At 36.7% G+C, this 144,179-nt stretch overlaps 1 protein-coding gene across 1 annotated transcript; it reads right to left on the bottom strand.

Moving 5' to 3' along the window:
• Positions 1-79,218: 79,218 nt before the first annotated feature.
• On the bottom strand, positions 79,219-143,028 carry MMRN1 (multimerin 1). The gene is made up of 8 exons (XM_045880750.3): positions 142,270-143,028; positions 119,583-119,702; positions 116,587-116,693; positions 103,147-103,260; positions 101,651-101,824; positions 94,557-96,545; positions 80,945-81,097; positions 79,219-79,723 (listed from the first exon to the last, which is right to left on the bottom strand). The coding sequence occupies exons 1-8, from the start codon at positions 142,842-142,844 to the stop codon at positions 79,302-79,304; spliced, it is 3,654 nt and encodes a 1,217-aa protein (XP_045736706.1). The 5' UTR covers positions 142,845-143,028; the 3' UTR covers positions 79,219-79,301.
• Positions 143,029-144,179: the final 1,151 nt, after the last annotated feature.

Below are 144,179 nucleotides of genomic sequence, written 5' to 3'. Positions count from 1 at the left end.
AGTCAAAAGAAAGCTGAAGCAGCTATATTAATTTCAGAGGGAGCAGACTTCAGATCAAAGAAAATTTTTAGGGAAAAAGAGGGGCATCACATAGGATAAAGGGGTCAATTCTCCAAGAAGATGTGACAGTCTTCAATGTGTATGCACCTAACAACAGAGCATTAAAATATGTGAGGCAAAAACATAAAATTGCAAGGGAAAATAGATGAATCCACTATTATAGTTGGAGAGTTCAACACCCCTCTGTCATAAATGGACAGATCTGGCAGGTAGAAATTCAATAAGGACATGATCAAACTCAACAAAATCATCATTCAACTGGATATAATTGATACCTATAGACTACTTCATTCAACAACAACAAAATACACATTCTTTTCAAGCTGACATGGAACATTCATCAAAATAGACAACATTTTGGGACATAAACACACCTTCACAAATTTAAAGGAATAGAAATCATGTAATATCTGTTCTCATACCACAGTAGAATTAAAATAGAAGTCAATTTGGGGCGCTGGGTGACTCAGTCATTAAGCGTCTGTCTTCGGCTCAGGTCATGGTCCCAGGGTCCTGGGATAGAACCCCACATCAGGCTCCCTGCTTGGCGGGAAGCCTGCTTCTCCCATTCCCACTCCCCCTGCTTGTGTTCCCTCTCTCACTATGTCTCCATCTGTCAAATAAATAAAATCTTAAAAAAAAAAAAATAGAAGTCAATTGCACAGATAGCTAGAAAATCCCCAAATACTTAGAGACTAATTTCATCGTTCTAAATGACACATGAATCAAAGAGGAACTCTTAAGAAAAGTTAAAAATTATTTTGAATTAAATAAAAACTAGAACATGAATTTTCAAAATTTGTGGGATGGAGCAAGAGCAGTTCTTAGAAGGAAATATATAGCATTGTATGCATATATTAGAGAAGAAAAAAGATCTAAGTCAATAATCTAAGTTTTCACCTAGGAAACTAGAAAAGAAGAGTAAATTAAATCTAAAGTAAGCAGAAGAAATAAATAATAAAAATTAGAGCAGAAATCAATGAAATTGAAAATAGGAAATCAGTAAAGAAAATCAACAAAACCAAAAGCTGGTTCTTTGAAAAGAAAGATCACCAAAAACAATAAGCATCTAGCCATGCAAAGAAAAAAAGAAAGAGGACACAAATTATCAATATGAGAAATGAAAGAGAGCATATCACTAAAGATCCCATGGACATAATAAGAAATACTATGAGCAAGCTATGCTCACAAATTTGAAAACCTAGACAAAAAGGACCAATTTCTTGAAAGAGACAATCTGTCAAAACTCAGACAAAAAGAAATAGACAATCTGAATAGGTCTATGTTTATTAAAGAGATTGAATCAATAACTAATAACCTAAGGCTGAAAGCACCAAAATCAGGCGGGTTCACTGGTAGAATTCACTGGTGAATTCACTGGTGAATTCTACCAAATATTTAAGGAAGAAATTAAACCAATTTTCTACAATATCTTTAGATAGAAACACAGAAGGAATATTTCCTAACTCAAAACCAGACAAAGACATTGAATGTAAAGAAAAATATCTTCCATGAACATAGATGCAAAAATCCTCAACAAAATATGAGCCAATCATATCCAAAATGTATAAAAAAATTATCAACCAAACCAAGTGGGATTTTCCCAGGTATGCAAGGCTACTTCAACATTCAAAAATCAATAAATGTAATCTGTCATATCAATAGCCTAAAGAAGAATAATCACATGATTATATCAATAGATGTAGAAAGTACTTGACAAAATCCAATACCCATTCATGATAAAAGCTCTCAGTAAAGTAGGAATAGAGGAGAACTTTCTCAACTTGATAAAAAATATCTACAAAAACTCTGCAGCTCACATCATACTTAACAGTAAGAAATTTGAAGCTTTCCTACTAAGATCAGGAAAAAGGCAAGGATATCTCCTTTCACCACTGCTTTTTAACATTGTACTGGAAATTCTAGCTTAGTGCAATAAGACAAGAAAATGAAATAAAAGATGTATAGATTGGGAAGGAAAAAAAATGCTTATCTGTGAAGAAAATTCAAAAGAATTGACCAAAACCTCCTGGAGATAATAAGCAATTATTGCAAGGTTGCAGTATACAAGGTTAAAAAGTCAATCATCCTATATACCAACAATGTACATATGAAATTTAAGATTAAAAATGCAGTGTTGTTTACATTAACGTCAAAAAGTAAAATACTTAGCTATAAATCTCACGAAATATGTATAAGATCTATATGAGGAAAACTACAAAACTCTGATAAATGAAACAAAGAAGAACTAAATTAATGAAGGGATATTCTATATTCATGGATAGGAAGATTGGTATTGTTAAGATGTTCGTTCTTCCCCACTTGATCTGTAGGTTCAATAAGATCCCAGTCAAAACCTTAGCAAGCTATTTTGTGGATATTGATAAGCTGATTCTAAAGTTTATATGAAGAGTCAAAAGACCCAGAACAGCCACACAATATTTAAGAAGAAGAATGAATATGGAGGACTGATATTACCAGACTTCAAGACCTATAATATAAAACTATAGCATTCATTCATGACTTACCATAAAATTAGTGTAGTATTGGGGAAAGAATAAACAAATAAATCAGTGGAACAGACTAGAGATCCAAGAAACAGACCCACAGAAATTGATATTTGATAAAGGAGCAAAGACAATGCAAAAGAGAAAGGATAGTCTTTAACAAATGGTGCTGGAACAACGGGACATACGCATACAAGAGATGAATCTAGACACTCTGGAACATACTCAACTCTCAGTGCACAGATATATAATAGTTTTTCTCTGTAGCCATGTCTTATATACACTGTATTCAAGAAGATTTTCACTGATAGAAAAATAAGCTAATACAACTAACATTTTATCTTAGTTTCAATATACTTAATGGATATACCATGGATCAGGCAATTATGAATTTGTAAATAAAGTTTTATTGAAACACAGGTGTGTCCATTCATTTATGTACTGTAGTGTTTTTATTTTTTTATTTTTATTTTATTTTATTATGCCATGTTAGTCACCATACAATACATCATTAGTTTTTAATGTAGTGATCCATGATTCATTCTGTTCGTATAACACCCAGTGCTCCATGCAGTACATGCCCTCCTTAATACCCATCATGGGGCTAACCCATCCACCCACTGCCTCCCCTCTAAAACCCTCAGTTTGTTTCTCAGTGTCCATAGTCTCTCATGGTTCATCTCTCTCTCCAATTTCCCCCCCCTTCATTTTTCCCTTCCTTCTAATATCCTCCATGCTATTCCTTGTGTTCCACAAATAAGTGAAACCATATGATAATTGGCTTTGTCTGCTTATATCACTTAGCATAATCTCCTCCAGTCCCATCCATGTTGATGTAAAAGTTGGGTATTCATCCTTTCTGATGGCTGAGTAATATTCCATTGTATATATGGACCACATCTTCTTTATCCATTCATCTGTTGAAGGGCATCTTGGCTCTTTCCACAGTTTGGCTATTGCGGACATTGCTGCTATGAACATTGGGGTGCATATGGCCCTTCTATTCACTACGTCTGTGTCTTTGGGGTAAAAACCCAGGAGTGTAATTGCTGGGGCATAGGGTAGCTCTATTTTTAATTTTCTGAGGCACCTCCACACTGTTTTCCAAAGTGACTGTACCAACTTGCATTTCCACCAACAGTGTAAGAGGGTTCCCCTTTCTCTACAACCTCTCCAACATTTGTTGTTTCTTGCCTTGTCAATTTTTCTGTTCTAACTGGTGTAAGGTGTGGTTTTGATTTGAATTTCCCTGATGGCTAATGATGATGAACATTTTTTCATGAATCTGTTAGCTATTTGTATGTCTTCTTTGGAGAAGTGTCTGTTCATGTCTTCTGCCCATTGTTTTACTTGATTATTTGTTTTTTGGGTGTTGAGTTAGAAAAGAGAGCCCAAATATGGACCCTCAACTCTATGGTGAAATAATCTTCGACAAAGCAGGAATAAATATGTATTGGGAAAAAGACAGTCTCTTAAATAAACGGTGCTGGGAAAATTGGACAGCTATATACAGAAGAATGAAACTCGACCATTCTCTAACACCATACACAAAGATAAACTCAAAATGGATGAAAGACCTCAATGTGAGACAGGAATCCATCAAAATTCTAGAAGAGAACATAGGCAGTAACCTCTTTGACATAAGCCACAGCAACTTCTTTCAAGATATATCTCCACAGACTAGTGAAACAAAAGCAAAAATGAACTTTTGGGACTTCATCAAGATAAAAATCTTCTTCACAGCAAAGGAAACAGTCAACAAAACAAAGAGGCAACCCACAGAATGGGAGAAGATATTTGCAAATGACACTACAGATAAAGGGCTGGTATCCAAGATCTGTACTGTAGTTTTGAAATAAAATGGCAGAGTTAACAGTGACCATATAGCTGGCAAAGCCATATTTACTATTTGGCCCTTTTAAGAAAGTTTATAATTCATTTTTATTTGAAAACCTTGTCATCTTCCACCTGAAAAGTGAGCAAGTCATGGATGGTTGTAGTAATGTAGTATTTTTTCCTCCTTAATTTTCGTGATAATTTATGACGTTAGAAAGTTTACCATTTATCTTGGGACTATATTTGTGATAAATTTGAAGAGTAATCTCAATAGGCAAAAATATAAGCTAAATTTTGCAAACTGGGTAACCTAGACTGAAGAGTGAGGAAGGGAGAGATATAGAAACCCATCCATGTTACATTTAATAAGTAAAATGTTATCCTACGGTTAAAGATAAACACACTGAGACTTGGGACGACATGTGACATAAAAATGCAAAATACCAGACAGCTGATCAATTAGAGAGCCAGGATTCAGACCCAGGCCTAATGCCAAAGCTTGCATCTGACCATCCTCTCACCCCTGATGTCACACAACCTCCTATATCTAACACATATATGCAGGTAGCCCAGTACTTGTTGGTGCCAAGTAACTGTGGGTTTAGGTCCATGCAAACTACCCTAATTCCAATGAAAAATTGACATTTCAAACCTTAGTATAGCAGGGAATGAGAGGGAAGGGCAAGCTCTTGTGTGTTTTTCCAGAATTGCTGTGAACTATTGAGATGGGAATTCTGCCCTTTTGGAATAATTAGAATGTAATTTCTACTCCTCCCCCCATCCTTCTTTATTTTGCAAGGAAAACAAGTGCCCTCCTAGCCCTTCCTAGTTTCTTGGTTTCAGATCAGCTCCTCTGCAGGAAGCACAAAAGCTTGCCCTGATTCTTTCCCCAGAGGTGCCCTCCTGGGAAAAGCAGTATTTGTTCACCTGCTCTGGGTATGACTGAGGATGTTGGTTTAGTTGGGAGTAGGAAAGACCAGTAGTAGGTCAAGGTACATTTACTACTTTGCCAGCAATAAATACATTTTTATCTCCAACTTTTTGTCCCTAATTTGGAGGAAATTGGGATATAATCACCTGCTCACTCATATTCTTGAATCAAGGACATTACCATGTACTCAACATCTTTTTGTCACAGGAGTGCTATTCTCAGTTCTCATCTCAGACAGATAACATTCCACTGTTAGAGGCACAGAATCTTACGACTGTAGTGGGGATCTTAGAAGTCATTTAGTTTAGTCTTCCCAGCAATGCATAACTCAACAAATACCATCTTACCTGTTTTACTTAGCTAATTTGTGTATCTTACCAACAAAACTGCCATATAAAAGAAAAGCCAAAACACATTTGCTGCTTATAAAGTCACAGTCCTTGCAGCTTGGCAAAATTCTGGCCATCTGAAATGTGCAACATTCTAGCTATGCTGTTAGAAACCAGTTTTCCCGGGCACCTGGGTGGCTCAGTCGTTAAGCGTCTGCCTTCGGCTCAGGTCATGATCCCAGGGTCCTGGGATCGAGCCCCGTATCGGGCTGGCTGCTCAGCTGGAAGCCTGCTTCTCCCTCTCCCACTCCCCCTGCTTATGTTCCCTCTCTCACTGTCTCTCTCTGTCAAAAAATAAATTAAAAAAAAAAAAAGAAACCAGTTTTCCATCCCATCGGGGCAGGAAGGGCTTAGCACAAGATACAAGATTTAGTGTTGATCATAGTTGTATTGCCCTTGGAAATCCCTTGTAAGTTTTTGAAGCAAACAAATGTAAACAAAAAGAAGAAAGAAAGAAAATGAAGGTTATTTGGAGTGGCAAAACCTTAAAAGTCTTTCTTCACAGTCTCTTGTATCTCCAAGGAATCTCTTTTGGCTCACAGGTCACTCTGCTATTGGAAGGAAATTCAAATGTAAATAATGCAGCACAAGGTGTTTAATGATCAATGCCGATTTCTTGCCAGGATTGGCTTCACTGAGCACGTTACCCTAAGCAGTCTCGTTTGCTTTAATACTCAGCTGTTTCTGTCTTAAAATTTCTAATAATTTTTGAATAAGGAACTCCATAGTTTGTCCTCATTTTGCACTGGGTACCACAAATTAATGTAGCCAGTCCTGGTTCTTGCTAGTGCAGAGTTTTGCTCTGTATTACATTACCCAAATAACATGAAAAGTGTACGGGATTTGTTGTTGTTGTTTGTTTTTAGAGCAAGTAAATGACTTTTTAAACTACTTACCAAAGACAGCATAACAAACAATTTAGATTAGCAGTGAATATGTTTCAAGTTTTCTGTTTGTTTTGGTTTGTTTTGGTTTGGTTTTGGTTTATTACAGTTCTATATCTTTTTTTTAATTGTTATTATGTTCAGTTAAGCACCATATAGTTCAGTTAGCCAGCGTATCTTTTTAAGAAAAAACAGGAAATAGGAATAGAAATAGGAAATATTTTCCACTGGATAGATAAGGGAGCGAAGTAGACTCATTTTTTTTTTTTAAGATCTTATTTATTTATTTAGAGAGAGAGCATGCACGTGTGCACATGTGACCTGGGGGAGGGGCAGAGGAGAGGCGGAGAGAGAGAATCTCAAGCAAACTCTGCGCTGAGCACGGAGCCTGACTCAGGTCTCCTTCTCACCACCCTGAGATCATGTCCTGAGACAAAATTCAAGAGTTGGATGCTTAACTGACTGAGACACCGGCCTCTGGAGTTATACTTCTGTTCAAATCTGGGGTAAATCATCTGTAAGCTCTGTGACTCTGGTAAATTAGTTAACTTCTCTGTCTCAATTTTCCCATCAACAAATAGAGATAATAGTAATATTTACCTTGTGGGATTATTTGAGGAAAAATGAGATATATGTAAAACACTTAGCACAATGTGATTAATACTGAGATATTAATATCCCCAAATGCCTAAATTCACTAGCACAGTGTCTTATGGGTGCTAAGATAAATATTAATTAAATTATTAAATTAAAAAAAAAACTTAAAAAGATATCAAGACTTATCCAAGAAAAATTTTACTGAAAAAAGTTATAATACATTTTCCTATATACTTCACTTGACACATTATTTTTTCAAAAGTGATTCAGCAAATAGGGACCTTAGAATATTGACATTTTTTATTGCCTATAAAGTACTTAGATTTACTTAAAAGAAAGTTTACATAAATTCTTAGACATCAGACAATATTATCCATCTTCTTTAAATAATTTCCACCAGTTTTTAAAATTTAAACAAATCAGGAGGATATAAAAAATGACCAACAATCTTGACCAGTGTGTCAATTTTTGGTTATCAAATTTATAGGGTTGACTCAAATGTATAATTAAACATTGAAATGTGTTTATGTGTGGCCTGCATCTACTCTGTGTAGAATAAAAACAATTTAAGACCATACATTGATAAGAAATATAAAAAAGTTTCCTTAGAATCCACTTGATAAAGGGTGCTAGAGAACTGGTGATCAGTGCACCTTTCTACATGAGTATGAGATTTGCTATAAAGACTTTGAAAGCACAAGGCCTCCAAGGCAAATGAGAATAATAATCATAATCCCAGTCATAAGCCTAATAACATGGGGGTGATTAAATATCACTCTCTGGGGAAGAAATAGATTGATTCTGTTTCATAAAGGGGAAAAAACCCACATCTTCCTCAAATATGGCATTAACTATATGGCTAAAGTTGGGTTTCAAGTGGAGGCTGGTAAATTGAGGAGAGATAATTAACTGCTTCTCTGAGGTATAAGCACTTACCACATGCAGAGGTGGTTATATTGACTAAGCATCTAATTTGGTATTAGCACATTTTAGCTGCTGAATAGATACGATCTTCCTTTTGTTTCCAACCTGCTAGCAGCCACCTAATTAGATTTTATCATCACACCTCCTATCCATCACTGCCAACAGCACCCTTCTGTCAAGATGTACTCTCTACCTTTTAAGTAGCAGATCTCCGCGAACCTGGCGGCCATCAGAAAGCTCATTTATACCTGGTGACCTCCAGTATGCCTGTCTCTGCCTTCAGCCGGTTCCATTTCTTTAACTATAAAAAACTACTGGGTTTTTTTTTTTAAATCAAAAATTCTTGTCAACAGATGTAGCACTTCCTCTTCCATGTGTTTGCAATGTACCCTGAAAGTCATTAAATGGATGACTCTAAGGGAAGGAATTCGGTATTTATTCATGTATTTATCACAATCCCATTCTTACCCACATTTTTCTTATTTGACCATTGTTTAGGAAGAAAAGTAATAAACTGATCTCATTTATTCATGTCATCTCTTGTAAAGATCTTTATCACATTGTAATTATAACATATATTGTACTGTTTCATCATGAGCACAAAATCATCCCATAGAGGCTATCAAACAAGCATTTCAGTACAATAGGCTTAGTTTGCACTAAAGCAAATTTGACATAGGACAAAATAAATATATCCCATTTTGTCCACTCCCTTCAAAGATGAACAACACTTCAAAATAATATGCTTAATAGAAAAGTTACCCAGGCAACTAAAGAAAGTATTCTTTTTTTTCAAGCTCTCTCAGGTAAAGGTATTAGTTGACTTGATTTATCCCTTTAAATTGATGGTTCACACAACCTGACAGGTCAAAAAGAAAATGTGAAAAATAATAATTAAAAAATAAATTTAATGGTTAAAATGATAAATGCATTCATTTAGTTGGTGCAGTAATCAGTGTTTATGTTCTGGTTCCTTTTATTTATTTCAGGATGAATCACATGGTGGAAAAACCCCGGTAAGTTCATACCTTAAGGAACCACAAGTTTCTTTCAACTTCCTTATTACTAAGGGAGAAGTCAATTGCTGCACATTTGAAAATATCTGTATGAGCCAGAGTAGTATAAATTAAAAAAGAAAAATGTTATACAACCAATTTAAATTAGGCCATATAAATAAGAGCAAGGTTTTATTTTTGGAACTGAAGTAAACTGAGACTAAAAGAAGGTTGATTGTTGGGACTTCTGGGTGGCTCAGTCAGTGGAGCAACCAGCTCTTGATTTTGGCTCAGGTCATGATCTCCGGGTCCTAAGATTGAGCCCTGTATCAGGCTCCCCACTCAGCGCAGAGTCTGCTTGAGATTCTCTCTCTCTCCCTCTGCCCTTTCCCCTACTCATGAGGACATGCCCTCTCTCTCTCTCTCTCAAATAAATAAATAAAATCTTAAAAAAAAAGCGATTGCTTTAACCAGTTCCATAATATAAATTTCTAAAAACTAGGAGCACTGAGTTCTAATCCTATTATCTCCTCCTTTAGACCTTGCTGCTCAATGCATGCCGTAGGCCTGTCGTATTAATATTCAATGATAGAGGTCAGGTTTTAGAGTAAAATGAAGTATAGCTATTAGATATAAATTCAGCAACCTGTGGTACTAAAATCCAGTTTAGCAAAGAAAGATGAAAGAAAGGAGAAAGAGAAAAGAAAAGGAGAAAGGAGAAAGAAAAAGAAGAAAGAGAGGTCAAAGAGAGAAAAAGCAAGCTTTGGTACCAGAGAAGCATTGTTTGAGCCTGATGTTCCTCAGCTTAGTAGGAAGCAATGCATGACATATGTACTCAGGGTGCACAATCTGTTTCTTTGTGAGGTACTCAACCTTCCTGACTATTCTGTGTTCTTACAATTTCTCTGTCTTTTCTACTTGCATTGCGGATCCTGGATGTGAGAGAGATTCAATGTTTTAAGACTGTTTAAAATCTCTATCTTACCAAAGAGAAAGACAAAAGCATTAAAATACTAAGGGCTTCAGGGCACTAGGTCTTTTTAATAACCAATAGTTGGGGCACCTGGGTGGCTCAGTTGGTTAAGCGACTGCCTTTGGCTCAGGTCATGATCTTGGAGTCCCAGGATCGAGTCCCGCATCGGGCTCCCTGCTCGGCGGGGAGTCTGCTTCTCCCTCTGCCCCTCCCCCCTCTCATGTGCTCTCTCTCTCTCTCATTTTCTCTCTCAAATAAATAAATAAAATCTTTAAAAAAAATAACCAATAGTTAATAATGATTACATATAATTATATCTGTAGATGTTAGCTAAAGCTCTACGTAAATATGTAAATTTAAAAACTGTCAAAAAATTTCATTGCTTAAGATTTTTAGACTCGGTAAAATATTCATTATCATCAATTGTAATCTCAGTGACTTTACCATTAGGGTTGCAATCAGGATTGGGCTTAATTGGAAAAGACTTGATGTGTGAAAAAACAAACAAACAAAAATTCCTTATGGAAGGAATATTGGAGTTTATTCCCATTTGGAAAAGACTATTTGGGAAAAAAAAAAAAAAACAAACCTCCTTATGAACTGAAATACTCTCATATTCTCAGAGTGCTTTTACTTTTTTAGTCTGGAACTTTGTCTCTCCGCTTACTATAATTAATTATATTATGCTAAAATACTTTTAATATAGCAGAATTTAGCCTTGAACTGAACCCTGTACTTACATTCTTAATATTTTTCCATATTCAAGGTTCAAATAACTTTTTAAAATAAGCCCCAAAGTGTACTGATTTATACATCTCAATAATAATATATCATGGTGACTCTTTTTTTTCTTCTCCAAATTTTTATTTAAATTCCAGTTAGTTAACATGTAGTATAATATTGGTTTCTAGTGTAGAATTTAGCGATTCATCACTTACAACACCCAGTGCTCATCACAAGTGTCCCCCTAAATACCCATCATGCATCTAACCCATCCTCCAGCACACCTCCCTTCCAGCAACCATCAGTTTGTTCTTTATAGTTAAGAGTCTGTTTCTTGGTTTGCCTCTTTTTTTTTCTCCCTATGTTCATTTGTTTTGTTTCTTAAATTCCACATATAAGTGATATCATACGGTATTTGTCTATCATGGTAACTCTTGTTCCACACACTAACACTTGGAAAAACCTGTAAGGATTATCAATCATCTTGACCTCAATCATTAGAATTTTTTAAAAGCTGGTATAACATCTGAGCTTCCATTTGTGAGTTCTTTGGACTGCTTTTGGTGTAAGCCAGGCTGTACAGCGGCTTACACAAAATACTTAAAATTATTCTGCTGCAGATAGATATTACCACATGGGTCTTTAACTTCTGCTTTTCAACAGCATTTTTCCACTTTAAAAGCATAACCTTTTGATGTGTGCAGGCACAACATATCTGTAATTATATAATTACATGATGCATATGCATAATATTGAAATTACAGATGCTCCTCTGTGCTCATTTAGCTGACAGTGTAAAAAATCCTACCATTCTATCAGTTCACTGGAAGCAGCCAGAAGATTAAAATGTTCACAAGTATTCTTAAGTCATTTATCAAAATGGTTAACAGACTAATTTTTATGACTCTGCTCCAACTTATTTTTCTTTAAAATTATTCTCACAGAAACACTTAATTAGCTGTCCAATTACATTCAAAATTCTGCAAATGTATTTATATTAACTTCAGGCTAAAACAGAGATTATTAGTTTTCAGAATTTTTGCTGATTCTACAAATAAATAAACATGTAAATAAATATTAGTCAACTACCTCTTTGCTTATTCTAGGACCAGAATTGAATACCAAGAGCAGAAAGGCCAGGCCAAAATACTATCAGAACAAAAGGAGTAGTGACAGTCCTAGTCAAATTTTATAGAGCAAGAATAGCTATATTAAACCCGTGTCCTGGTTCACTGACAGTAGTATCTGCGTGTCCTTTGGGTTTTCACTCAAGCATTAGACTTTTAAGACAAAAATCTTTCTGTGGTAGTGGTGATGTGTTATTTTTAAATTAGACTCTGTTAAAATAAGGTGGATATTAGAGAACCTTGCAAGTGGCTTCTTCTTTCTTTTTTTTTTAATTTCCTTTTTGGAGATTAGAAGAAACAAAGAAGGATATGTGTATGTGCCCTCTGCTGGCAAAGTTAAGATCATAGTCTCTTTCTAGAGACAACAGAAACAGAATCCTGGAAGCAGAACAGCACATTCTATTCAAAGACATTTTACAGAAGGAACAAAACAGATTTGAATTAATTAAGGAAATGTTTTGAAAGGACTGGAGGCAAGTGTGGTATTGCAGTCTATAGCAAGGCTAAATGAAGTTACTGGAAAATAACAATGTTTATTTGCAGAAAAATAATGAAACTTAAACATCTAGTCTGTTTAATTCTATTAAGGTTCTAGAAGACAAAATAAAACTACTTTATGAGATTAATTCAAGTTTTGTAAACCTCTGACAATAATTATAGTTCATTTGTCTCTGAATCTTAAATACTAGATAAATTTGGTGTTCTTAGAATTAATAGAATATTGATCTTTTTAACAACTGAACTAACCTAACATGTCCATCTTTTTAAAGTCTCAGAAAAGAATGTATAAAATGAATCTGTATAACCTCATTGATTTGAAGAAGCAAGCTTTTAACGAGTAAAAATACAAAAAATAAAATTAATCTACCTCAGAAATTTTGTAAAACATCAACAAATGTTCCCCAAACTGAAAACACTTGCAGAGAAAATAAATGAGCAATAGCGATGCGGTCAATGCATTAGTGTCAACTCAGGAGAATGTGACAAATGGTGTCCTGGAAAAGTTGATTTGGGGCCTGGTGTTGGTCTATCTTCTCATCAAGTGTCTGGATGATAAAATACAGAACATATTCTTTAAACCTGAAAGTGGCATTAAGGAGTCAAAGACTGATTGAGTCCCAACTTGGAAAGGAGTGTTTTGGAGGTAAAGAGTGCCTCAGGAGTTAGTCCACCTAAAGTCTCTTATTGTGCAAGTGAGGAAACTGAGGCCCAGAAAGATTACGTAAGGTAAAAAGATTAGAAGAAACTATAGTTGCATAACAAGATACAGATACAGAATCAGATACAGAAAGTAGTTCAATAGAGACGATTGTGCAGCTCTGCACTGGAGAGGAAAACAAAAATAATCCATACATCTGGCAGAAAATGGCTCAGAGTCATAGTTCACAACAAGTTGACCATGAATCATTAGTCCAAGAGTAGAGTAGGAACACTTGCTTTACAAAAACTAACCTAACAATATTAACGACTTAAAGATTATTCTAAAGAAGGGAAAATGTATAGCAAGAAATGTAATAAATGTATATAAAAGGTCAGGGACTCCATTCTCTATGCTGCCAACAATTAGTTAAAAACTTTGATCAGTTGGTTAATGAATCTGACTTTCACCTTCTAGATATATAAACAGGTTAGTTAGGTGATCATCCTCTATTATTAGTTTTTTTGAACAAGGCAGTATTACGTGTTACACATACTGGAAGTGGGTTTCCTCTACCAATGAGGGGCACACACAATGATGCATTACTTTTAATTTAAAATTATATAACTTTATAAATTGTAAGAGTAGTAATAAAGCTAAATTAATGGGTTGGAAAGAAATTGAGATATTTAGAGAATTAAGGTTAAGGAAGAAGAAATAGAAAAGGTGAATGTAGTGAAGTCATGTCATCACAGGGTGTTATGACTAGATGAAATACTCAAATTCTTTCATCTTATATATGCACAAGCCAGGAACAGGAAAGTTAAATGGTATGATTAAAAGTTAGGAAATGGTAGGGAAGTGGAAGCCAGGTATGAGTTATTTCCATTGTCCTTAATAAAGTAGCAAGCTTTTCTCCGTTACTGTGGCTAGAACAATACAATTGGAGAACAGGGGACTTAATTCCAAAGCATTGTCTCTACCCTTTTTAAAGAGAAAAACAAACCCCAAAACCCTCAACAACTTAATGTCCAGAATCTAACAGTCTGAAAATTCAAGGGAAATTAGTTGATGATCCATTTCTCACATTTTAATTAAAACCTTTTTTTTTTTCATTTTCACTTCACTTGCATATTTTCTTAATGGCTTTGGGTATTTGTACTTGTCAGTTATAGCTGTAGTTAAATTTTGAACTTTAGATGAAATTTTCTGAGAGGAAATAATGGATTCTATTTTACAGAACTATAATGGGTTTACTCTATAGCCATATTAATAGTCAATGAATCAGAATGTAGATGACAGTAGCAATAGCACTGATTTTCAACAGCGGGTTTGTTTCTTACTGGCCTAGCACTTTTTTTTTTTAAGAGGGAGAGGGTGGGTGGGGAGGGGCAGAGGGAGGGAGAGAGAGAATCCCAAGCAGGCTCCATATCCAGCATGGAGTCTGACATGGGGCTCAGTCTCAGGACCTTGAGATCATGACCTGAGCTGAAATCAAGAGTCAGATGCTTAATGGACTGAGAAACCCAGGTGCCCCTGGCCTAGTACATTTAACAGACAACCAACCTATTCAGGTTTCGTGTTTCTGTTGCCTAAAAAAAAAAAAAAAAGAAAAAAAGAAAAAAGAATTGTCTTCCCAAAAGTAATGTTAAAGAAATTTGCGATTATTTTAATATCTGTGGAAAATGCACACATAATAAACAAAATCTCCATAACAAAGGAGTATGTCATTACTGATAAGTATAATATCATAAAGGACCATTTGCCAGATGAAAGGGTAGAGCTACAAGATATAATAGTGTCTTGAGATGAGGAAGTACAGCAAGAGGTATGACACCCTGGATCAGAAAACAGACCAGGCAGATGGAGTCTGAGCTCTGATAAATATAACAAAATATGGTCAAGCTACGAACCAAATAAAAAGAATGGGAACTCAAGGGGTGACAGCTTAGTGGTATGTGATAAAAGTATTTAAAAAGACAGTTACAGATGTAACTCATGGTATTCAGTCTTTGTGAAGATGTTGGAAAGGCTGAAAGTCAAATTTGAAACAATGTGTGAAACCTATTAACAGCAGAGGTGCCTACTGAAACATGATCAGATCTTCACACACTACCCATGATATTTGCAATCAATCATAAAGTGTGGTAAAAATCTAAATAATACTAAGCTAAAGGGAATTAGTGGCAAATATTTGGAACTGAAAAACAAAAACATGCGTATAAGCCTTTCACTTAATAACATATACAGGGCTGAAGTTTCTAGAACATATTTAGGCTTCCTCTTGGGATGATCATTTCTTTTTTTTTTTTTTTTTTTAAGATTTTATTTATTTCTTCGAGAGAGAGTGAGAGAGAAAGCGCAAGAGGGGGTAGGGTTAGAGGGAGAAGCAGACTCCCCACCGAGCAGGGAGCTCGATGCGGGACTCCGGGATCATGACCTGAGCCGAAGGCAGTTGCTTAACCAACTGAGCCACCCAGGCGCCCTAGGGACGGTCATTTCTTTAGGAGGAATTTGGTTGGGGAGGCATGCTCTGTAGTACCATACTTTCAGAAGGAGAAAGCTGACAGGTCTTACTGCCAGTGAACATGTTGCTGGTGGTGAGCATTAGGGTGCCTTTTCCAGTTTGCTGTGTGAAGACATGTGACTGCTTTTTAATCTCACTTCAAATACCCAAGAAGTGCTCTGGGAACCACAGCTGGCCCTTGGAATATTGGAATATTATAGACAGTTTCATGCTTTATTAAGATTAAGGATTCTGGTTTTATTTCCATTTTCTTTTCATTAGCTAGGTTATTGTGGTTTCCTATGAAATTCAGTAGTCCAGAATAGATAGTTACCATAATACGCATTGTTAGTGGATTTTCATGTTTCTTAAAAAATAGATGATAATGTTTACGTAGTGGAAGCTTCTATAGTCAGAGGTGATTTTTAATTTTTAAAAATTAATTTTAGGGGCACCTAGGTAGCTCAGTCCTTTAGGCATCTGCTTCGGCTCAGGTCATGATTCCAGGGTCCTGGGATTGAGCCCCGGCTCCCTGCTCAGTGCGGAGCCTGCTTCTCCCTCTCCTTCTGCCTGCCACTTCCCCTTCTTGTGCTTGCGAGTTCTCTCTCTCTGTATCAAATCAATAAATAAAATCTTTAAAAAAAATTTAAAAAATTAATTTTACCAAGCTGCCACATATAATGGACAAAAAATCATAGTCTGTGTATTCAGGCAGATCTATTTTTACAATATACTTCTCCTTGGTAGATAAATACTCTAGTATTAGAGAACTTTAGAACCCAAGTTCTGTAGATTTTGATGACCAGCACCAATTCTTTCTAAAAGCCAACAATTTGTTCCTGCATTGTTCTCTACAATGTTTCTCTGACAGTTTTCAAACAGTGATTTGATCACACACTCTCCCAGTCTAGCTCAATCTTTATCCACGCACCTACCACCTTGTTCCCTAACAGCTGCTGGTGTCTCTATTCATCATGTGTGGACAGCTGTAGGTGAGAGGAGGATGGGCTCGGGAGGATGGAACTGGCTGCTGCTAGGGGTACAGTACTGGAGGCGCTCCCAAACTTTCTGCTCTTAATTTGAGGCTCTGTTTCCCCGTAATTCAAGAAAATCTTTACTTCCTTGAGAAGAAACAAAGTGAAGTTCAAACTGTACTACATTCTCATCCATAATACTCTAATCAGGTACATAATGAATTCTACAATTATATTTAACCCATCTATCCTAGTCTGTTTGGGCTACTAAAACAAAAATTTCATAGGCTGGGTGGCTTAACCAACAAACATTTCTCACAGTTCTGGAAGCTGGGAAGTCCAAGATCACAATGTCAGCAGATTTTATGCCTGGTGAGGGCTTGCTTCCTGGTACTCAGGCGGCCACCTTCTCACGACGTCCTCATATGTCTGCAGGTGCAAGGGTCTCTCTCTCTTTTTTATATTTTATTTATTTATGTATGTATGTATGTATGTATGTATGTATGTATGTATTTATTTGACAGAGAGAGAGAGCACAAACAGGGGGAGTGGCAGGCAGAGGGAGAGGGAGAAGTAGTCATCCTAATGAGCAGAGAGCCCTATGCGGGACTCGATCCCAGGACTCTGGGATCATGACCTGAGCCGAAGGCAGACGCTTAACCAACTGAGCCACCCAGGCGCTCCTCAAGGGTCTCTTAAGAGCACTAATCCCTTTTAACGTCTCTACCCTCATGATTTATCACCTCCCAAAGGTCCCACTTCCCATTATCACATGGAGATTAGGTTTCCATATATGAATCTTGGGGCAATGCATTCAGTCTATGGCATTCCACTACTATTTACTTATTTTCACAGCATCTAGATTACAAAATATGTTTTCCTGTCTGTTCTTGAGGTTTTCCTCTCAATATTTAATGGCTGGAGATATTCCACAAACAAGCAGACAGTCTGATTCACCTACTTGGGTTAAGTGCCTATGCTTTGGCTTGATTTAAAGTCTTAACGAAGATCATACACAATTCAGTTGTGTCAATGTCCTGAAATGAGACTTAGCTGCTCTTACCAGAAAAAGAGAGAAGAGATGTTGGGAAAACCTAAAACAAAACAAAACAAAACATAAATGCCTTCACTTTCAGTTTCTGACTGCTTAAGTGGAGTCAATCCAATCATTTTCTTCTTTACCTCTTGGATGGTTGAAAATGTTCTCTGTCTTCAGTGCATATACTTCATTCTTTTCTAGTTGGCAAACCATGAATTTTATCATTTCTTTTTTGTATGAAAGGGACCTGGCCACAATCAAAGCTTTCTTAAAATGGCAAAGAGTAAATGTATCCTAAGGATAAACCTGAATAAAATAGTCTTCCCTCAAGATCAATATGCAACCTGGGATATCATAATAGTTTTGAGTTAAATGAGTATGAATTGTTGCTCTAAAGAGATATTAATCTGTAACAAGTACAGCAGTAACACATTTTCACTGGCTAATGAAATTAATCTTCCATGTAAGTGTGTGTTTTTTAGTCATGTCACTATTAAACACAAAGATGATACAGATTAGACATCTTTTGACTTTTATTGATATCCTTAGAAATACAACTATGTGAATAAAATATATTTAAGTATATTTTAGAAATAGGAACTGCATTTTCAGTAAGATAAGAGATGAGTGGCAAAAACTAGTTTTCGTAGTACATAACCTTAAGGAGCCTGGATGTCAGTTTACAAACTGCTCAGGGACTATTCTAAAGGGTAGTAATGAAAACTATACCTTTATAAGACATATAACCAGATATAGGTTAATATGACTCCATGCAGTTGCCAGGCAGTTCAGCCCAAACACATTCCAAATCCTCTCAGAGAGCTGAGAAAAAGTGATTATTTCCTTTTAAATAAAGGTTATTATTAATGTGCCAACAATTAGAGATATTAGTAAAATCTATAATTTTAATCATAAATGGATTGACATAGTTTGTATTCAGATTCTTAGTCAGTAGTCAGATATGGAAATAAAACAAATGTTTTAAACTGTTTCTAAAACAAGTAATTTCTAATCATATTTAATGTCAATAAAAACTTAGTTTATTCATAATAATCTGTGTATGAAATGTAACTCAAAAAGAACTACATTTCATTTTAGGGTTGAAAATAATTCATACTACTCAATATTTTCATATGAGAATATAAAACAGGAATAGTGACTGTGAAATAATAATCTACAATGCATTTTGAACAAATTTGACTGTTAAGGTATATCCAACCAAAAGAGAAATTCAAAATACAAGATTTAAATTATTTCAAACAAACAGAATTGTTACAAACTTCATTGTGGAGAATTATTGCTGGATTCATAAAAAGAATTGAATCCCACCTTTCCATTACCTCATGCTGAAGATATTAAAAATATAAAATGATTATAGCTACATTTGAACTTTTTATTTGTCTTAAGTTTCTTGTACAAAATGTATTTATAAAGCATTAAGGACCTGTGAACTTACTCTTCCAAAGATTGTCCACTAGGGTCATGAGATTGGACAGTTCACCTGGCCAGTAGTAATGCATAGAGAAATCTGGCTGACTCAGAAGTCTTAGGAAAACCACTAATTTTGCTGGTTCATTTCCCCCCCTGGTAGAACATTGGTTCTCTAAAAGTTCTTTTTTAGTTGATACCTAAGATATGGGTTGGAACATGGGTATGGCAAATGAAGATCAGAGGTCACTGTAAATCACAAGTGAAGATGAATAAACTCTAACAAAACATTTTTTAAAAAGATTTTATTTATTTATTTATTAGAGAGAGAGAGAAACAGCATGAGAGGGGAGAGGGTCAGAGGGAGAAGCAGGCTCCCCGCTGAGCCAGGAGCCCGACGTGGGGCTGGATCCCAGGACTCCGGGATCATGACCTAAGCTGAAGGCAGTCGCTTAACCAACTGAGCCACCCAGGTGCCCTAACAAAACATTTTCTTAAGTAGGCTCCACACCCTGAGACTTGAACTCATGACCTTGAGATCAAGAGTCATACTCTTTGCTGAATGAGCCAGCCAGGCACCCCGTAACAAAACATTTTTTAAAGTGGGTATTAGTTTGCTAGCATTACAAATACTATTGACTGGATGGCTTAAACAACAGAAGTTTATTTTCTCATAGTTCTGGAGGCTAGAAGTCCCAGATGAAGATACCAGCAGGATTGGTTTTTTTCTGAGGCCTTTTTCCTTGGCTTGTAAATGGTAATCTTTTTGCTGTGCCTTCACATGGTCATCCTTTGATCTGTATTGTCTGTGTCTTAATCTCTTCTTTCTACAAGGACACTAGTCATACTGGATTAGGCTTCACTTTACCTTAATTAGCTCTTTCAGGCTGTCTCCAAATACCGTCACATTCTGAGGTACTGGTGGTTAGGACTTCAACATACAAATTTTGGAAGGGACATGATTCAGCCCGTAACAAAGTGTATTTGTAAGTAATATCTCTTTGTAAATGCATCAGAACAAGTAGCACTATATTCAATCTTTAATATATTAGAAGGCAATAAAATAAATCTTTCTCACAGATCACCAGGTTATATACCGACACATGATCTTGGAGAGAGCTCAGTCCATCTGCCCATTTAACATGGAAGAACTGAAGGCCTGGCCCATGGTAGTGATTCATTCAAATTCACTCTCCTATGTCACTCCAAAATAGGCGCTTAATACGTTAAGCGTTTAGTGATTATCTCAGTGCAATTTATTGTACGTATACTAGGTTTTTGACAATGTGTTCCGTACTATGGAGCTTGTGGCAAAGCGAAGACAGAAATAGCTCTAGTCTTCATAGAGCGTACAGCTTTGTAGAAAGTCAAAATATTACAAAATAAGCAGGCCAAAAATGTAAAACAGAACTGCAATACAAAATACAAGAGAAATACATAGTGCTATAAGAACCTACAGTAGAGTGACTTACTTGACTTAATCAAGATGATGTTCCAGGGGAAGTCAACTTGAACTGAGAGCTGGGTGGGTGTAGAAACTAACCACATAAGGAAGAGTCGGGTCTGCAGCCCCCATTATCCCTCTGACCTTTCTTGACCAATTTCCTCCCCACCCACACGGTGTCCATCACAGTCGGATTTCTGTCATTCTGTGCCCTTGCCGGGCTTGTACCCTTCAGCCGCCTTCCACCAGCTACCTCCTTACCAGCTCCTTCACATACATCAGCTCTCCATTCTCATGGAGGTCTGTTTCCATAACACTACATCCTGTTCTAATCCATCTTCCAGTACTGCTCTATCTGGCTCGATTATTCTTTTTTCTTTTCCCTGTAAGACTTACACTTTTTCACATTATTTATAATTTATTTAAGTATAATGCTTATTGTGTATTGATTGACTCCTCAGCTAGGACGTAAGTTCTGTTGATGGCAGCAATTTTTTTCTGTTTGGTTTGCTGATGTATACCAGATCCCATGGACAGATACATAGTAGTCAATCAAAAGATGCTTATCGGTTGAGTTGACTGATTTATTGATTGCTAAAGGAAGGCTTATGTCTGGAGCACAAAGGTTAGAGAGGTAGTACTTAGAGGCCAGACCCTGCAGAGTCTTGTGAAATTTTTGTAACTAAGATACAGCGAAAGAGAAAGGGGTGCAGAAGCCATTAAAGAGTTGGAAGAAAGGGAACATGAACAGATTTAAATTTTGAAAAAGTGCCTCTGGTATTCCTTGCCATAATAATCTAGGTAAAAGATACCAGCTTGGACTAAGGAGCAGGTGGGCAAGATGGACAGTAGAGGAATGAGTCTAGAGAAATTTAGCAGTTAAGATGTGGATTACATGAAGAAAGTCTGTGTAGTCAAAAATGCATCCAGTTGCTGGCTTTCTAGCCCAAACTCTTTCCACTACAGAGGGAGAGATAAGGAAAAGAAGACAGACTTTATATTCAGTAGGTCCTTGACTTACATCCAAATTTCATAACATAACTATGTGACTTTGGACAAGTAACTTAACTCCCTGACCCTCAAATTACTTTCAATGCAAAAGTAGTAATAATTGCTACATGGCAGACTTTCTGTAAATATGAAATTAGAAATGTATGTCAAGCATCTGGTAGCCAATAAATAGAAGCTATTCTTAGTAACATGTTTATCTGAAAAAAATCTTTCTTTTTAAAAAAGCTGTTTTATAAGGTTTTATTTGTATTTTGGTTTTTCTTCAAAATGTCACTCATGTATATTGTAATCTTAGATGTCTAGTTGCTACTACTGTGAGAGAGTCTACTATAGTTGTCACCTTTGATAATGCACACCATTTATTGTGGGCTATTGCAGCAATAGCCCCCAATTATCTCTCCCCACCCTGACTCTGGGCTTGGCCATCTGATTTGTGTTGGCCAATAACAGTAGCAAATATGACTTAAGCTGAGGCTTGAAAAGCACTTGCACTGTGGAATTTCCTCTCTTTGCTGCTCCTGGCATCACTGTGATGGGCCCCTGTAAAGAAGTCCAGGTTAGCCCTCTCGAGAATGTGACCACAGAGAGCTTTAAAAAGGAGTTTCCTCAGGTGTGGTTCCCAAGGCCAAGCACACTGCCAGTGACCAGACATGTTCGTGAGGTCATCCTAGACCAAACAGCCCCAGCAGATACACTACTTGACCACAGAGATCACCCAAGCTGGTTCATATCAGAACTGCCCAATGGATCCACAGATTCATGAGAAAGAATAAAGGTTTCTTGTTTTAGGCCATTAACTTTTGTGTAGTTTATTATGCAGCAAAATCTAATTGACATATCATTGTATCTTCAAGTCCCTAACAAGATGTCTGGAACATAGTAAATGATTAATAAATACTTGAAGAAGTTTGAAATCTTTATTTAATGATTGTATAACACCATGTAGTTGGATTAATTGCTGGAAATTAATGTTTTCTATAAGAAACAACTTTTCTTCCATAGTTATTAGAACATGAGTTATCTGCTACGATTTCTTTCTACCTTGGTAACAGTGTGAAAAATACTGTTTTCTTAAACATGTATAAAAATAAAATATTATTTTGGCACATGTTAATTTTGAAATCTTAGTTTGCATGAGCTAATTACTAATTATGAATGTCAGAAAAAATATTTTAATATACATATCTACATATTCACTTAAAATCTGTGTATATATATGTCTGTACATATATATATACACAAAAGTGTGTGTCTGTATATACATATATATGCAAGCAATTAAACTTTACACTGTGAAGATTAAATAAAATTATGTTATATGGTTTGGAGAGTAGTTACAGTAAAGACAAAAAGTTGGTTAAAATAAAAAACTAATGATGTATGGTGATTAACATAACATTAATAAAAAATAAAAAATAAATAAATAAATAAATAAATAAATAAATAAAATATAAAGCTACCAAAAAAACCCCCCAAAAACAAAACCAGACTGTGGAGAGTCTTGTTGAATATACCTTGAAGGCTGACATCTCACTAAGAAAAACATCACAGTACTTATTATGACTTACAAGACCCCATATATCTAATCAGGTGTCAGATTTTGTAACTACTCACCTCCTCATTCTTCACATTACAGCTCTGATGGTCCCTCTTTTGCTTCAGCACTGCCAAGCATGCTTACTTCAGGGCCTCTGCACTTGAGAATTTCAATGCCTATCCACTATTCCCAAATAGTCATATGACTTGCTCACTCACTTCCTTCAGGTTTCTGCTCAGGAACCACTTTCTCAGTGAAGGCTTCCCTGGTTAAGCTAGTCCACTTCACATCTGCCCTTCAGTATTTTATAACCCATCTCTCAGATTTCTATTTCCTCTTTAGCACCCATTACAGTCTTGCATAGATTTACTTATTTATCTTCTTTATCGTCCAGAACGAAATGAGGGTAGGAATTTTTATTTGTTTTGTTTACTACTTTATCCTCAGCACCTAGAGCAGTGACTGACACGTAGTGAAAGCCCGCTAATATTTGTGGAATGAATGAAAAACAGGGGTTCTTATTCATCTGTGAATTAGCTGAACGTTATATAGAACTTTGGTGTAGATGTAATATAATTGCAGTTTTCTTGGGAGACGGCCCATACCTTTTAGCAGATTCACAGGTTTATTGGTACAGGAACCCAAAATGCTAGAAATAATTGATCTAAAGGAATTTAAAATATTTTTGTTTAGGTGAAGAGCCAAGAGTTCTTGAAGCTTTTTGAGAAGGGTAGTGATGAGAGTAGAATGGTACTAACAGAAGATTAATCAGGAAGAATGATGGATTCAAGTCAGGAGAGATTAAAGGCAAAGAGACCAAAGAGGTTATTATAGTAAGTAAGTATAGTAAGTAAGACAAGAATTAATGAGGTCCTGAACTGGAAGCAAGATTTGGGAATGAAAAGAAGCATTCCATCTCATTATGTGCAAATATTGTCAGTACTGCTGCTTTGTTAGTGGGATTGCTGAAATGGAAATCAAGTATCATACTCAGAAAAGTATATTCTTATTTTAAACTAAACAAAACTTCAAATAATGGGATGTTGCGAGCTGAGATAACCTCACTGCATTAAAGAGAAAAAGCTTTCCCCAACAATTTCAATCTTAATCCAAAGGTCATCTTTTTCTCCTGCCTACCAACACCATCATGAGTACATTTGTTTATGAGAAAGATGAAGGGGCATGATTTGCTGAGTCCTGTTAGAGATACCGGACTAAGATAAAATAACACATTATTTACCAGTTTTACTCTTTTGATTTGATTAGCCATAAATATATTCAAATATTTTCATTTTCAGCTAGAAATCTAAAATAACATTTGAAAAATATCTTTATGGAAATTATTTGAAATGTTTCACTGAAGTGTTCCCTGCAGCAGAGAGGGTATATAGCCTTGAGAATTGGCTTCTCACATTTAATCAATTCCATGTCCTATGTTTTATGTGCATTTTGTGTTCTCATCAATAATTTATCTATGTAATTTTGATAGAAAATAATACTTAAAATTATTCATTGGCTAAAATCTGATGGAAAAATTGTTTAAGAATACTGATGTTCTCTTTATAAACTCCAAGCACAACGTTACATACTCAATTTGGGGGGAAAAATGGTCTTCGTAAGAATTATTTTCCTTTTTTTCAAACTGTTGTAAAAGAAGCCACAATAAGGTGAACCATGAGCTATTATAGTCAAAAATTAAATAATAAAAATGTTATCATCTGAGAAATCTGCTATTATATGAGAAATTCTTAGTACAGAAATACAATTGTGCAGTTGGGAAACAGATGCTCTTCACACTGGATTTCTTTTGCACACTGCTGTGAATTTGATACCCTTACTTCTCTGTTCCTGCAAGCTCAAGTCAGTTATCTCTTCCCTTCCCTGAGAAAGTCTAGATTACCATCTTACTCCTTAAACCTACCTGTCCAACTGCTATATTTCTTCAATTTCTGCAATTTGATAGGTAACCGATCCAATGCATGTGTCCCTTGTACTATGTCATGGATGTTCTTCAAAAGAAAATTCCCATCCTAAACTAACGTGTACTCCTCCTGTGATATTATGATTTATAACAAGAAATATATGTTTGATCTTCCTTGTTTCTAGCACAGAGCTCCTAAAACTTGGGATTTCTTAAGTGATAAGAGTGATAAAATTGTTTTGATATTCATAACAAACCCCTTCCAACCACACCTGAATTTGTGTTAATGAGGTGACTTTTGGACACCTAAGAACAGGGCTGGTTGCTGGGAGAACCGACCTTGTGATTAGAGAGTTGGAACTTTCAGCCCCACTTCCTTGATCTCTGGGGAAGGGTAAGGAGCTGACGACTGAACTGACCACCAATGGCCAATGATTTGATCAATCATGTCTGTGTAATGAAACCTCCATAAAACCCCAAAATGATAGGGTTCAGAGTGCTTCAGACTGGTCAACCAGAGTGCATCCTTAGATTGCTGTGCCCTATGGAGACAGAAGTTACTTAGTTTGGACCTTGTCTTATGTATCTCTACATCTCCCTGTTGGTTTATATTTTCTAATATCCTTTGTAATAAACCAGTAATTTACTGAGTGAACTGTAAGTTCTGTAAGATACTTTAATAAATTAAAGTAAGTTAATTCTAGAATTGAGTTCTGTAAGATACTTTAATAAATTCTGTAAGATACTTTACAGTTCTGAAAGATACTTTAATAAATTAATCAAACTCAGAAAGTGGGTTGTGGGAACCTCTGATTTACAGCCAGTTGGTCAGAAATACAGGTAACAACCTGGAATTGTGTTTGGCACCTGAAGTTCGGGCAGTCTTGTGGGACTGAGCCTTTAATTTGTAAACTCGGATGCTGTCACCAGCTAGACAGTGTCAGAATTGAGTTGAATTATAGGTCACCCACCTGGGTCAGAGAATTGCTTGGTGGTTTGTTAAAAACACATATATCAGAACTGGGGGCAGAATTATGCCTCCCTAAATACCTCTTATTCATGGCCCTTCTTCTCCACACTCATTGGCACTTGTCCATCTCAGCCAGCTCTTTGCATCAATGTCCTAACTGCTGTCTCAGCTCTTAGCATTCAAATCTATCTTCCGTGTTGCTGGAAATCTGATCACACTATTCATTTACTTAAAATCCATCAGCAGGTTCTCAAAACTACATGATATGCTTTAGATTATTTATGCTATCATACATACCCTTCCATGTTCTGGCTTTGCCTTCCACTCTTGTCTTGTCTCCATTATTTTCATAGGTTGTGTTTTTTCATTCTTTTTTGTGCAACACCATGAAGCTCTCCCCATGTGCTAAATGCACTAATTCCTCAAGTCTTAGTTTCACTGACTCTCTTCTCTTGCCTAGGCAAATCCATAATTTTTCATTTCTCAGTACTTTGTATATTCCTTTTTTTTTAAATACTTTGCTCTCAACTTTGGTATTTTTTAAATTTTAATTCCAGTATAATTAACATACAGTGTCATATTAGTTTCAGGTGTACAATACAGTGATTCAGCAATTCTATACATTACTCAGTGCTTAGCACAATAAGTATACTCTTAATCCCCTTCACTTATTTCGTCCATCCCCCTACCCACCTCCCCTCTGTTAACCAGCAGTTTGTTCTCTATATTTAAGAGTTTGTTTCTCTGTTTGACTCCTTTTTTTTTCTCATTTGTCTTATTTCTTAAATTTCACATTTGAGTGAAATCATATAGTATTTGTCTTTCTCTGACTGACTTATTTTACTTAGGATTATGCCCTCTAGATCCATCCATGTTGTTGCAAATGGCAAGATGTCATTCTTTTTATGGTTGAATAATATTCTACTGTATATATACACCACAGCTTCTTTATCCATTCGTCTCTCATGAACACTTGGGTTGCTTCCATATATTGGCTATTATAAATAATGCGGCAATAAACATAGGGTTACATGTATCTTTTTGAATTTGTGTTTTTGTATCCTTTGGGTAAATACTCAGTAGTGTGATTACTAGATCATAGGGTAGTTCTATTTTTTTTTTAAGAGTAGTTCTATTTTTAATTTTTTGAGGAACCTCCATGCTGTTTCCACAATGGTTGCACCAGTTTGCATTCCCACCAACAGTAGACAAGGGTTCCTTTTTCTCCACATCTTAGTCAATACTTATTGTTTCTTGTGTTGTTCGTTTTAGCCATTCTGACAGGTGTGAGGTGATATCTCATTGTGGTTTTGATTTGTATTACCCTGATGATGAGTGCTGTTGAGCATCTTTTCATGTGTTTGTTGGCCATCTGTATGTCTTCTTTGGAGAAATATCTGTCTTCTATCATTGTTAAATTGAATTATTTGTTTTTGGGGGGTCTTGACTTATATAAGTTCTTTATACATTTTAAATACTAATACTTTATCAGATATTTCATTTGAAAATATCTTTTTCCCCTTCCATAGGTTGCCTTTTAGTTTTGTTGATTCACTGTGCAAAAGCTTTTTATTCTGATGTATTCCTAATAGTTTATTTTTGCTTTTGTTTCCCTTGCCTCAGGAGACATATCTAGAAGGATGTTGCTTTGACCAATGCCACAGAAATTACTGCCAGTGCTCTATTCTAGGATTTTTGTGGTTTCAGGTCTCACATTTAGATGTTTAACTCATTTTGAGTTTATTTTTGTGTGTGACATAAAAAGTGGCCCAGTTTCATTCTTTTGCAAGTAGCTGTCCAGTTTTCTCAGCACCATTTGTTAAAGAGACTATCTTTTTTTTTTTTTTTTTCAGTACTTTGTGTATTTCTACTGAAGCATTATGGTCATCATATACTAATGGTTGGACAATTCCTTAGTCATTTTTACCTCCAATCCTAGAATAGTGATTAGTGCATAGTTTATTTTTGCAGAGTAATACCTTCAACTAAATAATGATTCTAATAATTGAAATTCCAGGTTACATTTGAGGTGGGCAGGAAAACAAATATTTTTCAACTGTTCACTTGTGTTTTTTTTTTTTTTAAAGATTTTATTTATTTATTTGAGAGAGAGAGAACGAGATAGAGAGAGAGCACATGAGAAGGGGGAGGGTCAGAGGGAGAAGCAGACTCCCTGCTGAGCAGGGAGCCCGATGCGGGACTCGATCCCGGGACTCCAGGATCATAACCTGAGCCGAAGGCAGTCGCTTAACCAACTGAGCCACCCAGGCACCCCACTTGTGTTTAAAGTAGTCTTAATCATTGCTATTCAACTGCCACATTTGGGAAACCTCAATCCACTTTTGGCTGATTCATTTTCTGGGTTCTGGCTCCCACAATGAGGCCATGTGGACATCTAAGAATGAAAGAGGATAGAAAGAAAAGTTTTCAGGGAAGAACTGAGGAAATTGCTACTTGGCTTCTATAACCTCATGCATAATGACTTCTGGAGCTACAGACAGCTGGGCAGGGAAAGCACTGGCTCTCGAAGGAGATAAACAAATGCCAACCATTTTAATCCTTGCTGTGACTATGCAGGTAAGAAATACAACAGCAATAACAACAAAAACCCCACCTCTCGACAAAGAAGTGACCTTGTTTCCTCTGTACCAAGGAAATTTCAGCAGCCATGACAGTTACCTTTTCCCAGCCATTGCTTTTCCTAAACACAGATATTAGACCATCCCAGGAATGCTTGGCAGCCTGACAAGAGAGGCATCTAATCTCACTGTCTACTCAAGCTAACCATCTGGAAATGGAATCTGCTTGCTAAGATGAGCCACCTTGTGTGTATGACATCCAGACAGACTGGCACAGTAGCCCTGGCCCAAACCCAGGGTCCCCATTCAGTAGGTCCAACTGCTAGAGCTACAGAAAGTGCTCTAGGTTTCTGGAATGGAGCCCTTATACCTGTGAACTGATTATCAGACTGGATTTCATTTGTTAAAGGGTCGAGTTTAATTTACAAAAATGAAACAATGATTGTTATTTTAAAAGGACATTCAATGACATTCAGGGGTGCCTGGGTGGCTCAGTCGTTGAGCGTCTGCCTTCGGCTCAGGTCATGATCCCAGGGTCCTGGGATCGAGCCCCGCATCGGGCTCCCTGCTCCGCGGGAGGTCTGCTTCTCCCTCTCCCACTCCCCCTGCTTGTGTTCCCTCTCTCGCTGTCTCTCTCTGTGTCAGATAAATAAATAAAATCTTTAAAAAGAAAAAAAGAAAAAAAAATAAGAGGACATTCAATGACATTCAGACCATTAATAAGTATATCAATTATACATGCTTTTTAACTTTTAAACATATTCCTTATATTTTTGCATAAAACCAAACTTAAAACATATTATCCACAATAAATCTGCTTTTTAAAAACATAATTCCACCTTACTAGTTTTCTTTTTTATTGCTTTTTTTAATATATAGCAGAGTGATACACCTGTAATATGATCAATATTTCCATATCTTATAGTAAAGAAGCAATGAAACTATTTCAATAACTGTTCTATTGAAATCACTCTTATATTAATCCTCCCCTCCCTTCATGAGGATTTGAGGGAACAAAGTGAAAAAAGACAAAGCACGTACTAGATTCGGTGATTCCCTCTTTCCTTTGCCTTCCAGTATTCCAACTGACAACATTTGTAAATCATGCTTCATACAAGATTTGAGAAAAATAAGAGGGGTTTAAATATAATTCACATGCATAAACATAATAGCATATTATTTGATTTTTAAATTTTGCCTAGCATGTATTTTATTATGCTGCCATCTGATTGTAAGTTTGAAAATGGGTCTTGTGCAGTTCTAAGAGACAAAATTTAGAATAGAATTAGCAGAGTATCACCCAACAAAAATAGCACCCATTAAAGAATGTGTTTATCTAAAAATGATCTAGCTCTACTCTACTGGGAAGGAAAAGATCCATTCTTGGCTCTTGTCCTCAATATTTTATTAGAACCCTGCTTCCTTCTGAAAGTCTTCTCTATTTTTAAAATCTTGGGATTGTATTACAATACATATGGTAACTATATTTCCATTCTATTTAAATAGCTTAACATCTGATTGACTTATTTCGCTTAGCATAATACCCTCTAGTTCCATCCATATCGTTGCACATGGCAAGATTTCATTTTTCGATGGCTGAGTAGTATTCCATTGTATATGTATCTCACTGATATGTGGAATTTGAGAAACAGGTAGAGGATCATAGGAGAAGAGAGGAAAAAAATGAAACAAGATGAAGCCAGAGAGGGAGACAAAGCGTAAGAGACTCTTAATCTCAGGAAACAAACTGAGGGTTGCTGGAGTGGAGGGGGGTGGGCAGGATGGGGTGGCTGGGTGATAGACATTGGGGAGGGTATGTGCTATGGTGAGCGCTTGTGAATTGTGTAAGACTGATGAATCACAGACCTGCACCCCTGAAACAAGTAATACATTCTATGTTAATTAAATAAATAAACAAACAAATAAATAGCTTAGCAGCTATACATATTAGTTGAGCAACACTTTTCTTAATAAAGAAGGAAGGAAGGAAGTATTTTGTTTGAGGCAAATTATACTCAGAGATGGAGACTGTCTCTGCCAATAATTTATTTAACACAGGTTCACTGTGGAAATTAAAATTTAAAACAACAATATTTTGCAAGCCAATAGAAGAGAGGATAATATCTCTTAATAAGCCAATAAAGAAATACTCCAAACCAATGATAGGTTAATTACACTATTGCTCCAGGCAAAGGGGAGATGAAAGATCCAAAACCCAAATTTGGTTGAGGCGTACCTTTCTACTAGTTGATTCTCAGTAGCGTTGGCCCTTCCAACTAAAAGCTGGGGATCTGCTGCTGGTATAGGTCCCTCACTATGGGGGTCCCTCACAGCTAGCAGATGATGGCAGTGAAGTGGCAGGCAAAGTGGGATGCTCTGAAGGTTATTACTCCAAGGACCATGACACAGTTCGCACCACTACCTTGCCGATACAGGAATGGTGTCCCCTCCCTTCCCGAGACTACTGCCTGGTTTAACACCAGCGCCGACCAGGAGTGCCCGCCCGCCGCAGAAGAGAGTGTTGCAAGATCTTTGGAGAGCTATTTAGTTCAACAAAGAGTAGACTGGCCCAGACTGAACACTCCCGGTTAGTCTTCACCAATTCTTGGTATTTAAAGCATACATGCCCATTACATCATAGAAGCTCTCCATGTGTTGTCGGCAAGTCTTTAGCGATCCTCACTAATCAACATTGAGCAGCTGAGTGCTTATCAACAATAGATGTCGATGACAATATCTTCACAAAGCTTCTTCAATGTAGGCGAATTCATCCTTAGATCAAAGCAATTTCGCTTAAGTCAGAAACAAGGGGATTGCAAATCATAACAAAGGGGGCACCTGGGTGGCTCAGTCGGTTAAGTGTCTGCCTTTGGCTCAGGTCGTGATCTCAGGGTCCTGGGATCGAGCCCCGCTTCGGGCTCCTTGCTCAGCAGGGAGCCTGCTTCTCCCTCTGCTTGTGCACTCCCTCGGACAAATAAATAAAGAAAATATTAAAAAAAAAGAAAAAAGAAATCATAACCAAGCAATAGACAACAGGGAGGGAGGAAAGAAGGAAAAGGAGAAGGAGGGAAGGAAAGAAATCTAAATCTCAAACCAGGAATGGATTTTTGCCTTTGTGCTCCAATACCAAAACCACAGCACCTTCAATGGGCAATGGCAAAAGTGCTGGTGTTGACAGGTCTGGTGCTGGCATTTGCGATTTTTGCTGGTGCCAGCCACTTCAGCAGTGGGAAGCAGTGATGACAGAGGTAGTAATAGAGGTGGCAGTTGGCAGCGGTGCTGGTAGAGCTGATGGGGAAGCTTCTGGTGGGTTACTCAGCAAAGGAGGTCTCAGAAGAGAGGACTTACACAAGAGCATACAGGAAAGACTTCTTGAGGACTCTGCCTAACATCCACAAAAATCTTTAAAGAAGCTAAAAATACTATATTATGTTTCCAATGGAGTAATTTTACTTACACTGAATATGGTACCATTTTTATACCTGGACCAGAGTAGCTAGAAGAAATGGAAGTTACATTTATGAAATTGTTTTCCTAAAGAAAAATTAAGTCGATAAAAATGAGACATAATTCCAGAAGTGACTCCTTAGAAAAATATTTACATTCAGGGAGGCCACAAAGTCCAAAGCCAGAAGAACCAATCTCTAATTTGAGATCTCATTCATTAGTAATCAATGTAAGATAGTTGTAAGAGATACAAAGACTCCTTGAGTACTCCTAAAATCACAGTCTAAGTTTTTCTCTGCCCTAAAGTCTTTTTTTTTTTTTAAAGATTTTATTTATTTATTTGGCAGAGAGAGACACAGCGAGAGAGGGAACACAAGTAGGGGGAGTGGGAGAGGGAGAAGCAGGCTTCCCGCTGAGCAGGGAGCCCGATGTGGGGCTCGATCCCAGGACCCTGGGACCATGACCCAAGCCGAAGGCAGACACTGAACGACTGAGCCACTCTGGGGCCCCTGCCCTAAAGTCTTTAATAAATATAAGAATCACATGAAGTCTACTAGAAAGGCATTGCCTTTCTGGTTGACCATTTATTATAGACATTTTTCTTACAGAACATATATTCATTCTTCTCCTTTTTAAAAAGTTTATAAGTAGTTATAAGTTTATTAAAAGAAAATAAAATCCTTCTTTCTTGGGAACCTGATGGCTGCTGATTAGGACTAAACTTCACCCTTAAAAAGGGGGAAAGGACTGGTGAGAGCAGATGGAAACATTTTACCTTTTGTGTACTCATTTCAACTCAGGTGAGTTTTATAGCAACTAAAAACAATTTCATTTGAACTTCTCAGTGACCTTTATGAGATTAGGTACTGGCAGCTTCAGGCTACCTCCTCGAGGACCTGGCTGTATTTCAAAAGCACCAACATAACTGGCACTACTTCCAAAACCTTTGAGGGTCACAAGGTTAAGTGGAAACAGGGACCAAACAAAACATTCACAATGGTCTCTCTTGGACAAGGTTAAAGTCTTTTTTGTTTGTTTGTGTTTAGTTTTGGTTTGCTTTGTGGTTGTTTTTCATTACAGAGTGGTTTATCCCTAATTCTGTCAAACCTAGAAAGTTTTATAAATATGGAGATAGAATAAAGTCAATTGAGCATTATATTTATGGCCTGTACTATTTACAAACACTGCAAGAGACACGCAGATAAACAGTAGTCAAGATCTGACCACAAAAAAGCCCATTTATTACGTCTCTTTGGAGTCCAAGTACTACAGAGTGGTATACTTAAGTGCCGAATGTGAGAAGAATCTGAAGAGCTTTCTTCTTTTCTCTTTTTCTGTGCTGGTAAGTTGTACACATGGTAGGAAAGTCATAGGGTTGACATTGTATCATTCTGTTCCTCCACAATTTGGTAATTAGTGGAATATACCACAATAAATTAATTGGAAGTTTTTTTTTTTTTTTTTTTTAATCTTAGGCATAGGGAAAGTTAAATTGCTCCTGCTTCTGACCCAGTGTGTTTTGCCATCTGGACTGCCACTAACTGCTGGAAGTGCCCCCTTCCTCCCAAAGAAAAAAATAAAAGATAAATGCTTTTGAACCCTGCTTTATGCCTGTTTGAACATCAATTTCTGACTACACACAGTAGCTGCCTGCCCCCACCCCCGCATCCTCTTCCTTTTCCTCCCTCCAACTATCCTGACAAGGAGGAAGAAAGAGGGAAATCTTACATGTAGAACATTTCCATTATGATCCCCAGTGTGGTGCCATTAAATAGTACCCTTTCTGAGTGGGTCTAATTGGCCAATATATGGTGCTTTCTATTGATGCTTTTTAGTCACTACGGAGTTCGATATACTTATATGTATATAATTCATCACAGGAAGGTCACTTTCTTCACTCTCATTGTTCTGCTGTTTAAATTGTTATTCTCCGTGAATTTCCATGTAATTAACTGGTTTGGTTGCAATTTCAAGCACTTCAGAAAGACAAAGGGAAAACTGAAAAGAAGCCACATTTGTGAATGGTTTACATTCAGAAGCATTACTTGTCATTTCCCTAGACCACCAGATGTCAGCCTAAATTGAAGAATGGAAAAGAAACCGTGGCTCATGCTAGTGTCTAGGGTGCCAGATGGAGTTTTACACAGCCCTGCAGGAAGAGTTAGCCGGCAGCAGGGAAAACTCGGTGTTAGAAATAGCACAAGGAACACTGCGGGCATTGTAGCAGTTTTTGATTATGGGACTTAATTGTATCATAAGTCACTGATAGCTTAATTTATGAGGATTCAAGCAGTTCAAAAGTCACTGTTAAAGCTCCAGTCCATTTAATTGTATCTGACTGTAGCTTTACTCCTGCTATCAGAAGACAAATGGCTGTATGGAGGTAATACATTTTTATTTTTCCCGCTGTTTGTCCATTTCTTTCTACAAGTGTCATTGACTGTGATTTACATTTCAATGAACAGTATTAGATACAGGAAGTAGACTTTTCTCTTTGTTCTTCATTGAGCTAAAAAAAATGCAAATGTTAAAAAAAAAATGCAAATGTTAAACGATGTTCAAAATGTGTCACTTTTGATTTCACTACCACAGGAGTACCCACAACCATAGAAAGTTAAGATTTTCCTCTTCATATTACCATCCATTTCAAACTGGGAGATTGCAGATGTGACTTCTTAGGACCAAACTGTGCTTTGGGCTAATCTAACAGAAGAGGTCTGCTGTATTTCTTATTAATATATGCAACATTAAACATGTAGGGAAATTCTATTAACGTATGTGCTAAGAAAAGCAGTCAGGAATACATTTAGAATGATTTTACTTATCTTTTGAATTTAACATAGGAGGATGAGTAATATATTAAATTGAATAACAGAGGAGTGAATTTAAAAGACTGAGCCTGAGAGAGAAAAGAGAGAGAGAGAGAGAGAGAGAGAGAATGTTTAATTTGTCCTGATAGTTTATTTAGGATCCAGTCTTGTTCAAGCTAGCTCTCATCACTGATGTATCAATGAAACAAGGCTTTTCTCCCTGTCTCTTCACCTTCTCCTTGAATTTTTAACCCTGACGTTTATTTGAACACCAGCGGCCAGGCTCTTATCTTTTTTCACCCCACCGAGCTAGGAAAGCCAAATTCCCTTTGAAGACAATGATAATGGTAATGATAATAAAACCTCACATTTGCTTAACATTCTGAAAATAAAAGAGCTTAAAATACTCTACAGACATGATCTTATTAACCTCATAATAAAGTCCTTTTTGACATAGTAAATGCGAATTTCAAAAAGGTTAAAGGCCTACACCATGATTGCACAGTGTATCGATGGCAGAATCAAATCAAACTTCTTATTTTATCTCAACAGTAGCTTTGACATCTGAACTTCATTTTAAAATCAGATCAGCAGGAAAGAAGAAAAAAACAAGAAGCTGTTTTTTCTTCAATTTTACCTAATCCTTAATAAGAAGGTCTTTTATCGTGACTTTGTAGAAAATAAAATCTGAAGATGTAGGTTTGATTATATCCTACATATTATGTTTGTATATTTTGAATCTCAAGCATCTGATCTATATGTCTTCCATTTTTAGCAAATATCGCAATAGCCCGGAGGCTTATTAATCTCTAGCACATTACAAACAGCCTAAGATGCAGATTTTTTATTATTTCCAAAATTAGTAATCTTCAAATGGTAAAGATACTGATACCCTAAAGAAGAGAGCATATTCTACTTTCCTAACATAGCCACAGCACATGTTAAGGAAAAGTAAAGAATAGATTTGATTTGATATTTGTAATTGCAGAAAGAAATTACAAAGAAAACTGAAGATAGAATGCCCAATACAAGCCTATCCAAATTGCCTACACCAAGAGATGCGGAAGTGACGCAATGTGCCCTGTCACCAGGGCTGTGCTCGGAGACTGAGTTTGAACTTACCCTTCCGGGTACATAAATGTAACAGAACCGCCATACACAGTGGTTTTGGTCTGATTTTGTTTTTTGTTTTTCTTGTCCAAAGTGGTACAAGAAGTTTTTGTTTTTGTTTGTTTGTTTGTTTGTTTTCTTTGCCTGTCTGTGCTCCCAAAAGTCTCAAGTTAAAAATAAATAAAAATAAATATATAAATAAGAGAAGAAAAAAAGAAAAGCTTCTTACTCTGTAGAATCTACAAAATAGTTGACTGTAGCAGTTGAACTATTCCAAGTTCCACCAAGCTTTGAGAATTTCCACTAGGACCTGTTGTTGTTCACTCCTCTAACCCACACAGCCGTGATGCAAATGTAAACCAAGATGACGGGGCCCTTTCTATCCCTTTGTACTCGGAGCAACAACAGCCCAAGTCCACCCCAGATAGGAAATAAGCAGGACTTCCCTCCCTGTCAACACTGCATAATAACCAATGCTCTTTTTCTTACAACTCTGTTGAGTCTGTCAGTCAGGCAAAATACTTCTCAGAATGACATTCATCCCTTTTGTTCTCTGCTCATACACCTTCCCCACTATGCATCTTTGAATATATAATCTGCAACTTTCTTTTTCCCCTTTCTACACTCAGAGCTTTTCAGCAAACATGTGCTTTTAGGCACCGCAGACGGGGTTCAAGGGAAGTTCCTCCTCCTGGAGTGCACAGTCCAGCAGGGAGAGCGGACAGGACAAACTTACTGCTTTATCAGTAGAATAAACTGAGCTAAAGGCGCCTGGTGAATGGAACAATCCATTCTTTCCTGGATGAGAAAGAGGTCTTAGGAAAGATCCAGCAAAGTGGCCTTGAAACATGGGTCGGATGTTTCCACGTGAACAGTTTGGGAGACATTATTCTAGACAGCAAAGGCACATGTACGTACAAATGCAGAGGATGTTTGAAGAAAGGTGTGTGTAGAGCATCCTGGAGGAATGATAGCTCTCAACACTGACTTTATCTAATTATTTTACTTCAGCTCATAAACCTTCTTTTAAAACGCATTTATTTATTACAACTCCTATTTAATACCTACAAAGCATTAGACTCTGGGTGGGGGGGATACATACATCTCTGATACCTGAACATTACAATTCAATTTTTTCCCCATGGTTTATAAACTCTAACTTCCCGTTAGAGTCAGCAAAAGAGCTTTTTAAATATACCCATACCCAGGGGCACATGGGTGGCTCAGTCAGTGAAGCATCCTACTCATGATTTCAGCTCAGGTCATGATCTCAGGGTCATGATCTCAGGGTCCTGAGACGGAGACCCACGTTGGGCTCCTTGCTCAGCACAATTTGCTTGAGGTTCTCTCCCTCTCCCTCTGAGCCTCCCCTGCCCTCCTTTCACATAAAAATAAATAAATACATAAATAAATAAATAAAATCTTAAAAAAAAAAGATACCCATACCCAGAGAACTCTTTGGCTTCAGAATAAAGTTAAAATTCTTAACAGAGCATATAAGACCCTTCATTAATTTCTCATGAGAGGCATGTTCATTCTTATCTGCTGCCGCATGCACGTGCACACGCACACGCATACACACACATCTCCAGTGAAGTGACACACTTGACATTCTCAGAATGTACCAGGATCCCTCACAACTTCCAGGTTTGAAGGTATATTTCTTTCTTATCCCAGGGTTATTCCCTCATTCACTTCATACCTGTGCAAGACTAATATAAGCAAGTGTTCCTTATCCATGCCCCCATCATCAGGATGAATTAGTCCTTTCTTCTCTCTACTCTCCATGCAGAGATCTATCGAGTATTTTTTTTTTCACTATATCATAATTGCTAACTTTTCATTGGTCTCCTCACTAGAAGGTGAGCTCCTGCTGAGTAGGCAGGAGGTCATGTTTACTTCTGAAAACCTTTATATGTATGCTTGGCACATAACAGAGGCTCAAATGTGTATTGGGAAAAAAGAATTGTATAACTTCATTGAGACATGTTTCTATTCCAAAATATTTCCAAATCCCTGCATTGTCACTGAATGATTTTTAACCTCTTGGCACATTGAAGAACCAAATTTGTGTGGCATATTTTAGCAACTGCTAGACATATGCTATCTTTCCGTGTATATAACTCCTTAATTTAGGATTATGTTATTTGAATATTATTCCATATATTGAAAAAAAAACCCTGAAAATGCAGACTCAAGAAATGCTAAATAGTGTAGTGATTTCTTCTTTATATGAATAACAATTACCTGGATAACTTTTCTTTATTTGGAAGGAAACTGCAAGATGAGAAGCAAAGACCTTTTCTTTGCACTTAATTCACTGTTTCTATTTCAGTCTTAATAGGGTAAAGGTGAATGTGAAAAATAAATTTATTTAAACTGGATAAGCAATTGACAGATCAGTAAAAAAGAACCTAACTGTCCTTTGAAGATCCTTTTCCTTCAGGTTTTCCCCCATTAAAAGGGTAAAAGAGCACTGAAATTGCATAAATAATGCTAATTAATATTTAATGAGTGATTGACCACATGCCAGATGGAAACCTACCATGACCAAAACCAAGGAAATATCTTTCAGTGGTTTTCACGGCCAATGTCTTTTGGGAATCATTTTTGAAATAGGTTGTTTAAATATTCCTAGCTATCATAATTAAGCATTTAACCTCTGCTTCTATATTTAGGAGAGAAGTAAGAATCTCTGGACTTGTATCAATGAACCAAAAACTGGGTCTCATGGAAGTATAACATTGTGTACTTCAAAACTGCTGGAAACATGAGATGATTTAAATCCTACTACTATGCCATTTTGACTGCCTCGAGAAATACTCCTCTGGTGTAATGACACTAATTTAGAGCATTTCGTTTCTATTTCATCTCCATCAAGTGCTACTTGCTCTCCTAGTACCAGACTGATACTGCCAAGTTGTTACAACTAAAATTTTCACTCTTAAGTGCTGAAAACCTTAGTTATATGGCTTCTTGGCCTGTTGGCTAAGATCAAGTGAAAACCTTGGTTATTCCCCTTCATACTTCTTCTCTTATCCTAAGTTATTTTTTTAGGTCTCTCCACACTTGTATTTTCCCCATCCCTTTCACACTTCTTTATTTTGCTTACTACATATTCCTAACGAGGCACTATTGCCTTACTGTCTGGGAAGCTAACTTGAAAATAAAGATTCCATTTAGGAAGTTGATTAGAGAGTGATCTTTGGAATAACAACTATGGAAAGGAAAGCAGGAAAGCTGGATTGAGCACAGGGAGGGGTTGGGAGGCAACACGGTCAAAGCAAAGACTTCAGCTCAGTCAGCCAGCTAGTCCTGCAAGGGAGCACTGAGGCTGAGGGGACCTGTCATAAACTCCTGAGGCTAAGTTTGCAGCCAGGCCTTTATATGTCCATCCAGACCAGTTATTAGTTGTGAGCTGTCTCTAGAACGGCCACATCACCCTGGCCAAGGAGAGTCTCTTCACCCTAGCCAATTCCAGGACTGCCAGAGTTATCACCAGTGGCTGGGGAAGAAGTCCTTCCTGAAGAGGAAGCTTGGTGGCACCCCACAGTGCCCACTGTAAGACCAAATTGGCTCAACTATGCCTCTTGGCCATGAAGGCTAAATCAAAACTTACTAAAGGAATTTAATGACTTTTGCTGACCAAAGGCTTTAGATAATACTATGGTGTCTGACACCAGAGGCCTCCTTCAGTAAACAATTTGAGGGGCTGAATTAAGAAACAACAACAACAGAGAGAACGGGGTGGAATGAGAAGAACTGAGTGGGGTAGTTTATGTATAGGCATTCTATGGAGCAAAGTGCCAGTGAGAGACCCCGAGTAGCGTGGTAGCCAGAAGCATCTTAAAGGACACTGTTGTCAGTGTCTGTTTGGAAATGGTTGGTGTTGCCACAGTGTAAAGCTCCCTCAACCCTACCACTCCCACCAAAGTCTTTAATTAAGTTTACTTCATGCATGTGTCCTGAACGAATGATGCAATTTTAGTGAAGACTAAGGTATAAGCTTGAGATTCACAAACGGGTTGACATAGTATGTGTGCAAATAAAACCCTGGAGCTAGAATTGACCCTTTAAATATGACCTCTTGAGAATTTTCTTAACTCTGAGCAAATATTCTCCAGTAAGTCTTTCATAAACTTTAGAAAATTACACATGTGCACGGAATAGGGTTCAAGTTTATCCTAACAGGTTTCGAGGGGTGAGGCAACTCCAGGTGACACATGGATTATACTTGTAAAGACATACCTGGTAGATTTCACATAGTTAATGAAGTATCGGTAATTCAGAATTTAGCAAAGAAACAGCTTTTGAATTCATCTGCTTCTGAGATAGTGAAGACACACTAAATATGTTAGTAAAGGACATTTTTACTAATAGTGTGTTCAAGCCACATTCAGCCTAGAAGATTTTCTTTTCCCACATAGGTTAATACTGCTAAAACCCCGACTGCGGCTAGAGTAGAAGGTATTTTGTGGGAGAAATATATACACTGTCAATTATGTGCACACATCTGACACAGCCTTGCTACCAGAATTCCCTTTCTTTCTTTCTTTTTTTTTTTTTTTAAAGATTTTATTTATTTATTTGAGACAGAGAGAATGAGAGACAGAGAGCATGAGAGGGAGGAGGGTCAGAGGGAGAAGCAGACTCCCTGCCGAGCAGGGAGCCCGATGCGGGACTCGATCCAGGGACTCCAGGATCATGACCTGAGCCGAAGGCAGTCGCTTAACCAACTGAGCCACCCAGGCGCCCCCCAGAATTCCCTTTCTTATATAGATGTTAGTATCAACTATTTATTTAAGAAATAGAGCAATACAAATTGGGTTAGTAAGATTCATTTGAGAAAGTTGTTGCAGTTTTGAGATTGAACCCAGAACAACTGGAGGGAGAAAAAAAATGAATCAGAATCAATCTGCCACTTACCAAGAACCTCCTCTTATACCAGCCCTGAGCAAGGCGTCGCAAATCCTCACAGGACTCTGAATGGTATAGTCCCATTTATAGTGCGGAGTCCAAGGGTTAGAGGGGTTATGTCACTTGGTGGAATTTCTGGAAGTAGAGGATAGATGCTTTTAAATTCTTGTAACATTATTTTTCTAAAGAGGCAGAGTAAATAGCTGTTTGACACTCCTTATGCAAACTTCTTTTTTATTTTATTTTATATTTTATTTTTTAAAGATTTTAGTTTTAAGTAATCTCTACACCCAACCTGGGGCTAGAACTCATCAATCCTGAGGTTAAGAGTCGCAAGCTCCACTGACTGAGCCAGCCACAAGCCCCGTAAACTTCTTTTGACTCCAGTGTATTAACCTCCACCCCCACTCTAGTACAGCTCCGCGATACTTTCCCATCCTCTCTTCAAAGAACTCTCCAGTCATTTTTTTCTGTCCCTGGACTTTCTGTCTTTGTGACTTTATCTTGTTCCATTCTGCAACTCATAAACATTAGGTGAGCAAGTGTAACACTAGAATAGTTTCCTACCACAAAGCCAGCTTCAGTGTCTTCACCAAAAGAAGATATTACCACACAGTTTAAAGAGAGCAGATATTTACCAATCAAATCAGGGCTGTCCCCTGTAGGTTCTAGTTCACAAAAGCTTGAATTTCCAATTACCCAGGGTCTGGTCTCAAATATGTTTTCCTTCGAGGCAGGTTTTCAGTAACAGATCCCATGCCCACAAGACTCTCCCTTGGGCAGAAGCAAGCACAAAGGCACCATTATCTTCCTCTTGAACAGGATTCAAAGCAACAGTCCCAGTTTCTTTGCTTGTGGGTTCTCCAGGCTGTTCAGAGTGACAGGAGGAACAGAGTGTATCTGTGGTCCTCCCACCTGTCACACCACTCACAGTCAAATGGGAACAAACCTCTGGGTGTCCATGTCATGCAAAGTCCAGCCTACAACTCTTAACAAGAATCTTAAAGAAATGATCTTTCTTTTGGTTATATTTATATGACTTACCTAGTGCTATTTCTTGGTAAGTACATCATAGAGTAAAGACATATTATTCTGTCTCAGAGGAAGAACATATTTAAGAAATATCAACAAGGGAGCAAGATGGCGGAGGAGTAGGAGACCTGGATTTCGTCTCCTCTCAGGAATTCAGCTGGATAGGGATCAAACCATTCTGAACACCTACAAACTCAACAGGAGATCGAAGAAAAGAAGAGCAACAACTCTCTCATCAGAAAAGCAACCACTTTCTGGAAGGTAGGACTTGCGGAGAAGTGAATCCGAGGCGATATTCGGGAGGATAGACGGCGGGGGAGGGGCCTCCGTCGGCCGCTTCTGGCAAGTGATAGAACCACGGAGCACAGAATCGGACCTTTTAAAAGTCTGCTCCGCCGAGGGACGTCACTCTGGTGGCTAAGCGGGGGGTGGAACCCTCCGGGACAGTGTGGTCTCAGGGCCCTCGGGGTCACAGAAAGACCGGGGGTGCCTGAGTGTGGCCGAGCTCCCAGGTATCGGAGCAGGGAAGCTGGCTGCAGAGGCGGAGCCCAGGCGCGGGCTCTCAGCTCGGGGTGGCCCTAAACCGTGATCCGCGGCACCGTCGGGCCCCTGCTCCTCCAGCAGGGACCCAACAAGCGGCAGATCCGGGGAGACTCACCTTCCTCCCCCAGGAGGAGCCGCGCGGGAGGGCACCGCAGGGATCTGCTGGGTTTGGAGACTCCACCCGGGGTCGGGTGCCGGAGACAGAAACGCGCGGTCACAGGCCAGGTGAGCACGGAGTGCGGCCGGAGACCGGGGAGACGGGAGTGACTGACGGCTTTTCTCTGGGGGCGCACTGAGAAGCGGGGCCCCGAATTCTCGGCTCCTCCGGGGCGGAGATTGGGAGGCCGCCATTTTCACTCTCCGCCTCCAAAGCTGTACGGAAAGCTCGCAGGGAACAAAAGCCCCGGAGAGCAAACCCGAGCAGATTACTTAGCCGGGAGGGGGCAAGGGCGGGGCACTTCCGCCTCCGGCAGAGACATTTGGGAACCACGGCAACAGGCCCCTCCCCAGAAGATCAGCGAGAACAGCCAGCCAAGACCAAGTTTACCGATCCATGAGAAGGGCAGAACTCCAGCGCTAGGGGAATACTGCACATAGAATTCATGGCTTTTTTACCATGATTCTTTAGTCTTTTAAAGTTAATTTTTTTTTAACTGTCTTTTTTGTCTTTTTATTTCTTTTTGAATTTTTCTTTTTCCCTTTTTCAACCAACATCTTATCAATCCCTTTTTTTAAAAAAAACATTTTTATTTTTCATTTTTAGAGTCATATTCTATCCCTTCATAGTAGTTACCCATATTTTTGGCTTATATATATAAGTTGTTCTCTCTTTAAAATTTTGAGATAGTTTCTTCTAACAGATTAAAATATACCCTAAATCTCTAGTATATGGTGTTTTCTATTCCCCTGCCTGATCACATCCTCTCCCTTTTTTTTTCTTTTTCTTTTTTCTTTTTTTAAATCCTCTTCTTTCTTTTTTCAAACAACTTCTTATCAATTCCTTTTATAAAATTTTTTATAATTTCCATTTTTACAGTCATATTCCATCCCTTCATCATATCAACCCTTATTTTTGTACATATATAAGTTTTTCTTTCTTTAAAATTTTGGGAGGCACTTTCTTCTAAAAAACCAAAATACACCCCAAATCTAGTGTGTGGCACTGATCTATATACCATATAGATCATATTTGATCACATTCTGGTTTTTCTTTTGTTGTTGTTGTTTTGTTTTGTTTATTTTTGTTTTTATCTTTATCTTTTTCTTTTTTTTCTTTTTCTTTTTTCTCTCTTTCCCTTTCTTATCCCACTGCTTCAGGTCTTTTCTGATTTGTTTAGAGTATATTTTCTGGGGACGTGGTTACTCTGCTAGCATTTTGTTCTCTCATTAATCTATTCTCCTCTGCACAAAATGACAAGACGGAAAAAATCACCTCAACAAAAAGAACAAGAGGTAGTACCGACTGCCAGGGACCTACTCAATACGGACATTAGTACGATGTCAGATCTAGAGTTCAGAATCATCACTTTAAAGATACTAGCTGGGCTTGAAAAAAATATGGAAGTTATTAGAGAAACCCTTTCTGGAGAAGTAAAAGAGCTAAAATCCAACCAAGTAGAAATCAAAAAGGCTATTAATGAGGTGCAATCAAAAATGGGGGCGCTAAGTGCTAGAATAAATGAGGCAGAAGAGAGAATCAGTAATATAGAAGATGAAATGATGGAAAATAAAGAAGCTGAGAAAGAGATAAACAACTACTGGATCACGAGGGCAGAATTCGAGAGATAAGCGATACCATAAGACGAAACAACATTAGAATAATTGGGATCCCAGAAGAAGAAGAAAGAAAGAGAGGGCCAGAAGGTATAATGGAGCAAATTATAGCAGAGAACTTCCCTAATTTGGGGAAAGAAACAGGCATGAAAATCCAGGAAGCACAGAGAACCCCTCTCAAAATCAATAAAAATAGGTCAACTCCCCGACATCTAATAGTAAAACTTACGAGTCTCATAGACAAAGAGAAAATCCTGAAAGCAGCTCGGGAGAAGAGATATGTAACCTACAAGGGTAGAAACATTAGATTGGCAACAGACCTATCCACAGAGACCTGGCAGGCCAGAAAGGACTGGCAAGATATATTCAGAGCACTAAATGAGAAAAATATGCAGCCAAGAATACTCTATCCAGCTAGGCTGTCATTGAAAATTGAAGGAGAGTTAAAAAGCTTCCAGGACAAACAAAAACTAAAGGAATTTGCAAACACAAAACCAGCCCTACAGGAAATCTTGAAAGGGGTCCTCTAAGCAAAGAGAGAGCCTAAAAGCAACATAGACCAGAAAGGAACACAGACAATATATGGTAACAGTCACCTTACAGGCAATACAATGGCACTAAATTCCTATCTTTCAATAGTTACCCTGAATGTAAATGGGCTAAATGCCCCAATCAAAAGACACAGGCTAACAGACTGGATTAAAAAACAAGACCCATCGATATGCTGTCTGCAAGAGACTCATTTTAGAACCAAAGACACCCCCAGATTGAAAGTGAGGGGGTGGAAAACCATTTACCATACTAATGGACACCAAAAGAAAGCTGGGGTGGCAATCCTTATATCAGACAAATTAGATTTTAAACCAAAGACTGTAATAAGAGATGAGGAAGGACACTATATCATACTTAAAGGATCTATCCAACAAGAAGATCTAACAATTGTAAATATCTATGCCCCTAACATGGGAGCAGCCAATTATATAAGGCAATTAATAACAAAAGCAAAGAAACACATTGACAACAATACAATAATAGTGGGAGACTTTAACATCCCCCTCATTGAAATGGACAGATCGTCTAAGCAAAAGATCAACAAGGAAATAAAGACTTTAAATGACACACTGGACCAAATGGACTTCACAGACATATTCAGAACATTCCACCCCAAAGCAACGGAATACACATTCTTCTCTAGTGCCCATGGAACATTCTCCAGAATAGATCACATCCTAGGTCATAAATCAGGTCTCAACCGGTACCAAAAGATTGGGATCATTCCCTGCCTATTTTCAGACCACAATGCTTTGAAACTAAAACTCAGTCACAAGAGGAAAGTTGGAAAGAACTCAAATACATGGAGGCTAAAGAGCATCCTACTGAAGAATGAATGGGTCAACCAGGAAATTAAAGAAGAATTAAAAAAATACATGGAAACCAATGAAAATGAAAACACAAGTATTCAAAATCTTTGGGATGCAGCAAAGGCAGTCCTAAGAGGAAAGTATATAGCAATACAAGCCTTTCTCAAGAAACAAGAAAGGTCTCAAGTACACAACCTAACCCTACACCTAAAGGAGCTGGAGAAAGAACAGCAAATAAAGCCTAAACCCAGCAGGAGAAGAGAAATAATAAAGATCAGAGCAGAAATCAATGAAATAGAAACTAAAAGAACAGTAGAACAGATCAACGAAACTAGGAGCTGGTTCTTTGAAAGAATTAACAAGATTGATAAACCCCTGGCCAGACTTATCAAAAAGAGAAGAGAAATGACCCAAATCAACAAAATCATGAATGAAAGAGGAGAGATCACAACCAACACCAAAGAAATACAAACAATTATAAGAACGTATTATGAGCAACTCTATGCCAGCAAATTAGATAACCTGGAAGAGATGGATGCATTCCTAGAGATGTATCAACTACCAAAACTGAACCAGGATGAAATAGAAAACCTGAACAGACCTATAACCACTAAGGAAATTGAAGCAGTCATCAAAAATCTCCCAAAAAACAAAAGCCCAGGGCCAGATGGCTTCCCAGGGGAATTCTACCAAACATTTCAAGAAGAATTCATACCTATTCTTCTGAAACTGTTCCAAAAAATAGAAACGGAAGGAAAACTTCCAAACTCATTTTATGAGGCCAGCATTACCTTGATCCCAAAACCAGACAAAGACCCCATCAAAAAGGAGGATTACAGACCAATATCCCTGATGAACATGGATGCAAAAATTCTCACCAAAATACTAGCCAATAGGATCCAACAGTACATTAAAAGGATTATTCACCATGACCAAGTGGGATTTATCCCTGGGCTGCAAGGTTGGTTCAACACCCGCAAATCAATCAATGTGATACAATACATTAACAAAAGAAAGAACAAGAATCATATGATCCTCTCAATAGATGCAGAAAAAGCTTTTGACAAAGTACAGCATCCTTTCTTGATCAAAACTCTTCAGAGTATAGGGATAGAGGGTACATACCTCAATATCATAAAAGCCATCTATGAAAAACCTACAGCGAATATTATTCTCAATGGGGAAAAACTGAGAGCTTTCCCCCTAAGGTCAGGAACGTGGCAGGGATGTCCACTATCACCACTGCTATTCAACATAGTATTGGAAGTCCTAGCCACAGCAATCAGACAACAAAAAGAAATCAAAGGCATCCAAATTGGCAAAGAAGAAGTCAAACTCGCACTCTTTGCAGATGATATGATACTTTATGTGGAAAACCCCAAAGACTCCACCCCAAAACTGCTAGAACTCATACAGGAATTCAGTAAAGTGGCAGGATATAAAATCAATGCACAGAAGTCAGTGGCATTCCTATACACCAACAACAAGACAGAAGAAAGAGAAATGAAGGAGTCGATTCCATTTACAATTGCACCCAAAACCATAAGATACCTAGGAATAAATCTAACCAAAGAGACAAAGGATCTGTACTCAGAAAACTATAAAATAGTCATGAAAGAAATTGAGGAAGACACAAAGAAAGGGAAAAACGTTCCATGCTCATGGATTGGAAGAACAAATATTGTGAAGATGTCAATGCTACCTAGAGCAATCTACACATTCAATGCAATCCCCATCAAAATACCATCCACTTTTTTCAAAGAAATGGAACAAATAATCCTAAAATTTGTATGGAACCAGAAAAGACCCCGCATAGCCAGAGGAATATTGAAAAAGAAAAGCAAAGCTTGTGGCATCACAATTCCGGACTTCCAGCTCTATTACAAAGCTGTCATCATCAAGACAGCATGGTACTGGCACAAAAACAGACACATAGATCAATGGAACAGAGTAGAGAGCCCAGAAATGGACCCTCAACTCTATGGTCAACTCATCTTTGACAAAGCAGGCAAGAATGTCCAATGGAACAAAGACAGTCTCTTCAACAAATGGTGTTGGGAAAATTGGACAGCCACATGCAGAAGAATGAAACTGGACCATTTCCTTACACCACACACAAAAATAGACTCCAAATGGTTGAAAGACCTCAATGTGAGACAGGAGTCCATCAAAATCCTAAAGGAGAACACAGGCAGCAACCTCTTTGACCTCAGCCGAAGCAACTTCTTCCTAGAAACATCGCCAAAGGCAAGGGAAGCAAGGGGAAAAATGAACTATTGGGACTTCATCAAGATAAAAAGCTTTTGCAAAGCAAACAGTCAACAAAACCAGAAGACAACCGACAGAGTGGGAGAAGATATTTGCAAATGACCTATCAGATAAAGGGCTAGTATCCAAAATCTATAAAGAATTCATCAAACTCAACACCCAAAGAACAAATAATCCAATCAAGAAATGGGCAGAAGACATGAACAGACATTTTTCCAAAGAAGACATCCAAATGGCCAACAGACACATGAAAAAGTGCTCAATATCGCTCGGCATCAGGGAAATCCAAATCAAAACCTCAATGAGATACCACCTCACACCAGTCAGAATGGCTAAAATTAACAAGTCAGGAAACGACAGATGTTGGCGGGGATGCGGAGAAAGGGGAACCCTCCTACACTGTTGGTGGGAATGCAAGCTGGGCAGCCACTCTGGAAAACTGTATGGAGGTTCCTCAAAAAGTTGAAAATAGAGCTACCGCTACCATATGATCCAGCAATTGCACTACTGGGTATTTACCCCAAAGATACAAAAGTAGGGATCCGAAGGGGTACGTGCACCCCGATGTTTATAGCAGCAATGTCCACAATAGCCAAACTGTGGAAAGAGCCAAGATGTCCATCGACAGATGAATGGATAAAGAAGAGGTGGTATATATATACAATGGAATATTATGCAGCCATCAAAAGGAATGAGATCTTGCCATTTGCAACGACGTGGATGGAACTGGAGGGTATTATGTTGAGTGAAATAAGTCAAACAGAGAAAGACATGTATCATATGATCTCACTGATATGAGGAATTCTTAATCGCAGGAAACGAACTGAGTGTTGTTGGAGTGGGGGGTGGGGTGGGAGGGATGGGGTGACTGGGTGATAGACACTGGGGAGGGTATGTGCTCTGGTAAGCGCTGTGAATTGTGCAAGACTGTTGAATCTCAGATCTGTAACTCTGAAACAAATAATGCAATATATGTTAAGAAAAAAAAAAAAAGAAGAAGAAGGTAGCGGGAGGGGAAGAATGAAGCGGGGGAAATCGGAGGGGTAGACGAACCATGAGAGACGATAGACTCTGAAAAACAAACTGGGGGTTCTAGAGGGGAGGGGGGTGGGAGGATGGGTTAGCCTGGTGGTGGGTATTGAGGAGGGCACATTCTGCATGGAGCACTGGGTGTTGTGCACAAACAATGAATCATGGAACACTTCATCTAAAACTAATGATGTAATGTATGGGGATTAACATAAGAATAAAAAAAATAAAATAAATAAAACACTGATAGAAGAGGAATCCTGAAAAAAAAAAAGAAATATCAACAAATACAAATTAACATATTTCCACAGGTCAGAAGAAAAAATAAATGCTTTTTTCTTTATGTTTTACATATGTAAAGGTTCTATGTAGCATGTCTTTCTTCCTTAAAGAACCAAAAAATGTTGTCTGAGCTCCCACAAGTACACATAAATGGCTGATGATGGGACACAAACCCCAAGCTTCACACAGGGAGGGTACGTGTTCTATCAATGAACTACAGCCTTTAGGAATTATTGTTTTGTTTGTGTGCAACATGGATTTCCTTACTTATTTCTACTAAGCTGGGCTTTATATCGTCTTTCCTTCCAACTTATTTGGCAAAAATTGCCAAATGCTACATTTTCCCCTTTGTCATTTTCTGCATTTCTGTGTGTCTTGCAGTTAATTTGCGTTGTTCGTCACGCTGTGTAGTCTTTTAAACTTCTAATTCTGAGGCCAAACGAATAATCTGTTTCTCTCCGGTGTTACGTTTTTATAATCTTTCAACACTTCTAGTTTTTAAAGGTTTTCACCTGTGTTAAGTCACAGTCTTACTTCCCTCTTTTTTCATACTTGCTTTTGGGTTAGGATTCCTAAACTGTGATCCCACTGGGCTACCGCCTGTTACAAAACAGCACAGGAATCCCCTGGGAGCAGCCTGTCAAAATTGTCTACTTGGTGATCGTTTACAATGCTTGGCAGGTGGTGTGTGACTGATCCCTGCTTGAGCAGAAATGTATTAAACTGCTATGTGGCCACATTAGAGTCACCTAAACAACTGATTCTAGATGATAAAGGAGCCATGGAGCAGAAAAATAAAATTTGAACAAAAAGTGACATTACCAGCAGAGCCAAACGAAAGAATGGTGAAATGTCAAAGGATGGTCCAAAAGGTCCATGTTTCTATTCTGGTATTTCTGTTTTCTCATGCCATGAAATAATTATGTATACCTATGTGAAACAGCGTATAGTATGGATATAACTGTGTAAATGGTTTGATTTTTCAGAATATTTTCTAATTCACATCTTTGTGTTTCTGTTCCCTGTTCTTTCCCAACATTCACTATAACTGACCTAGATACTCTACACCGAAAGCATTTAGTAGAAAAGAAAAAATATGGCATTATGGGAATGAATGGGGAAGGGATAAAAACTACTGGGACTGTTACCTGGGCTCCTAATGAGTCCTGGCATTCTGTTTCAAGAAAGCAGGTCCCCACCATATAATGATATGGTGTTCTACATTTGGGCTTTAGTAAATGAATGAAGAAGTGTCAAGAGTTCTATTTTGGAAAAATAGCAAAGCAACTATATGAAAAAGGAAATTCATTTTGAATAAGTTCCTCTCCTATAAAACCAGTCAATATATTTAATCACAGAAATGTTTGATTTAAAGACAGCCAAATGGGAAACGACAGGTGTTGGTGAGGATACGGAGAAATTAGAACCCTCATACTTTGAAGGGGGGAATGTGAAAGGGTGTAGCGGCCACCCTGATAACACAGTTTGGCAGTTCCTCAAAAAATTAAAAATAGAATTACCATATGACCCAGCAAGTCCATTGTAGACATATACTCTGGAAATTTTTAAAAAGGTTTCAATGAGGGGTGCCTGGGTGGCTCAGTCGTTAAGCGTCTGCCTTTGGCTCAGGTCACGATCCCAGGGTCCTGGGATGGAGCCCCGCGTCGGGCTCCCTGCTCAGTGGGAAGCCTGCTTCTCTCTCTCCCATTCCCCTTGCTTGTGTTCCCTCTCTCGCTGTCTCTCTCTCTGTCAAATAAATAAATAAAATCTTTAAAAAAAAAAAGGTTTCAATGAAATATTTGTACATGGAGGTTCAGAGTAGTACTGTTTACAATAGCCCAGAGTGGAAACAGTCCAAATATTTCAACTAATGAACGGATAAACACAGTGTAGGGTACCCACACAATGACGTGTATTTAGGAATAAAAAGGAATGAAGTATTGATAAAGATGAACCTCAAAAACATTATAGTGAATGAAATAAGTCAGATGCAAAAGGTCACATATTGCATGATCTCATTTATATGAAATATCCAGAACAGATAAATCCACGGAGACAGAAAACAAATTAGTGGTTGCCGGGGGCTGAGGAGAAAGGGGAACGGAGCATGACTGCTAAGTGGGTACGGGTTTTCTTCCATGATGATGAAAATGTTTTGGAATTGAATACAGATAGGGGTTACACAACCTTGTCAATCCAGTAATAAATTCTACTGAACTGTTCACATCAAAATATTTTGTTTTGTGAATTTCACCTTAATTTAAAAAGAAAGAATAAGTCCTTTTCTTGAGAACCAAGAGAAAGGAAAATTTTTCCTGACAATGTGTGGAAATATGAATTTTCACAAAATGTCAATGATTATCTTATATTTGAATGAATAGATGAAATGATAGTTTTATATCTTTTCCTGAGACTTTATTCATCATTTATTTATTTAATAAATATTCATAGGGTGCCCAGTAGGTGCTGGTCAATTTTAGTATCCTTTGATTCCTCCTTTGGGGAAAACTTTATTTTTTAAAACAATGTTTTATTAGCTTTATGAATAAAAATAAATGATCACATGTCTAGTTAAAATCTATTTTCATGTAGTCATAGACTTTAAGAATTGCCAATCAGTGTTTTACCTTAAGGTAAAGGAATACAGGAACAAATTTGAGACTGGAATCCAGCCCAAGCTATCTTCTTCCCTCCCTCTTACTTTTTCTTTCTTACTTCCTTTTTATTTTAAAATTACTAAATTAGATATATAAAAATTGTTTTTAAATGATAGGTACAGAAATTGAAAATACTATATTCATTGATATGTTATATAGCATTTGGACATAGCTGTGTGATATATTTTAAAGATGTTCCATCTTTTCTATCTTTAGAAGAGCAATGATTTCCTAATTTACTGTAGAGCAGCATCCTGTTTTTAAATTTAATACCATGTAGAAGCTCAATATAAAAAACAGATAAAAATGGAGCTGATCTATTTGAAGTTGCCTCTGCTTTGCCCTTCTACAAGGGGCCTCTGACCTTGGAACACAGTTTGAAAACCACTACTTCAACCAATTCAATATATTTAATGACATTTCTTCTTCCCCTATTTCTATATAATTTGTTGGGCCTGTTACTGCAAGAAAGGAACAAATTGCTCATTTTCAGTGATACATGGACTCGGGGATTCCTCCAGAATACATTTAGTAAATTACTTCTAGTGAACTAAATTGTACTTTAGTGGCCTGAAAGAGATCATGAAATTTAGAAGAAAAAAAAAATCCTTGTATCATTCAATTCTTTCTGTTAGATTCTGGACATTCTGGACAGCTTGGGTCTTTTAAGTTGTTTCGTTGTTGTAGTTTGTTTGTTTTATTCCCGTTAGGATAGGTCAAGGATCAGTCTTGGTCTCTCTCTCTCTGTTTTTTCACTATTAACCTCACAGATCCTCTGCCCGCTATATCTTCATCTAAACACATATAACTTCAAAACTCATTCTTGGGAAATGACCAGACATAATTATAGCAGGAAAAGTCATGGACTGCATTCACTGATCTAATTGTAGCCACCAGGCAGATTTCATTCTAGCAAGATGCATCTCCACAGGGGTTGGAAGAAGACAAAAATTGAACTTACATGATAATGTATTAAGGTATTCTACCAAGATAGTTGTGTACTAACTGGAATTCAGAAGCTGACCAATGTTTACTCCTACAGAGTCCTAAGGCATCTATCTTTTACAAGTATCAGAGACTTTTACTTTTTCCAAAACTTAGTAGAGGTCAGGAAATGGCACTGACATTCTTTGTTGGCCACTTGTGCTGTGGCTTAGTCATAAATCCAATTATTCAATATAGAATATGTAATTTCAGAGAGGTCTCAGACCTGCTGCCTTCTACTCTCTTCCCTCTCACCTGCACCAGCAGCATCTTGCTTTGACTAATAATTCTGGAAAGCTTATATCCACATCATCCTCCATGCTTTGTGTCTCCCTCTTCTGCTGCCCAGCTTTTTTCCTGACAATATTTATAATAGTCTTACCCTATTATCTTTTGTTGTATCCTTTTGGCAAAATGACAATCTTAGATCAACATAACTCTACCTTTCTTCTCCCATACAGGAGATACTGAATTCTCACAATTGCATAAATTGTTACTATAGTAGATTAATGGCATCCAATCTTGATAAACAGACTTCCACTGCTGACTGTCAGTCATTCTGTGGGTCATCCTCTACTAAGTCTCTATGATATGCCAGGAGTTATTCTATGCTCTGGTGATGTAGCTGTAAAGAAAAGAGAGAGGGGTTTCTTCCCTCATGACACTTACATTCCAACTGAGGAGACAGACTATAAACAAGTTAACCAATAGAAAAGATCATTTTAGTTACTGTTGAGTGCAATAAATGGAGTCACCAGGATGATATGATAGAGATGTAAGAAGAGTGTCACTTTAGGTCAAGGCTAGGAATGGCACTCCTCCTAGAGAAGGTGACATTTGAGTTGAACCAGCAAGATAAAAAAATGAAAGGAAGGCATCTCTATAGCAAATAACCAGATTTGCAATCAAACAAGGGTTTTCAAGACAGGGAGATAAGGCCAATGAGCCCAGAGCAGAGTATATAACAGTAAGAGTAGAGTGAGCAGGACTTGTAGCCCATGAAAATAACATTATTCTGAGTATAAAGGAAAGCCCTTTAAGGGTTTTCACTATCAGAGAAAGGGGTTACAAATAAGCAAAAGGCAGAACAAAGTCCATGATATTGAATTAGATTGGTACCAGTAGCAACTAATTAAAAATACATATCTACAGATAGGTACAAAAATAAGTGTAAGTATAGATGTGTGCGTAAGGGTTGAGTGTACATACATATATTTCCTAGCTCCTAACACTGAGAGGGTCTAGAAGCAGTGACTAGCTCATTATCAAAGAGCACATCTAATGTCCAGAACTTGGTTTTTAAATGAATTCTCCAATAAGAGAATCCAGAGCCCCTTGGAGAAGCTGTAATTCCAGGGCTGTGGCAGGAAAAATGCAGAAGTTGTCTAGAGCATCTTGTGGGGCCAGAATGTACAAACACACTAAGAGATGAAAAAAAAGAGATGGGGGTCAGATAAAAGGGACAAGATCCAGCCTGAAAGAGTTCCTAATGTTCATATCTGGACCTATTTGAGCAGCAATATTGACAACCATAGTACTGGATTTTAATCCATAAAGATCAGGAATCTATTCATCAGTACTGTTGCAATTTAGCTTTGAAGATTTTTATATCTGGCATGTGTTCAAACTCTGACTTGTACTCTGGAACACTTCTGTGAAGACTTGCATAATATACATTTCATTTACATGGGAGATATATATATATATATCTGGCTGAGCTCCTGTTGTGTGTCCTCCCCCTTGGTTGGCCACCCTCTTGGGAAAGTTCCTTGAAGATGACACTGACTCAGGAAAAATATTTATCCTAAGCTGTCCCCAAATTCTGCATGCCTGCACATGTAATTTTGCTTTTGTTTTTGTTTTTCAAAAGAGCCATCTCAACTTACACTGAGGTCAGAGAAGCTAGCCATCCATCATGTCTCACTTTTAAACTTTCCAGGTGTTAGTGGCAATGACTCAGTACCTCCTAAAAACTCTGGGTGATACAAGTTAAACTTGCTGAGTAGTCTTGAGTACTCACCCTATATGTTCATGATAAAAGACCACAACATGATCTTCTCTTCCTTTCAGAGAAAGGGGGAAGGACAGAGGAAATGCTACAGTACTTCACCAGCTTTCCCCAAAGAAATTTTCTCTCCTATTCATTCAACGTCAAACCTTTAGAACTCAAAGGGGTGATGGTGTTGGGGAAGGTATTGGGTTGAATGGTATAAAACAGATTTTTTTTTTAAAGATTTTATTTATTTATTTGAGAGAGAGAGAATGAGAGACAGAGAGCACGAGAGGGAAGAGGGTCAGAGGGAGAAGCAGACCCCCCGCTGAGCAGGGAGCCCGATGTGGGACTCGATCCCGGGACTCCAGGATCACGACCTGAGCCGAAGGCAGTCGCTTAACCAACTGAGCCACCCAGGCGCCCTAAAACTGATTTTTGATCACCTGTTTTACAAGTTCTGCATAGATGCCTAGCACATTACTAGGAAATGTGGAAATACTTGCAACTTATTTGTTAGTTCTCAAACTAGCAACAAGTTCTTGAATTTTTTGGGCTCTCAGCTAAATTCAAGTCCCAGAGCTCCATTATGTTACTTAAGATAAAAAGAAACTTGGCAAATATGAACTTTTTCTTCGCTCCACAATAGACCTGCAAAATTGTCTTTTTGAAAAAATTTTTTAAAGATTTTATTTATTTATTTGAGGGAGAACAAACTAGAGAGAGATAGAGAGAGAACGTGAGCAGGGGAAGGGCAGAGGGAGAAGCAGACTCCCCACTGAGCAGGGAGCCCTATGTGGGGCTCCATCCCAGGACCCTGGAATCATGATCTGAGCTGAAGGCAGACATTTAACCAACTGAGCCACCCAGGTGCCCTGATCTGAAAAACTTCCCAAAACTTTTATGAGGGGCTCAGTAGAAGATCTTACCTTATTAGAAAAATAAAATCCACCAGAAATTACCTCATTTTTGCCAACTCAGGTACAAATATACCTGCTCCCACTTTCATTCTTCCCTTCTTTTCAGGGAGTGCTCAAACTAATAGATACAAATAAATCCACACCTAGATACATAGTGAATATTCAGAACACTATGGACAAAGAGAAACTTCCTCAAGCTTACAGAGAGGAAAAGAAAACAAAAAGAGGAGGGACACTAACAAAGGATGAAGAATCAAAATGACTGAACTTCTCTATAGTCTCATTGGAAGCTAATAAGGTCACTGGTAATATGCTAAGATTGTTGAAGGAAAATTATTTCAAGTTGAGAATTTGAAAAAAATCTATACTCAATCAAGAATGAAGATAGAATAAAGATATTTTATTCATGCAGGGTAACAAAGAATTATGTCTCTTGTACTCTTTCTGAGAAGGCTGGAGAAGGTGACCCATTAAAATGAAGGACTAAACCTTGAAAGAGGAAAACATGGAACAGTTTCAATTTGGAAAGACATGAAGGGAATCCCCAAGTGAGAATAAAAAGAGTCCCTGGCTGACAGCTGTGCCATTGGACTGAGAAGGCGATGAGCATAGATTAGAGTCAAAAAATGAAATTGATGGAATGATGCATGGATCTGATCGTTTAGAAGATTTAGACAGTGGGCAAAAGGTTTAGGATTGAATTAATGATGAGTATAAAGAAAACTCAGAAAACAAAGATGATTCTTTACTCCAGAAAAACCTCATCTGTGACTAGCATTTGCAAAATCATCATAATGTACACACAAAATATTAACCTAACTATCAAATGACATAGCTATATTGGGAGGTTTGGCGGTGGGATGGGTGTCTGTCTATGGGACTTAGGGGAAGAAAGTTAAATGTTCATCTTCCACAGTAGCAACTAATCAAATGATTCCTAAAACTGAATAACAAGAAATAGGAATACAAACATGTTCTTGGGAACCACGAAATTAAGTACCACAGTCATCAGTTAAAATTAAGAGGAAATTTTTTCATGATGGAGAAAGGGAATCAATTCTGTCCAGTGTTGCTGGGGTGGGTGGGGGTGAGGTTAAAGAGAGAACAGAAAAGTGTCCCTTGCACTTGGCAGTATGGAGGATATTAGTGACCTTAAGAAAAATAGTTTAGTCAGAATGGTGGAGGCAACAGCCAGAGCTGAGCAGATTGAAGAGTGAGAAGGAGGTGAGAAATTAAAGACAACAATGAAAAACAGAGAAAGAGTGCGTTCCTGAGAAGTAGTTGTTGAGAATTGGATATCCAAACAACCAACAGGTCCCTCGGTCAACGTGAAAAGTGGAGCAGGCCCACAGGATGAACTGTGGGATTGGAAATGACAAAGGTCAGGAAGGGCCCGTATCATAGGGGACTAGAATATGGATATCGTAAATCAGACACTAGGTCAGCTCCAGACTAACAACAAATGACTTTTATTTTTCAAGTAAAAAGCATTCACATAAAGTTAACAAAATTCAAAGCCAATCTCTCCAACTGTCAGAGTCACAGACGTCAAAAAAGCTCTTAACTCCCAGTTACACTTTAGAATTTTAGTTAGCAAAAGCAAGTTACTCTGAATACCTACTGACATCCCCATCTTCAATTTGGTTTTGTCAGTCAAACAATTTTAGAGGATCCTGTATTAGTGGTAGGATTCTGTGTCAGTTTCTTATGGCTGCTGTAACAGCTGATCACAAATTTGGTGGCTATATTTATTTATTTATGGATTTTATTTATTTATTTAATAGATTTTATTTATTTATTTTCTTTATAGATTTAATTTATTTCTTTATAGATTTTATTTATTTGTTTATAGAGTATTTATTTATTTAAAGATTTTTATTTATTTATTTATTTAAAGATTTTTATTTATTTATTTAAAGATTTTTATTTATTTATTTATTTATCAGAGAGCAAGAGCACAAGCAGGGGGAGTGGGAGAGGGAGAAGCAGACTCCCCGCTGAGCAGGGAGCCCGATGCAGGGCTCGGTCCCAGGGTCTCAGGATCATGACCTGAGCCCAAGGCAGATGCTTAACCTACTGAGCCACCCAGGTGTCCTGAACTTGATGGCTTCGACAGAAATTTATTCTGTCACAGTTCTGGAGATCAGAGGTCTGAAATCTCTATCACCGGTCAAAATAAGGTGTCAGCAGCAGGGCCATACTCTCTCCAGAGGGAAGGATCTGTTCCTTGCCTCTTCCAGCTTCGTGTCACTCTGGCGCTCCTTGGCTCTGGCTACCTCACTCCCTAGTCACATTGCCATTTCCTCTTTATCAAATATCCCTCTTCTCCCTCCTGTAAAGAATTGTGGCTGCATTTAAAGCCCCGCAGACAATCCAGGATTATCCCCCATCTCAGGATCCTTACCTTCCCTATGAGGTAAATTTTACAGGTTCCAGGAATTAGGTTTGGGAGAGAGGGGCATTATTGGCTTACACAAGTCCTCAGAGATCATTTAGTGTAAAATTTCTAATGAAGGAAAAAGATGCCGAGTAGAAGCGACCTATTCAGGCACATACTTAATAACAGAGGGGGCTGAAGCCAGATGCCAACCTCCTCGCTGCAGAAACCTCCAGTTAAATTAGAAACAGGTGACACATTTTCCTGTTTTCTGAAACTTGTTGTGTATAAGCAAACTAGACACGGAAACCGGGGATCAAAAATTTAGAAAGAAATCATATATCATGCGGTTCCATCTCAACGATCACCCTAAAAACTATTTTTTCACAGCTATACAGGTGAAACTTCTCACTTATAGCACCAATTCATAATTGAAAATGTTTTGTTAGATTAAGAGTTTAGTGTCTTCAGTTAATATTTATCAACTGGGATTTGGGGACAATTTTCCTGAGGGTTCTGGAAAATTTTCCTCTAAAGAAAGAATGCTTGAAAACAGTGGTGGAGATCTGCATTTCAGTGTATTAGTTATTGAGATAATTAAATATTATTTCCCCTCAATTACCTGGAGAAATAGAGTTAAGCATTTTGTGGCCAAGATCCTCCCTGGTGGGGGTGCACGGAAGGCCAGCAGGGTTTTCATGCTCCCCAAATAATTTTTTACAGCCAGATCAGCACACTTTTCCCCATTTTATTTGTTTACACTCCACACATCAGGTTTCTTAGCCAAAGGGAGAAAAAACAGCTAAAAGCAGTTTCTTAGATGATTCCCTCACACCACTGAGGGTATCCCTCCGGTAAAACTGCTGTCAGTCATCACCGCAAACTTCTCCGGCTTTCACATCAGTCCTATTAGGTGAAAAACCATATGATATAAGAGAAAGACATTCACATTTAAGTCGAATATTCCACAACCACTCAGAGCTGTCAGAGGGAGGGATGAAGAGATAGAATCGGCATATCTTGAAAATAACTGGGTCAGGTCTAATGCTGTTTGAAACTCATACGTGAGTATCTACTGGGGAAGCTTTGCCAAATATGGATGCGTTCAGCCCTGCCACACCGCATTTGAAAGACGAGCCCCGACAAATACCGTGTTCTGATTCTTGTTTCCCGATTTTATACTCAGGAAAATTCTTAATTTCATTCCTCTACATTCTTACCAATACTTGTTATATTCAATCATTTTATTTTTAGCAATTCGGTGGTGTGTCCACTTACTTCGCTGTGCTTCTGCTTTGCATTTCCTGATGTTGTGAGTCCTCTTAAATGTTCTGTGTCCATTTGAATATCCTTTTTTGTCAAGTTCCTGTGGAAGACTTATGCCCATTTCTCTTTTAAGCTGTATTTTCCTTGTTGATTTATAGGAGTTCTTCGTATGTTCCAAATATAAATCCTTAGTTGGATACATGTATTGAAAATAATCTCTTCCTTTCTGTAGGTTGCCTTTCACTTTCTTAGTGTCATTTTTGTACGTGGACCAATTATTAATTTTAGTATCAAACAAAATACCTATTTTTTTTGTTATTTTTTAAAAAGGTTTTATTTATTTGTCAGAGAGAGAGAGAGAGCACAAGCAGGGGGAGCGGCAGGCAGAGCAGGCAGAGGGAGAAGCAGGCTCTGCGTCAAGCAGAGAGCCAGACGTGGGACTCGATCCCAGAACTCTGAGATCATGACCTGAGCTGAAGGCAGATGCTTAACCGACTGAGCCACCCAGGCGCTCTAATTTTGTCTACTATGATAGGGCTTACACAACCATTTTTAATGCTTGCTATTAATCATGTGATCAACCAGCTGCATGAATTTAAATAACTATTTTGAAACACCAGGTTTATGGAATAACATCAACCCTAAAATAATGAATCTTCAGGTGCAGACCCCAATTAGATTTCATTCCCAATTATTTTAATGGGAGTTATATGTTAGTGTAGCAAAATAGGGAAGAGAGTGGATTTTGGCATCAGACATGGTTCATATCCTTCTTCTGACATCCAGTTCAACACAGTGGATAATCTAAACTTTGTGAGTGTCTCAGGAACTTCTTATGTAAAATAGGGATAACAATGTCTACCTGGTAGACTCATTTTGATTTTTAAATTGTTATATATAGGATGTCTTAATATGATGTTATTCCAAGATGCCACTTTGGAAGCATTTAAAAGAAGAAAAGTACCAAAATGTTTTCAACCTGAACTCTAGTAGGATCCAGGGAAGTTTCTTGCTGTCATTAAATATATGAATCAAAATGTCCCTGTAGCTGTGGGATAAATACAACTCACGTGAAAGTGAGAATTATAAAGCACCATTCAGATGATGGATGGATGCTCACAATTTTACTTTACAAATGACACTCAGGCACTCAATCAATTTTTAAATTGCTTTTTGAGAGATGAAAAATAAACTCATATATCATAAACATAACAATGTCAACTGAAACTGTACTTCAGAATGATGGTCTTAAAAGGAGAATATAACTTAGATTCAACCATTCCAGAGCCACCTTTATTCAATAATTAAATCCCACGGGTCTTAATGGTGTGTTTAAAACAAATGGGAAGATGTTCGGCAATATTAACAATGAGGTGCTATATATACTGCATGAGTAAAGAATAAGCCTTATTTAAGGCAGTAACATCTGCTGTAGAGGAATGAATGTATGGACCCATGATCAAGGCTGTCAAATGTAGTAGACAGGCCCAACAATGTGGAAGTTGACAGCATGTTGTTATCAGCATACCTGAGCAAATGACTGGTACAATACTCTGAAAGAGGCAGCCATCATCTTGTGGAAAGATCAAAACACAGATAGAAATTTCTCATTAAGGTTGTTAGGTTGGAGGCAATTGTGTAAGTGTGTTGTCAGCACTTTTTAAAATGCTCTTGGCTAGAGAAGGCAAATTGCTTGGTAGCAAAGTAGAATTAAACATCCCTTAGAAGCTATCCAAGAGAAATGATCTCTGCATTCTATTATTATTTTTTAAATTCACAGTTAGTGTTTTCCACTATGGGCAAACACTTCTAAAAATTTGCTTGCTGACATAAATAAGTTATATTGAACTCAATATCTCCTCCAAGCAAATTCACCCAATTGGAACATTTATAGGGATAGATGATATAGACAGAGATATAATGTTATCAATTTATATTAACATATAAGTTAATATTATATATCATTAATATATAATATTATATATTACATATTAATTTATGTATCACCATATATATTGTGTATAACTAACTAATACATGTATATATGAGATTATATATGATATATGTATTCGTTTGCTAGAGCTGTCATAACAAAATTCCACAGACTAAGTGGCTTAAACAACAGATATTGATTTTATCTGGAAGCAAGAAATCTAGGATCAAGGTGTTGGCAGGTTTGGTTTCTTCTGAGGCCTCTCTCTTTGGTTTACAGATGGCCACCTTATCACTTTGCCTTCTCATGGGCTTTCCCCTGAGACCTTGCCCCTCTAATTACAAGGACATAGGTCAAAGGATTAGGCCCACCCTAAAGACCTCATTTTACCTTAGTTACCTCTTAAATACAGTCACATTCTCAAGTACTGGGGCTTAGGATTTCAACATATGAATTTGGGGCGGGGCACACAGTTCAGCCCATAACAATATATTTTATATGAATTATGTGTATTATCATATGGTTAATAGAGTTTGCTTAGAGTTGCTAGATTTTACCGTTCAGTGTTTCATTTTCATTTATAGAAATGTCTTAAATAATGTGAAATAGGCTCTAGATTTGAGATCTCAGCTGCTACGAAAAGTGGGGAAAGATGCCTGTAGTCTTATCTCAAATGATCCTTGAGTGACGCTTCCAGGAAAACTGGAAGTATTGAGGGGTCGACATTGGCAACCTCAGTGCCAAGACCCTGACAACCCTGACAATTCCTGTTCTGAGCTTTCTCCCACATGACATTTGAATTGTTCCTTGGGAATACAGCATTCCCTTCTGGGTGGGACACTCTGAAAGAGGCATTGAGGAGCAAAAGCAAGGCCATAGAAATCATCTTCTACATAACTCTGTGTAACTGAACTAAACTCACTTGTGAGAATAGCAGGAAATGTATTTCATCTTAATATTGAGAACAATATATGTGCCTTAAAATGGAATGGACTTCTCATTCTGTAATAACCCCCACCATCCAATAAAGCATTCAGAGGTGGAACAATCTCTAGACCACCTTCCATGAAATACTCTTCTCTTTTAATTTCTACAGTTAATGTAACTGGATTATTTGCATATTATCTAAATTCTGCATGCAATTACTGATTTGTCTCCACCCAGAGAAAAGAACCCTATGGATATGTACAAAGCTGCACACCTTTTTAATATCTGAAGGCATCCAGGGTTTTCGGAAGGTCAAAGACTGTGAAATACAGTAGGATAGTTGCCATATTTTTCTCCTTAATTTAATAATTTATAATTAAATTTATTTACTAAATTATTATTTAAAATAATTTATTATTAAATTTGTTATTAATTTATGACCATCCTTAATTTCATAATTTAAAAATCAACATGAGAGGGGTGCCTGGGTGGCTCAGTCGTTAAGCGTCTGCCTTCGGCTCGGGTCATGGTCCCAGGGTCCTGGGATCGAGCCCCGCATCGGGCTCCCTGCTCTGCGGGAAGCCTGCTCTCCCTCTCCCACTCCCCCTGCTTGTGTTCCTGCTCTTGCTGTGTCTCTCTCTGTCAAATAAATAAATAAATAAAATCTTTAAAAAAAAAATCAACATGAGAACTTCTTTTTAGTGACTTCTTTTTGTATTAGGCTGTTGTGCTCTCCTCAGTATAAAAGCCACTACATACTGATGCATCCTTTTTGGTTTTGCTTTTTTTTTTTTTTTCAGAGAATGAACTATGCAGCCCACTGTGTGGCCTTAAGAGCTCTGATAGCTTTCCATACTATGCAAATGGATTTTTTGGAATAATTTCAAAAATATTGCCCCGCTCTGATTGTATCTCTACTCTTCGTATTGTCTCCTAATTCATGACAGATCAAATGACTAGACCAAATGAAGAAATTTTTATTCTCAATGATATAGAAAGGCCTGTGTGAGGGAGCTCCTCTTCAAGACAGAAGCAGGCATAAGAGGAAGAAGATGGAGGATAAGGGTTGAGAAGCGTGATTGAATAGATTCCCCAGGGTGTTGTGCTCCCTGCATAAGATCACGAAGTCAGGGGGTAGGTCTCACCTGGGGGAAGCCAGTACTAGGAGAAAGGGAAGCGGATTTGACATCTGTGTTTGTAGCGGGTTGATACCCTTTCACCTGACATGTAACTTGGTCTTTCCTTCAGATTGAATGTTAAGTTGAATTTTTTCCCAGTATTTTGTTATAGTCAAGTGAACACATATCATAAAACAATAAAAAAATAGGGCGCCTGGGTGGCTCAGTCGGTTAAGCGACTGCCTTCGGCTCAGGTCATGATCCTGGAGTCCCAGGATCGAGTCCCGCATCGGGCTCCCTGCTCAGCAGGGGGTCTGCTTCTCCCTCTGACCCTCCCCCCTCTCATGAGCTCTCTCTCATTCTCTCTCTCAAATAAATAAATAAATCTTTTAAGAAAAACAATAAAAAAATATTCCCATGGTGGTTTTTCTCAAAATCAGGCATTTTTATATAATAAAAATAGTTTAATCATATTATAATTCATGCCAGTGTTATTATTCTCAACTCTAAATGCAACAGAATATTTACTTACTTTATACAGTAGCAAAAAGTAAGTGGAATTCTGAATTTCAGAAAATAATTTCCTATTACATTTTCCCTTGTCTATGCTCTCATTTTAAATATCCAGCTTTTTCTTCACAGACTGACGATTTTTCTAGAGGTTAATGACACATTTACATTTCAGAAGTGGATGGGAAATCTAGAGAACAAAACCATTTTCTCTTAGTGCTTTTTTTCCCTCCAGTACTTCGGTTTTTCAGATGTATATGTATATATGTAACAAAAAGCATAGTATCTTTTGTTAATTCATTGTCAGTTTTCATCTTGTTGCTTTTCTTTCTCTCTGCCAAATCAGTAATCTGACAGCACAATTGAGTCAGTCTTAATCTAGCCCCATCTTGCTCTACCTAACTGCATTCTTTGTCAATGGATGTTGGGTTGTTTTAATATGCTTCTTCTTTCATCAATACTTCTTTACTCAGAATACCTTTTTATAGTGGTCTACTACTCTGATCTGTTTTTTATCTATACAGAACAGTTCTGTCTGACACCAAATGTGTTAGTTTTTCACACCAAGCAATTCTGTAGTCTTTGTGGACACCAACTGGGTGTCCTACAATTTAATTCAATTCTGATACTAACTACTCAGGGTTAGTGCAGATCTGCAGGTTAAGGGCTCAGTCCCACAAGACTGCCTCTCCACCTTTAGATGTCAATCACAAGTAATAGGTCCCCAGATTGCTCACGTTTCTGTCCAACCTGGCTACAAACTAGGGTCCCCATGACCTCCTCCTCAGGCTTGATAATTTGCTATTGTGGCTCGCACAACTCAGGAAAAAAACTCTACTTACTATTACCAGTTTATTGTAAAGGATATAGATAAACAGATTTTGAGCGACATAGGTGAGGACTGGAAGGTCCCAAGTGCAGGAGCTTCTGTTGCCATAAAGTTTGGGGTATACCACACTCCCACATGCAGATACGTCCATCACCCCCGGAAACTCTTTGAAACCCTTTGTTTAAGGTTTTAATGGAGGTTTCCATTATCTAGACATGATTGATTTAATCATTGATCTTTAATGATTAACTGAAACCTCAGCCCCTCTTCCTTCCTGGAGGTCCAGCGGGTGGAGCTGAAAGTTTCAACCCTTTAATCACATGGTTGGTTCCTCTGGCAACCAGCCCTCATCCTGAAGCTTTGTAGGGTTCCAGCCATTAGTCATCTAATTAATATAAATTCAAGTGTACTTGAAGGGGGCTTATGAATAACAAAAGACACTCCTCTCATCCATATCACTCAAGAAATTACAAGGGTTTTAGGAACTCTGTGCCGGGAACCTGGGATAAAGACCAAATATATATTTCTTATTATATCACCCACATCACAAGTGGATTGAACCACTCTGTGAAATAGCTAATCAGAACATTTTCTGACCCTCCGCTTGAGTGACAGATAACGAAATCCATGCAGGAATCCATGTGGATTAAGTTTGAAATCTGTGATTTACCTGTACCATAGGTGAGGAACTTCATCATGTAAAAAAGCTTTAGCAGGGCAACAGAGATAGAAGGAAATCATGAGTGGGAAATTCATTTTCATATCTGAATGTTTCTATTCTACATTGGCTTACTCAAGAGATTCCTTAAAAAATATTTTCTATAGCTTTGTCCTTATATTTGTTTCAGGCAAGATTTGGATAATCTCAAAATATTTGTTCCAAGTGAAATCTCTTTGAAATTAAGAACAAGTAGGACAGCCCTGAGCAACACTATACAGACACCCAAAAAGTTTGTATCACATTTTCTGAACTTCAAGGTTGCTAATTATTTGTTGCCATCATTTCTTAAGTGAAGAATTCCAGAAACACTGCTAGTGAATACTCCAAGAGTGCTGATTATGTAGCAATTACTATTCTAATGTTGCATATTAATTAATTCAACCCTGCACCAACCCTGTGAGTTACCTATTATTATTATTACTTATTTTACAGAAGATAAAACTGAGACTCAGAGAGACTAAGTTACTAACTAAAGGTCACACAACAAGGAAGTGGCAGAGAGAGGTTTTGAGCTAAGCAACCTTGCTTGTGACCATTATGCAGTCTGCCTCTTAAATAAAACCTTTTAGTTAATCTGCTTTCCTTTTTTTTTTTTTTTTTTGTCTTTTCCATTGTGCCAGGGAGGGAGATGAATATTTTTATCCAACATTTGAAAATTCTTACTATAGATAGTTCAACCAAGAAAGTTCAGTGAAGCACTTTACCAATACTGAACCAAACAATGTTTAACAACATAAAATGATTTCCTTAATTTTCATGCAATTTTGATGCATTAGAACAGCTTGTGAAGTTCCATAGCTTTAACTTCTACCTGTTTTGTTCTGTGTGATTTGTTATTTTGACATTTATGATTCATATAAAACCTAAAATAATCTATGAACACTATAACGGAACTGATTTTTTAAAAGGCAATAATCAAGCTAAAAAGTAGATTTTAAAAATTTACTTATGTGAAAAATTCTTTTTTATCTTGGCAATGATTTTTTTTTTCATATTCTTTTGTAACTAACTGTTTTTTTTTTTTTTTTTTTTTTTACATTCCTGCAAGGTTAAAACATGTCACTAAATATAAAGAAAAATGATGAGTTAATATAACATCTGAAGTCCAACGAATTTTCTTCTTCATATGCCTTCATTTTCTATGTCTTTTCCCTAAACACTGATGTGTCAATTCAGGCTGAGGTAACAAGCTATTTCATTTCAGAATTATAACGGGGGCCCAAGAGTGCAAGAACACCTGGCTCGGGGCTTCCAAACAGATCACTCACTGCTGACAAAACCCAAGAGAGGCAAAGAGAGGAAAGGTGGTAAAACAAGAAAGGAATTTAGTTCAGTGAGACCAACATTGGAAGACAGCAGACTAACATCTCAAAGATGGTCTCCAAAGTGCTGAAAATACTTCTAGGTTTATATAAAGAAAACATGGGACAAAGGTTGGAGGGTTTGTGCAGGTGGGCAGTGAAGGTCAAATCGATCCTTGTCTTGGGGTCAGTCACATGGGGGCTTGCTGATGGCAGGGCAGTCCCTGTTGCTTGAGGGGGTAATTTCAGTTCCAGTACAGATGCTTTGCCTGCCAGTTCCTTTGCCTGAGTTAAGAGATAAGCTGGAAAGAAGAACTTAATCAGTTAGAAAGTACAGACTAATGTCAAAATAGAAGGAAAGTCCGCTTTCGGATGTATGCAATCCAGGGTGCGCGACTATCGTTTTATCCATTTTTCCCCCTTCAGTTTTTCAGTCTGTCACATTATGCTTGTGCAAGTTTTTTCTGGCGACATGGTATCTTTTGCCCTATTCATTTTCATGAGCTTTCTCACTCTACTAATTCTATTCATTTTGTTGCTTTTCTGTTTCTTTGTTAAAACTCGAATCCAACAATAAGCCTTATTGAGAGCTTGCTAATCATCTCTTCTGTGCATCCTTTTTTCCCCTTCACAGTCTTCTTTTCTAGCATGACGGTGCTAGCTGGCCATAGATTTGCTAAGTGCTAGTCATTGTGTTTAATGTTTTACATGCATTGTCTTCCACATAAGAATACTACTAATAAGTAGGAACTAATTTTTATGTCTATTTACAGATAAAGAAAACGAGGCACGGGAAAGTTAAAGTCAAATGGCCTTGAGTTTGAACACAGTCAATCCTTGACCATCATATCCCCCATCCTTTATAGACTGCCTCTTACATAAACTATGTGTGACCTTTGGGTTTGACCAACTGACAGCTGATTTTGATGCAGGCAGGCTACCGCTGAGGACCCAGAGGGGGTCCGGCACAACCAGCCAAGAGGGTCCATGGCTTTGTGCAGGATGGAAATCATCCACGAGCTGAGAGGAAGTGGGGGCAGAGTTTATTAAAGATGTAGAGAGAGTGTAGATACAAACAGAGTGTCTGGGAGACTCAGAAAGAAAAAAAGAGTGAGTCTCTTCTTTGCTTGAGACCTGAGGTTTTTATTGAGGACGGTGGTCTGGTGCATCTGTCTTCTCAGGCATCCAGGAGCTGTTCTCCTCAAGCCACTTAGGCCCTGGAGCCATGGGTCCTGGTGAGTCAGTGGTCTTGGAAAATGTTCATGCTGACTCTGCCCAGTCACTCCTTAGATGTTATCTATTGTTCCGGAAGACTCCAAAGAAATTATTAAATCTTTGACCTTTACCAGGAGAACATACATTACTTATTGTATAAGGCGTGTGTGAGGCAGGGGTGTAGGATCTAGCAAGAATAGAAGCAGGAAATGGAGGAAAAGAAAGTGGATTTTCAGGGGGTCCCTTTAGTTTCCCTGTCCCAATTTCTGGCCTTGTTAAGAAAGGAGCACCTGATTATCTTGGCACCCAAATCTGTGATGAATTCTGGTCAGAAAGTTTGATATAAGGAAAAAAATAATGAAATAAAAACTTTTAGCAACACACAAATAGTCAAACTGTAGTTTATAAATGAATCTTATAGCCTTCTATTGGGATTTGATCCAGTTCTACAGATTTAATTTAATTGTTATACTGAACAGACAGACGATTACAGGCAACTGCAGTTATAGGGAAAAGATAGTTTTTATAAACACTTAATATGACTTTTACTATTTCACACACCTGCATATATAAATTAAGCAATTTTTATGGGATCCTTCTGTTGAAGTTACTTTCTTAGGCAACATGATATATTTGTGCACAATGAAAACATATGTCCTATAACACTTCACTCATACATTTATTTCTCAAGTCAAACATTCAGTAAACAGATACTAAATAAATGCCTGCTATATGTTGGCCACTGGGCTGGACCTTGTGAATATTGCAAACATTAAGAAAAAACAACGTTAAAGCCTTGTGAAATGGCTTTACTAAAAATAACAAATAAGTAGGTATTGCAGATTTCTGATTCTGGGATTCTCTTTCTTCCCTCTCCCCTCCCCATTTTTTTAAATTTCTTCAGTAGCTATGCCAAATATAAATACTAAATACCAGTGTTTCTTTGTCATGAAAAGCAATATGTATAGGGTTTCAGAAGTCTTTTCTTTTTTAAAATTTCACTCATTTGCAAAGTAGGTTTGATTATTTAGAGAGGTCTATAAATTACCCTTTATTCAAAATGTCTATAATTTTAATCATGTTATTTTAATTGCAATAGGTTGTAGATTTGCAATAAAATAACAAGAAGGGAGGCTGTAACAGATGTTCTGTCAGCACATGTGATTTCATTGGAGACAATCAAGCATTCATCTTGCTTAATCTTCATCAATTGAAATGTACTGATTTTCAATAATGTGAGCGCTGTATACTCAAAAGGCTTCTGATACTTAGGAACAAATTTTTTGACTGGGACCTTTTTTTTTTGTATGGTGGCTAATTTACCCCAAGGACTTCTTCATCCACTATTATGAATAATTTTATTTAGGGGCCCCTGGGTGTCTCAGTTGGTTAAGCATCGGACACTTGGTTTCCGGCTCACGTCATAATCTCAGGGTCCTGAGATCCAGCCCCAAGTCAAGTGGGGCTCCCAGCTCAGTGGGGAGTCTGCTTCTCCTCTCTCTCTCTTCTGCCCTTCTCCCCACTTGTGCACACTCTCTCTCTCTAAAATAAACAAATAGATCTTGGGGCGCCTGGGTGGCTCAGTCGTTGGGCGTCTGCCTTCGGCTCAGGTCAGGATCCCAGGGTCCTGGGATCGAGTCCCGCATCGGGCTCCCTGCTCCACGGGAAGCCTGCTTCTCCCTCTCCCACTCCCCCTGCTTGTGTTCCTTCTCTCGCTATCTCTCTCTGTCAAATAAATAAATCTTTAAAAAAAAAAAAATAAAATAAAATAAACAAATAGATCTTTAAAAATAAATAAATAAATAATTTTATTTAGTTATGTACTATGTTCATATTACTTGATTATAAAGGTAGCTTTGTTTTTTATGGATCCAGGCTTTTTTTTTTTTTTTTTGTCATTCCATGTTTTTTTGCACATGGCAAATGTTTCACCTACATAAGTAAAATATCATCTATGCTTAAACTGGATGCAATTTGTAACTAATGATGTTAAATTATTTCTTTGAAATATATTGCTCAGATGGCAGTTTAATTTATTTAGATAGCTGTAGAATCTTATGAGCAGCACATTAGCAGTAATACTTTGATAAAGAAAATACAGTTAGGACCTGCTTCAGGACTGTACACAATGAAAATAAATTTCATTGAAAACATAATACTTCCTAGGGAGTATTTTGAATTATTATTGGACCTTAGAAAATATGGGGTAAAAATAAATGTGACAAAATGATCATCAGGGTTTTATAATCTGTCCATTCTTTAGATGATGCTTTATGGGAAATTGTGTAAGAAAAGCAGAGTGGAAGGAGAAAAGACAGGAGGGAGCAGAAGAGGAATAGGGAGATAAGCAGAGAAAACACAGGCAGTTAGAGCAACAAGAAAAACAAGAAGGAAAAAGAGGAGGAAGAGGGGTGTGGGGAGGAGAAAGAAGAGACAGGACTTACAAAAGAAACGGGATCATGAAAGTAAAAGACCAAAGCTTTTCCTTTCACTAGCAAGGCCAGACATCCTCTGTGGTCTTTCAGAGGCTCATGTAGAGAATCAAGCTGTTGGGTAATGGGAAGGTGATCTCCTGCCTTGAGGCTTGCTTTCATAGAAAAGGAATGGATGTGGGGGGAGAAATGAATAAAAGTTCCTGCCAATGGGACCTGGGGAGAGGCAATTAGGTCTTGGCTAGTTCTCAGGTACTGCAAATGCCATTTGTCTGCACCTGGAAGCATCCTGGTCACTGGGTAAATGACAGTGGTTTGAAAGGCTCCTGAGGAAACGTGGGGACAGGGAGAGTGAATCTAGAGGTCAAAGTAAGATGTGAAGTGGGCAGAAAAGGAACAGAATTACTCTTATTTCTTTGCCTTTTCCAACCAAAAGTTTGGAAAACAAAACAGGGTAACTTCCAGAGTATCTTTCCATTCATTCTGAAAAATTGTCATTTTAATCTTGGATGGTGTTCTATCTCAGGAAGGGAAATTCAGAAGAATGTGCCTCTGATATCTGTTCTGAGATTTTATAAAAATCTCCTCTCCCAAGCTCCACCCCAACAGTTATTTATTTATATGTTTGTTTACCAGTATTCTCTCCTTTTCCAAGAGAGATACAGGTGAAATCAATGAAATTTTATTTCAGGTGGAAATTTTCTCTTTTAGGATCTGTTTTGGAGAGAGAGAAGTACATATTATTATAATCATTTTCTGATCAATCTTTATGCAGAACCTACTTTATATTAAGGGCAATCTGAATTCAGTGCAGATTCATTTTAAAGCCACTACTCTAAGAAATTTTTTTAAAAAATCTATAGCATTTTCTTCACTTTTAGAGCTCAGAAAACATAGAATGTCTAAATTTGCTAACTTCCTACATTGATTCAGCAGCAATGCCTGTGTAGAAATTTAGCAATTCCATTACTGGAGCTTAAGCTCCATTTATTTAAAAAAGTGCCCACTTTCCCCATCCATGACTTTTATTTTAATTTACAGAGCTGCTTCACAGGACTTCAAGAAGTATGCTGAACAGCACACTGGTAATCATGTTATTAGGAAACAATTTTGGGATTCTACTAAAAGAAGATGTGTGGGGTGTTAAGGTCCTCTCTTGTTAGATAATTTGTCTGACAATTTGCCATGTTTTAAGAAACAAGGGAAGAAAAAATAAGAACACATTAACCACAAAGAATTTTGGGAGATAAGGAGTAATCTGTGTTCCTTTCCTTCCTAGTTTGTGAGGCTAGTTACAATTACTCAGGGAACAGCATTCCACAAAGTCCAAAGGGCAATATATGTCTTAAAATTTTTTCAAGACAAATTCACAGGTTTTCAAAATGGCAGCTGGGGTAAGTGGAGAGAGTAATTTACCTATCATAAATTTCCTCTGGGGGAGACTGGGTGGCTCAGTCGGTTGAGCATCAGACCCTTGGTTTCAGTTCATGGGTTGTGGGATGGAGCCCCAAGTCAGGCTCCAAGCTCTGCGGGGAGTCTGCTTGAGATTCTCTCCTTCTGCCCCTCCCCCTACTCATGCGGGCACACACTCTCTCTCTCTCTCTCAAATAAATAAATCTTTAAAAAAATTAAAAAAAAAATTCCTCTGCTAGTTTTTTATATTATCTGGGATAGAGAGAAGTTGATGAAGTGGTAGCAGTATCTTACAACTCAGTTGTTTTTTCACTCTTCCTCATTCTCTCATCCCGTGTCTGTTCATACCTTCTCTCACCACTGACGAATTTGGCTCTTGTTTTTTCTCCTTCTCCTTTTTCCTGCCTTTCTCTTCTCATTGACACCCATCTCTTCCCACCCTTCTTCCTCTTCCTCCTCCTTATTTCTGATTTGCTCCTTTTTCTTGTTCCTCTTCCTTATGTCTCTGCTCTCTATTTTCTGACAGCCACCAGAAGCAATAGGGAAAGAAAATATACAGGAGTTTTCTCCCTGAAATTTGTGTTGCTTTTGATTTTATAATTATAGGGGAAAATGATGTTATAACTTTTAAACTGTAGTGATATAAGGGAGATTAGTAACTTGACGTCTGTGTACTTCGGAAAGAGAATGGCAGACCAAAATCTGCCTAATTCTTTATTCTTGAAGGTGATCATTTTCCCTGAGGTGGTAATTGGCCCTATTGCAAATAGTTTTCTCACAAGGTCACTTGCCAAGATAACTGGTGTGAAAAAGATGTATCTTGTTGACAAAACTGCATGAATATATTAAGGTTATATCTAGGGCATGTAGTAGCTATTTGTTACAGCCCAGAATGAGAGCATTTTAAGAAAATTTAGTATCTTCATCATAGACCTAAAACCTCTAACAAAGATAACATTAGCCAAATACAGATGTCACCTTTTAATTTTCTAGATTGAAAAAAAAGAAGAAAAATTGGAATAGTTTTGGGATTGATGATTATAAATTCAAGTACATCTCCAAGAGTCTGAGTGAAATGAATTTTCCTAGAAAATTTTCTAAATTTGTAAAATTTAATTAATGAATTTAAGGCATTTAATTCTTTCCACACTCCCAGGATGTTCTGTGCATTTACTAATATCAATGACTTTCCTCTAGCTGCCGTGCCAAGGACATTATCTATCAATAGGCCTCATGGAATTCTCAGATGCTATATAGGCATCTTAGGGTCTGTCCATTTTTCAGAATAGACTACAGAATCAGTTTTCAGATACCAATATTGCTCCATGATATCTACAATGTATTTCTTAATTTTTTAATGATACTCAAGAATGCCTTTAGGTTATACAGGTGTTGTTGTTTTCTCAAACATGTTCTACTTTGAGTATACACATGGGAAAAGAGAAGCCAAAATGATACAGAAATGCCATGATCGTCTTTGGTTATTTCTTCCATTCATTGCCAGGGATAGAGTTCAGAATTTGCTGTTAATGTAGAGAAAGCTGTGTGACAGACTAAAACTCATTGATGACTTCTCAGTGTGCTGGCCATTTAAAGGAAATAGAATTAGAGTGTATGAAATAGAATCCTGATTCAAAAGATTTAATGACAAAATTCAGAAAGGGCAATGAAAGTCACATTAAAAAGACACGCGATCTCTGGAGGGTCTTTTAAATTTCATCTACAGAAAAATCTCCACACTATTTAGCTGGCTCCTCAGCAGGATTAAAGACATCTAAACATGTTTGTTAAATAGCAAATCTACGATGGGAAAGGGAGTAAGGGACAGTAGGGAATTAAAAGAGGATTTGAGACTATGGGTGGTATCTCTGTGGGATATTCTCTGTGAACAGCAGTTAACTCTGATAAATCATGAAAATCAGTGCATGTGAACATATCTAAGAAATTAGAATTTAAAAGTACATGTTCTTGACATATTTGGTGTATAAGTAGCCACTATCTTTTTCAAAATTTAATATTTCTCTTACCATTTATTATCCATCTAGCAACCTCAAATCATTTTTGGAAATGGATAGGTAATATAAATAAATGAATTTTTCCTACACGTTTTCTGACAAATTACTGTCATCCTAATCTACAGACTTCATAGAGATAAAGGAATACACATGTGGTCCTCTTTATCCAAATTATGCACAATCAAATGCTTTAGTGGTAATGATGGTTGTGTCATTAGTATTCTGATTCTTAACTTGAATGAATTTGATATAGTATTTTTTTAATCTAAAAAATAAGAAATTCAGGGCGCCTGGGTGGCTCAGATGGTTAAGCGTCTGCCTTCGGCTCAGGTCATGATCTCAGGGTCCTGGGATCGAGTCCCACATCCGGCTCCCTGCTCCTTGGGAGCCTGCTTCTCGCTCTGCCTCTCTCTCTCTCTCATGAATAAATAAATAAAATATTAAAAAAAAAAAAAAGAAAAGAAATTCAAATAAGTGTTTGAATCCAAATTTTTGGATTTAGGTTCAGATACACTGAAAAGACACTGAAAATTAAAAAAAACAAAAAACAAAAAAAAAACAAAACAGAACAGTACTAACTCCTACATTATGTCATGGAGCATTTTTTCCCTGTGATCTTCAGTGAGCTCAGTATAAGTATTTATTTGATTCTAATAGGAAATCACATTTCAACCAGGATCTGCTATAGACTGATATTTTTTAAACTATGGAAATAACATTTTAAAATATTCTAAATATTACTGCATTCAACGCTTGGTGACTGTAAAATGTTTTGACTAAAGCCTTTAACAATTCATGAAGCAATCCATGAAAAAAAGTAATGAAAACTCCAAAATTTGGACTTTTTCCAGAGTTCGGGATTGCTTAATTAGAATGTCAGCCCAGAGAAATGAACGCTACTTTGTTGTTTTCTCTAAACACAAGCCCAGTATAGCTCATTGAAGAGTCTCACTGAGCTGTGGTAAAAGCGCTCAAGGGAAGGCGCTTTATAACGCTCCTTGGCTTATTGATGAAACCCTGGACTTGAAGTCACTGGGGCGGCAAACGTCTTTGTCTCCAACAGGGAGATCCACCCAACTAAATGTACAGTCTAAGAAGGGCAGGGTTATTCCTGCCTTAATGGGTCCGGCACGTGCCTTGCAAGGACAGAGGGTAGAGGAACAGGCTTGAATAATAAGGAAAATTTTGTTACATTAAAGATTGCCTGTGATGAAGCTGAGGACTATGACTCACCTAATTTCTAATATGAAAAAGTTGACCAGTAACAGCAATTTTTTTAAAAAAGGTACCAGCTTGTCTATACATTTTCTTTAGACGTGAATGAAAAGTATGTGATCAAAACCTTGTTTTATAAATATATGTAATTTATATATTAGATAGATAAAGATATGTATATTAGATATATTAGATCAATGAAAATTTTAAGTTATAGAGCTGAATGCATATATAATATTAATATAAATATATAATATAAATAACATTTATATATAATGTAACTGAACTTCTACAAATTAGAAATTCATTTACTCAGTAAATTTAAATTTTGAAACGGATGAACAATGACAAAAAAATCCCCCCTAAGGAGATTAAATAGGCTAGTCAACAGAAAATCAACATGGCTTATTTTAATAAACTTAAATTGTCATTTCTTAATGTTCAAATGATATTAGCTCATTCTTCCAAAATAAGAGTTTTGACTGATGAAAGAGAGTAAGGAAGAGCAATTTAGACCCACCTGGCTGTGAATATGAACATCTTCAATTCCTGGAGTGATCCAAAGGATGTAATAGAAGCTTGGTCAGAGATGCAGAAAAAGGAGGGGATGGTTATTAAAGATACATTTCCCATCCTTACAGAGTTACTCATGATTTCAGTGGTAATAAATGTCAGCATGAGTCTGGACAATGTATTTCAAATGCAGAATCTGTCTGTACTGATTTATTTGATATTTATTTTTATATTATTTAAAAATATGATTTCTCCTGCCTGTCACAACGTAGGTATTTATTCAATAATTGATGAATAAATGGATATGAGATTGTCATCAGTAACTAGGGCCCTACTGTACTTCAGGAGCTTGCTGGGCAGGAAGGTCTGTCAACAGAGAAGGGCTCGGGAATTCAACTACAAAATAATATCCATGAAAGTCACTGTCTCCATAGGAGAAATCGAGAAAATCCCAGTGCTGTATTTTTTTACACATGGGTAAGTTTGATCATGACAAGTAGAAATATATTACTAAATTAGTCGTCTTACATTATTTTGGGTGGATTTTAAAAAAAATAGCCAAACAAATCACAGTAACTTAGAAGTTGCTACAATGTTTCTTTGCTATTGGTAGTAATTTGTCATTTGTGTATTTCTAAAATATGTACAAAAATAAAGAATTATATGAATAATTAAAATTCCAAACACCAAAGCATCATTTAATGCTAAATGTTCTTAATTATCTAATTATAAAATCAATTAACTAAATTGTGCATGGCAATGACAAATATTGTCAAATGGTTTACGCCCTTCTAATATTTTAAGATTTTATTTATTTATTTGAGAGAAAGAGAGAGAGCGAGTGAGGGGAGGGACAGAGGCAGAAAATCTTCAGTCAGACTCCCCGCTGAGCGTGGAGCCCAACACAGGGCTCCATTCCCATGACCCTGAAATCATGATGTGAGCTGAAACCAAGAGTCAGACGCAGAACCAACTGAGCCACCCAGGTGCCCCTATTCTGCTAATATTAAAGTACATTGCAATCATTGGCATCTATGTTGAAAGTATGTTTGTAAGACAAAAATTCTGTTTAATCTATGAGTACTTGAAAAAATAAAAACATTTTAGATTGTGATGCAATTTTAGGCAGGGACTAAAGAAACTATCAAAACTTTCCAAATATTTTTGAAAATGACACATTTACACATAACAGAATAGAAGTTGTGAGTCACCAAGCCTCCACTTGTCAGTATGTAGCTCACACAATTTCCTGGTAGCCTGAGTCTATTACTGCGTGAGGCTCTGTGAGCTATTTTGGCTCAACATGAGACATTCTGATGGGCAATACTAAAGTTAACGATACTAAATTGTATACTTGAAAGTTGCTAACAGAGTAATTCTTAAAAGCCCTCATCACTAAAAACCAATATATTATAGCTATGTGAGGTGATGAATGTTAACTAAATATTCAATTATATCTCAATTAAAAAAAATTCACTCCATACTTTTCTGCAAGGTTGGCCAAGTTTTATCAAGCTACAGTTTGAAATCTTCTCTTACATAATTATTATGAGTTTCATACATGTTGTTGGAATTAATTCCTTTTTATGGCTTGGCAGTCTACTGTATGCATATACTCGAGTTTGCTTAACCATTCATCTGTTGCTGGACATGTAGGTGTACCGAGTTTTTGACTATCACAAATAAAGCTCCCATGAACATTCACGTACAAGTCTTTGTATAGAATATGCTTTCAGGTTTTGGCAAATCTGAAATCTTTTCAAGCTTCTGTATAAGAACATACCATTTTCATCTTCTAGATTGGCAATATTCAAAAAACTGAATTTTGATGAGGGTGTATAGGGGATAAAGAACACTCTTTCACTTGAGCAAAATGAGACTATGGATCGGCACAAACTTTTCAAGGGTAATTTGATAGAGCTTATCAAAATGAAAAAAAAATATGCTTACCCTTTATTCCAGAAACTCCTCATAATTTGCCGTAATTACCCTCTGTGTGCCTCAGTTTCTCAGCAGTGGAAAGAGGATGATAATACGTAATGTATATCTCATAGGTTTAATAGGTAATTCATAGGACTATAGTGAACATTCAATAAATTAATTCATGAAAAATGCTTGTCATGCCAAAATTCTTTATCATTATTATTTTCACTATTACTTATAGGAACATATTCTTCAGAAATACTTTATCAAATATGGAAGAAATGTACATTTAAGGGTGTTCGCTACAACAATATTGTTATAATAAAACACTCTAAACTATCTAAAGAGATTATTACATAAATTGTGGTAGATCTGTTGGAGGCAATATAGACAAGGTATGACAGGCAGCCCAGGAGGAGACCTGGCCTGGTTCTAAATCCTGCCTCAGTCCTTGCTAGTCGTGGAGTTTGGTCCAGTGTCTCAGTTTTTTCAGCTGTAAAAATGATAATACTAATACCCACTTTATAAGAGTTTTTGTGCAGAATCAGTGAGACGTTATAGGTAAGTTCCTTAGAAGAGAATCAAGACATAGTGAACATTCCGTAAATCGTAGCATTAGTTTGGAAGGTTATATGCCCTTTATAAGAATATGAGCAGGCCCACATGTACTTCTGTAGAAGGATACTCATTAGAGGAAGCCTTTATTTTTTTTTCCCTGTAGATATTGTATAATGGGCGCAGGTAAAGGATCCACTTATATATTCTTAGACATAGACGTAAATGTTCAACCATTTGTCAATTATTACTTTAACCTCTTATTATAGGCAGAGGAAAATAGATAAGCATGTTTCAAGTTTCAAATACAACTTAATTTTGATTACAAATGAAAAAAATTTTTTAAAAGATTTTATTTATTTATTTGACACAGATATAGCAAGAGAGGGAACACAAGCAGGGGGAGTGGGAGAGAGAAGCAGGCTTCCTGCCAAGCAGGGAGCCTGATGCTGGGCTCGATCCCGGACCCTGGGATCATGACCTGAGCTGAAGGCAGACGCTTAATGACTCAGCCACTCAGGCGCCCCTACAAATGAAAATTTTAACATATAAAATTGATCAACACAATTGAATCACAGATCTGTACCTCTGAAACAAATAATGCAATATATGTTAAGAAAAAAAAAAAGAAGAAGATAGCAGGAGGGGAAGAATGAAGGGGGGGAAATCGGAGGGGGAGATGAACCATGAGAGACGACAGACTCTGAAAAACAAACTGAGGGTTCTAGAGGAGAAGGGGGTGGGAGGATGAGTTAGCCTGGTGATGGGTATTAAAGAGGGCACGTACTGCATGGAGCACTGGGTGTTATGCACAAACAATGAATCATGGAACACTACATCAAAAAGTAATGATGTAATGTATGGTGATTAACATAACAATAAAAAATTTAAAAAAAGAAAAAATTAAAATAAAAAAAATTGATCAACACAATAGTGAAGAGTAAAAATCAAAGTTAACAAACAAACAAAACAACAACAACACTCTTGGTCTTTGAGTAATTTATTTGAATTGTGAATTTAGGAAATATATGTTATATATTTATATACATAGTGAATAACAAGAGGTAAGCATTTTATTGGAAAGATTACTGTGACTGACAAAACTGAATGCCATTTAATTGGATTACCTTATGTTAAAATGACTTAACACGAGAGAATAAGAACTGTTATGTTAACAAATGCACTTTACTTTCTCTGCCACTAAATCACTTTAGGAGCAAGAACTTCTTTGTATACAGGTTATCCAAAGGATACTCAAATAATCTTATGACAGAGACAAATTTACAGCCTTACTCAGATTAAAAAAGAAGATGATTTTCATTTCATGTAGAAAAGCCCAAAACAGAGCAGATGTGCAGGCAAAGACAAACAAAAACACTGGCTCCTTCTCAGTGAAGGTGATAGTCTGTCTTTCATACTAATTTATGTACGGTATAACAAGTAACCACTAAATGTCGTAGCAGGGGGAAATTTGGCAGGGATTGTTCCTTTAACAAGTCGCAACCACACTTCCTGCCCATAATTTAATTCTAATAAAGCATCCCCAGTTAAAACCCTGTCGCAGCGTATTTCACTGTTAACATTCTCAGATTCAAACGCAAGCTTGTCTCTTCCATCAACCACTAAAAATCCAGAGATATGGGCACTAAATGACTCAATGGTGTACTTAAACACATATACTCCAAGATAAGGAATTCTGAATTTTCCAGTTCTTGGAGTATACGAAGCTCCATAATTGACGTCCAAATTATTAAATAGGATAGGACCAGGCGTCGTCATTCCATATGTGTGAGATGCAAAAAAGGCCACCATTGGTGCATATCTGTAAGATCCTTTGGAAAAATCTGTTAGAAGAAAAAAATGGAGTCAGTTATCATGTTTGTTTTTTTCTTAATCATGTTTTGTCGTTCCTCATTTCTTTATCATTTTATCTCAGTTATATAAAGGGGTAGCAGAAGAAACAAAGGTCACTCATCAGATTTTTAACAAGGGCATAGGTGTCTGGATGCTTTCCTCTTCTCTTGGCTGAATTACCTGAAATCATTTGCTCTCTGTGAGCCTCAGTTTCTCCATTTAGATCAAGATAGAATGATAATAGCGCTTGATCTATCCCTCATAGAAATGCCTCAAAGATTAATTTGCATGTTGCTTTGATCTCTCCAGAGATAAAGGAATTCAAAGCAGTCTATGATTATTATGGTATGCCAGAATGTTTTAAAACCCCTTGCAGGAATTGAAGCTGACATGATGTAGAAACAATTTTTCCAGCACCTTGTCAGTTTCTAGAGGCTAAAACGGAAACCAAACGAAGTCATATGCACTATAGAGAAGTAGACAAAAGCAATTTTCTATGTAATTAATGCCAAATGTACCTACAAAGGCTGAGATTCAAATAATAGTCTAAAAAATTTACTCTTTGCTATGCAGCATATTATTAGGAAAAGCCTGATTTGAAATATGTTTTTGCAGTCATTAAAAGAAAATATATTTTAAATGCTGCACAAATTTTTTATATAAAAATCAGAAATGGTACACTCCTGAAGTTAATTTATAACAAACAATACTTATGAAGGTAAATGGACAAAAAAGGCATTTTGTTCTACTCAATACATTTGAGCATGTTCTAACAGTCCTCACCCAGTCAAAATGACATTATTAGCTTAACCTTCAAGGAAGACAGGCTGCCAATCACTTTTTAAAACTTCATTTAAGTGATCATATGTGGTATGAATCAAAGGTATATCTCTTTATCAACTTGTTTGAGGAGAAAGAGTTTATACCAATCAGATATATGCATCTGTATTTTCTTTTGAGATGCCCAGGAAAAGAAAAAGACTGCCTCTGTCATATCAATACTGAAAATGTCCACAAGTGTACATCAGTATGGATTTACCTGGCCGACATTTACACTTGTAAATCACGTAGTACTAAGTTTCAGAGGTTAAAGGAATTAATCCTCACATGAGTCCAGATGACTCCGCTTTAAATATTCGTTGGTAAACACTTTCAAGTAGTGTTTTTGTTTACGAGAGCGAGCGAATCCAAGGACGCAAGCAAGTTCGTACCTGGCGCCAGCGCGTTTTCTTGCACCAGCTTGACCGTGCAATTGTCACCCGTGAAAGGGTGTCGGCAAGCGCAGACAGAGCTCCCTCTTGCATTGATACACGTGCCCCCGTTCTGGCACGGGGACCTGCTACAGTCTGAATACTCCTCTGTTACTGAAAAAGAATCAAGATAAAAGAGGGTCAAAGTGACCTATTTTCTCGTTGATCTCATAGTTTGCGGCAGAATGGGAAAAAACCCTGAAGGAGAAATAAGAAAAATGGGTCCCTGGGCGCAGGCTGGCCGCCAGCGTAGTCACAGGACTTCATACAAACCTCTTAAGTCTCTGAGCTCCTTTTACTGCTTCTTGGACGTGGGGATCATTCTGTGGCAAAGTGGGGATAATCCATTGTATTTCTTTGTGTAAAAATGTTAAGATTTTGGTCAACTGTAGAACAGAATAGGGTATCTGGACACAGGTTTATATATATTTGGACGTGATACATGATAAAGGTAATATTTCAAGTCGTTGGAGAAGAAAAATGTCTATTCAATACATGGTGCTAATATAATTGAATATTCATAAAAACATACTTTCCACGTGTACAAAAATACTAAAGGTAAAAAACCCAACAACCTATATGACGGTGTTACAATCAAGTAAAAGGAATATCTTTGTAGAGCTTTAAAATTTCGGAGAACTCAAAGCAAAACAAAACAAAACAAAAAATCCAAAAGCCGTAAGAGAAAAATCCTGACAGTTGACCACCTAAGAATTAAAACATTTTTGCAACAAAAGTCACCATTATCAGGTTCAAAGACAAGTGACAGATTAAGAGAAAAATGTTTTCTCAGACACAAAGATCTAATGGATAATATCCATAACATGAAAAGTTCTGACCAATCTAAAAGATTGTGGGGAAAAAAAAGTGAAAAATGAGCAAATGATATGAACTGGCCAATTACCAAATGAAAACCGCAGAAGTTCATTAAAATTTTTAAAGCTTATTCAACCTCACTACTAATTAAGGAATAATGAATTTTCACCACCAACATTTTTATATCAGGTGCCAACATTCTAAAAGATAGAAAATATTCAGTCATGAGGAAAATGGGCATTCTCATACAATGTTGGTTAGAGCTTAAATTGTTAGAACCTCTGAATGAACAATTTAACCATATTTATCAGAATTAAAATGGTTCATTTGCTCAAAGCCAGAAATTTTTCCTGGCAGAATATATACTCCAGAGACACTTGCCTATGTATACAAAGAGAACTGTTAAAAAATGTTCTTTATGGCATAATTTGCATTAGTGAAAAATTGTCAGACACCTAAATGACCATTTCATTGTTAAATAAATTATAGGTATCTTTTCCCTAAGGAATATTAGACAGCAGTTAAAGAATGAGATAGATCCCCTGACACATTTGATTTACTGAAGGCAGAAAGCTCCAGTTCACACATTAGATATGGAATAATTTCAATTATTTAGGAACCTCAAATTATGAATATGGTTATAAACATAATACATAATTATGTAAACAGAGAAATGTTGGGGAAAGAATACATTGTTGGCCACGGTTACTGCCATGGCGCCACCTTGTGACAAAAGTGTAAACAGTTTACAATTCACTCATTTCAAATCCTGATTGATGATATTTAAATTTAGGGTTGTTTGGTTTAACATTTTTCTCAAGAAGTGAGATCTGTAAATGTTTTATATACATTATGCTTCATATTTGAATAATTCAAATTCACATAGATTGTGACCAAACTACGTGCCTGTATTGGAATTTTTTTGCAAAGAAAATACATATTACTTATGCAATTAGAAATTGGTTTGCCTTATTGTGATGTATTCTCTGCAATATTCCATAAACGATTTTGCTCACTAAGATATATATGGAAAATATCACATATATGCAATATCTTTTCGAAAATATTTCAAACTGGCCTACATTTCTTTAACATCTTTTCTCAACCAGGTGAATAAGTTCTTAAATCCATCTATTTACTGTTAGCTATCATTCTAAAACCTAGCCCATTACTTCCTAGTTTAAAAACTTCAGTGATTCTCTACGACCTATAAAAATGTGAATTCTTGATGTCAAAGCACTGGTTTCATTTGTTTTCACATTTTCTGAATCTAGCACAGTGATTGACTCACAGGGTGGTGTTCAATTACTGTGTTTCACTAGGAATAAATCAACTGTGCAGGGGAGCTGGGGGGGACACTGAATTATTTATGCAATCTGACTAGCTCTATAATTCTTATTTTCCCAGATGGGAGAATGCACTCTCACCTGGAGACTCTGCCCCTGCAAGAATCAGGGATCAAACAGAAATGTACTTTTTTTGTATTGCTATTGGCTCTACTGTGATTCTATACGACCAGGGCCTTTGCCTTCCATTTAATGTCTAGGATGCACCTCTCATTTTTCTCCTCTGTCTATTCCATTACGTCTAGGAATAGGGTGTTTCCTTGTTCTCCTTGAGTCGTTTCAGAGGATGCCATTTTGCCCTTTATTCTGATTTCTTTGCAGGGTCTTTCATCTGGAGGAAGGGTTCACTTGAGTTTGCTTGGGGCCTGCTATCTCCTATCGCTGTAGTAGCTCAAATTTGCTGAGAATACACCTGGTTTGCCCGCTGGGGCATCTCTCATGTTCCCACTGAATTCCTGTTCAGGGTACCTCATACACTGGTCTGCACCTGCTTCTGTCACTTGTGTTTTAAGTTCCTTTCTTGTCTTCCTTGATATTTTCGATATCTCTGGTCTCCAAGTCCCCACCTAAATAATTCACATTATGACACATAAAATTATGCCCATGGCTCCCAGAACTGGATATATTAGGAATAGACTCTAATTAGAGCAGGGTACAGTAACAATCACCAGTTATGATCTTATACTGAAATGAAATGACCTTGAACTTCTGTTAATGTTATATAAGCATGAAGTACTCATTGTCTATTTTTGCACCTGTATTGCATTGCGTCATAACAGGCCTTCTATGCCCTGATGTCACTGAAATTACCTAAAATCTCATATTTATGTAATTCATTTTACCATGAATTTGCAATTATTACCAAGAAATACATTTATATTATAGGACTTATCATCTGTCCATAGAAACTTAGTTTTAATTCTGCATACTATGTTTTAATGAACTCTCCCAGCTTCATCATTTCCAAATTTACGTTTTGGTCATTGATAAAAATACTTAATGCATCAGTGTTGAGCACAGAGCTTTATTACAACTAAGACTGATTGGCACTGATTTATCAAATTGAAACTATTTACATTTTAATATACAATCAGCTAAAATCTACTTTTGTACATCATCCAACTTATACTTTTTACTTTATTTCTAAAATACTTAAAAAATGGTTAGGTACCTTTCTAAGTTCCTGTACGTATCTGTGCTCAAAAGGCAATTTTTTCTTGAATTAACAACAAAAATCAGACCCCCCAAAAGCATCATTTTCTTCCTGACCCCCCAAAAAGCATCATTTTCTTTTTGAAATCTTCTCTCATCCCCGTCAATAGAATTAATTACGTTAATTCTCTTAATTATTGTCAGATGCTCAGAAGTTCTCTTGTTGAACTTACACACTCCAGTGTAATTGCTCCCATGTCCTGACTTCCAATTAGATTGGGAGCTTTCGCGAAGTCAGGGCTCGGGTCCTCTACTACCCTTTGTGTCACTACTAACTGGCTGAGTGCCTGACATACCGAGTGCGGAAATGTCTTCTTAAAGATGAATAAACCAGCACGGGGTGATGTACGGAATTGCTGAATCACTATATTGTACACCTGAAACTAATACAATACTGTATGTTAACTACGTGGAGTGAAAATAAAAACTTAAAAAAAAAAAGGTGAATAAAGAAATTAATGAAAGATTGAGTAGATGACAACATTCTTAATCCAACACTCTATCCCTTCTCCACAGTTCTCAAAGACCAGGTAGAGTTTGATGCTATGATGTCATTGGCACGTTTTTCTAGAGACATGGAATCATCTCAAGCAAACTTTCCACAGCTTCTCTCCTACTTGGGCTTCAGTAACTCTTAAACTCTTTCCAGCCCATTTATTTTCTTTGGTAGAGGTCAGTGCAATTAGTTGAACAGTCCTGCCAATTCAACATTCTACTATCTTGTGCAAATGGCATAACTAATCTTTCAATATTCATTTCCCTGCTCTGAACATGACTAAAATTCCTTTGCCATTGTGTTGGAATGTTTCATAAGCTTCAATTTGTTCTGGTCTGTTCTTTCTGAACCCTAATATGTACTCAAGTTACATTTTCCTATTAATCCTACTTCTATATTTCATAAATGTTCATGTTAAATTTGAACTGATTGGAGAGCTCCTTACATTTTCAAAAGCACTCTGCCTTTGCTAATATTTGCCATTCTTTATTATAATTATTTGCGTAATCTGCAAGGTCCATGAGAAGAGGGAGTGTGTTGAATTTACCACTCTGTCCACTTAATCTTTCTCAGGGCTCATTCAACACTTGCTCAATAGATATTTAATGGATAAAATGAAGCAGCATATTATATGGATGTCTTCTCCTCCATTCTTATTTTTATGTTGGCTTTTCATAATGTTTTACATATTTTATTTTTATTTTATTTGGTATTTTCATTGCTTAGTCCTGTTTTATCATCAACATCTTATTTTTTCTTTCTTTATTTTTAACAATAACATTGCAGAGGGCAGATAACCCTGATCTCTGCTTGGAGCAGAATGGAGTTTCCAACAGATTAGTGAGGAAACCTAGCATTGCCTCTGGGCCAGTTTGTCATACACAGAGAAACGCATTATGTACAAATCCACTACACAACTTTGCTCAAGGTAACATGTCCACACAACATTAGGACTTTATTTGTCATCCCAATTTCAGTGCTCTCTAAAATGATTCCTTCCACTTATGGGTACATTAACTTTCAGCACTATGCTGTGTCTCCATTTATCAAAATTGTTCCTATCAAATAAGGTTTATCCTTCCATTGTTCTAAAAATACTCCATATGTTCCTTTCCAACAACTTTAAGAAATGTGAATATTTATTTGTTTATATGAAATTTCCAAATTCATTGTTCTAATTACTCATATTTTGTCCATTGGTGTATGGATGGATGGAAATATTGTTTCCAGCCATCTTTACTACTTTTCCTTCATAGTATGTTTTTATTTTTGTTCTTTTTAATCACATCTGTGGGTCTTGATACTGTTTCTGGGATCTTTTATCTCAGTCCTTCAAATATAATTTTAGAGCTCATTTAATCATATCAGATGTATTATCCCTGTCCCAGAAGATTTACTCTAACCTTTGTCATTAAATTATCATTCATTTATCTTAAGTCATGATCTAGGAAATTAAATGTTTTTATTTGATATTATCAACTTTATTCACCTTTTTCTTAAAAATCATAACTTTTAATCAAAAGCACTATTTGAAAAATGACAAATACATTAAAATATGGTCAAATCATTAGTCATTAGGAAAATGCAAAAGAAAGTCACAGATACAACTAAATGTTATTCAACATAAACATAGATGAATAGTTCCAATTAAACTTATAATAAAATACTTATTATTTCTTTTCAGAGTCACTTTTAAGCTGTGCATAGTAAAATTGGCAATTAAAACCTTAAAGCATGTTTCTCAAACTTAATGTTCAGTAAAAATTTGGTACAGCTGTTATTTTTATGCTTCAATTTTTTGTCAAGATGTAACTCAGACCACTGTGCAATGAGTTCACAATATGTGATTTAATAATCCCTACACTTTCCTTTTCATGTTTGATAACCAATATGACAGAAAATAATACCACATGGGCAATTCTGAATTTATAGTGTTTTTGATGACCAGTAGAAAGACATCTATTCATTGTATTTAATTATAGATCAGCTAATCATCAAATTTGGTTTCAACCCTTGGGTGCCAAAGAAATAGTCTATTGTTGAGAAATAGCTCCTGTGATTCTTGTTAGAGAAAGAACCCAAGCACATGCAGTGTCTGTGTAAATGGCACCTGGTGTTCTGTCCCATTTCCTTTTTTGGTCAGACCATGTGTTATAAATTTTGGTTCAGATGCAAGTATCAAACACATGGGCTCCTGCCTGCTCACCTTAGACATCATGGCCATTTTACAGCACGACAAGGTACAGGAAGGGGCTGTCAATTTTGTCAGCATCCTCTCCTCAACTGTCATCCTTCCATCAGAAGGAGAATTACATAGAAAGCTGGGGAGTCATTTCTTCTCCCAGGGAACCATAAATGAAAATAGTTCATTTAATTTTTCTTCAACACTGGTAGGTTTTATTGATACCAACTAGGGAGACTATCCCCAGTGGATAGGCTTGCTAATCAATTGTGATACAAAGAATACCTTTAAGATCATGAACAGAAAAGAATTCATCGAGCAGGCCTGAGACTGATATCTTTTAGAAAGGCCTGCCTGCCAGGTTTTGCCCTTAGCCCACCTCTGGGCTTTTGGTTTCTTGCCACTTCCTAACTGTAAGTGTCATTCACTGTGCCCCGACTATTTGTACAAACAATATGGTTATGCTGAACATCTGCCTTCCTTCTGAGAGTCCAGAGTTTTGGTAAGTACTAGGCAGAGGGTGCCTACATAACCAGTCCTGTTATGGACTGAGTATTTGTGTCCACTCAAAATTCATATGTTGAAATCCTGACCCCCAGTCTGATAATATTGGTAGGAAGGGACTTTGGGGGGTGACTAGGTCATGAGGGTGGGGTCTTCATGAATGGGAGGAGTGCCTTTTTTCAACAGACCCTAGAGAGCTCTCTCACTCCTTCCCTTTCTGTCACATGAGAATACAAGGAGTTGACAGTCTGTATCCTGCACAAGGGTTCTCATCAGAATCCAACTACGATGGCCTGATGTGAGACTTTCAGCCTCCAGAACTGTGAGAAATAAATTTCTATAGTTTATAAGCCACCCAGTCTATGGTACTTTATTATAGTAGTCTGAATTGACTAAGACAAGCCCCAGTAAAACCCTTGGGTGCTGACTATCTGATGGACTTCTCTGGACAGAAATATTGCACGTGTGTGTGTGTGTGTGTGTGTGTGTGTGAGAGAGAGACTAGAGAAAAGAGCGCACATAAGCATGCTCCCTTCTTGGACACAGTGAGCATAAGAAAGCTTGCACGTAGATTTCTCCAGACTAGGCCTGTATCATTTCCCCCCACTAATCCTTTCACGTATCTTTTCATCAAAATAAACTTTAGCTGTGTGCATCACTCTATGCTGAGTTCCAGGAGTACTGCTAGCAGATCACCAAACTTGTGTGTGGTTTTAGAGACCTTACAAAACACACCATAAATTCTAAATTCAAGCCGTTATCCTTCAAAATTTAATTAGCTTCAAAGTCAACCATTCTGGACAGAAGTCAACTTATTAGTTATCTTGAGGTATATTTGAAAATGTTAATTTTTTATAATATGGAAAAACATATGAAGAGTAGAAAACACCTTGGAAAAAGCCATTATTAAAATTTTTGCAGATATTTTTCAGCATTTACTGATTCACATGCATTTTTGTGCAGCTAAGTCTTTACATTTTGTATCTTATTCTTTTTGAGTTATCATTATATGATAGGCATAAGCTCAGTTATAAACATATGTTGAATTTAAAATGCCATGACTTATAAAGATAGGGAATGATGGAATACCTAAGTCTGTAAATTATGTTGATATATGTAAATAATTATATGTCAAATATTAAGTGAAAATATTAGAGAAAAACCATAAATGTTGGGTATAGCTAAAAAAAAGCATCATAACTAATTTCATAATATACTATTTACAAGTTAGTCCATGATTCTCAAAATAAACTTTTGAGGTGGATATATTATTCTATATTTTACAAATGAGGAAAGCAAGGTTGAGGAAAGCAAGTTTTACAAAAGCAAGTTTTAGGAAAATGAATGACTTGGTACAAACAAAAACGTTGCCCAGCAAGACCTGAACCTTGGTTTCCTGACTCCAAAATCAGTGCTCCTTAGTCATCATTAACAGCCTCAATGCAGAGTCACAAAAATTAAAAATGGGTTTAAAATGGAATAAAACAGTGAAATATCCAGGCTCTTATTTTTTCTCTTTTAAATCACTTATATCCTCAGCAATGATAATTTTAAAAAGTTGTATTTGGTACACTAGCAAGTCTTATGTGGAATGTAATCTTTCTTTTTTTTTTTTTAAGATTTTATTCATTTATTTATTGGAGAGCGAGCGAGAGAGAAACAGCATGAAAGAGGAGAGGGTCAGAGGGAGAAGCAGGCTCCCCGCTGAGCTGGGAGCCCGATGCGGGACTCGATCCCGGGACTCCAGGATCATGACCTGAGCCGAAGGCAGTCGCTTAACCAACTAAGCCACCCAGGCGCCCCGAATGTAATCTTTCTTAAGAGGAGTGGTTAAAGGGGCAATTATGAATCAAAGAGGTTTATTATGAGGGTTAAGTATATCTGGTAAATACTGGGAATACTGGTCACAATAAAAAGTCAGTGGTCTCACGAGCACCAGGTGCTCGTCCTCAGTGATGTTGTTGCCGATGTGGATGTGTTACGGCAGGACTGAGCTCCTCTTAGAAGGCAAGCAGCCAAACCCTCTCTGCAGGGACAAGTCTGCCAATTGCTGTACAAACAAATCTTCAAAGATGAAATAAAACCCTCTTGGTGTCTATGGGAATATTGTTTAGATGCAAATCAAATATTTAGTGATTCAACCGGAACAGCTTATCAGCACCGGCTTAGGAGGAATTATGATTCCTCCTAACTGAATTAACATAACTGAATATGGGGATTCCTCACAGGAAGTGATAGGGATGAGGACTCTGAATTTTGCCCTCCTACCGCATCAGTCAAAAAAAGATCTTGCGAATAATTGATGGTCACTTCCAATGACAACTGCCCATCAGCCATATCGCTGAAAAATCCAAACTGAAAAGTAGCACCTTTGCTTCCTGGTAAGTGCAGAAATGAATGGCAGTATTCGCATCCTCAAGAAGGAAAACTCCTTTGGAGTATCGATTCTGGCCATCTGGAATATTCAGATATGGCCAGACTCTGAGATAGATCTGATGCACTGAACAGAAGCAGAAGGAAGAGAAAGGCAGGTAAACATACTCCACAACCTCTTTGAGTAGAGTCGTTGAGGACTGAGCCCTGAGTCCAACAGACCAAGAGTCAGGTTCTGTCACTAACTAGTTGCATGACCTTAAGCAGAAGAGGTCAGTTCATCTCTTTGAGGGTTAGTTTACTTATCTTCAAAATAACAATAATGATAGTTACTTCCTAAGTGTTGTTAAATGAGCTAACATATATATAATTTGTACAGCACCTGTGATATAGCGTTAATAAGTAGTATCCAATATTATGTTATTATTATATTACTCTTATTAGGCTTCAAAGAAGTTATCAGTATTAAAATTAAGTTTTGAAAACTAAGTTCATAGGGTTTTTCATTCTATTAACTGCACTTACTATTCTGCAGATGATAGTGGCTCTAATCTGAATAATATTGTTGTGCGATTCATAAGATGATGATAAATTATCTTCTGATGTTAGTTAATGTAGGGGAGCAATCTGGCTACGTGGTATTTATAATATAATAGTAAAGGTCAAAGGAAACACAGCCAAATTTAGCCAGTGTGCCAGTGTGCTCCAGCCCCGGTATGAAACAGGGTATCAAACAAAGTAGTTAATTGCAATTGGTTTATTCTTTTTTTTTTTTTTTTGAGAGAAAGAGAGAGAGAAACAGAGCACGAGAGGGGGGAGGGGCAGAAGGAGAGGGAAAGACAGACACTTAAGCAGGCTCCACGCCCAGCACGGAGCCCGAAGGGGTTTGATCTCACCACCCTGAGATCATGACCTGAGCCGAAACCAAGAGTCAGGTGCTTAACTGACTGAGTCACCCAGGTGCACCACTGTTGGTTTATTCTTACAGGAAAACTTAGCCTGAGTCCACTGGTTTTATCACCATGCACAGACTTCACCAGCTCACGGTCCAATGAATGCCATCGGTTTTATGGCACATAGAAGCCGGCTTAATGAGCATGCATATCTACACACCTACTAAAAGTGTCCTACACATTATGCTGCTGGTTCTACATAAAGTGAATATCCACCCAGTTCATGAACTTAGGCCAATATATCTTTATTGCCCTGACATTGTTGGCTATCTTTCCTGAAATAAAGAACTTTAAATTAATTATTAATTTTGGTAGATAGGCCTATTAAAAAATTCTACTTCCAGTAAATAAAGGAACAGGAAGCAATTTTATCAAGGCATCGTTGGAAAAAAGAGAATCGGAACTAAGTTAATTATTAGCCCATCAAGTTCAATATTGAGTCAGCTGCTATATAAATATCTAAATACAATTTTTATAAGCTCCTAACATGCATTCTTTATACTATAAGTGTATAAGTTCTTATGTTCTATTAAACCTTCTACCTCAGTTAATTCTGAAATTATTTGAATTTTATATTTACTATATATATCCAGGCATTTTTTGGTTTAAGAAAAAAAAATGACATGACTTGCCTGGTGTATGATCACATGTGCTGGAATAGAGCTTAACTGAAACTCATTTGCAATGTCCACAGGAAGACCAAAGATTGAAATAAAATTGAAAAAGAACTTTTTATTTTTCCTAAACTAGTCTAAGAACATCTTGTATTGAACTACTACCACCTTTCTCTAGGAAACATGTACATCTGAATCGTTTGTTCTGTGATTCCACATGATAAGATTAGTCTTCCTGGATCAGACTAATTGCAAGGAAGTCATAAATAAATACAATAATTTAAGTAGTCAAGAAATAATTCAGCTTTGTATTATTCTGTGATTTTTAATGTTATCAAAACATTCAGAGACTAAATATGGAGTCATATTATGTCAGGACAATAATCACTCTTCTGTAATTAGAAAGCAATAAAATAAAAAAGTCATCCAGTTGGGCATATAATTTAATAGTGGACTCATATGAGAGGAACTCTGCCATTTCTTTCAGTAAGAATCGGCAGCTATTCTTTTCATTGTGGAAAGTTCAAAGATATTCATGAGACGCTTCTTTCATACAGAGAAACTTCTGTATGTTCATATGTATTGCATTGAATTCTTTCTTCCTCCCAAATTTATGCTTCTCTTCTGGTGTTTATAACATCTATTAATAATACTGCCACCCTCTCATTTCCCAAATTCAAAACTTAGGAGTATTCTAGGTCTCTCCCTCCCCAAGTGCCACGCATTCAGGCTGCAAACAGCTCACGTTTTTTACAATAATGTGCTCTGCAACATATTTCTACTAATGAGCTCAGCAAAATACCTACCGTAATCCCATCACTTAAAAGGAAGAAACAGAGACCCAGAGAGGTGGACTTGCTTAAGGTTACAGAGAAATCACTGAAACAACTAGGACCAGAATCCTGATTTGTTGTTCCTTGGATCATCGGTTTTTCCACTCCCCTGCTGTTTCCATTAATTCTACTTTCACAACAGGCTTCACATTTGTCCCCTCTGTTTCAACTTCCTCTTCCTTAGCTCTGGCTCTTAATTGCTCTGCTAATACTCTCCTAACGGGTGTCTCTAATTTCATTCTTTGCAGTCGTGCTCTCTACTACTGCCAGCCTCATGCCTCTGAGATACAGTTCTTACCATACCCAACCCTCTGCTCCACATTTCCAAAGACCACTCTTACAAAACCTTGTCTAAATGCCTTAGAGTTATGATCTGAATGCATCCACCCAAAATTTATATGTTGAAATTCTAAACCCCAAAGTTGGTGATATTAGGAGGTGGGACCTTTGGGAGGTAGAGCCGTCAATGAACAGGATCAGTGTTCTTTTAAAAAAGACCCCAGAAAAAGATATTTGCAAATGACACTACAGATAAAGGGCTGGTATCCAAGATCTATAAAGAACTTCTCGAACTCAACACCCAAAAAACAAATAATCAAGTCAAAAATTGGGCAGAAGACACGAAAGGACACTTCTCTGAAGAAGACATACAAATGGCTAACAAACACATGAAAATATGTTCATCATCAATAGCCATCAGGGAAATTCAAATCAAAACCACACTGAGATACCACCTTACACCAGTTAGAATGGCAAAAGTTGACAAGGCAAGAAACAACAAATGTTGGAGAGGTTGTGGAGAAATGGGAACCCTCTTACACTATTGGTGGAAATGAAGTTGGTACAGCCACTTTGGAAAACAGTGTGAAGGTTCCTCAAAAAATTAAAAATAGAGCTATCCTATGCCCCAGCAATTGCACTCCTGGGTATTTACCCCAAAGATACAGATGTAGTGAAAAGAAGGGCCATATGCACCCCAATGTTCATAGCAGCAATGTCCACAATAGCCAAACTGTGGAAAGAGCCGAGATGCCCTTCAACAGACGAATGGATAAAGAAGATGTGGTCCATATATACAATGGAATATTACTCAGCCATCAGAAAGGATGAATACCCAACTTTTACATCAACATGGATGGGACTGGAGGAGATTATGCTAAGTGAAATAAGTCAAGCAGAGAAAGTCAGTTATCCTATGGTTTCACTTATTTGTGGAACATAAGGAATAGCATGGAGGACATTAGGAGAAGAAAGGAAAAAGTGAAGGGGGGGAAATCGGAGGGAGAGATGAACCATGAGAGACTATGGACTCTGAGAAACAAACAGGGTTTTAGAGGGGAGGGGGGGATGGGTTAGCCTGGTGATGGGTATTAAGGAGGGCACGTACTGCATGGAGCACTAGGTGTTACACGAAAACAATGGATCATGGATCACCACATCAAAAACTAATGATGTATGATATGGTGACTAACATAACATAATAAAATTTAAAAAAATTTTAAAAAAAGGAAAAATAAATAAATAAATAAGACCCCAGAGAGATCTCTCACACCTTCCACCTTGGGAAAACACAGCAAGAAGTCACCAGCTGTGGTCCAGGAAGAGGGCCCTCACCAGAAGTTGTCATGCTGACACTTTGGTCTTGGACTATCTAGCCTCCCAAACTGCAAGAAATACATTTCTGTTATTTGGAAGCCACCCTGGTCTTTGGTATTTTGTTATAGCAGCCCAAATGGACTAAGACACTTAGCTTGGCATTCGTAGCTTGTTGTGATCTAAGCAAATCAAATTCCTGCTCCGGTATGCATTCATTCATTCAGTCATTCAACAGATATTTACTGAGTTCCTATAGCATACAAGACATTTTGTCAGATAATGCCAAATGAATAAGACTCAGTCTGGTCATATTCATCCAGAAGCTGATTATCTAATAGCTTTCCTTAATTACATATGAAAGCAAAAATGTTCTACAGGGGCAAATTGATTGTATTACAGAGGTTTTGTCAGAAAAAAAGTTAAGAAACATGTAGACAAATATTTATACTATAAGCACTTGATGCCTAATTTACATAGGATGGAATCAGATTCAAATGGTACATCAGTGATCTTTGAATTACTTAACTATTTACCCAAGTTCAAGAAACTGCCTTTTATGTCTTATGGTCTTGACAAACCCCACAGTTCTACTAAATATCCTTTAAACAGAAAGAGAGATTAAACGTTATCATTTCAGCAATAGCTTACCAGGAACTAGAACGTTGTCTGTGTTTCTTTGGGACCGGCCTATCAGGACAGTGGTAAGATTCACTGTTGGTTTTTTAAGTGAACTGGGTTTCTTCAGCACTGGTTTTATTTGCTTCTGAGACTTGACAACACTGGCAAGACCACCAGACAGTGTTCGATTTATATACCAAGTTAAATTAGACATGGCAATTTGAGTTTTTATTTCAATTATTGATTCCACAAATTCTGTCAGACCCTTCTGAAGAAGCTGAATATCAGGTAGGGAACTTTCTATCTGCTTGGGTATGGTTGCATTCAGTTCTGAGATACGTGTAGATGCATTATGACACATGATTAAAACTTCAGACAGAGTTTTGTTAAGTGAAGTGAAGTGAACTGAGAGGTGAATGGATTTTGTTTCCAGCGCCTTAAATCTGGAAGTTAGTACCTGCAGTTGAAGAGCCTGGTCTCTCTCATTTGTAGTCGCACTGCCTTTTTTTAGTGAAACATAATAAGGTATGAGTGTCTTGGTCACTTTAGTCTCAATACCTTGCAACCTAGTTTCAAAATTTTTGGAAATCTTTGTGGCTGAGAGTATTTTTTCCTCCAAATAACTCATATTTTGCTGGTATTTTATCACTTGGGAAGTGGTTTCATTGAACATTTGATAAATCTTTTGAAAGCTGGACTGACTTAGTTTTTCATCCTTAGGAATATCTGCAAGGACCTTGGCAACTTGCAAAACAAAGTTGTATCTCTGATTGTCATTGACCAACACCTGAATGGAATCATTCAAGCGTTGGAATTGAGAAATAAATGTCAAAACAGTTTCCATATTTTGGGTACATTGATGATGGACTTCGGGATTATACTTTATTGTACTTAAAGTCTCTTTTAGCATGTAGTTATCTTGAATGAAATCAATGGCATTATTTATAATAGTCATTGTCTTATTTAGGCCATCTTCCATTTCTAAGGCATATTCATTGATACGTCTGTCCAAGGCATCACTACGACTCTGTACTTCATTCCTAAGTGAGTTGTGTCTTTTTGAAAGTTCTTTGATAAGAATACTTAGACTGTTGACAGCACTAGTCAGGTTTTCCACTTTTTTCCTTGTAGCTATTCCTTCTTTTGGTGGTTCTTGTATCATTGTCTCTTTAAATGGTGCTGCCTGCTCAAGCAAGGGTTGAAGGATCTCCATATCATAAGTCAAGTCATTTAGCTGCTCATTGATTTTATCCATCTTACTGTCCATTGGAAAGAGAACGTCAGCCAGTGTTTGGTTTAAAACTTGTAAATTCTCTTCTGTGTCCTTAATTTGAAATTTAAAATCATTTCTGCACTTGGATAGCATGTCTTCACATTCACCCCTGATAGATTCTTTCTCCATCTCCAAAGCAATAGTGAGATTGTTAATCTTGCTGTCTTGGGTGTGCAAATCATCAAACATTTGCAGCATCATCAAACCCTGCTTCTTTATATTCTCTTGTAGAGCAGACATGTGCTTAGTGACATTACTGCTAACTGATTCAGCAGTTGGAACACCCCTCTGATCTGATACTCGTTCAGTTGATAAAAGCTGCTTGTGAACTTCCTTCATTTTAGAAAGAGTCTTGTTGAGGGATTCATAATACAAAATGCTCCGTGAATGCTCCTGTTCTAAAGCACCTTCTAAATGAGCTTGCTTTGCTTCTAATTCTTTAATAGGCTTTTCACATGTAAAAGTCATTTCTTGCCTAATATTCACAATGTGATTTTTTAGATCTAGTACATCAGTCAAAGTGGGCCTGTTTTCTTGCATTAAAACAGACTTTTGCTGGACTGCTATTGAAACCACAGATTCATTAACTTGACGAATTATTTGTCTGGTGTTTTCAAGGTCCTCTGATAAGTTTGATACAGTCTTGAAGAGTTGTGCTATAGTCTCTTGCATGTCATTCTGAAAAATTTTAAATTGCTCTCTTACTATGTTCTTTACCAGATCATTAATGCTTTTGGATTTTAGACCTAGAGAAAGAAATATTAAACACCAATAAATGATATATGATTTTAATTATGTAAACTTTAGATATCTCTAAAAAGATAAAAGTTTGCGACTAAGCACTAATAACACATAATAATAAAAATACTTCTTCACTACACTTACTTATGAAATTTTAAAAATTACTATAGTTCATAGAAGGTGATTACATTCTTAATTGATAAGTCTGAGGGGAGAAATCAATTGTGGTGTAGAACACACCAGAAGCATAAACAAAAGACATGAAGGAACTGATACTGACTTCAGTTAATAGATCCTCGTATGTTATGATTCTAAGTCTACTCTTACTCTGGTATGAAAAATAAATGGCTTTGGGCTTTCTGGCTCAGTAAATAATACCTGGTATTATCTCATGACTATGTTATTAGGTTGCTAGTAATTAGGTTTCAGAGCTTGTGTTTTGAGCTCATAAAAACTAACAAATTGACGGCAGAGAAGAAATTTAATGAGATTCCCAAATAAGGAACAATATAAAGTAATGGTCACAAGATTCAACAATAGTTTATATCAACAATAAAATAATAATGAGAGGTTTGGGGATCACAAAAAAAGTCAAATGAAAATAGGAATTCAAGATATACCTTGATTATCATAATATGACATTAATTCCTAACAAAAATAAGAGGAAACATGCCACTAATGAAACACACATTAGTATTTCCAGTATTAGAAAGCATGGACTGATCATAAATCAGAATTATGGACAGCTCTAAAAGTAACATAAAAAAAAAAAAAGGGAAAAGGGTCCTGAAGTATTAAAAACTCAGAACTATTCCAAAGAGGAAATTAGTATTTAAAAATGGAAAAAACCCAACCCACCAAACCTGTTACATACAAAAACAGAAAACGGGAAAAAATAAAACATATGCTTGAGGTGTATTTATAGTACATAGCTATGAAGCCCATGTAATGGAAGATAACTCCACTCAAATCCAAAACGGTAGCTAATGACTATAATGTAAAATACTGGCAACATACTACAAAGCATGTAGAACAGGAAGGTATGCACAACTGTGACGTGACTTCTGGCTGTCATAAAGCCTATTTAAGAAAGGTAATTGTAGAATAAAAATATAGGGTCTCTACATGTCTCTATTTCGTAAGCAAGTTTTAAAAAGTATCTGAGATGCATGAGAGATTTACATAAAAAGCATGTGAAAGATCAATTATAGCAAATACAATGATGTATTGCTTGAGCATCTTGATATTAATCTGATACAAAGACAAAGCTGTAAATGTTGTTTACATGAATAAATATTTCCCTGGAAATTCTATACCCTTCAGGTCAATACTGCTAATTGATCTTTAGGGAATAGTATTTCCAGAGTTAAAAAAAAAAATTTTTTTACATTTCTAAACATAGTGAAAACTGAAATACATTTAATAGGCCAAAAAACATAAGTAAGTGAAAATCAATCTGTATGTAATGGAAAAAATAATAGTAAAATGTAAAGTAAAGAGTAAAAATGTAAAGTATGGGAACAGTAAACAATGACATAGCACGAAAGTACTAAGGAAAGGCTAAATTAATTAGAAAAGTTTAAGCAATCACAATCAAGATAAATTATACTGAAACAGTCCTGGCTTTTATATGTAATAGCATGAATAACTGCACCACAGGCTTTTAAAGTATTTTTATTTTCTAAATTTTACTTAGCATTTAACTGGTAACTAACCCATTTGCACAACAAATCTTCACTGAGTGTATTTTATATGCTACACAGAAGGTAAAATTTGGAAAATCAGATTTCTGATACTAAAAATAGAATATGTTAGCTTCACTGGGTGTGAGTTGCTACTCAATAGCAAAGTTATTTTTATCATACTTCCCACAAGATCATTTAGTCATTTCCTGTTAGTTAAAATGGTCTTTAATTTTCACAACAACTTGATGAAATACAATAAAATATTTAAGTTTAGGAATCAGACCTTCTTGGAATTTGTATCATTTTGGTCTTAAAGTGTTTTTCAAGATTGAAAAGGTAAAATAAAACTTAAGTGTAACTGAATTAATTAATTGTGGATAATAAAAATAGCTGTTTAAATTCAGCCAACAAAAAATTATGTGATCTAGGGCACCTGGATGGCTCAGGCAATTAAGTGTCTGACTCTTAGTTTTGGCTCAGGTTGTGATCTCAGGGCCATCAGATCGGCCCAGTATTGGGCTCTGTGGTCGGCACAGAGTCTGCTTGAAATTCTTTCTCCCTCTCCCTCTGCCCCTTACCCCCCATTTGTGCTTGAGCAGGCATGCTCTAAATAAATAAATAAATAAATAAATAAATAAATAAATAAATAAATAAATAAATAAAATTTTTAAAGAAAAAAAAACATGTGATCTGAAAATCAGAATAAGAATGGTAGGTAAAAACACTGTAAATAGGTAAAGTGTAGTTCAGAGTCTGATCAAAGTAACTAGGGAAAAAAATAATGAAAATGGAAACTAGGAGGTGCTTTAGTTATTATATACATTTTTTAAGATTTTATTTATTTATTTGAGAGAGAGAGAGTGCGCACCAGCAGGTGGGAGGGGAGGGGGAAGGGAGAAGCAGGCTTCCAGCTGAGCAGGGAGCCCGACGTGGGACTCGATCCCAGGACCCTGGGATCATGACCTGAGCCGAAGGCAGACGCTTAACCTGACTGAGCCAACCAGGTGCCCCTATATTTTAAATCTTTAATGGAAAAATATACTGGGGAAAGGCTAAAATCACAGCAGTGTCTGAAAAGAAATCAAACAGACTATTCACTTTAAAAACAAATTATTGTTTCTGGAAAAGGAGCTTTTCAGATAACATTTCCATAATTTGTTGCTAAAAAATGTTCTGCATAAGAATCTGATTTTGCAACAATATGTCAAAGTGCTTTATGTCAGTATCTGAGTGGGAACATACTTTTTAACTCTATTTGATTCTGTTTCATGTGACTCATGTGCTTCTACTTCCTAAAAAAGACGACACTGTGGTGACTTAACAGACAGGTATGAGATCAGACATGCTGGCGGGCCCCTCTGTGGTTGTGAATGTAGGGCCTATTCATAACATTCAGGTGCCTCTTAAGGAACTGGGACATTGGATGTCAAACAGTTTCTGTGGCTCCTAGGAGATAAGCCCTGTTCCTCATCCTGGATGTAGAGTCAGCAAGCAAAGAGGTGGTGGTTTTGTTAGGCAAGTGCAGTGCCATGGGGTGAGTTTAGTTTTTGTTACCTGACTGAATATTCATTAACTACAAGCTCTCTGGTTTTCATAACTGATTATGCTTAGCACACGACTAATGCCTCCTAATGAGAGGAGAATTTTGTTGTTGTTGTTGTTATGAGTGTATGCTTTTTTCCTGTGTCACTGCCAGAATCTTCGCTAGTAGTTTCACAAAAAGCTGTTGCCAGGCCTAATTCTCTCTAATTCTCTTTGGTACTGATAACCAAATTTTGCCAAACAAATTTCATTATGGTAGTTATAGTCAATTATATACTGTTTCTATTTCTTACTCTACTTCTTTCTCATGTTGTCACTTCAGGGAAAATATATTCCCTTCTCATGCTTGTCATTGGTAAGTCTGGCCATAGGGGACATGCCAGAAATGTAGGGCAGGGTCTTTCCTTCAGGGGCTTAACAGCACCAATTATTTACATAATTAAAAAAAAACATCATGGTTGCTGCCATACTGGTAGATGATATGGAAACCTCCACCTTATCTTTTACCTGCGAACCACAGGTGAAAAACAAAGACAAAACAACGTGATAGATACAGGGTTATACAATAAGTATACTTTTATGTATAAAACAAAGTGAAAGGGATCCCTAATCCTGAAATTTGGAAACATACAATAAACCTGGAGAACTGAGATATTCCTAGTGGCCAAATTACTTGCTAGAAAATCCATGTCCTCCTTGAAGCCCCTTTGCCTAATTAATTCCTCCTGATCCACACCTGATCCATAGCATATCAGTTGAGATGGTTTCTTTTTGTAGAGGTCTTCCCTGGCGCCCTTATATTGGATTTGTTGAAACTACCAACTGGTCCCATTGTACCCTGTGCATAACACTACCATAGCAATTGCTCACTATCTATGTGGTAGGCAGATCCGTGCGGTAGGCAGCATAATGCTGCTCCACTCATGGTGTCCACACCCTAATTTCCTGAACCTGTGAATATGTTACCTCGCCTGGCAAAAGGGCCTTGGCAGATGTGACTAAGGTTAAAGACCTTAAAATGAGAAGATTATCCTGGATTATTCAGGTCTATCCAGTGTAATCACGGAGCCCCTAAAAGAGGAAAAGGAAGGTAGAAGAGTGGGTTTGAGACACGCCATGAGGACTCAACAGTGTTGCTGGTTTTCAAAGATGGAGGAAAAAGGCCATGAGCCAAGAAGTGCAGTGGCCTCTAGAAGCTGGGAAAAGCCTCAGTTTATAGCTATCAAGAAAATAGGACCTTAGTCCCACAACTGCAAGAAAATGATTTTTGACAACAATTGGAATTAACAGGAAATGGATTATCCTGTAAAACCTCCAGAAAGGAACACAGCCTGCTGTTTTAAGAGCATAAAAGTTGGGCAAAGCTGATTTACATTTATAAAGAAATTATTAGTTCTATTACCTGAGATGTTTTAGGATGTATTTTATTGATTATACTCCATAAACTAGATAATTTCTGGGGTAACAACACACTTTAGATTTATCCTCAATATATTCATCAATATTATTGAGACAACCATATATTTGTGCCTTGATAATTCTTTCTTAACCTCCTCTTTATCTTGAACTGGAAACCACAATGGAAGTAAACTAAGTATGGCTCATTTTAACTATAAAGAAAGACAAGTTAAGCTGTAACTAGTACTTAATGAAAATAAATCAGATGAAATATTGAGTAAAAGATTTGACTATACAGTAAAAAAAAATATTTAGATGCTTCAAATTATTTCAGAGATTGATTTATAAATATCTTACTCCAAAACTATACTCTTAGACTTTTATACCACCCAATCTAAAGCAAAGATTCCAAAATGATATGAGAAAAGATAAATGAGTCATTTACCTTTTGTCTTAACTGAGTGAATATTTCACTTTACTTTTACCTTTTAGAAAAGATTGAAATTCTCTGTCTTTATCTTCACTGATTTTCCCTTCTAGGGAGGAGTACGTGTTCCTCACATCACTCACAGCCAAAGAAATATTGTCAATCTTCTTCTGGAGAAGGGTCAGTTTCATTGCCTGGTAGTTCATCTGCTCGGTCATCTTTTGTGTCACTGCTGCATGGAAAAGAAAAAAAATATGTATATTCTTATATATATATACATATACATATATATAATACTATTCAAATATCATTATTAAAATATCATGATAGGTTTAAAGGTAATTCAAATAAATCATGTTTGTACTACATATTTGAAAATATAGACGACTGTATATGCACTTAGCAAATGGCAGCCTGAATTCTACACTAAGGGTGAAAATTTATAATATATAAATATATAACATATAAATGTAAAATACATATATATATACATTTATAATATATTAGATTTCTAAAATGTTTTAACTTTGCCCAGAATCTTCAGTCTTTTTTTTTAACTTCAAAAAGTTATTGTTACATTCTTAAAAGATGAAGAAACTGAGGGACAGAAAACCAAAGTATTACTGGTTTGAGGTTGGAGAGCTAATACCTCATCTTCTGCTTTCAAATCCAACATTACAGAATTAAATATGTGTGGCTCTGTATGTGTGTAGTCATATCTATAGTCTGAGGATTTTATTCCTTACTGAGGTGTTCTTTAATGAGTGATAAAGATTCAGATTTAGTCTGAATCATTTAACATAGCAATGATACTTCCCATGCTTTTTCATACACACTTCAGTAATTCAAGGAGGATTTTATAGTATTTTATGAAGATACTGAATTCCAATCCCTTAAAAAAAAAAAAAAGTACAGTTTCTATGATATATTCACCTTTATTGCCCCTAAGTCCCATTTCTCAATTTGAGTGCCCTATTTAGTATGACTAGATCTGTGGCAAACACACAGATGTTTTCAGCAGTAACCAATCTTATGTTTCTAAGAAATAAAGTCAGGCCTAAAAGAAATGATTAGAAAGAGAAGATACGTGGCTTGCCAACTTTGGATCAACATGAAGTTCTTGTTGATTCTAAGTCACAATTCTTTTCCCTAGTCAGTGATCCACATCCTTGGTGATCTCTTATCAATCAGTGGAAGGGAGCTTTCTCAGCTCCTTCAGATGATGACGTCATACCTTCCACCTCAAGATTCTCCCACGATTTCAGGCTTTGGAGGACAAGAGTTTGACCTTACTTTGGACACCTGTGATTTCCTTACAACTAGTATAACAGCGTTTTTAATCGTCTCCTGTGTTTTGCACACAGAGCTTCAAAATTATGCGCGGTCCCTCCAGGCTGGGAACCTACGGGTCCTCCACAGACAGAAAAGGACTGAGGGGTATGCTAATGTGTCACCACCAAACATTTGACAGCCACGCGCTTTCTGGTTTGGAAGTTGTTAGAAAGAGTGTTGACAACAACTGGGTTAGGGATGTTAGCGGTTACGCTCCGTGACCTGCGTCACCACAGTCTCGCTGCAGCTGCTGCGGCCGCTCCTCCGCGGTCTCTGCGCCGCCGGCGGTGTGACTCTCAGCCTGCTTGCTGCGCATCAAGGGCGGCTGCTCCTGGGCTGGATGGACCCAAAAGGAGAAGAGAGAGAGTTAAGCACTGGGACTGCCTCATTTCTTCCAGTCCTTCAGGGACGGGGCTGCCATCCTCTCTCCCGTGCCCGGAAGCACGGGGCTCGGCGATGATTGCCGAGATTGCGGAGCGAGCTGCTCCGCCCTCAGCCGGAGGGCCACGTGCTACCGCGTGGGGTTGGAAGTGCAGGACTCTAGTTCCGTCTGGGAGAAATAAAATCATCCAGGTCTCCTTTTAGGCGAAAAGGGATGGCAGTTTGTGACAGCTGGGCCAACTGGAGGGCATACGCTGCCTGCCTAATCGAGGGGACTTTCAAATCGGCTGTGTTAAAGGCTTTAGAAGTGGGCTGTGACAAAGGCTGCTTGTTTAACGGTGCAATTTCCAGCTGGTGTCTCCCTGGAAATAAGGGAGAGCTACAGGTACCGGACTGAAAGAATACCTGTTTAAGTAAATGGGTTGTTCCCAGAGTTGTAGGGAACACCTAGACTCAAAGCATAAGGACTACCGGTAAAAGTAAATTATTACATGGCAAGTCTTAAGGGGATCAACCGGTAAAATCTGGGAAATTTCAGGAAAACAGAAATTCTTATAAAATAAGTCTACTCTGTTAAAGAATTGATGGCCCTGGGGCGCCTGGGTGGCTCAGTTGGTTCAGCGACTGCCTTCGGCTCAGGTCATGATCCTGGAGTCCCTGGATCGAGTCCCGCATCGGGCTCCCTGCTCGGCGGGGAGCCTGCTTCTCCCTCTGATCCTCCTCCCTCTCATGTGCTCTCTCTCTCTCTCATTCTGTCTCAAATAAATAAATAAAATCTTAAAAAAAAAAAAAGAATTAGAAATAGGGGCGCCTGGGTGGCTCAGTTGGTTAAGCGACTGCCTTCGGCTCAGGTCATGATCCTGGAGTCCCGGGATCGAGTCCCGCATCGGGCTCTCTGCTCGGCGGGGAGCCTGCTTCTCCCTCTGACCCTCCCCCCTCTCATGCGCTCTCTCTCTCTCTCTCTCTCATTCTCTCAAATAAATAAATAAAATCTTTAAAAAAAAAAAAAAAAAGAATTGATGGCCCTGTCCCATGAACCAAGTAATATTTTAGATGGAAATACAGTTTTTCATTGGAGAAAACAATTTAGAGTGACACTTTATTAAAAATATTGAACACGTCAAGTAAGGTAGGCCTGTAATTTGTAGACTTTTAATAAGCAAATGTATTCATTGATGTCTGCATATCAGACATGAGAAAACAAGTGTTTGGTGACTAACTGTGCTTCTTCCCATGTGAAATTATGTACCAATGAAACTGTCCCTCTGGCCCGTGTTAATTATGCTCCCTAAGGCATGTGTGACTGTGACAGTAATACTAAAGGATCTCTACTCCGTAGAAAGAATCATATATTTGGTATTAATGTGAGTTAGTCTCTACTGTTAGATTGAATTTTGCATTTCTTTTCTTCAGGGCATTGAGCTAAGCTAATGAATTTCCATTCACGTTCAAGGTTTTTGTTTTGATGTTGCTTCTTTTTTTCTCTCCACTGTATTGTAGAAAGTCCTGTATAATTGTTAATTTATTTGGAAGAAAACAATCTGCAGTTTGGGGAAATTATACTTATTTCAGGGCTGCATAAGTGGCAAAAAGTGTTAATTTTCTCTTACGTCCTAGCAATAAGGTTCCTTTAGCCTAAATTCAAATTAATTCATATAAATGTATATATTAAATAATTGCATAGATTTTTATCAAGTTTCCTCTTTAGATGATGTAGAAAGCACTTTTTCTAGCAGCTAAAATCTAAGCCTACTCAAGAGAGTAACTAGAAAGTGAAGTGATGGTTCTCAAACCAGGGTTCCTAGGTCAGCAGTATTAGCATCACCTGGAAACTTTCTTTTATGTGTAGTAGTCTTTTTTTTTTCCATCTGCAAACTTTTGAAAATACAACTTCTAGGCCCCATCCCAGACCTGCTTATTTAAAAAAGTCTGGAGTGGGGCAGTAATTTGTGTTTTTTATTTGTTTTGTTTTGGTTTTTTGTAGTAATTTGTGTTTTAACAAGCTCTGCTGATGTTTCCAATGCACACTGAAGTTTGAGAACCACGGGAGTAAAGCATCAAAGTAAATCTTCCTTAGCAACTACCTACTTCACTGCCTTCCCTATTTCTCTTAGCAGCGGAAGAGGGTTCAGAATATGTGCAAGTATTTATAGCAAAAGGAACATGTGGCTTGAACAGGATGAACAAATGATCTTGACATTTTCTTACTGCTTACCTGTTTGATCAAATCACAGGAAAACAAAACCAAAAAATCATAGGAAAACAAAAAGATCTGGTGCATTTAAAAGCATTTCCATAACACAGGAGGCAGAGGGGACTTTGTTAGGAAGCAATGCACGATTATAGTAAAAAGAAAGATACCGTTTTGTGCCATACAAACAAGTGACAATTCCAATTTCCTTTTCTATCTATTATTAACTTGTAACACATTATTTTTTTTTTCCTACCTCTTTAGAATAGTGATATTTTCACTATGGATGGAAAACAAAAGCACCTGTAAATTCTGAAACACTAAAAGTGTCATTGTTCTTTCCATTATCCCACCCGGAGATTCTGATTCAGAAGATCTGTTCTGGGAATTGAGTGTGTGTGTGTGTGTGTGTGTATGTATTTATATATATATATAAATTTTTTTTTTTTTTAAGATTTTATTTATTTATTTGACAGAGACACAGCGAGAGAGGGAACACAAGCAGGGGGAGTGGGAGAGGGAGAAGCAGGCTTCCCACCGAGCAGGGAGCCCGATGTGGGACTTGATCCCAGGACCCTGGGATCATGACCTGAGCCGAAGGCAGACGCTTAACGACTGAGCCACCCAGGCGCCCCTATATATTTTTTTATATATATTTTATATTATATACATATAATTTTAAACTCTACAAGTGATTTTTGATGTATGACCTTGGTTAAGAAGTACTGATTTAGGGGCGCCTGGGTGGCTCAGTCATTAAGCATCTGCCTTCGGCTCAGGTCATGATCCTGGGGTCCTGGGATCGAGCCCCGCATCGGGCTCCCTGCTCAGCGGGAAGCCTGCCTCTCCCTCTCCCACTCCCCCTGCTTGTGTTCCCTCTTTCCTGTCTCTCTCTGTCAAAGAAATAAATAAAATCTTAAAAAAAATAAAAACAAGTACTGATTTATAAAAAATTTCAAAAAATTCTAATGTTTCATTGTTAAAAGGCAGAAAATTCCAGATATTTTCATATTAAAATTTTAATCCAGAAATTTATCTTCATAGACTTTTAAACAACCACACTTGCCTGTTGATAATGAGAACATATATTAAAGACATGATCTATTTAAACTCTAATAAATGACAACCTTGAGTCTCCTATCATTCTATAGAGAAGTGGGCCTTTATAAGGAGGTAATTTGATAAACACTATTAAAGAATTTATAATAAATTATTAAAAACACTGGAAAAGAGACAAAAGTTTAAATTTTAGAAGCACTTTCTTATGAGTGTGATTTTTTTGAAAAGAGAAAAAACATAGAAATTTTGTCAATAATAGAGATGCCTGGGTGACTCAGTCGGGTAAGCACCCGACTCTTGATTTCAGTTCAGGTCAAGATCACAGGGTCATGAGATGGAGCCCTGCATCTAGCTTTGCCCTGAACTTGGAGCCTGCTTAAGATTCTCTCTCTCCTCTCTCTGCCCCTTCCCCACTTCTCTCTCTAAAAAAAAAAATCATTCTGGAACATCTTTTGATTTGAAAACATCAAATTGATAACAAAATCAATTAAATGTAAAACAATGTATATTTCTGGAATGAAAATCAATTTGATTTTATTTTCAATAAAAATTAGTGGATTTTTACATGCTATATAAATGTTGACTCAAATAATATTCTAAGCTTTTGTCATTTAAAATTAAAATTACTAGACTTATTTTTCATAATGACAATCAATTTCTGTTAAAGCCCATTTTCAATCAAGAGGAAAATATTAAAGAACTTTATGAAATTAGTCTCATGAAATAAGCTTTTGAAATAAAAATTTTCAAGTAAAGCAAAATTTTTGAAATAAAAAAAAATCCACAAATACTTCATCCAATAGTGTTAATTAAAAAATCAATAAAGAAAGGAAAATGTTTAGGAAATAAAATTAGAATTTTAACATTATATAATTTAAATAATAAATCATTTTTAGAAAAGAAAATACTATAGGACTTACCTAATACAATTCCTATATAGGCGTATCGTGACTAATGTTTTATGTTTAGCATTTGGCAAACAAACCTTGTTTTAAAAAAGTGGAGAATTGCTTTTCAGAAATGACTTTTTTTTTTAAGATTTTATTTATTTATTTATTTGAGAGAGAGAGACAAGTGGGGGTGGGGGAGGAGCAGAGAGAGAGGGAGAGAGAGAATCTCAGGCAGACTCCATGCTGAGCAGGTTCGGGTCTTGATCTCACAATCCCAAGATCATGACCTGAGCTGAAATCAAGAGTCAGATGCTTAGCCAACTGAGCCACCAAGGCACACCCAGAAATGACATTCTAATAGAGATGTCAATTCATTTTTAACTTTATAGGGGAAAAAATAGTCACCTTGTTAAACTGGAGATAATTTGAAAACTGAAAGGCACTTCAGATATGAAAAATGTATATATTTCATATGAAAAAAAATTAAGCAAACAATTATATGAGAAAACACCAATTTTTCTAATTATATGAAAATAGTATTTATATGACAAAACTAAAAAATATAATAAATGTTTACATTCCTTGATTTATGTTGCCACAAATTTGGCCAAATGATGTTTGCAAAGCTCTATGAATTAATTAAATAAGACATTCCTACAATTTTCATGATTTAGTTAGTAATAAATATATTGAATATTTAAAAATGCACATAGTACTTAAGGGCTGGAAAAAATTTGAATGCTGTCATTGTTAATTCAGTAAAGACTAATAGATAATTCAGCAGTATGGCACTATCATTTATGTTAATAGAAATGATCAATTTGCTGAGTCTTGGTATCACCCATTGACTCTATATCTGATGGAGAATTCTTTAAAGGAGGTTGAGACAGTAACCTACATTAAATCATCTATGTGACAGAGACATCATTTAGCTGGAATCAACCATGTCAAAAAAAAAAATGCCAAAAAGTTTTAGAAATTAATAAATTATTTAGAAATTACTAGAATAATAAGATGAATGGTTTGTGTTATGGTTTCTATTACTTAATATGTTTTATAGTATATTTTATTTATAAATGTATATTTATAAGTATTCAATTAAATTATTAAATATAACCATTAAATATTCAATTATTTAAGTAATCACAATATTTATATTTATGAAATATATTTATACACAGAAAATATATGCATTAACTTAAAAGTAATACATTTTTAACCTTTGATTTTTATATTGATTTACATATTAATTGACGTTATTAAATTAGTTGTTATATGCTTGAATATGACCCCTGATCCTTCTCACCCCATTCTCATGATCAAGAGACAGATTGTGCTCATGATCCTGGAGTGGAGTAACCACAGTAAAACTCACAACAGCCTTTATACAAGGTTTATTTCCAGGGGTTCAAAATACTTTGCCTAAGCTTAATTAGAAATAGTAAAGCATTGTCTTAAATTGTTTTACTATATTCTAATGAAATCAAGTCTCTTCATCTCACTCTTCATAAGTATTACATGTTGCATATTTAATGTAGAGATTATAACATTACTTCACTTAGTATCCTTTCTCATTTGATAAGGGCTGACAAGTCAGAACATCACACACACCCACACACACACATGCGCGCACGCGTGCGTGCATGCACACACGTACATACACACGAGGAGGTAGAGGGTATTTTAAGTCTTCCAGACTTATTGTTAGTGACTTCATTAAGTCACAGTTCTCTCTGTGCCATGTGGTCCAGGCAAGATCCTAAATGTGCAAGAAGTAAAAACAAATCTGGATAAAAGGTAAAGGGGCAAAAAGGAGGTAAATGAAGAGCATTCAAGTCTGATTTTCTCTTGCCCTTAGGGTCATAAGTATTTCAGATAAATATCATTCATGTAATCTGGAAAAATGTTATTTGTTGCATTGTAAACAAGGGAACAGAAAGCAACATACCAGAGAAAGTCAGCAGATTAGATTTAAAACCTAAAAAGACAAAAAAAAAAAAACCTTTTAGAATCAGTGACAGATGGAAAAGAAAGCAAATAAAGGAAACTCAGAAAAAAAAAGAAAGCTATTGAAAGAGACAAAGAATAATACATAGAAGTAGCAAGTGAAAGTCTAGTTTTCTTGCATACTGATCTTCAGTAATTCACTCCTCATTTTATGAAAACGTAATATATGTGAAATAAGAAAAATGAAATTTCTCCATATTTTTGTGAAGTTGAAGAAGACTGATTTGAAAGAAAATGTAATGGGAAAAATACTTTAAATATTAAGTGACAAAAACTAATGTGATTGTGTGTGTGTGCATACCCATGTAAAACTTTCCATTTGCTCTTAGCTGTAATTATTTTTAAATTAATTGTTTTAAGAGGAACTAGATGAGGAAATTGTACTCCTACTCCTACGTGAAAGAAACAGCTATTAACCATCAAACAAAGATCCTTGAGATCCAATTGTCATATGAATCTCTTTTCTCTGGAATTCATCGGATTGGGTCCCTGCCAAGACTGTTAAAAACCTGAAATGCCCGTTTAACAAGTTCAATCGTTTATGTTATCTTTTCCTAGCTCTGTTTGTTGACTGGAGTTCAATACTTGCATTCATTCCAGTCTATTGCATGGGATTTAGCCGATGGAGAAGTGCTGATAGGATCTCTGACAGTGGAGTCAGTTACTCTCTTGTGATAAAGTTCCTGAATGATCGATGATCTTTTATTTTTTCATTTAGCAATCTTTCTGTCTTCCCAAAGGTATTCCCTACCACAAGAACTGCTACAAATTCTAGGTTTCCCAGGCAATCTTATCTTGCACTTCAGCACAGACCTTTGCTTTGTTCTATACAGTGGATTTCTCAGTCTCTTTTCCTTGGTTCTTTCTGAGACATAGGTGCTGGGACAGAAGCACCTATAACTTTTTTTTATTAACATATAATGTATTATTTGTTACAGGGGTACAGGTCTGTGATTCATCAGTCTTACACAATTCACAGTGCTCACCATAGCACATACCCTCCCCAATGTCCATCACCTCGCCACCCCATCCCTCCCACCCACCTCCACTCCAGCAATCCTCAGTTTGTTTCCTGAGATTAAGAGTCTCTTATGGTTTGTCTCCCTCTCTGGTTTCATCTTATTTCATTTTTCCCTCCCTTCCCCTATGATCCTCTGCCTTGTTTATCAAATTCCACATATGAGTGAGATCATATGATAATTGTCTTTCTCTGATTGACTTATTTAGCTTAGCATAATACTCTCTAGTTCCATCGACACTATTGCAAAATGGCAAGATTTCATTTTTTTGATGGCTGCATAATATTTCATTGTAGCTATATACCACATTTTCTTTATCCATTCATCTGTTGATGGACATCTAGGCTCTTTCCATAGTTTGGCTATTGTGGACATTGCTGCTATAAACATTGGGGTGCACGTACCCCTTCAGATCACTACATTTGTATCTTTGGGGTAAAAACCCAGCAGTGCAATTGCTGGGTCATAGGATAGCTCTATTTTCCACTTTTTGAGGAAGCTCCATATTGTTTTCCAGAGTGGCTGCCCAGCTTGCATTCCCACCAACAGTGTAGGAGGGTTCCCCTTTCTCCGCATCCTCGCCAACATCTGTCGTTTCCTGACTTGTTAATTTTAGCCATTCTGACTGGTGTGAGGTGGTATCTCATTGAGGTTTTGATTTGGATTTCCCTGATGCCAAGTGATGTTGAGCACTTTTTCATGTGTCTGTTGGCCATTTGGATGTCTTCCTTGCAGAAGTGTCGTTCATGTCTTCTGCCCATTTCTTGATTGGATTATTTGTTCTTTGGGTGTTGAGTTTGATAAATTCTTTATAGATTTTGGATACTAGCCCTTTATCCTATATGTCATTTGCAAATATCTTCTCCTATTCTGCTGGTTGTCTTTGATTTTGTTGACTGTTTCCTTTGCTGTGCAAAAGCCTTTTATCTTGATGAAGTCCCAATAGTTTATTTTTGCCCTTGCTTCCCTTGCCTTTGGCAGTGTGTCTAGGAAGAAGTTGCTGCAGCTGAGGTCGAGGAGGTTGCTGCCTGTGTTCTCATCAAGGATTTTGATGGATTCCTGTCTCACATTTAGGTCTTTTATCCATTTTGAGTCTATTTTTGTGTGTGGTGTAAGGAAATGGTCCAGTTTCATTCTTCTGCATGTGGCTGTCCAATTTTCCCAACACCATTGTTGAAGAGATTAAGTCAAATAACTTTTAAAGATCTTTGTGTGCTTCAGATTTTTTAAAAAATGCAATATATTTTATTTTATTTATTTTTTTAAGATTTTATTTATTTATTTGAGAGAGAATGAGAGAGAGCACATGAGAGGGGGGAGGGTCAGAGGGAGAAGCAGACTCCCCGCCGAGCAGGGAGCCCGATGCGGGACTCGATCCCGGGACTCCAGGATCATGACCTGAGCCGAAGGCAGTCGCTTAACCAACTGAGCCACCCAGGCGCCCCAAAATGCAATATATTTTAAACATCAGATTCTTTTTTTTTTTTTCTTTTCCCTCAATACAATTCCTCCTTTTTCCCTGCATGGGAACTCTGACCTTGGTGGATCAAGGACTTAGAGAAGCAAGGTCAGCAAGTGTCAAGAGCAACAACTTGGTTATTAGGGGCTTATTCCTTCCTTCTTTCCTTCCTTCTTCCTTCCTTCCTTTCTTCCTTCTTCCTTCTTTCCTTCCTTCCTTCCTTTCTCCTCCTCCTCCTTCTCCTCTTCCTCCTCCTCGTTTTAATAGACAGGTGTTACCTATGAGTGTTTTTTTTTTTCTTCCAGATCTTTGAGGCATAAATAGGAAGTCATTAATAGCAACTCAGTAATGAGGAAGCTTGCTCTTGCTCTTAGAACCAAAAACCTTCCTGTGTGACAAGACCAGTTTCCCGCTGATCCTGCAATACCAGGATAAGCAAATGCTTATTTGGTGATGGTCAGTATATATATAAAGATTTACTGAGATTTGGTAGTCAAACCAAAGAAAGCAATTTGGTGCAACAAAGACCTAAGATACATGGTGACTTTTGACTAAATGTATCATAATTGAACAAGATGCTTATAGATGGTAATGTTCTTTCTTAAAAGGAGAAAGCATTAAATGCCACTGGAATGAATTAGATAGGCATATATATAAGAAATACAGGGACTTTTTTCTGTTTTAAATATTTATATTAATTGAAGTCATATTTTAAAATAATTTTACTGGAGATGTCCCATATTTAAAATGCTAGTTATAATAGCTTATAAAATTTATTGAATTATTTCACAGCATTTGTGAAATGAAATATTTTTATATATTCATAACATATGGCAGGGGTCAGTTTATTTCAATAACTGCATGATTGTATTTTCAGCATTCATAATATCTGTGATACATTTCATAAAACATAATTTTCCTATAGAGAGGATCTGACTAAAGCTGACTGGAATTTTTTTTAACAGATTTACAAAGAAGCTTTTCTTTCCTCCTCTCTAATTGAACATTATTTGAACTTAAATTCCCATCTTTTGTGCCATTAGAGCAAGCCACAGTTTCCTTGTTCTACTTAAGAACATTTTAGAGACATCTACTGGAAAAGCACATTATTGCAAATTTTATAAAATTGGTTTAAAAAGTATATTGTTGCTGACATTCCAAAAAAATGTCTTGGATCCCACATCATAAAATTAGGTCCCTTTCTGAAGATAACTCTTTGATCCTCAAAAAGGTATACCAAATGTAAAATACATCAAAACTATTACTTTGCTGTTGGACTTAACGCTTCTTCCTTTTTTTATCCAGCAAAATTCTATTCACTTATACTTTTAAAAAAATTAGTTTCCTCTAGCTAGTATGACTAATATTTTTAATAAACTAATCTAGAACACTTTGCCAGAATTTTGATTATCTAAATTGTAGCAAAATGAGCATGTATGGAGGTTCAGTAATATTACAAACAGCATATTGTAGAGTAAGACAACAGGACGAATTGCCTCATGGATTTTGAATCACAATATCCCTTTCTAAGAGGTTGGAGATGGAGTTTTGGGGTTGGGGGGAGAAAAAAAAGAGAAAAAGGTAGAGAAGTGGAGGAGGAGAAATAAAAGAGCGTACAGTTGCTAGCTGCTCCATTTTATTCCTGTTCTATGGATTTTCCTTGTATATTTATAAAGATCACCCTACTGCAATCTCAATGAAAAATAAATTGTTACTTTTGTATTATGACATTTATTTTATTTGTGGGGATGGAACTTTTGGGGGAAGTCGGGATTTGTAAAATTTGTGCAGTATTTTACAAATTTTCTATGGATAAAATAATCTCCCAGTGCGAAGGACTTAACGCTGAAGTAATTATCACAGAAGCTACATGACCATGTTATTCCAAACCCTTAAAGGCTCTGAAGAAGTTTGAAGAATGGATGAGCCACACTGATTATTCTTGTCATATTTGGGGCTGCTCATCATATGAGACAGCGCGGAGAGTGTTGTCAAAGGAAACCTGACAATTTTCCCTTCCATATAAAAACGAGACTGTTGGCACATATATGAAGTGTGATGGTGGGGGGGACTTGGAATGTAGGAAGGAGGAATCAGAAGGGGAAAATGTGGAAGGAAAGAAAGAACAAAAGGAAGGAAGGAAGGAAGGAAGGAAGGAAGACAAACCTAGGATAGATGGAATAATGAAGACTGACTCAAGGGACAAAGGGACCCGGTAGTTCTTGATACTACCAGTCCATCAACTGCACTAATAAAAAATACAACAGCTTTTATGTACTGCAATGAAAGTGAAGAGTAGGACACTCAGAACATTGTAGGGAGCGACAGTAGGGTTTTTTTTGGAATCACAGTGATATGGAGTTGATTCTATGACATGACACAATGGGCACGGCTGCCCTCAGAAAGTTATTCCTACCAGGGATTTCAATAGAAAGATGACCTTTCCACAAAAGCTTCATCAGCAGATGCCTGAATTATGAGTAATTCTTTTTTTTTTTTTTAAAGATTTTATTTATTTATTCATGAGAGACAGAGGCAGAGGGAGAAGCAGGCTCCCCGCGGAGCAGAGAGCCCGATGCGGGACTCGATCCAGGGACTCCAGGATCACGACCTGAGCCGAAGGCAGACGCTTAACCGACTGAGCCACCCAGGTGTCCCTATGAGTAATTCTAATTACAGTACTGTGACAGAAGGTCATAGTCAGATCTGTTCTGGAACATTTTTGCTAATATCCACAGGTTGCTTCCAAATAGAACATGAGATGTCACTAAACAATCAAAGCTAAACTATTTGAATTCAATTTAAATATTTCATGTGATGCTTTGAAAAAAAGGGGATAGCAATACCTAGTAGATATTCAAAACTGTCAATTAGCCTTGTTTCTTGTGTGTACATTTATAGTGATGGAATTCTATTATTTTTCCTCACAAATGTTTATAGTCCACCTTAGTGATTAATAATCGATAAGTAGGTATAAAAGGACAAAGTATGAAGTAACAGCAGTTCTTAATCAGCTGCAGCCCAAGACATTCTTTGACATAAAGATTTATCAGCTTTCAGTTCCATAGGTGCAACAGGGTGTGTAATGACATTCTAAATTTCTAGTAAAGTATGCTGTAAACAAATACTTGAATCTTTAAGAATAATAATGGAATTAATACTCCTAAGATATCCTTCATGGAATTAATACTCCCAAGATCTTCTGCATGAAAGAAGAAAAATATAAAAACTAACCTTAGACTTTAGAAATATAATTCTAAATACTGTTCAGAACTTTTAACCATCTGCTATATACAGATTATAAACAAATATGTTTTACCACTGGGAATATACCTGTGCACCTCACATAAATTAGGAATCATGTGAAAGCACGATCATATGTGGACTTTTTTAGAATATGCTAAATTACCTTGTTTCTAAATACTTTGGCATAGATGATATTTTATTTAAAAGTTATGGACTCTGAGAAACAAACTGAGGGTTCTAGAGGAGAGGAGGGTGGGGGGATGGGTTAGCCTGGTGATGGGCATTGAGGGCACGTTCTACATGGAGCACTGGGTGTTATAAGCAAACAATGAATCATGGAACACTACATCAAAAACTAATGATGTAATGTATGGTGACTAACATAACATAATAAAATAAAATAAAAAATAAATAAAGTTTATTTTACCTGATTATAAATGAAGTACATATTCATACTATAACCTGAAAATGTATTAAATTTTTATAACATCTCTGAAATTGAGGCCAGACCCAGAACAAATAGCATTACAGTTGAATTTGCCTACAGATTCTCACTGAATGGGCTAGAAAAACCATATATAACCTCCCTAACGAAGCTGCAAGTTTCCAAGCGCCTTTGTATTACAACTTTCTTTTTTTAAATGTGAATCATAATGGTTTCTCCACACTTACATTAATTTTTAATCACAGTCTCTCACGCTGCTGATTGAATTCCTCACCACTGCTAATGGTCTTTCTTGTAATATTCATTCATTTAAAATATGTATGCTGATGCCATATCTTATTTTTCAAAGGAAACCTGTTTAAAGCCAAAAGCAACGTAATAGCCACACAGATGTTAGGCCACAGCAGGTTACCACGTGTTTGATTAGCCTTGCCACCAGAAAATCCTTAAAATCACAGTTGATAAAATGGCTCTATTAGGATTTAAGAAGAAAAGCACAATTATTCATGCCACATTTGTATATTCTTTAAAAATGAATTTCATTCATATACATAATATTGTTTCAAATAATTGAACTGGAAAAAACTAGAAGGTAGTTTTATTTTCATATAGGGTCACTTTTAATGATTATTTAAAATATAAAATTAAGATTTCTGATATTTTAATAAGGCATGCCTCCATAGCAAATAGTTAAGAAAAAGTGAGATAGATCTCAACTTACTCGTCCTCTAAAACGAACATAACAATATAGGAATATATAAGACATCTCGTTATGAAATTCAGGGTGCTAAACTAGCTACTAAGTTAGGAAGCTCTAGAGAGGTAACAGTTTTAATGATTTGGCTACGTGTTCAATAACTTTGGTTCAAAAGGGAGACTACAACTCTTTTCTTCACTGGAATCAATTGCTTATTCTTCAGAAGTTTTATGCTTCTAATTATTATAAAATTACTATTAGAATATACCTTTTAGTTGACATTTTGCTCCACTGAATCCAGGACAGCACTTCCATTCCAATGAGGTAACGATTTTATGTTGCATCCTGTAGACAGGATTTGATATCTTCTGAGATCTGGAGAGGAGAGCAATTATTTGTCTCACATTAAATTATCAGTTGGGATAATTAAAGTTTTGGAGATGATACCTAAAATATAAGAAGCATTCAGTAAATGTTATCTGTTATTATTATTATAATCTTCATCATCAATATTATTATTATTATTATTACATATTTATTTATTTGAGAAACAGCACATGAGAGAGCGGGGCGGGGTGGGTGGGGAAAGGGGAGAGGGAGAGAGAAAATCTTAAGCAGGCTCCACGCACAGCACAGAGCTGATGTGGGGCTCGATCTCAGAACCCCAAAATTATGACCTGAGCTGAAATCAAGAGTCAGATGCTTAACCAACTGAGCCACCTTGGAGCCCCTTATCAATATTATTGTTAAACTTACATTTCTTTAAATAAATTACAAAGAGCATTAAGAGTTATGCTATTCGGTATTTTAAGTTTATAACTATCATTACATTTTCTAAACGTAGTATAGCTTTTCCCTTGATAATACTTTTTACTAAACAAATGTTAAAACTTATTTTAATTCTATTTTTTAAATAGCTTATGAGGACAATTTCTTTTATTTCAATTTTTAGTCTTCCTTATATCCTTATAGTTATATCCTTAAGTTAAATAGCTTATGAGGACAATTTCTTTTATTTCAATTTTTAGTCTTCCTTATATCCTTATAGTTAAGGATCTGTTTTCCCCCAAATCAACATCAAACAACTTAAACTGTGTATCAGTGATCTAACTGAAATTATGACAACCACTATGATTTTTAACCCGCACTTTTTCCTTTCTCAAGTTTAAAATTTTTAATTTTTAATATTATTTCTCTCATATGGTATTTATCTCTGATAGAGAGTGGGGAAGAGAGAGAGAGAGAGAAAGAGAGGGAAATAGGAAGGGACCCAACATGAGAAAATATTTCTGAGAAGAAACCATGGAAGGGAAATGAAGAAACTATAACATTTTAGTATAGCAATCAATATAAATGGTGAATGGTACTAAATTGTAGGCCCTATATATGTAAATGTAAATCATAAATACAAATTGGCCATGTTATTCTTACCCTTATGACTTCAATATTTAGCTAATATTTATTGAGTGGGCCTATGAAATGGGTATATATTACCTTGTTTAATTTTCTTATTAGTTCTATGTGGAAAATATTATTATCCTGATATGCTGATGAGGAACCTGAGGAACGGAGAGATGAAATAACGTGCTCAAAGTCTCGAACATAAAAGTGATCGATGTGGGATTTTAATCCATGCTGCGTGGGTTAGCCTCCCTTTTATTTTCTAGAGTTTGTCCCCTACAACTATGTGGGGACAACAGTAGTCAATTTCCTGGATAAACCCTGATCATGTGGAGGGAAATTATTGGAACCGACTGGGCTTTAGGAGACTTGGGTTTTAATTTCTTCTGTGACTTGAAGGGTAATTCAATATGTGTGAGGTTATTCCTCAATTTTAAAATGAGCTATAAGTTCTTTCCATCTCTAAAAGTAGGTTAGTCATTTACCTGTGTTTATTTCAGTAAATTATATTCAGTAAGTCACTCTGTCCAGTGAAATAGCTCCAGCCCAGTAGCTAAAGCTAAATAGAAAGTAAGGCTGTTTGGAAAAGGACTCTGTAGAGTTTATTAGGATGAACTCAAGCAGTTGAGTTACATTATTACTAGAGTCAATGTCCCTGCTTTAGCAAACTGGATCCCTACTATATGTGACTCCGACATAATAAAAGAGAAAGTGACAAAAATGCGTATGTACTGAAATAATGCATGAATGGAGAGACCCATTCAAAGCTAGAGAAAGATAAGAGGTGAGAATAAAGATACATATTTCTGGTTTGTTTAAAGAGAGAGAGGGGGAGAGAGAAAAAAACTCACCTTGAACTCGGACAGTATAATGGGGTTACTGTGGTAATATTTTTCATTACTGAAGAGTTAACAATGCATTCTTTGTATCTCATGTCGACAAGGAAATCGCCACAAAGGGAGTAAATGCTGAAAGCAGAACTGGAGCTCGGCTCTCCCAAATCCCTAAGATGTGCTTAGCTCTCTGGACCATGAACCTCAGCTATTCCTCCAGAGAGTAAGAAACACCTTGATTTTACATATCCTTCCTGTGCACTGTTCCAGACTGTCAATGTGTCAGATTCATTGCCTGAGTTATTTGTATGACAATTTGCATAACATGAGCCATCATGGCCTGAATAATAATTTTAGTTTTTATTTCGGGGTCTTCTGAAATATGCTCAGATAAGCTACTGTGACTATATGAATTCAGAGAATTTATCAATTACTCAGCTCCGCATTTGAGCAATTTTTAAATGTCCTAAATAGGTTTTTTTAAAATGAAAATTAAATAACATGAATAAATGAAAATTAAATAACATGAATCATTAAAATAGGCATATAAAGAAAGGCCCCATTTAGCTGTTTGATCATGCACAATTGCAATTAGGGTGGCTTGCCAAGTTATGGACTTCTCTCTGATGTGGTATGAGGCAGAAATTATCATTAAATTTTAGAACTGTGTATGAATTTCATAAGAATTAAAGGACAGGATTATTGATCAGGTCATAGAATAAAGGTAATAGTAATAGTAAAAATGGAAATAAGCATAAAAGTTAACATTTATTAAAGACTCACAAAGTACCTGTCCTTAGGCTAAGCATATTACTGCATTATCTCACATATTCTAAAAATTCCCATATGAGGCATGTATTATTGGTATCTGCATTTTAACTTACCCCAAATCATGCATCTAATTTACTGTGTTGACCTTACTCTACCCCTATCATACATATGCACCTGGGATGATTAACTTTCTCTATATATTCCAAGACATACATAAATACAGTATAAGCAGTGGCTATTTTCAAAAAATATCACATACCTCTGAGGACAGGATCCACTGGCCCAGCCACAGGGCCCTCTCCCACTTGGAATATAAGTGACTTGGTTGTCTAGTATCACTGTGGGAGATAATCTGGTATGTACATAAGCACACCAATTCCTAAGGAAGAGATAATTTTTGTTAAAAAAATCATTATCAAAAAGAATTCTTTCCATTAAAATTATTTTCATAGGTCTGTATCTATTGCTGTTGGTGTTGTGGATTAGATACTTTGAAAAATTGGTACCTGACCTTAAAATATCTGGAAATGAGAGAACATACTTGTTACTGCATTGCTGTACACATGAAAAGTAAAGAAATGCTACAAGATCAAAGTAAATTAAGAATAAATAAGAGTGGGGTGCCTGGGTGGCTCAGTTGGTTAAGCAACTGACTGCCTTTGGCTCAGGTCATGATCCTGGGGTCCCAGGATCGAGTCCCGCAACCGGCTCCCTGCTCGGCAGGGAGTCTGCTTCTCCCTCTGACCCTCCCCCCTCTCATGTGCTCTCTCTCTCAAATAAATAAATAAAATCTTAAAAAAAAAAAAAAGAATAAAAAGAGTTAAAACCAGAACTTGTATTGTTCAGCTGTAAGTTAAGTAAAAATCCAAGACTGCCCTTATGGCAAATGTCAGCATTAGTACTTAGATTGGAGACTCAGACCTAGGTCCATTACTTCTATTGGACAATGTGCAATAAGACAAAAGCGAATAAGTAAATGCTGTAAAAATTTTAAAAAAGAGGAAAAAAATAACTATTATTAGCAGCAGATGATATGATTGTGAATAAAAAATATGAAATAGCCAGATGCAAATGATGATAAGAGCTCAACAATGTAGTTAAGATCAATATAAATTTTTTATAATTGAATAAAAATGTATGGCCACAAAGTTAAGATCAGTTACAGTTCAATATACCAATAATAAATTTAAAAAATGTACTACTTACAATAGCAAAAATAACATTATTCTTCTTAAATCCAACAAAAGAAGTGTAAGATATAACATTTAATTGTTAAGCTTTATTGAAAAGCCCCAAAGAAGATCCAATAAATCCTGTTAATGGATGGGAACAGCCAATGTAAATATATCAATTCTCCTCAAATTAATCCACAGATTTAGAGCCTTTTTAAGTTAAACCTTAATTTGATACAAGTTGAATAGGCTTATCCTGTTTTTTATGTAATAAACTAAAAACACAAATTTCAGAAATTTCTGGCTCTGGCCATTACAGAACATCAGATTTACTTTCCCTTGGTAAAAATCTGTAAAGCTGGACAAGATATATAAAGCAATAATTTTCAGATGTTGAACAACAGACAATGCAGTGAAATGATTTTTTGAGAGAAGGGAACAACATGATGTGAATTCCATATTGAATCTAGTTTTCTGCCTGCAAACAATTTTCAAACTACATCGCAAAGTCGTGGGCCCCAAAGAGAGAGAGCACTGGGTGAAGGAAATAGAGATGTGAGTTTGGGTCTGCTGAGGTGGTTAGAATATATAGATAAAGTTCATAAAATGAGGGGGAGTGGCAGAGATGTCATCTTTATAGTCAACATAGGGGTTTGTCTAAATCTTGGGTTGAATACCATGCTGTGCTTGCAAATAGTCTTTGCAAGGCCACCAGAGAACAAATACCATGAAGCTGTGTGAGCTGAACAGAGATTCCAGATTTTACCCCATCATGGAGAATCCTGACGAGCCAAAGAGGAGAGTTCTCATTAAACATCTGAGTGTTTGCCTGAGCCTAACAATGACTGCATCCAGTAAGGTAAGGCTAATCTACACACATTCCAACAAAGCCTTAACAAAAATTCCATCCTTGATATAACTAACTCCATGCCAGAACAGAAGTCAATGCTTTCTAAGGAAGACAACAAAATCTGTTCATAACATAGCAGCCCAGCATAAAAAACGAACAACAATAAGAACTAGATATGTGAAGAAGGTGGAATATAGGACCAATACATGAGTGAAAATCCAAAAAACAGAGATGACATAGAAGTTGAATTGACAACCAATGACTAAAACAGTTACTGTAAACCTGTTCAAGATTATCAAGGAAAAAAATGAGCATAGCAAATAAACTCATGGCAAATCTCAAGGAAAAAAAAAAAAGAACCATTAAGTAGAACAAAAACATACAAGATATGAATAAAAATTGCCTGGATTGGGCCTAACAGAAGTGTGGACCCTGGACATTAAGATCAATGAACTTGGAGGTAGGGCAAAAGAAACTATCCAAACTGAAGTACAGAGGAAAAAATATTAAAATATAAATGAACAGAAACTCAAGTGGTCTAAAATAGAGTTCTAGAAGAGTAGGAGAAAAAGATCAAGGAAGAGAAAATAGTTGAAGAAATAGTGGCTGAAATTTTTCTAAATTTGGTAGAAGAGTATCAGTCTTCAGATCTAAGAAGCTCAATGAATCCAGGAAGATAAACACAAAGTAAAACTTCACTTAAGCACGTTATAGATAAATTCCAGATAAAAAATATAAAGAGAGAAAAAAGGCAGACAGACATTGATTCAGAAGAGAAGGGAACTACCTCAACTTAATAAAAGGGCATCTCTGAAAAACCTATAACTAACATCACACTAAATGGTGAAAGAATGAAAGCTTTCCCTTGAGATCAGGAATAAAGCAAGAATGTCTGTTCTTGTAACTTCTATTAAACATTTTACCGTAAGTTCTAGTCAGGCAAATATGTATATGTATATATGTATATATATATATATATATATATATTCATAGAGACATATTTCTCCTATGTAGAAAATTATTAAAAATCCACAAAAGTGCTACTAGAACTTACAAGCAAGTATAGCAAGGTTGCAATATACAAAAAGCAATTGTATTTCTGCACACTAGCAATGAACTACTCAAAGATGAAATTAAGAAAACAATTCCACTTACAATAGCATCAAAAATAAGCACATGCTCAGGAATAGATTTAACGAAGGAAGTACAAAAATTACAAAGTATCACTGAAAGAAAGACAACCTAAATAAATGGAAAGCGTTCATCAACTGGAAGACTTAATATTGTTAGAATGGCAATACTCCCTAAAACGATCGACAGCGTCAACACAATCCCAGTCAAAATCCCACCTGCCTTTTTTTGCAGAAATTTAAAGCTGTTTTTAAAATTCATGTGGAAATGCAAGAAACTCAGAATAGCTAGAACAATATTGAAAAATAAGTGGAGGGCTCAGTACTCATATTATCCAATATCAAAGCTTATTACAAACTACAGTAAGTGAGACTGTATTCTAATGTTTGAATGTCATCTAAAAATACACATGGAATGGAATTTAGAGTTTAGAAATAAACCTGTACGTTTATGGTCAACTAATTTTTGACAAGGGTGCCAAGCAATTCAATGGGAAAAGAATATTCTTTTCAACAAATGGTGGTAAGATAAATGGATAGCCATAAGCAAACAGGTAAAGTTGGGCCCCTATCTCATACCAGATATAAAAATCAACTCAAAAATGGATCAAAGACTTAAAAGTAAGAGCTAAAACTGTAAAACTATTAAAAGAAAGCAAAGGCATATATTCTCATGACCTGGGATTATCTTGCCAATGTAGTAAGGCAAGAAAGAGAAGTGAAGTCACCCAGACTGAATATTAAGTAGAAGTATGTTTACTTGCAGAAAACTTGGGTTTTATGTAGAAGATCATGATGAATCTACAAAAAAAGCTATTGGAGGTAATTAGTGAACTTAGCAAGATCTGAGGCAAATATACAGAAAAATCAATTGTTGTTTTTCTATGTACTAACTAAAATGCTTAACTATATAAAGTTTAAGAAATTTTGTTCACATAAAAACACGAAAAGTGATTGAAAAGAGAGGCTATGAGGTGCCTGGATGGCTCAGTCGGTTGAGTGTCCGATTCTTGGTTTCAGCTCAGGTCATGATCTCAGGGTCGTGGGACTGAGCTTTGCAGATGGCACTGCACTAAGATTAAGATTAAGATTCTCTCCCTCTCCTTCTGCCCCTGTACCCCATGCTCTATCTCTCTATGTCTAAAAAAAAAAGAGAGAGAGGCTATGAATCAGATGATTAGCATTCATAATATATAACAAATTCCCACCAATAAGTAAGACAAGGACAGGGAAAAAATAGAACAATAGAAAAATGGACAAACTACTTGAACAAACTTTTTTTTGTAAAGATTTTATTTATTTATTTGACAGAGAGAGACACAGAGATAGGGGGACTACAAGCAGTGGGAGTGGGAGAGGGAGAAGCAGGCTTCCTGCCAAGCAGGGAGCCCTATGCGGGGCTCGATCCCAGGACCTGGAATCATGACCCGAGCTGAAGGGAGACGCTTAACGACTGAGCCACCCAGGCGCCCCTTGAACAAACATTTTATACAAGGAAATACCTATGGCTACTAAGCGTACAAAAAGAAGGTCACTTTTGTTGGTACCAAGAAAATGCAAATTAAGATCACAATGGAATAATATTTGATACTCCAGGATAAGCAAACATGGCGAATTCAACAATCTCACATATTCAGAGGATATAGAGGATAAGAGGAATCTCTTAAATACTGTTAATAGAAGTATCTATTGGTACAACCACTTTGAAAAACAATTTGTTAATATTACGTGAAAATGAACATGCAAATCCCCTCTGACCCAGTGGTTATACTTCTTGATATATATTTTAGAGAAACAATTGCACAGGTATACCAGTAATCATGTATCTGAATATTTATAGCAGCAGGCATTCTTTATAATTATCAAAAACTGAAAGTAATTCAAATGTCCATTTAACATAGAAAGGAGAAATACATGCTGAAATACTTACACAGTGGACATTGCCCTTAAAACAGTGAACTATAATATTATCCAATAGCCCAAATTTAACTTATATAACAAACCTGTGTGATACAAGTAAGCTACAGGAGAAATACAGTATGATGCATTTTTCTTACATAAAGCTAAAAAATAAAAGTGAACAATATATTGTTTAGGGATACCTGTATATATGGTAAAATTATATTTAATAATGCATCTATTTTGTATGGATCAAATATAGCATGATTTAAAATATTATGATTAAGAATAAAATAAATAAATCCTGTCTCATAGACTTAGCTGAATTGCTGTTCTGATACTCATGTCTTATCAATGAGATCATATTGTATCCATAACTTTTCTCAAACCAGTTTCTAAAAAACTTTCTTTATATCCATCCATGTATGCTTATTCTCTTCAACATATAAAATAGTATAGAAATAGCTGGGAAACTTTCACGGCATCAGAGTCATTTGCCACAAAAATGTCATGATCAGACAAAAATAGCCTTTATTAAAGTGTGTATTTTTAGATGACATTCAAACATTAGAAGCCACCCAAAATGATAACGATATTCCCTACCTCAAGGAATTTTAAATTGTAAATATACATTAATGCTACAAATGGAGTTGTAGGGGATGGAGAGAGAATTAAATGTTAACTATTAAATAAGTGCAGACACAAAACATTAATTATTTGCAATTGCATAAAAATAAGTTATTAAACAAATTACATGAGAAAGTAAGTTATCTAACTCAGATGGGTGAGACCTAGTTGCTATAGGAAGAAGTCTGGAAAGTGTTTTTATTGTGCTTGTAATATGTTACATAAATTACTTCTCTAATTTTTAAAGGTCAGCAGCAGAATATATAAACACTGTTTTAGGAAAAGAAGGCTCAGCTTCACTCCTGGTTGCAGTACCAGTTACTTTATCATAAAGACCCTACACCAAACTATGGAAAGTTCTTAATAACTGTAGATTAATTGAATGATTAGATTATATCATGATTTTTTTTCTCCTTACTTTTTTTTTCTATTAGAAATATGCATCTCATTACATTTAATTTATATCCTTCCTTCTCATTTATGATGAGATGATGAGTTTTTTGGGGGGAGTGGGCAGGGATGATTTAAAAATATGGTATTAAAAGAAATGTTATATGACTATATAATCTAATTACTACAAGCTCAAATCAGTATGAGATATATGCCTCTAAATCAGTAGAATGTTTGAAATCCATTTTGCCTAAAAATACAAATAATAATTAAAATAATACAAAAATCAATCTAAGGGCGCCTGGGTGGCTCAGTCGGTTAAGCGTCTGCCTTTGGCTCGGGTCATGATCCCAGGGTCTGGGAATAGAGCCCCGCATTGGGCTACCTGCTCAGTGGGGAGTCTGCTTCTCCCTCTGCCTCTCCCTCTGGATTGTGCTCTCTCTCTCTCTTTTTCTCTCTCTCTGTCAAATAAATAAAATCTTTAAAAAAATCAATCTAAATGTTAAAGACCAAAGGAGGAACCCAGTTTTTCCCCAGAGTAGAGCCACTGGAGTTAGTAAACATCTGCTTTGGAATATTTAGGCTTCTTGGGACCAAATGTTTTTCTACAATAAAGCTTACTCTGTCATTCATCCACCTACAGCAGATACATTGAGTACCATATAGCTTATTGTGCAAAGATCTTTTGAATGAGAAGTTTGAACGGTTAGTTCCATAAAGAAATAAAAAGACCTTTTGGCACATTTTCTAAAAGCATGGTGAGACTTGCAAAAATACTGTGAAACAAAGAACTGGCAAAAGCAAGAAACAGAAATACGAAAGATTTCAAATTGAGAGGGCCACAAAAAAGGGATATTTTAAAATATGAATTAGGTTTCTTATGCAAATCCACTGATTATCCTAATTATAGAGAATGACCAGCTTCAAACAGAAGCAGTTAAATCTTCTGTCACCTGAATTGGCTGCGTGAGTGTTGAGGGAGGTGTACGAGGCAGGACAGAGAAAAGTACCACGATCCCTACATGCTCTGGGCTATGGAAAAAGAGACAATAGCTAGATGGATAGATGGATCCATCGATCGATAGATGATAGGTACAGATACTGTTTGTGAGACTAAATCACAGTGTCACCTGCAGAGATCTTTTAAATTCCTAAATACTAAAACAATCTCATGACTGAAAGAGTTGAGTAGGCAAAAAGCAGACCAGCAGATTGCTCATGGCGCAACAATCTTTGATCCAGTGTAAATTGGAAGAACTATCCACAGCCAAAGAGCCCCTGGTGTGACTCATAATTAGGTTTATGCTACTGATGAAATAAGCTCATTAAGGGATGTTAAAAATGTAAATAGAAATTTTAAAACCAAATTATTGGAAAATATAAGTTTAAAAATAGAAAATTAAGCATGGTACAATGGTGACAGGCAGCATAAAGGCAAATGTAATGATCCCAGACAAGCATTTTGCTGAAATCTAAAAATCCTTTGTACATTTCCAGACTGATTATGGTGGATGGAGAGCAGGTACTTTGAAGTGTTTAGCTTTCCATGGGGTCGTAACCCTCCAAACAGCAGACTGCATTTGGGATTCTCTTTCAGGGTAATAACACTGCTTCTTTTGGGCCGCAGCATGTACTGAAAAAAGCTTGTATTGATTCTTTGGATTTTCCAAGTTAATAGGTAAAAGGTTTGTTCTAGGGAAAACCAGGCAGCTTTGGTTATTTAAGAACACCAGCCTAGCTTGCAGACCATGCAAAACAGAAGGTAGCAAAAGGATTCTAGTTTGACTTACACAACTTGAAGTCTTGTGGATAATGAACTAAGAGAAGCATTGTAAGTAATCTACTGTATACTGTACTTTTGATTGAAATGTTTTAGAAACCCAGTCTTCCAGGGATCTAGTAAAAAGACTAAATTAAAAAAAAATTTCCATTAATTAGTGATTTGTCATTTGAAGCATACCCTGACCCAAACTATGACCCAGTCATATCCATTCTTATCCTGAACCAAGAGTAGACTGAGCAACAATGGATTCATTTAAATAATGACCGCAACAAATATTTTCTTTAAGAAATAAAAGACAACAGTCGACCAGTTAACATTCTCTATACCAGTCCTTAAAACTCATATTAATAAATTGCTTGCCATCCTATTTATAAAAGGCTGAATGTTTAAACTTGTATACTGATAACCTGTGGCTTGAACTGACCCAATAGCATGAAAATAATAGGTACTGTGGATATTCACTAGACATCAAGGTACACCAGCAAAACCCCCACCATAAATTAGGCAATAGCATGTAATTTTTTTCTAGGAAGTTGGAGAAGATTTTGTGTTTGGGGAGACTTTATGAAGTGAAGGACCTTTATGATTTTGTTTCCTGTCATCTCCTTTTTGAGATGAATTTAGGGATTCAAAGAGGAACAAGAGGAAAATGAAACACAGTCATGGCTACCTCTGAAAAATTCAAACTTTCTCAGAGAAAGAGGATTATTTTGCAACTCTCCTATCAGCCTCCCACACCTCACCTAATAACCACCTATGCCTCCCTGACTTGATAATCATTCTTTACTTTGTACCTAAGGGTGACTACAAACTACAAATGAAAAAAATATATACATGTATTAATGAATTCATAAATGCCTCAAGGAAAGGACTAAGTTTCCCACGGGATTTAATTTATAGATAAGAATATTAATTAATCCGGGTGCCTGGGTGGCTCAGTTGGTTAAGCGACTCCCTTCGGTTCAGGTCATGATCCTGGAGTCCCAGGATCGAGTCCCACATCGGGCTCCCTGCTCGGCAGGGAGTCTGCTTCTCCCTCCGACCCTCTCATGCTCTATCTCATTCTCTGTCTCAAATAAATAAATAAAATCTTAAAAAAAAGAATATTAATTAATCCTTCACAAAAGAATAGTTCATTCCTGTTGCCACTCATTTATCTCATGAGGAACACTTATGTTTTAATTACAAAATGATGATTGCATGGAAATACATTCCAATAAAAACCTACCTGAGCTAAGTTTGACCATCACTAACAGCGAAATTATGAAATTATGGTATAGTACATCATTGTACACTAAATGCCTCAAATACATAGCAATTAAATCCCCAGCAAATTCAACGATGAAGAGATAAACATATTCTAAATACATCAGAAATATCATGTGTTTTTAATGACAAGTGTTTACTACTTTTGTAAATCCAACCTGCTCATTCCTAAACTCTGTAACATATATGGTCAATTTCTTCTCTCTCTTTCTGCCCCTCTCTCTCCTATAAATTTGTAAAGAGTAATTCATTTTAAAAGGAGAATAAATGTTAAAGGCAAGAATATATCCTAACAAGCCTAATTTTGTTGATGTCAATAATTAGAGAGGAAATAAATCAAATAAAGCCTTATTTGGTTCAATAATTCAATTACTAAGTTCCTGAGGATAAACACATTCTTGAAGTTTTAAAAAAAAAAAGAACAGTTTTCAGATAACACCACCAGTCAGGGTAAATGTTCTCCCTAGCACACTATCCTCATTGAAGAACATCATTAAAATTTCATGGATAACAATATCCAAAAGGTGGAAACAATCAAAGTGCCTATGGACAGATGAATAGATAAACAAAATGTGATATATAGGTATCTATCATCTATCTACAATGGAATATTATTCAGCCTTAAAAAGGAAAGGAATTCTGCCACATGCTACAATATAAATGGATGAAAAAGGGAAAAGAAGGAAAGGAAGAAAGGGAAAAGAGGGGTTTCTCTCAGCTTCATAGCCATCATAAACACATTTTTTTTTCCCCCCAGCTCTGTAAGTCAGACCTATAAGGTTATTTCTGATGATGAAAGGCTGCCTCCTGAACAAGATTTTCATTCTCTTCTTTTACTCCATACATGCAGGCAAATGAAGAGATTGCATTGCTGTGTCTGGAGTTTTTGTTTCTGTTTTTTCCCTGAATGAAGCAGAAGGGGAGGAGCAGAGACTGGGATACCTACATAAGCAAAACAAAATAATAAGGAAAAGTTTCCCTGACTAGAGAGGCAGGTAACAGAGTTGTTGACTAATGCTCGAGCCAGACTGCCTGCTTTGAGATTTTGACTCTACAACTATTAGCCATTAGTTTGTTCATTAAATGTGGCTTCGCCTTCCATACAATAAGTATAATGATATAACCTATCTCACAGCGTTGTTGTGAGACCAAATGAATTAACATAATATATATAAAACACTTGCTGCTGCTGCTGATTACATGATTCAGAAAGTTAGTAGGATTTTTTATGAAGGGAATAGATATATATCTCCCAATTTTTGCCATATATGCAAATAGAGACGACTCCTTTTTCACTTCTTTAATGACCTGATAAATTTATCTTAACCATAATTGCTTATATATATATACACACATACATATGTGTGTAAATATATGTATACATTTATTTTTTTTTAATTTTTTTTTTAAGATTTTATTTATTTGTCAGAGAGAGAGAAAGCACAAGCAGGGGGAGCAGCAGAGGGAGAGGGAGAAGCAGACTCCTTGCCAAGCAAGGAGCCCGATGTAGGACTCGATCCCAGGACCCTGGGATCATGACCTGAGCCAAAGGCAGATGCTTAACCGACTGAGCCACCCAGGCATCCCTGTATACATTTAATATATATGTATTTTCTCTCCCTTCCCCTCTGCCTCCCCCACTGCTCCTCCCCCCCGCTCACTCTCTCTCTCAAATAAATAATAGTAAATATATAAATAAAATCTTTTATATATATATAAATAAAATCTTTAAAAATAATAATAATAATAATTTCCAGAAAACCATTACAGAACATTATCATCATCCTTTATGTTCAGATCACATGATAAAGCTTAGCTCTTAGAATACATATGTACTCAAAATGTTTCTATAGTCTTTTTTTTTTAAAGATTTATTTATTTATTTAGCAAGAGAGACAGCATAAGCAGGGGGAGGGGCCAAGGGAGAGAATCTTCAAGCAGAGTTCCCGCTGAGCACGGAGCCCCACATAGGGCTTGATCCTGAGCTGAGCTGAAACCAAGAGTTGGACGTTTAACATCTGTGCCACACAGACACCCCAAAATGTTTCTACAGTCTTAAAAAATTATGAACATAAATACTTCCCAAATGTTATGAAATCCTTATTTTATACAAGTCTTTATTTTTTAATCAAACTATAACAAGAACACTTTTATCAAATTATTAATTTGAGAGACTAGAATTTACATGAGTTCACCAGTCATAAATGAGAAAGTACTCCAAAGGAAATATACATATACACAATATGAAAGAAGAAATAATAAAAATTAAAAGTAAGTACTTAGATTTAGTAAAAAGATTCTTGATATGTAAATCACACATTAGAATAAAACATTAGTCATTTTATATTTAGTTTGGCTAATAGTCCAATAAGTTCATCTGAACACTAATCTCCTTAAGAAAACAACTTATTTTCAAACAAAATTTATGTTTGTAATTCATTAATATTTTAGTGTAAGTACCTTTACCTCAAAATTCTACATAATATTTAAACTTGGATAGAAGTAGTAGTTTTATAAAAGAATCATGTAAAAATATATTTAAAACAAATTTTGAAAAGCAATCACGCAAAGCTCAGATGATGGGGAATTTCTGATATTCTGATACTTTAATTTTCTGGTTAATTTAGGTTTTAAAAAGAAACTTTTTTTATATACCAACTTTTGCAATTAAAGTCTTTGTCAGGCATAATTAATTTGCCTTCCATCGTGGGCACTGTATGGTAATTGTAATTGAGTTTTTGATGATAGATGATGATACAGTGTCTCAGAGTCGCAAATTATTGTGTATATATGATATTTTCAGTGTAAAATTTTAGGACAATCAGCTGAATGTGTCCGCATTCCAGGGGATATGTATAGAGTTTGCTTTTTGATCCAACCTATTTTTTAAATTTTAAAGCTAATGATAGTATATTTTTAAGAGACACATTGATTAGAAATGTATAACATATTGTATATAATATATATTTATATATTTATGAGTAATAATTCTTAAAGTTACTTAAATATAACTGTTTTCATAAATTTGTCTTATTTTACCTAATTTTATTTTATTTTTTGTTCCTTTTCCCCACACTCTGACTTCAGCCTATTCAGGGACATTGTAAACTGTTTCTATTCCAGTAGGTGTCAGCCTCTCCCAGTGTGCAGACCAGAAAGCCTCAGAAAAGGGAGGCTCACAGATGCTATGATGCTTAATTCTATACTTAACTCCAGTTGTTCCTGTAAACTGACTCTTTTAGCATCTTGTCTTAAATAATAAGTGTTTAAAATAATATTTTCATACTGAAAAATCCAAAAGGAAATACAAAAATTTCTCATTTAATCACCTAGGATTATATAAGCACTTATTAAATTCTAGCATGTATAATTCAGTATGTATTTATATATTCAGTAGTAATTTAGGGAGGAGAAATATGGAAGGAATGAAATAAAAGGAAGTGATTAAGGAGAAAAAATTAATACACAGAATATACTCCACTGACTGTTGGTTTTCACTGACAGTAATCTAGTAGATGCATTTATTTCCCAAGGAAATTAAAAAAAAATACTCTTTAACATAATGGTGTGTTTCTCTTGGGAATTTTACAGCTTGTGAAAGTAATCCCCTTTGGATGCTATTAGGTTTGATAATAACTTTGCAAAATACTATGACATAGATTGAATGTTTGTGCCCCCCCAAATTTTATATGTTAAAATCCAAATGCCCAATATAATATTGGGACTGGGACCATTGGGAGATAGCAGTGCCCTCTTGATGGGATTAGTGCTCTTATTTTTTTTTAAAGATTTTATTTATTTATTTATTTGTCATAGAGAGAGAGAGAAAGAGCGCACATGCAAGGGGAGTGGCAAACAGAGAGAGAAGCAGGCTCCCTGCTGAGCAGAGAACCCAATGCAGGACTTGATCCCAGGACCCTGGGATCATGACCTGAGCTGATGGCACCCAGGCGTCCCTGGGATTAGTGTGCTTATTAAAGAGGCCCTAGAGAGATCCCTCATACCTTCTGTCATGTTTAAAATCTGGAAACCCAGAAAAGGGCTCTCCTCCCACCGGCCCATGCTAGTCTCAGACATCCGGCTTTCAAAACTCTGAGAGGTAAATTTCTGTTGTTCATAACCCAGTCTGTGTTGTTTTGGGATAGCAGCCTCAAGGAACTGAGACAATATATAAATTTAACTGATCAGATTTTTCACACCCAAAACCTACTCATAGTTCACAGAAATAAGCAGAAAAATGCATATTACAATAGTAGAATTAATTTAATGGTTAGTTATTGTAATTTTAAACATTATTTTTTTAAAAGTGGTGTTCAAAATTTTTACTTACAAGTGGTCTAGTGAGTGCTTTGGAGAACTTACCATTTTAGACATTATATTAGAAGTCATAATTCATTTAAAGTAAGCTTTCTATTTGTACATAAAGCAAGTTATGTAGCTTATAGAAAAAGAGTAAATAAATGAAGTTCTAAAAGAAAGGACATTAAACTTAGCAAATAAAATGTTCCTCTTGTTTGGTATTCAACTTTTATTTCATTTCTGGCACTTTCATTAACATTTTACCATATTTATGACCATTATGTATACAAAATAAAATAAAAAACTAAAAAGTAGAAAACTCTCTGACTAACCTTGGTTTCTGCTTAAATTCTGCTGCTTCATTATTGATGTACAAAAGCAAACAAACAAATAAAAACAAACAAAAAACTCTCCTTAGCCAAGTGTCCATATTTTCATATTTTCCAAATTTATAGCTCTAGTCTTGATCTTTGCTCTGAACTCCAAATCCATCCAATGATTCGTTATTGCACAGAGTTTTGCTGAGCTCTCTTTCTATGAGCCTGGCACAGTTGGGGGTAATAAATAGAATAGTAAATAAGAAAGGCAAGGTTCCCGGGTGGTTCAATATTCACAAATCAATAATCATGATATACCACATTAATAAAAGAGAGGATAAGAACCATATGATCCTGTTGATAGATGCAGATAAAGGATTTGACAAAATATAGCATCCATTCTTGATAAAAACCCTCAACAAAGTAGGGATAGAGGGAACATAACTCAACATCATAAAGACCATATATGAAAGACCCACAGCTAATATCATCCTCAATGGGGAAAAATGGAGAGCTTTTCCTCTACAGTCAGGAACAACACAAGGGTGTCCACTCACCATTGTTATTTAACATAGTACCAGAAGCCCCTAGCCTCAGCAATGAGACAACAATAAGAAATAAAAGGCACCCAGATCAGAAAGGAAAATGTCAAACTTTCACTATTTGCAGACAACAGGATACTCTATGTAGAAAACCCAAAAACTCCACCAAAAAATTGCTAGAACTCATACATGAATTCAGCAAAGTTGCAGGATATAAAATCAATGTACAGAGATCTGTTGCATTTCTGTACATCAATAATGAAGCAGCAGAAAAAGAAATCAAGGAATCAGTTCCATTTGCAATTGCACCAAAACAAGATAAGATACCTATGAATAAACCTAACTAAAGAGGTAAACGATCTGTACTCTGAAAACTATAGAACACTGTACCTCTGAAACAAATAATGCAATATATGTTAAGAAAAAAAAAAAGAAGAAGAAGAAGAAGAAGGTAGCAGGAGGGGAAGAATGAAGCGGGGGAAATCGGAGGGGTAGACGAACCATGAGAGACGATGGACTCTGAAAAACAAACAGGGTTCTAGAGGGGAGGGGGGTGGGAGGATGGGTTAGCCTGGTGGTGGGTATTTAGGAGGGCACATTCTGCATGGAGCACTGGGTGTTGTGCACAAACAATGAATCATGGAACACTTCATCTAAAACTAATGTTGTAATGTAAGGGGATTAACATAAGAATAAAAAAATTAAAAAAAAAAGAAAAAAAAAAAAAAAAAAAAAAAAAAAAAACTATAGAACACTGATGAAAGAAATCAAAGAGGACACAAAGAAATGGAAAAGCCTTCCATGCTCATGGATTGGAAGAACAAACATTGTTAAAATATCTACACTACCCAAAACAATCTACACATTTAATGCAGTCCCAATCAAAATACCACGAGTATTTTTCACAGAGCTAGAACAAATAATCCTAAAATTTGTATGGAACTACAAAAGACCCTGAATAGCCAAAAGAATCCTGAAAAAGAAAAGCAAATCTGGAGGTATCACAATTCCAGACTTCAAGCTATATTACACAGCTATAGTCATCAAGACAGTATGGTATTAACACAAAAACAGACACATAGATCAATGGAACAGAATAAAGAACCCAGAAATGGACCCACATCTGTATGGTCAACTAATCTTCTTCAACAAAGCAGGAAAGAATATCCAGTGGAAAGAAGACAGTCTCTTCAACAAATGGTGGGAACACTGGACAGCAACATGCAGAAGAATGAAACTGAACCACTTTCTTACACCATACACAAAAATAAATTCAAAATGGATGATATCCTAAATATGAGACAGGAAACCAACAAAATCCTAGAGGAGAACACAGGCAGTTACCTCTGACCTCAGCCATAGCTACTTCTTACTAGACATGTCGCTGGAGTCAAGGGAAACAAAAGCAAAAATGAACTATTGGGACCTCATCAAGTGAAAAGCTCCTACACAATGAAGGAAACAATCAACAAAACTAAAAGCAACCTACAGAATGGAAGAATATATTTGCAAATGACATATCTGATAAAGGGTTAATATCCAAAATCTATAAAGAATTTACCAAACTCAACACCCCCAAAAATAAACAATCTAGTTAAGAAGGGAGCAGAAGACATGAACAGACATTTTTCCAAAGAAGACATAAGAATGGCAAACAGACACATGAAAAAATGCTCAACATCACTCATCATCAGGGAAATACAAATCAAAACCACAATGACATACCACCTCACAACTGTCAGAATGGCTAAAATGAACAACACAGGAAACAACAGATGTTGGCGAGGATGTGGAGAAAGGGGAAACCTCTTACACTGCTGGTGGGAATGCAAGCTGGTGCAGTCACTGTGGAAAACAGTATGGAGATTCCTCAACAAGTAAAAATAGAACTTCCCTATGACCCAGCAATTGCACGACTAGGTATTTACCCAAAAGAAACAAAAATACTGATTTGAAGGGATACATGCACCCCAATATTTATAGCAGCATTATAAACAATAGGCAAACTATGGAAAGAGCCCAAATGTTCACCAACTGATGCATGGATAAAGAAGTGGTACACACACACACACACACACACACACACAATGGAATACTACTCAGCCATCAAAAAGAATGAAATCTTGCCATTTGCAACAACATGGATGGAGCTAGAATGTTATTATGCTAAGTGAAATAAGTGAGTCAGAGAAACACAAACACCATATGATTTCATTCGTATGTGGAATGTAAGAAACAAAATTGATGGGGCGCCTAGGTGGCTCAGTCGTTAAGCATCTGCCTTCAGCTCAGGTCATGATCCCAGGGTCCTGGGATCGAGCCCCGCATCAGGCTCCCTGCTCAGCAGGAAGCCTGCTTCTCCCTCTCCCACTCCCCCTGCTTGTGTTCCTGCTCTCGCTATATCTCTCTCTCTCTGTCAAATAAATAAAATCTTAAAAAAAAAAAGAAACAAAACAGATGAACATAGGGGAAGGAAAAAAAAGAGAGAGAGAGAGAGGGAAGCAAACCATAAGAGACTCTTTACTAGAGAGAAACCTGAGGGTTGCCGAAAGGGAGGTGAGGGGTGGGTTGGCTGTATCAGTGATGGGTATTAAGGAGGCCACTTGTGATGAGCACTGGGTGTTATACGCAAGTGATGAACCACTAAATTCTACTCCTGAAACCAAAAAAAAAAGAAAGAAAGAAAGAAAGGCAAGGTTCCCATTTTCATGGGATATATATTCTATTGTGGAAAGACAGAAAAGACACGGCTGACTACATAAATAAACCCAATAATTTCATGTCAGTGCCATGAAGAAAAAAATAAGGGTGATACAGTAAGAATGGCAAATTTACACCAGGTAATCAGGGACGCCTGGGTGGCTCAGTTGGTTAAGTGACTGCCTTCAGCTCAGGTCATGATCCCAGAGTCCTGGGATCAAGTCCCACATCGGGCTCCCTGCTCTGCGGGGAGCCTGCTTCTCCCTCTCCCACTCCCCCTGCTTGTGTTCCCTCTCTTGCTGTGTCTCTCTCTGTCAAATAAATAAAATCTTTAAAAAAAAAAAAATAAGGGTGATACAGTAAGAATGGCAAATTTACACCAGGTAATCAGAGTTTTCATTGAGGGACAGTAAAGCTGAAGTTGCATGAGGAAAAGAATTCTTTTTCCATATACTGAAAGAAGAGCATTCTAGCTAGAGCAAAGAGGAAGTTTCCTTGAGATGCATATAAACTGGACAAGCTCAGTACCCGGAGAGGCCAGTGTGGCCAGAGGAAAGCAGCTGAATGAACTTGGGAGTGTGATGAAGATGAGATGATAGAGATAGTCAGGAGTCGTATCAAGCAAGACCCTGTGGGCCATGGTAAGGATTTGGGATTTTATTCTAAATGAAATGGAAAGCTACTGAGTGATTTTTAGCATGTGAGCAAAATGTTAAATTCCACAGATTTTAAGACGACATCTCTGAAATCAAGAATATATTTTAAAATCAATGGTATGCTTCAGTCACTATTGTCAGACTGCCGTTATTGCCCTTGCCTTAGAGACACCTTAACCAGTTTCATTTACATTTTCATTTTAAGTATGCAAAAGAGTGATATGTATATATATACATATACATAAAATAATCTCTAAGACATAAATAAGTCTAAAAATTCTAAGAAATAATGTCATACTTTTCTTTCTTATAGTATGTAAAACAATGTGTCACAAAGGATGAAGTCTTAACATCAAATAAATCCATTAATCCGATTTAAAAGTTTTAACACCTTAAATTTACACAATGATATGTATCAAATTTATTTATTTTTTTAAAGTTGAAAGGATCTCTCACTTGTGTGGAACATGGATTACAGTGGACAAGCTAGGAGTCTGGTGGTAGATAATGGTGGCTAAGAGAGGATGGTAGAGTGAACGTGGAGAGAGATTTGAGATATACTGGAAGGAGTACCAAGAAGACTTCTTGATAGATTAGATAAAAGTTAGGAGGGAAAGAAAAATGTCATGGATATATCAAGCGTTGCTATTTATGGAGCTAGACATTTACTGAGATGGGAAGATTCACGTAGGTGTATGCAGGGTTTGGGATTGTGGGAGAAGTTAAGTAGGTAATTGATGTCTATCTATACCTCATTTTACCTAGTATCCTTTCAGGGAATCTTACCCACCTTCAAGGTAGGCCGTTCACTCTGTTACATATTCTCATAAGCTTCATTCAGAATGTTTACCACTATTTGGATTCAACATCAGCATTTGTGATTCACTGTTTTTCTTCCTCATGTCCTTCCCACTGGATCATAGACTCAACGAGGGCAGAAGAGGTGGCAGTTTTGTTCACCATGTTACCTTCAGCGCAAGCACTATGCTGGGGACAGATTAGGTCCTCAGCAAATAATTATCCAATGCATAAATAGGTTAATTCTAATTTCTTCTTTTTATCCTGCCTATTTCAGAGTGCTTGGTCACCGACCAACCACCACTCTACCAGATAGGAAACCACAGCTCTGGGGTAGCAAGGAGTTTCTGCAGCGCTAAGACCAGAGAGAGTACAAGATGAGACAAAAATATGCCAGAAAAATCCTATAGACAGAGGTATTCCTTTTACCCAGTGTCACTATAAAATTCCAAGAGCAGTAAGGAAAAATGAAACAAAACAAAACAAGCACAACAACAATGAAAACCTAAAATGAATCATCTAGATTTCATCATAGAGAAATAAGAATATTTCTTTGGGAAAGATTCCTCTTTATATTCAAATATTATTCTATAAATTTTACATTCAGCTTGTTAAATATTTATTGTGTACCTATTATAACCCAGAGACTTTGTTAGCATTCAAATATGTCTCTACAAGAAAGGAGATCACAGAGTTCACTATAATTATAATACACTATTGTAAGTGCAATGATAGAATAATTCAAGGAGAGCTCTGTGGAAGTTAGAAGGGCCACCTCACAGCCTGAGAAGGCTTCCTGGAGCTATTATTATTGCTTCTCGGCCTTTTGGCTAAGATCAAGTGTATTATTATTGGGTATAAAGGAAGGGAAAAGACCATGTTAGCCAGAGGGATGAACAGGGAACAAAGATAGGTTTAATGAACAGCATATTGTGGATCAGAGATCTACAAATTTTACCGGCCAGGAAGTCAAGAAGACGAGGCTGGGGAGGCAGGCAGAAGCCAGATCAAGGATGGCATTGTATGACTAACTGGGTAAGGATTTGGGCTTTATTCTGGAAGCAAAGAATAGCCTCTGAGGGCTCTTAAGGAGGAAAATAAACTGGTCACGCTCATTTACCCACTTGGGAGATCAGACTGCACTTGCTGAAGGAGTATAATGTAGGGGTTGAAAGCTATGTCTCTGAAGCCAGCCAAACCGGTTTGAATCTCTGCCCCGAGATTTACTTTTTTTTAAAATTTTTTTTATTATGTTATGTTAATCACCATACATTACATTATTAGTTTTTGATGTAGTGTTCCATGATTCATTGTTTGCGTATAACACCCAGTGCTCCATGTAATACGTGCCCTCTTTAATACCCATCACCAGGCTGACCCATCCACCCACCCCCCTCCCCTCTAGAACCCTCAGTTTGTTCCTCAGAGTCCATAGTCTCTCATGGTTCATCTCCCCCTCTGATTTCCCCCCTTCATTCTTCCCTTCCTACTATCTTCTTTTTTTTTTTTTCTTAACATATAACGTATTATTCATTTCAGAGGTACAGGTCTGTGATTCAACAGTCTTACACGATTCACAGTGCTCACCATAGCACATACCCTCCCCAATGTCTATCACCCAGCCACCCCATCCCTCCCACCCCACCCCCTACTCCAGCCACCCTCAGTTTGTTTCCTGAGATTAAGAATTCCTCATATCAATGAGGTCATATGATACATGTCTTTCTCTGATTGACTTATTTCGCTCAGCATAATACCCTCCGAGATTTACTTTTAAGTGACCTTAGTTAAAATACTTAATCTCTCTGAAAGAAATAATAAGAGAATCTTCTTCATGAAGTTATGGTAGTGATCAAATGATTGAAATAAAAAATATATATATATATTCACTCAGAACAATACAGTGCTAGGAACAGATGTCATAAAGTGTTTGCTATTGTTATTACTTGCTAATCAAATGAAAATATGGAAGACTTTATCAAGGCTTCTTTGCATCAGCATTGCGTCCATAAGGCACGGAAATGTTTTCTCTAGCACCATTATCAATTGCATGGCATAATGAGTAAGAAGTCTTGGGCTTGATGGAAAGGATCACCAAAAGGAAACCTCAGGCTTCCCAGGACGTCAGGCTATAGAATCTCTAAGTACAGTTGGTACTTTTCTCTAGAAGTAATTCAAAATTATTTTCATTGGAAAATCCATGGGACAACGTTCTGTTTGGAAGTTTACACTTTTAATATCTTGTTTCCTCCTAACACATATTGAGTTTTTAGAAATCTGACAGATATGTTACTGCTTACTTTTTATAAGACATATCCCTGCAGGCAGAATCATTCTTCTTTTAAAAATTCTATGTATCCGGGCGCCTGGGTGGCTCAGTTGGTTAAGCGACTGCCTTCGGCTCAGGTCATGATCCTGGAGTCCCGGGATCGAGTCCCGCATCGGGCTCCTTGCTCAGCAGGGAGTCTGCTTCTCCCTCTGACCCTCCTCCCTCTCATGCTCTCTGTCTCTCATTCTCTCTCTCTCAAATAAATAAATAAAATCTTAAAAAAGAAAAAAAATTCTATGTATCCTTAGAAACTAGAACAGTGTTAGGCACATAATAAAACAACTAGCATTTATTTAAAAACTAGTATTTTTCAAATGCTCAATTACTAGTTCTAATTATGAAACAATGTTATATAAAATTTAAGTGACATTTTAATGTGAATTTTCCCCTTCTTGTTTGGATTATATTTCATATTCTATTGATAAATCTCTTAATGACAGCATCTTTAAAAAGTTCATAATCATTTTCAAAGAGTTCTATTAAATGATTTAAAAACTAAAATTATAGAATCTAATAAAATATGACTAATAGAAATGATCATGTAAGTGATATGGCATTTGCTATTATTATTTAATAGAGTGCATTCTGTTGTCCCTCAACATGAAAAAGTTTAATGTATATGTTAAAATGTCTGTTATGGGCAAAGTTTACCCAACCTGAGTTGAACATTTTGTAATCTGTAGCATTTGTTTTACAGTAAATTGGGATTGTTCTAAATTCCACCAAGTAAATAAGTATTTAGTTAAAATCAGATTTACTTACATATTTTTTAAAGTTCTATAATCTCTGAAATACAGTGAAATAATGGATTTAAATAATAAAGAATACATAAATATGAATCTATTGGTTTATATTCTTCCCAGTGTCTCCTCATCTTTACGTCAACATCAGCTTTGACACAATGCCTATAACAGAGCAGATGTAAGCGACTATCAGTAACTTAAACTATGTTATATAGTTAGTAAGATGTTTAACTCAACTAAGATCTCAAGGCATTATTTGATGTCTTGAAACTATTTTATTGTAGGTAAAAAGCATTTGAAAGTTTAGTTTTATAACACTAAACTACTAGTATTCCAAATAGATCACTCTGAACATTAAATAAAAACATTGACCTGCATTTTTCACAGCTATTTTGTTTGTTTGTTTTAGTATATTTTTTGGTCCTTTTGAAAGTATTCATTAACGATATATTTTTTAAAGATTTTATTTATTTATTTGACAGCGAGAGAGGGAACACAAGCGGGGGGAGTGGGAGAGGGAGAAGCAGGCTTCCCGCTGAGCAGGGAGCCCGATGCGGGGCTCGATCCCAGGACCCTGGGATCATGACCTGAGCCGAAGGCAGATGCTTAATGACTGAGCCACACAGGCGCCCCTTCATTAATAATACTTTTAAAAGTTTTATTTTTTAACTTCAACAATTCACATAGGATTTGCTCGAATTTTAAATCAAAATGAATTTGAAAAATTGGCTTTTCTATTCATCACATTCATGATAATGGCATAACTCAATATAACAGTACTAGTAAAATATGTTTCTTAGCACCTGTTCTGTGCAAAGCATGCATCTAAATATATTTGATTTATACGAATCTTGCAGGATCACCCTGTAAAGTTAGTATTTTTATCTGTACCCCCTATACCATATCTGTATTTTACATAAGAAAAAACTCAGTCTCAGGGAGCTCAATTAATTTACTCAAAGTCACCAAGCTAGACAGTACTGGAGCCAGGATTCCACACCAGCTCTGCTTGGTTTGATCTTGATAACTATACCTTCCATAGCACCAGGCTCTGTCAATTTTTAAATCTGTTCATGTCCCAACTGTATTGTCATTTTTTCTTTCATGTTGTGGGTGTCCTTCCGAGCCCCACCAACATACCCTTGAGTTGAATAAACAACTAACAGTCACTGTGGTGTTACATTGCTTATTAGTGACTATCTCAAGTAAAGGCCCCTTTATAAGTGAATTTGATTGGTTCAATTAAAACAAAATTGCTGCATTTTTTGGTTCATCTTTTCTCCATTAGATAAAGTAATGCTTAATTACCTTATCTAACTGCAATGTGATCCAATTTCATCCTGAACATGAAAACATTTTCTGAGAGTGAGAAACTGTTAGCTTGCAATCTTATAGACTCTATAGTTAGGGAGAGAAAAAAAAAAAAAAAAAGAATTGTTTCTTACTTTCCTCTAGTTGTTTCAAAACTTGATTTTTGATAGTTGGTTTTCTGGCTTCCACTGCTGTCACCTCTGCTGAGGTATGTTTCCCGTGGGGACCGATTTCCCAGGCCGCCTGCAACTGAGTTGGGAGAGATCGCTTGTTGATTCGACTTTGTGGCAAAGCTCTGAAGAAATTTCATTGTAGAGTTGGAAAGGACCACTGACTCTGCTCTTGGGCTGAACTTGAGGCTAGGTTTGGTTGGGAGGGCAAGAGGCTGTAACTTAAGCACCCCTTCTATCTTCCTTGGGAGTGTGAGAGTTTGGTTTTTCACACCCTCAGGAGGTGTGCCTGTCTCTGAGGGAGGCAGTGTTGATTTTAGAAGACTCTCTTCAGAGATTCTTGCCTCAGGAATTGTGGCTATCTCCGCTGATGTGATCTGAGGGGTTGGCAGCATTTTATTTAGAGGAACCGTAGCAGAGGCCGCGTTCTCCTGGGAGCTTGCATCCTCAGGGGTAGTCCAAGTATGCGTGGTGTTGATAAGCCCAAAGCCCCCATTCCATAAACTAGAAAGCAGGATAAATAGCCTTGCTCTCTTCATTTCAGTAGTTTGAAGCAAGAAAGCTCATGCAAAATTGGGAGATACAGTCCTTCTGGTCTTTTCAACAGCTACTTCCACACTGAATCCGCTAAGACAGAGCTTTGCCAATTTGAGATGTGTAGAGGAAATAGGTTTCTGTGTTTTGTAGTGGACTCAGGAAGTTTGATTTCCTGTTTCTGTAGGTTTTGTGTGATCTGTGACCTCTGGTGGGATGGATCTATGGAGGTGGTGAAGGGTGTCTGACGAAGCTAAGGGTAAATGGGAAAACACAGGCAATTATTATCAGGAAAACCCATGAGAAAAACATGAAGTAACTTTCCTATGTCCACTCATGTTTCATTGGTTGTTGATTTTGAAGAGAAATTTCACATTGATGATAGGGAGTATGGAATTTTGTTTGGATGAACTGAATCAAGGAGTTTAACATTTTGTTCTACTACACAGGGAAACTGAGAAAAAAAATATGACATTTCTTTTCCACTGTGTCCCATCCAGAGAATCACATTTTGTTCAAATGCTTATATGCATGCACATATAATAAACAAAAACTCATTGACAGTCTCTAACATTTTACACATCACAGGCTTAATTATGGAAAAAAATATATATATATACCTCTATTTTTGTAAATACACTCAGCCAAGGCATTACTTGAAGTTAATCTCAATGATGATAAGTAATAGCAAAAAAGTATAAATTTTTTAATTATACAGATATATATGGAACTTACTTTAAATTTTGCTCTCAGAACTTTTACCAGAACCAGTTTATGGAATGAATAATCAGAATTTTGGATAATAATGGATGAAGAAAAAAATGAAGTCACGTGAAAATAAATTAAAATGGAATCATATATAATGCTTTTGTACTTTTACTGTGGTGCAAAATGATATTAGCTGCAGATAATGGAGAACTAAATTGATTAAAGACTTTTCTATGGTTGTTTTCCTAGTAGAGATGCTTTATGGGATTTATGACTTCACTACTACAGCAAATCTCTGATTTTCAGGCTTCAATTAAGCTCTCTCATCTGTAAAAAAAAATTCCATAGCAGACTCTTTGGACATATAAATAACATGTTATAACAGTTCATCCATTCATTCATTCTTTCAGTAATTACCCAAACCCTCAGTTAGCTTCAGCTAGGTACTCTCTTAGGTGCTGAGATTATAAAGCAAGAATATTCTTGCTCTCTACTTGCTAATGGTCTATTATGTTATCTGAAGACCAGATCTATGTGTAATTAATCTTTCTGCCAATTTTTGTGCCAGGCATTAGGCTCTTGCTGAATATTCAGTCATAAAATTTTTTTCTTTCAGAATTGGATAACCAGAA

Source organism: Mirounga angustirostris, unplaced genomic scaffold (genome assembly GCF_029215605.1).
Source record: "Mirounga angustirostris isolate CCGP_5_RB_7025 unplaced genomic scaffold, mMirAng1.0.hap1 SCAF_2, whole genome shotgun sequence".
NCBI classification, from domain to species: domain Eukaryota; kingdom Metazoa; phylum Chordata; class Mammalia; order Carnivora; family Phocidae; genus Mirounga; species Mirounga angustirostris.
The sequence above is the reverse complement of the archived record's forward strand: the minus strand, read 5'-3'. Positions and strand labels throughout refer to the sequence as shown.

What these genes read in the sequence shown, in the direction of transcription:
- MMRN1 (XM_045880750.3), bottom strand. Translation starts at nt 142,844, where the DNA reads ATGAAGAGAGCAAGGCTATTTATCCTGCTTTCTAGTTTATGGAATGGG. An exon ending in AGTGGATCCTGTCCTCAGAG is followed by an intron (nt 116,694 to 119,582) that starts GTATGTGATATT and finishes TCTCCTCTCCAG; the next exon opens with ATCTCAGAAGATATCAAATC. An exon ending in GCGAGACTGTGGTGACGCAG is followed by an intron (nt 101,825 to 103,146) that starts GTCACGGAGCGT and finishes TTTTCCATGCAG; the next exon opens with CAGTGACACAAAAGATGACC.